This window comes from Streptopelia decaocto (assembly GCF_964273445.1).
Source record: "Streptopelia decaocto genome assembly, chromosome: 1".
Classification (NCBI taxonomy): Eukaryota; Metazoa; Chordata; class Aves; order Columbiformes; family Columbidae; genus Streptopelia; species Streptopelia decaocto.
The window spans coordinates 84,472,643-84,610,686 of NC_138663.1; the positions used below are offsets into that span (position 1 = coordinate 84,472,643).

Here is a 138,044-nt window from a genome sequence, read left to right on the forward strand (position 1 = left end):
TTGAGAAATCAGGTAGCCCAATAGTGGTGAGGCTGCTGCAGCTCTCTGTCTCTAGGTTCACCCACTAGCAAGGCTGAGTGTGTATTCCCAATAGGCATACAAACACGTACACAATATAAATATATGTATACACAAAGCCAACCACACAAACCAAAACAGACAGAAACACTCATGCAAACAGAGATGCTACTAACAAACCTGGATGTATGAACCCCTGAGGCCTGCAGACCCATGACGCTTCCCGGTACAGACCCCCCTCACTCACAGATACAAACCCCCATGCAATCCTTCACACACGCATGTGCACGCCCATACACACACTGGATCTCAGTAATTGGCCTGGGACACTCAATCTGCCCTGCAACTGGCACTGAACTCCCCAGTCCTCCAGTTACCTCAGACACTCACAGACACACTGGAACCCACACAGGCAAATTAGATAGATTGATGCCTTGGGTAATCATCAATCATCAATGAAATTTAATAAGAACAAGTACCAGATTCTGCACCTGGGACAGAGGAATAACAGACACAAGTATAAATTGGGAGAAGAGTGGCTGGAGAGTAGCCTTGCAGAAAGGGATGTGGGGGTGTTGGTTGACAATGTAAGTGAGTCAGCAGTGTGTGCCCTGACAGCCAAGAGGGCAAACCATAGCCTGGTGTGCATTAAAGACAGTATAACCAGCCAGGTGATTGTCCCACTGTATACCTTCAGTACTGTGTGCCATTCTGAGTCCCACAATTTAAGAAGTATGCATCCAGAGGAGGGCAACAAAGCTGGTGAAATGGCTGCAAGGTATGTCCTGTGAGGAGTGGCCAAGGACACCAGGTTTGTCTAGTTTGGAGAAAAGGAGGCTGAGGGGTGACCTCGTTACTCTCTACAGCTTCCTAAATAGGGGATGTGGAAAGGGAGTTGCTGACCTCTTCTGCCTGGAATGCAGTGACAGGATGTGTGGGAATGATTCAAAGCTGCTTCAGGGATGCTCAGTCTTGACATTAGGAAACATTTATTTACTGGGAGGGTGGTCAAACACTGGAACAGGCTTCCTAGAGAGGTGGTCAAGCCTGCAAGCCTGTCAGTGTTTAAGAAGCATTTGGACAATGCCCTTAATAACATGCTTTAACTTTTGGTGAGCCCTGAAGTGATCAGGCAGCTGGACTACATGATCATTGTAAGTCCATTCCAACTCAAATTATTCCATTCCATTCCATTCCATTCCATTCCATTCCATTCCATTCCATTCCATTCCACTCTATTCTATATACACTCTGGATCTCCCAGAAACTGGCCTTAGACATGCAGTCTTCTTGCTAGTGTCACAAAAGTGATTTGGATCATTCATTGACCAAGGAGGAAAGGAACACAAGAGTAAAATGACAAAAGTTTTATTTCATAACAATGAGACAGATACACCTCCACAAGGGAAGGCAAGGTGTCCGTAAGGATGTTACAATATGTCTTGAAATGAAATACTGAGCATAATCATCCAATAACATAAGAAAATCACATTCACTTTCTTTGAAGTATCCTCAAGGATGCTGCTATGTGCTTCCCATGCAGTCTGGTTGTTAAAACATGACCTTCTGTGGTATAGATGTTCGTCTTCACTTGACAAATATGAGTTAATGTTTGTTCTTCTTCTCTAGGGCATCCAGCTCATGTTTCCAGTTGCTTGGCTCTCTGACTTGTGGTATCCACTGCCAGCTGCTGCCACTCAAGACCTTCACTCGCTCCATCTGATGGCATCATAATCACATGGGCCCATAGGACTTGTGGTCTGACTCTAATTGTTGGCAATTACACCTCCAGTCACACAGAAGTGAGAGCCCACTTAACCACAAAACCAGTCAGTAATTGATTTTAATAAGACAGGACAGACTATGGCGATCAGACATTGGGCATGGCCAGACGAGTACATGAACCAGCAATCTGTTTACATGTGACTGGTGTCTTTTGTCCCCTAATTCCTCTATTTTCCCATGCTTCTTCCTCCCCAAGCCACTGTGATCCCTCCTATTACCCACCTTTAGTTCCTCCCTTAAACCAAGGAACCATAATCTGATCAAGTTTTGTACAATACTCAAATGCTTTTCTCCTGCATCCTATGTTGTCTCAGACCCATGTAGGTAGCAACACTTGTGTCTGCAAAGTGATGCAAAGAAGCTGTCTCCTTTACTCACCTGAGTGGCTTTCATGCCTGGACAATGGTCTAATCACCTTCCTATGACAGCTCCGTGAGGAGCTAAATGAGCTTGTGCCGATTTCTCCCAAGGTTAGAGGTAGTTCTCCTGCCTCTCATTTTTCCTCTGGCTATGGGATTGTGGAGATGAGCCTTTAATCATTAATGTAACTGTATCTATACAAACAGATCAAAATGAAATGTACATTTAAAAACTAGGAAATTTATCTGTTCTGCTAGTCTGGGATTGAAATAATGATGTCATACTGAGAATGAATTTTTAAAGCCTTGTTATCCATTCACAGATGAATTGTTTCAGCAATTTCTGTCAAATCTTTCACAGTGGCTGAACACAACCCTTTTGCTTTTCCACTAGTAGCAGTCTCCTACGTTGGAATGCATCATAACGTTATATGGCTGTAGAATGAGTCATAACACTTTACCGACCATAGAAAACTAACATGCATAAAACATATCCACACATCAAAATTATTCATTTTCCATGTGAGGAGTAAGAAGATCTGGGTCACCCAGTAGTCTGCTAATCATTAGGTATGAGGCAACAGAAGGGTGGGAACCTGTGACAGGAGATGGTGGGAAACAGGATTCACTCCCTTCGGTGATACCTTCTCTGAAGTCCGCCAAGTTCTAACATGAAACTGCATTTTCAATTCATTATATAATAATATTAACACAGCTTAAAATATGTCAGATATAATGTACACATTTTCATGTTCTCTAATTATAAAACATTAGGAATTCTTTCTTGTTGTCTGTACGAACTACGTAGTTGTAATTTCCTTGGTCTTTCTTGTGTCAGGTTGGACAACAGTAATGGGCCTCACCAAGTGATACTCCACACATTAGAGAAGTTACAAAAAGCATGCCCTTTATGATGACAGGGAAACAATCTGCCCTGCCTTCCTCTAGCTCATCAACAGCAGCAGATGATTAGAAAATGACACAGATCTAATTGCAAGATTTTTCAGTTCATACTGGAAGGTCTTATGCCTTGAAGAGCGTATCAGCACGTATATGGAATAAGGTCATCTTCCTCTAGAGGTAAGAGCTGTAAAATTCCAGTGTGCACATGAGCTTCCAAGAATATGTGTTTCAGAAACAGGACCACAGTGTTTCATTTCAGTTTTCCATGTTTCTCTGGGGTTAAATTTGGGTTTTTTTAAATAGTTGGGGGAATTAATTACAATCACTCCTTAAAGGGACAAGGAAGTCTTCTATGGAAGAGAGGAGAAAGGAGGGAGGGAAGGGAGGGAGGGAGGGAAGGGAGGGAAGGGAGAGAGGGAAGGGAGGGAAGGGAGGGAGGGAGGAAGGAAGGAAGGAAGGAAGGAAGGAAGGAAGGAAGGAAGGAAGGAAGGAAGGAAGGAAGGAAGGAAGGAAGGAAGGAAGGAAGGAAGGAAGGAAGGAAGGAAGGAAGGAAGGAAGGAAGGAAGGAAGGAAGGAAGGAAGACTGGTCTGCATTGCTGCTCCTGCAAAAAGAGGCTTGCCGCTATTTGTATGCAGAAAAAATCTCAGCTTCTAAGAAGGCTCTGAGGGAAAGAAGTTGGATGTCTGAAGTAACTAAAATGCTACCTACAGCAGAGCCTTTTAATTCATTATATAATAGAATTAAGGAATGGATCCTGATGAACATTGATGAGGGTGAAAGAGAAAGAAACTGGCCTACTGATTGAAGCTAGGTTTGTTCAGCTCCTCAAAGCTGAGTAAAGGAGGAGTTTTGTTTGGTTGTTTTTTTGTTTGTTTGTCTGTCACAGACGTTGCATATGCTTGATCATACTGAAGGCTCCTGGCACAATCATGCACACCTATGTGCACCAAAACCTGTTATCTGAGCTCCCTGGACTCGTTTGAACCACTACATGCAAGATTGCCTCTGCACTCCTCCTGTTAGAGAACTGAATGTGTCCACCTGTAAAAGAAAGAAAGAGAGAAATGAAGAGGGAAGAAGTAAAACAAAACAAAACACACATACACACACAAACCCACACCAAAAAAAAAAAAAAAAAAGGAAAAGGTCTCACAGCTCATAACCATAAATCTCATAACTCTCATTTCTGCTCATACCTATAGTGAATGTCATGACAAAAAGGAGAAGCAATGGCTATCCAGGTATCTTCCTTTCCCTCAACACCACTGACTTCAGATAATTAACCTTCCTTCAGCCAATGAAAACTACAGATCAGTTGAATCAAATATCATTTCAGACCTTCTGTGTCCTCCTGTCATTTGTGGTATCCTTATGCTTACCCCTTATGTGCTCTACAATTTCCATACAACACTTCTTACAAATTACTTCCTTTCTCCCCTCTTCTTTTTACTTTTCCTCTTCCCACTCAAGTAAAACTCATCATTTCTAAATGTGTTTTCTGTAACAACTAAACAACCCTTTTGCATCAAGCCCTGCCAAGCTTCACAGTTATGATCAGACTGTAGTTTTGTTTGTCTCCACATAACAAAGCAACCTTTTAAAATTTTGCATTATTAGATCTTCAGACAACTACTTGTTGTCATCTTATAAATGCTTAGGAACACAAGAAAGTCTTGGACTTCCCCCATCACTTACCTCGTCCTACAAATCCTACCTTCTGTTCTTTCAAACACACATCAGTATGAGATTATACTGAAGGCTGAAGGCCTCCTTCAATTTGGCAAAACAAAACTAGAACAAACCATGTTCTCCTTGCTTAGTAGTTCACACTACGCTACTCAGGAGCCATGAGCATCCTGTCCTGCAGGACTGATGACTCCTTGGGCAGTTGATCCCAACTTCTCTTACGGTTTGCCTCCTCTTTCAACTACCAGCATCAAACATGCAGGCCTACCACTTCTTTGATTCTGCCCAATACCCCAGTTTGTGTGTGCTTTAAAAAGGAGATCCAGTGGGAGAATGGACAGCATTATGAGTGGAATAGTAAAAGAGAAAGTTTGGCATAAAGCTAAGTCTTCTTGTCTATCAACAGAGCAACTACGTTGGTGACAGAGAAGACAAAACTGGAAAGAGCACAGAGAGGAGACAGATAGATCATTTCAGTCAGAAGAGGGCTAGATGGAGGCTTAGATATCCAAATAAAAAGACAAGGAAAGCGTAAGTTTAGTGACTTGCAATACTACAGGCTGAGATGTAGCAAGTATATATGCATGTCTTTCACTTAATCAATATCTAACATTCAAAATATGAACATTGAATATATTTGCTGTCACTGAAGTTAAAAAAATACTTCTTTAACTTCCTTGACACTCTGCAAACAATTAAGCTTAGTAGTTTTGCTTCCTTACAATATACAAATAACATATAGCCAGTCAGTGAATAAAGTGAGGGTCACACACTGGCAGGTCTAAGAAACATAAGCTGCATTTTATGAGGTCAGTGGGACTATATGGGAGGGGAAGGAAGTCTTTCTGGCTGACAATATTTAAGGTACTTTTAATTAACACTTATCGCTACATATTTGATCATGCATCCCAAATGAGCTTGTTACTGGAAAAAAAGTAACTACTACTAGTACTATATAAGTCACAATCATCCATTTTTACACTCTTCAGATTATTAAAAATAAATTATTACATACTGGCTAAAATGAACTGGAAGTTGGTTCTGCAGTTAAACATGGAGAGGAATTGGGCTGAATCTGAGCTACATTAATAACTTTTCCAAATTTGATGACTGTATTCTGTTTATCAGACTGCTGTGCAACAATGCACACAAACTCTATTATATTTCATAATTCTTATCACACCCTGAGAAAAGAACTTATATGGTTAGTTACACTCACTTTAGAACACTTCACTGGCAAAGAAGAAGGGAGTGATAAATAAGAATTAGGCCCACAAATACACATATTTATGGTGATGTTCTGTCAGTAACCAGGCTACTTCTTATAAGAGAAAAATATCTCACAAGCTAAAGTGATAGACGGAACTAACATTTTAAAGGTTAATTAAACATACAATGGGTGCCTACTGACGAACTAACACTTAAAGGCTTAGCCACACAATAAGTGCTTAGTTTAGAGCTTTATGTAAACTTATGTTAAGAAAAACAGAACCCCATCGAATGCCAAGATAAGAAGTTTTACTGCACCTAGCTGTAAACTTGAGGAGACAAGATAAGGAAGATTTACAGCAAAAGGGGCCGCCAGTCTGGTTTCAATCGACTTGGCAGCTTGGGTTCCAGTCAATTCAACATAATGAGCCAAAGGTAAAAAGTTCACTGTGACAAAGCTGAAGGAGCCTTCATCCAAAGACCCCCAAAGACCTCTCCTCAAGACCACCAGATGGCACTGCGCATGCGCAACAGGGCGGGGTCAAGGAGGAGACTATGGAAATGATTACCTGGGACTCATTTTAATAAGAGGTGGGAAAGGTTATGAATATGTATAGGTGTTCCTGGGGTCATTATGAATATGTAACACCTTACTGTATTTAAACACACCTCATATTGTTAGAAGTTGCGCATGAATGGTGGAACGATCCCCCTTGTGCCTGACGTTGAAATAAACATACCTGCTTTATAACTTTGTGAGTTCTAAAGTTTTACGACTTGATAGGTTGTAAAGTTGTTTCCGCGTGTCAAAAGCACACACGCAACTTTACTGCTCCATTTTTAAACTGGAGTGCCTTGACTTTTTTGTAGAGAAAGATAAAGGACTTTAAATTAACATTAATAGACATTCATAACTAAAATATACATAGGCTTCTCCATAGCTTTAACACTATTGACTTTTACAGATATAGGTGAAACCACAGAACAATTCTTATTATCTTTTCTTTACAAGCTTTTGAAGCTGTGTGTGGCAGATGCACACCCCGCCGTCTCTCCCCCTCCCTTCCTTCGATATTGAAGGTGCATACACATCTCCCTCCCCCTCTCCTGCAATGGGGTTAACAGCTTCTTTTGTTTGACCCCAGAGCCTGTTGGCCAGGGTCGTTAAGAGAGAGGAGGAGGGGGCGCAGAGGTGCCAAGGAGCCACTGGGCACCCACAGCCAGAGTGGAGGTGCTTAGAAGCTTCAAGGCACCCCACAGCCGGAGTGGGGGTGCAGAGAAGCTTCTGGAATGCCTACAGTCAGATCTGACAAGGCTTTAAAAACAGGAGCCCCGCCGAGGTCGTGCTGGTTGTTGTGTGGACCTCTTGGAGCGCGGGCCAAAGGCTGTGACCAAGAGCCCTCCCCCTTAGGCAGGATGGCTTCCTAAGGTAATCTCCTGGGTCACGGATTCCCCCACCGAGTCACGTGGGTGAGTGATAAACTTCTTAATAATTCCTTGCAGGATCGCGGGTGCTTATTCGGTGCTTAAATATAAGCATGTGTATTTTCTGTAATAATTCCTTGCCAGATTCAGATAAGTGTATACTTCTTCTGGAGTCAGGGATGGCTCTGGCATTGTTTTTGGTGAGCCACGTGAATGCACACTGTGGATCTCCATTGTCATTATTTGCTGCACCTCAATAATTACCTCGACTGATATTCAAACCTGTATTTATATCACTATTGGAGAGCTAAAATCCCATTTTCTACCGGCTAATCTGCTGCACCTTCTTTACCGAAAAAAAAGTTTGTTTTGGACCCTGTTTCCATCTAAACTAACTTTGGGGTGCCTCTGTGACAAGCTGTTTAAAAGAAGCTAAAGAAGAGTCTGGTGGACAGTGATTATAGGAATGTACTTATAGTGACATACATGTGATATATGATAACACAGTTTTATTTTAATCAAACTCTGAACTTTTAACCTAGAACATTATATAAGCCAATAAGTTCTTGTGTGCATAAAAATATTAATATAAGAGATGGCTTAGGGGCTTAGCTTTCTGTGGATTTTTCACTGACCAGCATTCCTTAGACTGATTATTGTTATCAATATCATTATTATTTTCCCTTTCTGACCTATTAAACTGTCTTTATCCTAACCCAGGAGGTTTACTTTTTTTTTTCTTTTCTCCTGATTCTCTCCCCCATCCCACTAAGGGAAGGAGTGAGCAAATAGCTGTGTGTGGTGTTTAGCTGCCTGCTGGGTTAAACCACAACTGAGGTGGATAAACCCCATTCCATATACCCCCGAACATGCAGATCTTAGAGAACTCCCTCAAGAAGGAGAGGGCAGCTTTACGTATTCCAGTGAAACCCATTTTTGAATGTAAAATAATATAAAAAAATGCACAAAAGTTGTCAGAGATATTGGCAAAAATCAATAAAAAGCCCTGTGATTAACTCGGGATTTCTTTGGAACTTGGCAGTAATTGTCTTTGTGATCTGAAATAAAACTCCTGAGAACACTTTGGAAATGATGGATTCCTTTTCCGGTCAACTTCCAGGATTAACAAAAGCCTGTATTCACCAGGAAGCAGTCTGAGGCCCCTACCTTCAGTGAGGACAGGAAGAGACAGCTGAAATCGGCAGAGCTCTGCTCAGCTGGGTCAAGGGCAGCTTTTGTGCAAGAGCTGTGTGCGCTTGGCTCAGTATGAGGCTATAGGCACCAGTAACACACCCCTTGTGTCATTACCAATGAAGGTCCTTGTGCTCACTGTGAACTTACTCTTCTTACAATTAGCCATGACATCTTTGTGCAGAATACTCACGCTATCTGGTGCAACACAAACCACCAGAGCTGGGAAAGCTTCCTCATGGCTAAGTGCTGGTTCATATAAGCCAGGGGTATTAAACTCATTTTCACCGGGGGACAGCCTTGTGGTTGCCTTCAAAGGGCCAAATGTGATTTTAAGACTGTAGTCCTACATAAGAGTTGTTACATTTATGCAGTCCTAAAATTACATTCAGCCCTTTGAAGGCAACCATGAGCCTGATGCGGTCCCCTGTGAGAATGAGTTTGACACCCCTGATATAAGTATTGCCACTTTCCAAGAAGCTGGACTGATGCTCCCTGAAGCTGAAAAATGAAACGTGAAGGCTAGCAGATCATCTGAGAGTGCTCATCTGGAAGAAGGAAGGAGAAAAAAGAGAGAAGACATACCTCTTGGTCCAGACAGCTCAGTTCTGGTTTTATATTCAGCAACTGCAAAGAGGAACAGCAACATCCATGTCAGCATATTCCTGTCCTGCAACACCACTGATCTCAGCAAGAGATATTAGGCCCTTTGAAGCCACATGTTCTATCTGTTGCCTTGATTTTACTTTTTCTCCACAAACCTTTCCATTTTCCAATCTCTGAACATTCCATTATTGGCACAAATGTTGCTAAAGCAAGGCTCACAGATAGCCATGAACACAACAAACAGCTGTTCTGCCCACTCTTGGGTGAGGTCTGAAAACCACAACCACCCCCTAGCCCAGAACCCTGCTTACTGTCTGCCTAGAGAGGCCTCTGACTGTTCCATAGAGTATTTATCTTGTTCTGGAAGTCCTGCTTATATTCTCAAGACCATTGCTAAGGTGTTCCACTACAGAGTTGAAGAGATCAAAGATGCCATGTCAGCTTGGTGCTTGACCTCACCAGGAGGCCTCTAAGGCTTCCATATTCTTTTCAAATACAGTCTTGTATTTATGTGAAATGGTAGCCTTTTCTTGAAGCTATTTTTTTTCTCTGAAACTGAGAATAACTAGTCAAGGCTGCAAACTTTTTCAGTTACAGACAGAAATCTTTTAACCACATCCATGTTCATCTTGTTGATTGTGAAACCAGAAAGCACCTCACTGCAAAGCAGGGTACATTAGCAACTATAAGGATGCAACAGCTGTACCATAAATTTACATGCACAAATTCTAAATATATCTCTATATTAAAATATATCTATATAAACCACATAAATATATTTATTTGGATACCCTGGCCAACATGCTGCAAAGCACAGCCACGAGTTCACCATTTTTGCTCCCTTTTCTACAGCTGTTTATTGTTCACACCTTGTGAAAACTGTTACTCTTTTTATGCAGGAAATGAGCTTCAGTGCATTGTGGGAACAGCAGGATGTGCAGTTCCAGCTAAAGGACCTTGGACAGGTTATACAGAAGTATGTTTTTTATGAGTGTAAGGAGTGATAGCCCAGGCCAGTGAGAATGATATCTCGGGTCAGAAAACTGCCCCCATATGTAGGATGTGTGAATGTTGGGCCTGGGCATGTGAATGAGTGGGTCGGAACACCGCCCACAAGATATGCATGGGAATGTGACTGAAAACAGTCACAATATGAGTGTGGTGTGTTTGGGATAACATTTTTTGAAAAAACATCCAGGCTTATATCTGTAAATCTATAAATTGAGAACTGTTAATAAAAGTCAGCTCAGCCTGGCTCAGCTCTGCCTGGCTCTGCTCTCGCTGCTAACAAGAACTCTGTGCCTGTGCGTCTCTGTTTGCATCTGTATGAATCATTCTCATGGCTGCTGTGCATAGTTTTGTATTAACAGTATTAGAGTTTCTTTGCTTTGTTGAGGTGTAATATTTTTATTAATAGATCAACTGTATTTTCAGAAGGAAACATGGAAGTTGAAGCCTGCATGAAAAGCAAGATTACAGTCATGACAGCTGTTCTCTCTGCCTGACACTTCGGAGCATACTGAAAGGATGCAAATGAAATCTAACTATGTACAGTTCTCAGAAGCATAACGGTCATTGATAGGCCTTGCAAAAGTATCTCCACAAGATTTCCCATAAGAGCTGCTGTATTTCTAGGATGACATCTCCCTGCTCTTATCTGTACAATGACTGAATTGTTGTCTCAGTAATGCTAAGGGGATCTAAGAAGGGTTTCAATCAGTGTCTGTATTTTGGCAAAGTAACATAGCCTTGTGTCATTGGCAAAGACCTTGAGCTGGCATTTCCTGAATGACACTCTGCCTTTAAAATGCTCCCAAGAATCTTTTTGCACCAATCCAGTGGTCACTAAGTAGGAGAGAAAGCATTTAGATGAGCCAGCAGGAAAGTCAACATGAGAACAGGCAATTTGTAAATATGTTCCATGGAAGATCACTAGTGCTTTTTCTAGCAGCAAATGCAAAGTAGAATCTGCAGGGTAATGGTGCATCTCACCCAGCAACACAACAAAAAGCACCTCCCAGGTAGGCAGCATGCAGCATCTCCTAATAACTGAATGCACCCTGGCACTTCAAGGAGACTCCAATGTTGCTGCTTGAATAAAAATGACTCCCTCACTAATACTCAGACTGAGCTGCCTTGCACTCTGGTTTTGCTTTAGAACTCAACATCACCTTCCTCCTGCACACCTCATGTGACTTTATTTAAAAGGTGTCTCTCCTACGTTACTGGCTCTGGACGTGGACTCCTGCTGCCCTCTAGTGCTATATATATATATATATATATATATGTATGTTTTGTTTTGTTTTGTTTTTCTTTTTCTTTTTCTGTCTGCAAAGAAGATAATATTAACACTAGCTGAAGGGGCTTTGGATCATCTGGCAGTGGTGCACAACTTTGAACAGATTTCTATGCCTAGATCCCTTGTTTTTTAAAGTGTTTAGTCTAGTCTTCATGTATGCGTTTATACACCAATTAGTTAGCAAAAAAGACCAAATCCTTACAGTATCACGTTGTTAAATTTGTTTTCACCTGAAGACAAATTCTCAAAATGAATTTTGAGATTAATTTTTTCTATGGTTCTGACTGGTAGATCAAAACAAACCACACACTAATCAAGAAGAAGCTGATAAAATGTGGAAGTATTCTGACATCAGGCCTGTGAGAAACTGCAAGAGTCAACAGCGTGACAACAAGCGTTGGTGGAAAAATACAAGAAGCAAGCACTGTATGCCACTTGATACATCAAGGACAGAGGTATTGATACAGGATTGACACATCAAGGACAGAGGGGTGGCTCGTGATAGACAAAAAGTGCTTTTATGGCAGTAACTTAGGTGGGAACACAAAATATATCGCTTATGTAATGACCAACTTACCCCAAAGTACGCACACCAGACTTTAAAGCCTGTACCTTCTAGAGATTGTTCAAAATGTGCAAAATGCAGGCACTGGGCAAGTGAATGTCGTTCAAGGGTTAATATAAAGGGGGAGCAATTAACCCTTCTCAGGGAAAGAGAAGGTGGGGGCCAGGACCACATGCCCCAAACAATCAAATAAATGCAAGTGGAAATTCATGGCCCATGATCTCCTCCCCGCAACATCTGGAAGTGCAGCGGTACACTTGGCCACCAGCCAATCAGTGACAATAATTACTACTGTAGTAGTGCTTATTCCCACAGGAGTGTGGCGGCCTTTAGGACCTAGCATGCATGCTTTGTTAATAGGTCGATCATCTGCTACCAAATTGGGTTTGTTTGCCTTACCTGGAGTAATTGACTCTGATTATCAAGGTGAAATCAAAGTTATGGCATGGACACCCATGCCACCTTGCTACATCCCTCAAGGTCAGTGACTTGCTTAGTTAATACCATTCTATAGTGCCACCCCTGCAGGGAAAGGGCACCAAGGAGATGGTAGCTTTGGAAGTGCAGGTCAGCCCCAGATTTTCTGGTCAAAAACTATTCAGGCAGCACAACCTGTGCTTACGTGTTCCATAGATGGTTGGAAGTTTCAGGGTCTCCTAGATACTGGGGCTGATGTCTCTGTCATTTGCAGCTCTGAATGGCCTGTTGAGTGGTCCACTGTCACTCCCGCATCCACTATTATTGGAGTGGGTAGTATTCAACAGCCACATCGGAGTGCATATCTGTTAACTATACTTGGGCCTGAGGGGCAGCATGCACAAATTGCACCATTTACCATGCCTATACCATGTACTTTATGGGGTGGGGATGTATTAGGCCAGTTTGGCACTGTAGTACACATTGATTCTGAACAGCCAAAGTCTTTTTCCTAGGGGTCATTTATCAGCTCTTCCAAACACCCATGTAGGATGTATGCAAATTGAAATGGACAACAGATAGCCCAGTTTGGGTAGATCAATGGCCCCTAAAAAGGGAACGGCTGGAACAGCTACAGAAATTAGTTCAAGAACAGCTAGCTGCAGGACCTATTTTTCCAATGTCAAGTCCTTGGAATACCCCAGTGATTTGTATTCCAAAGAAAAATGGGAAATGGCTGCTTCTTTACCATATTGCTACATCCTGAGGATGCCCCCAGATTTGCATTTTCTGTTACTTCTCTTAATCAAGCAGAGCCTATGAAAAGATACTATTGGGCAATATTACCACAAGGGATGAGAAATAATCTAACCATTTGCCAGACAGTAGTTGCAGCAACCTTACAACCCGTAAGGAAGCTGTATCCCTCAGCTTGTATCTGTCATTATATGGATGATATTTTGGTTGCCATGTCACAAGAACGGGAACTACAAGAAGTAATGCAAGACTTATGTAATGCTATTCAAAAGGCTGGATTACAAATTGCACCAGAAAAAATTTAAAAAACTGCTCCATGGAAATATTTGGGATGGCAAATAACAAAACAAGAAATCATTCCTCAGCCAGTAACTTTTAAATTCCATAATGTCATGACCATAAATGACTTACAAAAATTGCTAGGAGTCATAAATTGGCTCCCACCTATTTTGGGTATCACCACGGAAGAACTGCATCCACTTTTTATACTTTGGAAAGGAGACCCAAATTTATTATCTACTGGGGGTTTGGATGACAAAGCTCAGCACGCTATACAGAGAGTATCTGATGCTACTGAAGAAAAACAGGGATGGCAACGCAATTTGCAACTGCCTATTTGGCTGGCACTCATAGCCAGTAAATTCCAACCATTTGCAGTACTGTTTCAATGGGATAAATCCTTAAGTGATTCTGTAAGAGTGCTGGAATGGGTTTTTGTAGCTCACACACCAATGAAAACAGTTTGGACAATTAACAAAACGTATGCAAAACTGAGGGATTGAAGGCATGGACTCTCAGTGCGGGTGAACCAAGAGACCCTTTATTTTGGCAAGGCACTTACATTTATAATTAGTATCTGTTGTACACGCATTTAACTTTCTGATTTAATTGGCTTATGGCAGCTGTCCACGCACTCAAAGTTATCTTACCATTGGTCTACTTAATCTTTCACGCGCTCTGGCAGTTTGGCTAACACATTGTAAATATCTTTTCTTGTACAAAAACATTTTGGTTTCTCATTCTATTTTGGTCAAGGTCATTCCAGTAACTCAAGATGACTATCTGTAAGATAGTCCACAATTCCCCCTTTTTGTTTTTCAACTAGCCATAAACCTTTCATGTTGGCTAAAGTTATCCAAATATTAGTCTTTGGTTGAGAGGGAAGACAAAAAGCATTGCTTATGGCCAACAATACTAAGATGATGCTTACTACACATTGTAATACTCACAACATTGACATGCTGTACAGATGATCAGAGAGGCTACATTACGTAGTCCCAAAGGCTTGGGACTAGTCCATTGTGGATCACCCCTCGTTGTCATCTAGCTGAATGTCAGGTAGCAAATCTTGTCACCACCAGGTGCCGATTCTGCTTCTTCAACTGTTGACTTAAGCTTCTTCAGGAATGGTCTTACACAATGTGCAGGCACCCACAGCAAACCTTAATCTATAACGACACAAGCATGGCATTGACCACATGTTATCAATTGATGTGGCCCTTCCCATTGACCATTAACTAGTGATTTGACCATAACTAATGTAGGTTCTTTCTGATTTAGCATGTTTTAGGTCATACTTGTAAAGTATTTCATCACAGGGGGAATTAGGACTGCACCACTTTGACGTAAGTGATTCATCACATACAATGCTTTTGACAATCAGCTTTGTGGTGTTTCCCCTACTTCTCTCCCTTTTTGTTTTTACAAAAAAATTTCAGAATCAGATGCGTGCGTTGGACCTTGACTATATACTCAGAATCACAAACCAAATTTAGAGGTTCCTCCTTAAAAAGCTCCAAGTAATGTAAAGCTGTGCCAAGTTCTACTATTGGGTTGAACCTTCAATAATTTTTAAGCATGATGCTAATTGTTATCTACACACCAGACCACTACAGGTTTATGAGACTTCCCAGAACCACCAACAAAAACTGTGCAAGCATGAGGGATCAGACCAAATACAAGTATGGCATGTGACCTGATGTCAAAGATTTGCACGTTCTGCAGCAATTTACATTTAGGCATGCCAAAAGCTGTACTATTAAGAAAATCAGCTAGTGCAATTTACAAGGACATAGATTGCAAATTAAAAAAAAAAAAATCAAAATTAGACTTCACATATATGACAAAAGGATCATGGCTTATTAAGACTTAAATACATTCCCTGCATTTTTTGATCAGAGTAACAATCGGTATATCAGTCTGTTAGCAATCTCATTCTTCCATCCCACAATAGCCACAAGTTGTTTCTATGTTGTAACTATAAATAGACAAATCTGCAAGTCCAATCAAATGCAGTCAGCCTCTAAGGTTGTCATAAAATTATTCATCAAAGTCTTTAACTCCATTTTGTCTGTCATGTTTATTGGATATTGTTTTTCCTTACCAGATCGAAGTCCTTTTTCAGTTCTTTCAATGTAGTGTTGGCTTTACTGAAATTGTGGCTGCCAATACTGATAGAAATACAGCATTCAAAATTTTCTTGGAGATGTCTCGCTTGCAGCAAACTGATCTGCACCATCCAAGTAGCTTCTTGTAGGACATGCAACTAAACAGAATTCTCAGAAAATGTTACTTGAGCTTACAAATTACTTAACAAATCTTGACCTGAAAGATGTATGGGGCTTTCTGGCAACTACAAGAATTCATCTGTTAAAACTTTGTTCCAAATTTGGCAGTTCATTGGTTTCAAAAAATGACCTTTCTTGCTTTCTTTCCCATGACCTCAAAAACTAGCATGGTGAATTTACTTGGAAGTCTCTTACAACTAGTTACCACAGAATAAATCTATTAAAAGTTTTTTGGTTTAATTTCCCAGCTTCATTAGAACCATGGATCTGCTAGGGATGCCTTTAAATTTCACCCTTAGACTCCTTCATTCAGTGTTACAGTTCTCCAGCAGCAATATTGCTGGTGTGTGTGGGGGCATAATAAAGCTCCCCTTTCATAGGCCTATTTAAGAACTAAATTAATTTTCCACAGTGGAACATCACCTTTATGTCACTAGGATAATGCTAGCTTTAAATAGAGAGCACCCATTGCTTCAGAATACTTTCTGTAGCACTGGGAAGACCAGCAGTGTAGTAGTTAATGGTTATCCATAGTCACTTACAATAATTAGTATCTTTGCAATGCTAGCAACACAGTAGATAGTTTCAAAATAATTTCTCTAGCAAGTTCAGTTCATTGAAGGAAATAAACCTATGCTGAACTGTGCAGTGCTCATAAGTACCCTTAAACAGAGTTAATTTTTTCCCATGGAATGTGTAGAATTTTTATACACAATGCTTTTGTACCTCGCCTTCATATGAAGCATAATCTGGAGGACAGTGAAGCCTGACACCCTGTCTTCAGGTTTTCTTGTGCTTTGGGATGCCTGGATGTTAAGCAGCATGCTTTTCTATTCTCTAAGGTGCCATTTCTGTCCACCGAGTAGCACTGTTCAATTACAGAAATGCACAGTAGCATCTTCTGGCCATAATACACATGTTTTCAACTAGAATTCCATGCTGGCTCGAAAGAACCAGAGAAATGCTAGAGCCTCCATTTCTGAGCCCCTGTATGCAGATTTAAGTACAAGGAAGATTGTATTACTCATTCTCAAACACCTCTGCTGGCTCTGTGTTCTCTTGAGATCCAGTTCTAAAGTATGTTCTCTTCTCCAAGTTCTTCCTCAATTCTTTTTGCCTATCTTTTTCACAGATCTTAGTTGTCATGGATTAACCCCAGCTAGCAGTCAAGACCATGATAGCCATTCACTCACTTGCCATCACCCCCTAAGTGGGACAGGGGAGAGAACTGAAAGGGAAGGGAGAAACTTGTGGGTTGAGATAAAAACAATATAATAATAATAATAACAACAACAGCAATAATAACACTACTACTACTACTAAATGATACTCAGTGTAATCCCTCATGAAACTCCAGTCATGACAAACAGCCAGTCCCGGAAAGGCAACCAACCTGGTCCTGAACAGCTGATCCCAGAAAGCAAAAAGGCAAAAGGCAGAAAGGCCAAAGGACCAGCCGTAAACTGTCAGAATGACAAAAGTCCAAATTAACATCAAAATCCAAATGTAACAGAACTCCTAAAAAGAACTAACCAAGCTAACTGGAAAACTTGAACTAATGGAACAGACTAGCCAGAAAAGCCAACTCCAATTATATCCCAAGCATGACACTAATTGTAGGCAATATTTGATTGATCAGCCTGGATGTCAGTTTAGGTGCTGTCATGTTTGTGTCCCTTCCATACCAATTTGCATCTGCAGCTGGATGGCCAAAGAAGTCCCTGGTCTCCCTGACAACAGCCAGGATATTAGTGAGTTCTCACATTCCTTTCATACCAAATCCCAAAGACTGGAAAGATACTAGAAGAAAATATTAACTCTGTCCTAGGGAAGAAGCAGCATTACCTCATTATTCTCATAGTAAATCTAAAACAAAAGACTGTGCTAGCTACTAAGTAGAAAAGATTCTAACTGTGCAGAAAATTAACTCAATTTCAGTCAAACCAGCACATTAGTCTTTTCTGTTCACACCCTGGACTGTAGTACATACAAATAGGGGGATGAGAGGCTGATCTGGGGGTCTGAGTTGAGGGCAAGTTGAACATGAGCCAACTGTGCGCCCTGGCAGCAAGAAGGACTGACCATGTCCTGGGGTGCATCAAGTGCAGCATAGCTAGTTTGTCAAGAGAGGTGATTGTTCCACTCTACACTGCACTGTTGCAGTTTTGGGTGCCTCATTATAAGAAGGACATCAAACTATTAGAGTGTGTCCAGAGGAGGATGACCAAGATTGTGAAACGTTACTTGGTTTGTCTACCTTAGAGAACAGAAGGCTGAGCGGGGACCTCATTGCAGTCTACAAAATTCCTCTAGGGCGGCAGCGGAGGGCAAGGTGCTGATCTGCTCTCTCTGGTGACCAGTGACAGGACATGAGGAAATGGAATTAAGCTACATCAGGGGAAGTTCAAACTGGACATTAGGAAAAGGTTCTTTACCGAGAAGGTGGTCTGCCACTGGAACAGGTTCCCCAGGGAAGAGGTCATTGCTCCAAGCCTGTCAGAGTTCAAGGAGTATCTGGAGGATGCTCTTAGTCATATGGTTTAGTTTTAGGTAGTCCTGCAAGGGGCACAGAGTTGGACTCAATGATCCTTATGGGTCCCTTCCAACTTGAGATATTCCATGATTCTATTATTCTAATAAACCCTCGGGAAAATAAGCAAGAGAGCTGAGAGGATTACAATAGATCATTCCTCACCGTGACAAACAGAAGCAGTTTTCAGTTGTTACTGTTGCCTTCTGCAAGAGAACTGCCGAATACATGGGAGTTTTATACTTTTCATATTACACTGTGGTTAAATCTGAGTAATTTCCCATCTCACACTCCCAGCATGTAGCAGATTAACTGACATTTCAAAACTGGCATTTCAACAATTTTTGGAGGGATTGTCAAGTTTAGCTTTGATTTCCTGTATAGTTTCTGAAGGACTTTCTTCTCTCATGTTTATGCTTGTTGGGAAGAGAACAGCTTCAGTCACAGACTGCAAGAGCAAGAGACAGTGAAACCCCATCCCTATTATGGGATAATCAATATTAAAGGCATTATATTCTGGAGATTGGCATATCACAGAATCACAGAATGTTAGGGATTGGAAAGGACCTCGAAAGATCATCTAGTTCAATCCCCCCACCAGAGCAGGAACACCTAGATGAGGTTACACAGGAATGCATCCAGGTGGGTTTTGAATGTCTCCAGAGAACGAGATTCCACAACCTCCCTGGGCAGTCTGTTCCAGTGTTTTGTCACCCTCACTGTGAAGAAGTTTATTCTCAAATTTAAGTGGAACCTCCTGTCTTCCAATTTGTACCCACTGCCCCTTGCTCTATCGTTGGTTGTCAGTGAGAAGAGCCTGGCTCCATCCTCGTGACACTCACCCTTTACATATTTATAAACATTAATGAGGTCACCCCTCAGTCTCTTCCAAGCTAGAGACCCAGCTCCCTCAGTATTTCCTCATAAGGGAGATGCTCCACTCCCTTAATCATCTTCATTGCCCTGCGCTGGACTCTCTCCAGCAGTTCCCTGTCCTTCTTGAACTGAGGAGCCCAGAACTGGACACAATATTCCAGGTGTGGTCTCACCAGGGCAGAGTAGAGGGGGAGGAGAACCTCTCTTGACCTACTAACCACACCCCTTCTAATACATCCCAGGATGCCATTGGCTTTCTTGGTCATAAGGGCACAGTGCTGGCTCATGGTCATCCTGCTCTCCACCAGGACCCCCAGGTCACTTTCCCCTACACTGCTCTCTAATGGGTCATTCCCCAACTTATACTGGAACCTGGGGTTGTTCCTGCCCAGATGCAAGACTCTACACTTGACCTTGTTATATCTCATTAAATTTTTCCCCGCCCAACTCTCTAGCCTGTTAAGGTCTCACTGTCTCCAGACTGTTCAGGTCCACTTTAAACATATATCATTTGGCTTGCTGCTAAAAGGGACAGTCTTTTCTGTCCCTCCACAACCTGCACATCCTCTGCCTTCCCATTCATACTCCAGTTGTAGCATTCATACAGCTCCATGAAGTCTCCTACTCATACTCCAGAATTTTACATATAACTTTAGCTGAAATTGTTTTCAGCGAGATCAGTTCCTTGATCTAGGTCACTGCACAAATCTTTGCTGCCAGCACAGGTAAGGTGATGAGGATATACAGCTGCAAGCAGAGGAAAGAGAGAGTAAGGTTGTCTGTCTCAGTAGAGGCTTGTATTCTTGTGGAGTTGAAATGTTTGTGGAACCACAGCCTTAGAAGGAGCTCTCATTTTGTGCTACGGTGTTTTAAAGCTGTTTTCTACAAATATGTTGTCACCAGCAGGTTCCTGAGCATGCCAGTCTGTCCATGGGAGATGGAATGAGTGAAGGGAAAAATCATGTTTCCTGTTGAGATGTTTCCATGTCTGACAAGTATTTAAGCATTCCCTGGGGAAGAAACTGGTACCCAGGAACTACCAGGCTTGTTCTGTTCATTAAACACTTCTTCTGCTAGCAGTTTTATGCATCTAGCTATTCATTTCCTTCTCTGAAGAGCTCAGGAAATACATAAGTTAAACGGAGTGTTTCACAGTAAACAGAATTAATTGTTATGACACTTCCCATGTTCTTTTTCTCTCAGAAAGAAAAGAAATAATTTTATTCTAATCCAAACTGGAGTTGTAGTTTGTCTTTTCCACTATTTTTTCCAGCCAAAAGCTAAGCTTATATTGTGGTCATTTTGTCTAACCCCTTACTGTAATCTTGTACAGTCTCAGAGACACTGTACTCTGACATAGAGTGGCGCAAGGTACCCAGATTGAGACCCAAAGAGAAAAAGCCCATTGGTACCTTACATTCTCTTACAGAACCACAGCTCCATTCCCTTTCAGCTTCTTGAGATTGTTTAACCTTCACTGCTTTGCCTTTCAACTCCAGTAACTTACTGTGCTTATTTTTCTGCTGGGCTTCTTAGAAGAGAAGAAGTTGTATGTTATGGGATTGTTTTAGCAATTTTGCCTAAATCCCAGGGTATTTAGGAAATGTAACTTCCCCTCCCATCTGCACAACTGTTGGTCTGTTTGCTCTGTTTGAGCATAAGCATGCAACAGAAAACAGACCTTTTTGAAATATTAAGTAGCTTTCTGGAGTCACTCTACAGATGAGCAACAGTGACCTGAATCTAGCACAGATCTGCTCTAAGTATGGAATAATTCCAAACACTCTTATTGACGCAACAAAACACTGTGATAATTGCAGTCTATTTGTCCCCTTCTTCCTCTCAAGTCAAACAGACAATATAGAAAAAAAGTACAGTGCTATTCCAACAAGCATTTGCAGTTCCTGTTCACAAATCCATCAGAAATTAGAAATCTTATGCTTGGTCAAGAAGCAGGGACATAGCACACCTCTAAAGGAAATGAGTGAAGCTTGGGACATGTATCAACAGAGATTAGCAGACAGAAAAGGCTAATCTCAGATGTTTGAAAGAGTACAAAGATTGTGAGAGATGTATGTACCTTTATAAGAGATATACCTATACATTCATACTTTCTAGGGAGTTCATAGGATTTCAGTAATAACATACACAAGATAAATACACATCTCTCACTTATGGCTGTACATTTCTATTGCTAAGACATGGCCGTGCGGTTCATGAATTTTATTTTTTCCCCCTTTTGCATCTTCAGAAAACCTGTAGTGTCTCATATCCCAGTAGTCTGCGAGTTAATTTACTAGGTCTGGGCATTTGAGTAAAAAAAAGCTAGCAGCAAGTATTGAATTTACCCAGCTGGACTGCACGTTCCTGACTGGGGGATCTCCAAAAACCACCAAAGCACCCAGGCAGAGGTACACAAGTGGGAACACAGGCACTGCAGATCTCAGTCCTTGCTAGAAGATCTACAAGCCTGCTGGTTCCACCTGTATATCAGGGATTCATGCATGCGCAGTTTACAATGCTGCTTTGCCTGCAGTAGAGCAGAAATTTCAGGGATGTTCGATAAGGTGCCTTTTACAGGCCTATATTAACTAAACATAGAAGTTCTACTTGTGAAACACACAAGGCTAAAGAACAATTAGTGTGATATATGTGTTTTTCTGCTCTCTATCTGCAGTTCCTTTAATGTATTTACAATTCTTCTCCACACCAATCTTGGGTTATATTCCCACAAACTGATACACATACTTAGTAGTCATTAAAAATACAAGCGGGTGAATACTCAGCTAATGTACATAAGGGTTTTCCTCTCTCTGGTTTAGATTTATGTCCATTAAAGCTCAGGAAACTATGCTCTAAGCAGAAGTGAGTGATGGCAGAGAAGCAACAAAGCAGAGAACAAGTCTGCTCTCTAGGCAGAAACACACTGCTTATTTCAAGTGAGAACCAAAACACATAGGAAGTCTAGATATAGCATCCAGAAAGATATTATAAGGTTTTAATTTACTGATCTATGTGATTATTTTCCAGCAATCTGGGAAGGAAAATGTGCTATTTTAGACTTCTGAAGTGATAAATCTGCCATTGAAAAAATCTTGAAAATTTTATCCACTGAAAATAGTTCTACTTCAAAACTGTCTGTTAAACATGTCCTCTCATGTATAAATAGTACACTTCTTACTCTTTGCCTGCTATTCTATTTGCTGTTCCCAGCTCCTCCCTTTCTTCTTCATTCCCCTTTCTTTCCTTGTCTGTCTTCTATAGCTGCTGTGTGTGTATCTTGCTTTCTCTACCTCTGTCTCCCCGCTCTCTCTCTCACCCTATTTTTTCTCTCTTTTTCTGTTGAAACTCTATTCCCCTTGGCTTAGCCTCACCCCTCTCTTTTATTCTCCCCAGCTATTCTTTCATGGGTGGTTTTCTTCGCTTTGGCTTGTGTGCACATTCCAACTCTTTTCTCTTCAAGACTTAACATGTTTCACACAGTGAGATTACTTATGAAACAGATTATGCTTTGCTATTCTGACCATTGTTTTAATAAGTACACCTTCTTCTTTTGCTTTAAACATTATGAGTTCTGTTTGTGTGTCTGGATATTTGCAACTCACTATTGTGTAGAATTCTGTGTCTGTAAAATCTTTGTTTAAGTTGGAGCACATAATTGACTACATCAGTGTTGGAGACTTTTTAGTTCATGTACCTCTATTGGCAAAAAAAAAAAAAAAGAGTATACACTCCCAATATGCATATATTTACTTATTTATGAATTATATAAATGTATTAATGAAGTTCTAATATTTTTTTCCTGCACCACAATGGGTCTTACACCTCACTGTAGTGATCACTGATCTATATCATGCATCCACACTGTTGCATAAGGTATACTGATTTTGTTACCTTTAAGATTGACCCAAGAATCTGATCTATCCATTGTAGTTTGGGATAGAGAGCTTTTGTTTCTCTATTTCTGCCATGTCTTGCCTGTGATTATTTACATTTTGTGAGCAGTGAATTTTTCTGGTATGATGTGGTAATCTGCTTAGTAGAGGAAGGTTTCAGAAACTGGAAAAGTTTTTGAATGCATGCATTGCAAAATCCTGCAGCATTGAAGAAAGAACATTTAAACACTGCCTTAAAATTAATCCCTAGTAAAGGACTGAATGTCGTCTTGCCTTTCACCAAGTGCGATTTTAAACAGGGTTTGGATGTTGCATGAGCATGCATGTGTTCCTGTAGCATAGGAACTTTTCCGGAACGCCCCCATTCAGAGTAGCAGCTCACTCATTCTTGACCTTCATTCCACAAGAAGGCGGAGGTTTGGGGGGGAATATTCCATTACCATAGAGGGGAGGAAGTGTTCCTGCAGCTATTAACCAAAGCAGCTAGTTAACCTTTTTCCCAACTGCGGTGCAATGGTACAGTCCCACAGCTCCTTTCTAGGGACATAGGGCCACAGTACTGAAATGAGGAAGAATGGAAAACAAATGTGTAAAAATTTACTACCGAACTAAGTAAGGACCAGATTCCAAGAGGAGTTGAGCACCCTCAGTTTCTCCTGAAGTCAGTTTATTTTATAATAGAATGGGGGGGAGGGGGGGCGGGAAGAGGGGAAAAGGGGGGGAAAGAGTTAGAAGGAAAGAGGTCTGTTGTGATTAGTGTCTACAACCCCTACAACCCCCCCACAGAGAAGATTAGGAAAGAAACTATACTGTCTGGGAAAATGTAGGTATTTCTGTTATTCTGCATATATATAGAACTGCTAGAAAAGGCTGTGCTGTGTAGAAACTAGCCCTAGCTTTTTGAGCTCTGATATGTATCACTATCTGCTGATAGTATTTTAAGCAGAACTTTATACATTTTATGATGGAGAGGGATGTCTAATCTGCATTTGTGCTTCTCTATATGTACCAGTGTTTTACATTTAAGAGAATCATGGTCACTTTATTGTATGTAACATGAAGCTCATGCTTCAAACCAAAGTTACTTTCGCAGCAGAACCCCAAAATTCTCCTCTGTGCTGCCACATAAATATTTTCAAATTGTAAGCCCCTGAGTTTTGATATATTTTCCATTCTGTCCAAATGGGCACACTCTGCTTGCTCTGTAGCTTGCAGAACCTCAATTTTCTGCCACTTGTCTATGTAGCTCACTGAACAGTAGCTATGCAACGTGCCCCATGCTCCAGCATTTCTCCATGTTCAGCCCAGTGACATTTGCAGATTGACTAGGTACATTCTTGTTCTTCTAGTTGCAGGAGCCAGGAGTGACCCAGAAAGATGCTTCTAGTCCTTTGTTCCTACACTGGGAGCTGAGGTTGTCCTTTCAGGAGAACTGAAGAATCCTGGTTGATTCATCCACACCATTGCTAGTTGAGCTGAGGTGTGTTACTACCTAGAATCAAGGAAGCACCTGGGCTATGTGACATTCGATCTTGAACACTTGGAAGTGGAGTGCAAGTAACCACATAACGAGCTAACTTTAAGCCACAACACAACAACAGCCACAAAACAGCAGCAGGTGCCATACAGCAAAATGGATTTCAACAATGTCAAGAGAGACTGATCAAGGATGTTCATGCTGCTAATCCTGCACTGCCAGGATTCCCTTTGACATGAACCTAGCACGGAGCCTGAGCAGAAGACTCGAATCGCGGACGGAAGCCGGTGCCGCCCAGCGGAGCGGCTAAGGGAGGGGGATGGCTCTGCACCCCGCTCCATCCCTGCGAGCCCCCGCTGCGGCCGCCGGAGTCCGCGGCGGCAGGGAACGAGAGAGCGGGGCGGGGGCGGGCTGGGAGAGAGGATGGTGACAGGAGTGGCTGACCGCCGCCTGACAGTGTGGAGCCTCAGAGCACAGACGCCCCCAGCCCCCCAGCTACCCCCCCATTTGCAGTAGTATGCTGCTTCGCTAGGCCGGGCCTCTGCAAAAGAAAGCAGGTCGAGGAGGGAAGGGGGGGCTAGGGAGAGAAGGAGGGGCACGGCGAGAAGGGGAGGGAGGGGAGAGAGAAAGCGACCGAGCGAGAGGAGCCTGGAGAAAGAGACAAGGCGGATGTTAGGAGGCAGCAGGAGGAAAGACTCCTGCAGGAGAGGAATCCTGGTCGGGGAGAGGAGAGGAAAAAACGTTCCCAGAGAAGGGCCTGGAGAGGAGCGCAAGAATCGGGAGTGCTCGCAAGCATCCGACTTACTGAAGGCATCAGTTGAGGGCCAAGGGCTGTGCCCGGGGAACAAAGTTGCTGTATAGGTGCAGAGCGAGAGCGACCGGGCGCAGGCCCATCGAGATGGTCTTTGCCCATCTTTTCTGGTGCCAGGAGGCACGGCTTTAGCGGGAAGGGCTCCTGCGAAAACTGCCTGAGTAATGCTGGAAAGTGAAGGGGGTGTTTCTGGAGTCCTGCAAAAGGTATTGTAGCGGGTGAGCGGGCCGGTGGGGAAGCGCTTTGTGAGCCTGGCCGAAGAGGTCAGAGGAAGGGAGCCATGATTGAGGATATAGTTGGGTCTCTATCATCCAGGGTGGGAAGAGGGGGAGACACAGAACAAATGAGTACTACTTTTGAAAGGGATTAAAATTCCTAAGGAATTTTTTTTTTTCTCCTTTCCTGCTCTTCCTCTTTAACGGCTGTGTTAGTGGGACTTGGACTGCTCAGAAGGACCCTGTCCTAAACCCCTATCTCCTGTCAGATGCCATGTGTAGGCAAAGAGGGAAATGCTGTATGAAATTGGGTCATGGTTCTCAGCTCACAGAAATTACTATAAAACCCAGATATCTTCCACACATACGTGTTTTGTTTGGTCTGCTCCTATGCATATTTTTTTTCTTGCTCTAGCTACTCGAAGAGCCTTAGATAAATGGTGCTTTTGAGGTCTCTGAAGGGTTAGATGTATGCTGATGTACATTCCTGATTCTCGAGGAATGAAACAAGGAAGGCTTTGTGGCCTTCTCTGTGTGTAGGGTTGTTTAATGGGGACAGATGGCTATATGAGTGCTTGTGGCAGAGAAGAGCTGTGTTAACCTATTTTTCAAGGAGATGATGCAAGTTACTCATGCTAAATAAATCTGAATGTGGGAGAGGCTGTTGTGATGCGTAATTTTAAATTTGCATTTCATGGATCCACTGAGATGATTTCACTTACTCTGAAGTTTTTCTTGCCATTGCCATGCTTGTTTGGCTGGGGAGAAGAGAGAATATCAGCTACCTCCCCTGTAAGTTCTAGAAATAAGAGGATAAAGATGTGGAAGCAAATCTCCCAAAGGGCATCCTTTCATTAGCAGTGATATCAAGTCATGCAGATTGATGTAAAATGAGAGTGAGAGGGCAAATGGAAACAACAAAGTCAAGACAGTGGGAATGAATAGATGCCACCGGACACATCTGTTACAGAGACAGGTCTGTAGCCTCACCTGGGATGAAGAAGGGAGGCTCCCTTCTTCGTTATGTGAGTTTTAATCAGAAACATGGAAACTGGACATGGGTGCATCTCTTGTTTAGTCACAGCTGATACACTGCCTCAAGACACTAATGCAGGATTTAGTGACTATTTTTAGGCCTTTCTTCATTCCCAGTTTGAAATAATTCCGATGCTGATGTTCATTGGGAGCAGGAAAGGAAGATATAATCTACAATATAATATTCATTTTTTTTTTTTTTATGTTAGCCAATCCCTGTGCTGAAAAAAAAGTGTTTTTCTCTAGAAGTTCATTCCCTTAATTCAACAGCTTGCACCGTTTCATTTTAGTTTATTTTGCTAGTGTTTTGGCAAGTCTCAGATAACTGCATACAATCACATCCTTTACTGCCTTTTGCATATATGTCCTCTTAGCCAAATTGCACATGTGCAGTTTCTAATTCCTTGACTGGTATGTATGCCCCTCTAGCCACTAAATGTTTTTTTCTTCTGAGTTCTATTTTACTTTCTTGCACTTGCGCTGAGCTGCACATAAGTGTTTGTATGGCCATGTGTTTTGATACTTGGAAATACTTCGGGACATTGGAGCTTGTATGAACCAGGATTGTATCCTTTCTACTTTAATCACTGAGACCCTGCAGAAAGGCATGTTTTCTTGCTTTGTTCTGAGGTCTTCATCTCTTACAAGATGTTACCTGTGGCAAGAACAGCTTGGCTTATAGAAACTGATTTTGGAGAAGGCTGCGCAAGAGATGTCTCCTCTCTTTTGCCCGTGGCTGCTACTGTCTTCAGCTTCTCTGTTTGACTTGCAGGCTGACCAATGACACAGTGAAAGTGCCTTCTGGGGGAAAGGCAGCTGGTAGCTCCAAGGAACCAGCTGTGTATTCTCCACTGTACTCCCATAGGTTGCCAGCAGATGTGTCTGACAAGAGAGCTGATCCCCCAGTTCATTGAGAATTGTCTTCTTTATGCCTATACAAATTCACCGTGTGGTGAAATTCTTTGTGGCCAGGTGCACAAATCTTCCCCTTCTCCCCTTTGCATGTGCCATATGCAGAGAATCATGTAAGAGATCACTATAGTTACGCACGCCTTACCTTGTGAGCCTCCATTAAGATAGAGTTGCTCTGTGGTCAGCTTTTCTTCCCTGGATACCTGTACTATTATGAGATTATGCACGCTTTTCCTCTGACTTCAGGAATGCCTCTCTTTATAGGTCTGGTCCCCTTACTGTTTTAAAAAAGGAAAATTTGTATTTTGTTAGGAAGTTTTATATCATCTTCCAGCAATACAGTTAACGTACTTTTTCCAGCTACTGACTCCACAAATTCAGAAGTTTTTCAACTCTTTTCAACCTTATAATTTAACTTCTGCCTGTTACATATTGGGCTGGCCATCCCTCTTCTCTCCCTATTTTCTCTCTTTGGCAACCGTGCAGTGTCATGGACTACAAGGGTGTGCACAAATGTAGCTTATGTGGGTTTTATACATAATTCCATAGATGATGTACAGCAGGAAACGACACCTCTGTCTCAAGTAGTGCTAACTGTGCTATGTAAACAGACTCCCAAAAGGATAAACTCCTTAAATATTCATGTCAGCCATGGTACTCTGACATGTGAGCAGCAAAACTGCTGAGTAACAAAATGCCATTTCATATTCTTCTTGCATTTGATTGATGCAAGGACTTTTAAACTTAGCAAAGAGAAGAACTATACTAGTACTTTCTTCTCAGAAGCATGTGGTGCTTTCAAGAAATATTACTTTGCCACCAGGGATAGTATTTTGTTTTAAGTTTTAATATATGTGTTGTTTAAAAAAATAAATTTAAAAGTGTGTACTTTATGAAGGTACTGGCACAGTATTTTTATGGAAGATGCTGCCTTTCCTCTTAAAAAATCACCATGGAACAGACTGATGTTCCTGTCACGGGGGCTACTTGAAAATTGTTCTAGTGACTACTTCTGAGAAAAGAAGCAGCTTTGGAAGTCAAGCACTTCTAGTTACTGGTTTCAATTTTCTGTGCCTCCAGAAGCCCCTGTGCATTCTGCTACTCAGGCTTTGCTTGTCAAGGAAATTTTTATTCAAATGTTTCATGTGCATACACCCACACACTCCTCCATATGCATACATACATGCACATGCCCATGTATGCACACAACAACAGTTTAAAAGGAGAAAAAATGTAAAATCCTGGGCATAGAGAAGATGCTGGATATTATGAGAACATAGCCTATCCAGTCTGAAAACTGTAGCCTTACATATTAAGGCTGGATCCTTAAGGTCTTTAGTTAACCTCCACATGGGAATTCTTACCAGTCCAGACCTGTGTATTGACACATACATGACTTCATTTTCAGACAGACTCACCCTCTCTCCCTCCTTTCCTTCCTTCCTTCCTTCCTTCCTTCCTTCCTTCCTTCCTTCCTTCCTTCCTTCCTTCCTTCCTTCCTTCCTTCCTTCCTTCCTTCCTTCCTTCCTTCCTTCCTTCCTTCCTTCCTTCCTTCCTTCCTTCTTCCTCCCTCCCTCCCTCCTTTCTCCCTTCCCTTCCTTCTCCTCTTCCCTTTCTTTCTCTTTCTTTCTTTCTTTCTTTCTTTCTTTCTTTCTTTCTTTCTTTCTTTCTTTCTTTCTTTCTTTCTTTCTTTCTTTCTTTCTTTCTTTCTTTCTTTCTTTCCTTCTTTCTTTCCTTCTTTCTTTCTTTCTTTCTTTCTTTCCTTCTTTCTTTCCTTCTTTCTTTCCTTCTTTCTTTCCTTCTTTCTTTCCTTCTTTCTTTCCTTCTTTCTTTCCTTCTTTCCTTCTTTCCTTCTTTCCTTCCTTCCTTCCTTCCTTCCTTCCTTCCTTCCTTCCTTCCTTCCTTCCTTCCTTCCTTCCTTCCTTCCTTCCTTCCTTCCTTCCTTCCTTCCTTCCTTCCTTCCTTCCTTCCTTCCTTCCTTCTTTCTTTCCTTCCTTCTTTCCTTCCTTCTTTCCTTCTTTCCTTCTTTCCTTCTTTCCTTCCTTCTTTCTTTCCTTCTTTCTTTCCTTCCTTCTTTCCTTCCTTCTTTCCTTCCTTCTTTCCTTCTTTCCTTCTTTCTTTCCTTCTTTCTTTCCTTCTTTCCTTCTTTCCTTCTTTCCTTCTTTCCTTCTTTCCTTCCTTCTTTCCTTCCTTCTTTCCTTCCTTCTTTCTTTCCTTCCTTCTTTCCTTCTTTCCTTCTTTCCTTCTTTCTTTCCTTCCTTCTTTCCTTCTTTCCTTCCTTCTTTCCTTCCTTCTTTCCTTCTTTCTTTCTTTCTTTCTTTCTTTCTTTCTTTCTTTCTTTCTTTCTTTCTTTCTTTCTTTCTTTCTTTCTTCTTCCTTCCTTCCTTCCTTCCTTCCTTCCTTCCTTCCTTCCTTCCTTCCTTCCTTCCTTCCTTCCTTCCTTCCTTCCTTCCTTCTTTCCTTCCTTCTTTCCTTCTTTCCTTCCTTCTTTCCTTCCTTCTTTCCTTCCTTCTTTCTTTCTTTCCTTCTTTCTTTCCTTCTTTCTTTCCTTCTTTCTTTCCTTCTTTCCTTCTTTCTTTCCTTCTTTCTTTCCTTCTTTCTTTCCTTCCTTCTTTCCTTCCTTCTTTCCTTCCTTCTTTCTTTCCTTCTTTCTTTCCTTCTTTCCTTCTTTCTTTCCTTCCTTCTTTCCTTCTTTCCTTCTTTCCTTCTTTCTTTCCTTCTTTCTTTCCTTCCTTCTTTCTTTCCTTCCTTCTTTCTCTTTCTTTCTTTCTTTCTTTCTTTCTTTCTTTCTTTCTTTCTTTCTTTCTTTCTCTCTCTCTTTCTTTCTTTCTTTCTCTCTTTCTTTCTCTCTTTCTTTCTCTCTTTCTTTCTCTCTTTCTTTCTCTCTTTCTTTCTCTCTTTCTTTCTTTCTTTCTCTTTCTCTCTTTCTCTCTTTCTCTCTTTCTCTCTTTCTCTCTTTCTCTCTCTCTCTTTCTCTCTCTCTCTTTCTTCTCTTTCTTCTCTTTCTTCTCTTTCTTCTCTTTCTTTTTCTTCTCCCCAGGCTTGCCAAGTAAATGACTCCTCTGTTGATTCTGCAGTTTCTAAGTGCAGTTTTTTTTTCTCTGTGCCATGTCTCTGGAAAATATCCATTGTGTCTAAATCATATAATTAAACGCTGGAAGCTAGAGACTGAGAACTACTGACTACTAGCTTATTTCTGGTTTAGCATACTAACGTTTCTCCAAGTTACTATGAAGCTTTCAAAGGTCCCTAAATGACCTGATCTCTCTCCCATTTACTGTAAAATACTCACATGACGTGAATCTTGTTTAACCCTGCTGACCACTTCAGAGACAGTGTGTAGGATACAGATGACTGTGTGGAGGCATTTAGTATCAGGCTTACCACAGGTTCTCTCAGATCCTGAGGATGTCTACAAATGGAAGCAGGATTCTGTGGCAGAACTTTCTTGCTAACTATTCTTTAAGAGGGTGGTATATCACAAGAGGGATATTGTTGCTGAGATTTCTGGGCAAGTTTTAAATAATTTCAGTTTGGAAATTCAAATTTGACTTTTTATAAAACTGTTTACATTTCCAAATGTTAAATTTTACTCACAGCTAGGATATTTTTGATTCCAATAAGCAGAATTTGAAATTTTTTTTTGCACCAGGAAAATGTTTGAAAGTATTCCTTCTTGGTTTTGAGCCAAGAAGAAACTGCTGGAAGCACAGCTGGATTGGGATGCTTGCCTGCAGTTGTTTCCCAGATGGTTCCATCCCTTGCTAATGTCAGTAGGCTTTGAGCTGGTGCCAGCAGCAATGGGAATGCAAATATGTACTAACATTTTCACTTTTCAGTGAGTTTGCTAATCCCATTTGGGATTCGCCATGTGTTGTTAATAAAGGGGCCATCATATCAGCAGTTGCCACTGCCATCATTATGGTATCAAGAATGGAATAGTTCTGTTGAGGAATGTTCATTTAATTACTAGTGTCTTTTCCTCCCGTGTCTAAGTATGCTAGAAATTGATAAAGATGCAGTACAACATGATTAGAGAACAAACAGTGCTGATCTTAGTATGAATCAGTGGTCTACTCAAATGTAGAAGATAAATAGAGACTTGATAGAGGGAAATTTTCTGTCATTTGCATGTGTCTTGGTGGTGTGTTCTGCTGGGACACGCATGTGGAGTCAGATGCTGAGAAGTAATTAGTTTTTTTTTGGAGCCTTACTGTAGCACCTTTTTGCTTAGGCCTCAGGCTGAGCACCAGAAATACATTTGGTGAAATAATGTAATGGGAATGATGCATGACTTCTGTACTTTGCTTTAGTCAGAAGTCCTCCTACGCTGCGTGGAAGAATTCTGTTGACAATTGCATGTTTCTCATGGATAATTTTACCCGTCTTGAACTTTAAGTGGCTCTGGATGGTCTCAGAGAGCTGAAGGTTCCTGCAACTAAGAATATCAAATTAGTGACTATATCCCTGTTACATGAAGAGAATGGCCTAAAAATAGTTTCCTAAGTAGATCCTTTTGATTCTGTCTAATTAATTACCCCCAAAAGAATGTGTGTGGTGACAGGACATAAAGAAAATAAATCAGTCTTTGGAAACAGAGTAAAAATAAAAAAATTAAATTCTCTAAAAGAATCAAGCTAAAGCAAGTTTTACTGCCTTTAGTAAAATAATACCAACCGGATGACTCTAATTGAAAGAGTATCAATAGGCTCATGGAATTGTTGTACCTGTCTTGCTTCTCTTGACTGATAGTCTGTACCAGCCCACTGTGTCTAATAGCATTGTAAAGAGTTGTGTGAATAGAAATAAGAGTGGGAAGAGAGAACTTGCCCAAAAACCTCAGAAAACTCTTCTAAAATGAGTTTTTAGATTATTCTTTTGAAAAAAGCTCTGCTTTCCCCCCACCCTCCCAGATCACAGCAGATCAGTCTAGTGTTTTCTGCTGTATTTTATCTTGTGCTTCTGAACCTGCAATGTTGAAATTCGACAATCCCAGATTTAGCACTAATGCAAATGCACATGTGCTGTTTGTATTTGCCTGTGTGAACTCTGCCACAATTGGGAGCTCAGTGAAGAGCAACAGAAGTGATTAGGAGACTATCGGGAATTTTGGACGTGTTATTAAAAAGAACTAGCTTAATGATGACCGAAAAAGGGTTGCTCTCGAGTTTCTATAGTACCTGAGAGACTATTGATAGGGTCCTAGGCAATATAGCTAAAGAAAAAGGGCTGGCTCAAATTGCCCGAAGTAGATTATTTCAGGTTTAGTATTAAGGCATGTTTTCTTCCAGCTAGCATCTAAGTAGATTGTAGGAAGTCCTGGAAGCCCTATTACTTATGTCATTTAAAAATATAACTATGAAATCTTAAAGGCATATACAGACAAAAATCCTGGAGTTGCCTGGGGACTGTAGGCCAGATGTTGTCTAAATAAAGATGCCCATTGCCCTCTTTTAGTTCCTGTTATTACAGTCTCATCAGCAACTGGGGAGGGACTACTTTCCTGACAGAAAATGCATCTTGGATCTGCTGTGTTATAAACAAAACTGGTTAGTATCCAAAGAAAGGAAATTGTTTGTTGTACTTCCTCTGTTTTAGGTGCAATCCTTTGTATTTGAAGTTGGACGCGTCTGTAACAAGAGCAGTGAGCTCCAGCATCCACACTGAAATATAAATAAGCCTTTGAGACATTATAGGAGTCAGGATGAGCTCTGAGATGTATATGTTATTGTTTTAATCTCTGGCATGAGAAGTAATACAAATATGCATTACAAAGAGATGCTATGAGCCTGAAATACTTTTCTACTGTAACCTGCTTGGCCTTCCCTTTTCCTCTTAAGACTTTTTCTGTTCTGCTGAAGGATTAGTGGCACATAATGTGCCTATTTCCTGAGGACGGAAACAATGAACTGGAAACGCAGGATGGAGAAGGAGAAGGGAAGGACCTTAGAATGGAATTGGCTCCTTTGCAGACACTGCCAGTGGCCAGTTCAGATTTTTGACGGGGCTCCCTAACTCACACTACACATGGGCTTCATTATGATGCTTCACTTCACAGCTTGTCATTCCACCCAGTCATTCCCTTTCAAGTAATTTCTCTCTTCTTTGCAGCCTGGATCTCACTTTTCTTCTGCAAGCTGCCATTTTTGTCTCATTGCTGTCTCAACTGTCTGCCAGACAAGACCCAATTTTGGGCAACCTGATTCCCAAAATCAGAAGTGAGAGCCTGGTCTAAGCCTTGAACCAGCACGAATCGTTAATGTTGTCCTCTAAATAAATATCTGTATCTCATTGATAAAAGACAATTAGTGTTAAAGACCAAGTTGAATAGGAACCTTATATTCTCTGTTCCTGTTGCTCAGTTCAGCCATTTTAACAGTGAGACCAAGGTACTATGAGGGAAGAAGACTGAGTCTGCATAAAGATTATGGATTTGGAGACTGGAAGAGAGCAAAACTGCAGAAATAATCTATTTTCTTAATGTTTTCCCAGAATAAGTTTGAGGTGTCATAGTTCCTGCCTCTGTATTCTTACTGTGATTTGAGAGATTGCTACCAAGGTAGCTCCCTAGTTGCTTGTTATTGCACAGTACAGTAACACTATCTGCAAAAATGGTTACAAACAGACAGTAAGTGTTGGTGTGCAGTTTTGTGGATCATGATCAGTGCAGTGCAGGATTATTTTGTAGTATTTTAGTGCCTAATGGGAGCATGAGACTCAAACTAATTGTGAGACAGACTGAACTCCCGTTTAGACAAACAGTGGTCATGTAAGGATGAAAACTGGGTGACAGAACTCTTCTCTGAGCCATTTTCTCTGATAGCTTTCTAGTTCTGTGCATATATTTCCACATCAAATGCTCTAATTTATGAGCTGGAGCTAAAGCTTGTGTATTATATAGCCTGTTGGTGCAGTTAGGAAAATTTAAGGGAATCAGCTTGACTGACGATAATTTAGTATTCTCACTTCTATTCAGGGAATATGTTATGTTGCAGGCCACTGTTAGGGCAAGCTTATGAAATCAAAACCTGAAATTTGCAATAGGTGTGGGGGTATAATTGGATGGAAGCTAGCTGATAATCAAATGCAGAGATTGGGGCCGAAGGAGGAGGTTTGGATGGCAAGATCAGGACAACTAACAAGACTGTGCTTCAGTGCATTTCTGCCTTGTTTTTTTTTTTGAAGAAGCAGCATTATTTCCTTGCTTCTCTTAAAAGGAATAAAAACAATGATGGTAAATGCTGCTAATAATTAAAGAGTTTTAAAAGTTAATGTAGCCACTATATGTAAATGCATGCAGCCAGCAATTTAAGAACCAAGCTCTATGACACCCCAAGGCTATGAAACTGATTAAAATGGAAAAAAGTAGTTATAATTAACCCTTACATCATACAACACATTCTCTGAAAACCCAAGTTGCCTGCTTGAAGCCAGAAAGGAGGTTAATAAAAAGACCAGCACTTAAATGAAGATGTTTTAATATTATTAGTTCTTTCTGTAGACTGTTTTGAAAAGTTAGTTTCTCTCATGGAATGGAAGGCAATTTCAAAATGCAAGGCATTACCATAGAACAGGAATTATTTTCTTTTAACTGACTGTCAGTGTTTCCACTACCTCCTAATGGACAGCATAAGTCTGGACACTGTGAATATGAATAGTATGCATTTTCTGCTTATGCTAAATATTCCTTACTGTAAACCCCTTACAAAGTCAAAAGCAAAATTAGAGATGAAGACAATAAGTATATTTTTTAAAAAATGAACACTCTTTAGTGCAACCAAAGAAAGTCTTACTTGTTACTAAAGGGCTCTGCAAACTTTTGTCCATAAATAACAGCTTGAGAAAATTATTCTCAGTTTGTATTTTGCCCTCCATTTTATGTTTTGAGTGTTTGTGTATAGATCTCAGTACAGAAAAGACATGGACCTGTTGGAGTGGGTCCAGGTGGCCTCCACCAATATGATCAGAGGGCTGGAACACCTCTCCTATGAGGACAGGCTAAGAGAGTTGGGGTTGTTCAACCTGGAGAAGAGAAGGCTTCAGGGAGACCTTATTGTGGCCTTTCAGTACTTAAAAGGAGCGTATAAGAGGAATGGGAACAGACTTTCTAGCAGGGCCTCTTGTGATAGGACAAGGGGTAATGGTTTTAAACTAAGGGAGGGAAGATTCAGAGTAGACACGAGGAAGAATTTTTTTACAATGAGGGTGGTAAAGTACTGGAACAGGTTGCCCAGAGAGGTGGTAGATGCCCCATCCCTGGAGACATTCAAGGCCAGGCTGGACAAGGCTCTGAGCAACCTGATCTTGTTGAAGATGCCTCTGCCCCTGCTCATTGGAGGTTGGACTACATGACCATTGAAGGCCTCTTTCAGCCCAAACAATTTGATTATTAGTATAAACTTCAATTTTCTTAGGTTTATTCATATCTTACTTATGTAAACCACTCTCACTTTTCACCCCACCCAAGCTTTCAGGCCCTTTATTTCCTTTCCAATGTCCTGACAATGTCTTTAATGCCCTTTTTCAGCTCTGTGCTTGGTTTAACTATGCAGATTTGCAGATGCTCTCACGGACTTGGTCAGCAAACGTCAAGGTTATTTGTCTGATTTGTGTCATTGCTTTTTTGGCCATTGCAAACACTGCGCTTGGCCTCTATCATTTTCCATCTGTCAGCAATCAGGTCTTGGTATATAATAAAACTTTAATTTCAGATAAAAAAGAAGCAAGATCAACATTTCTGAGTAGATGAGAACGTGATTTTACGTAATACATCCTTTGTTTACTGATTGTGAAAAAGTTTTGGATAATCTGTAAGAAACAGACGATTATTCCAGCTAGAGGAAATCTCTTATGAAGTACAACACTGAGGAAGAATTCCTTTAAGTTTAGTTATATATTAGCACCTAGAGCCTTTGTCTCAAAATTAAATTAATAAACGGAACGGACCATCAAAAATCCACAGGCTTTGTTACAAATTCCACTCTTCTCTCAGATATTTTTGAATATTTTGGAGTCATTCAAAATAATCTCAAATCGCAACTGACCTTAGGTCTCCTGCAGGAATTGGGGGCTATGTGACTAATAGTTCTTCCTGCTGCCTCTGGTTTGCTCTAATTTCACAGAACTCAAAAGAAACAGCTGCATTCCATCCATGGAGAGGAAGAACCTCTCAGGCCCTCATCTTTGTTCATGAGGCTTGTGCAGTGCCTGAACAATCCTAGCTTTTTTCTTAATCCTAAAGTCATGCCTGAATTCCTCTGGCAGAACCCAGACAGGTGCATGGTTCAGATAAATGCCTAACTGCTATTTGATGTCAGATTTTGCAGCTTCCCAAAGAACTCTTTTCCCTCACTTGTTTAGCTAAGAAACCAGGATGGTGACGATTATATTCATCTGTCATATTGGAATCTTGAACATAATTAACTTTTGGTAATCCAGATACCATAGCGATGGTGCCGAAGTAAAAATTGTGATAGCGTTGTTGACTAACATAAGCAGATAACCTGGAGACTTCCATCTCTTCCATCTCTTGGAGCTAGGTACTAAAGCAAAGGTAATATATAACTGGTCTATTCTGACTGCTTTGGATCTTCACTGTTTGATATGGTTGAATCATTAAAAGACATTTGGATTCTCAGGAACTGTAATTCTTTTCAGATGCTCTGTGATTTTCAGGATTTCCAAGGAATTGGAGATCATTCTACTCACCAAGGAAGTATATGCCGAAAAGTGGTTTCGAATCCTTTACGGAAGGTTTAGCATAAGAAGGATTGACAGCTGGTACATGGGTGGCAAGTCCTGTGCAGCTGGAAGAGGGAGAGGATGAGAAGGGGTATTTAAGGAAATCTGCTGAAGGATCCTGTGCAGTGAAGGTGTATTACTTTGCCATTGGATTTGGAGGAGAATGGAGGACAGTGAATTCTGTAGCAAGGAGTGGTAGTCTGAAAGCAGTTTTGGAAGAAGTAACAAGCTGAGAAGAGCATGGAAAGGTGTTTGTGTGGACAAGAGAAGAGTGTGGTTTAAAAGCTGGAATGGTTTGAGTTTTCTGTTTAAGTAGTTTGGTGTGGGGAAGAAATAGTAGGAAAACTGAAGAATGAAATATTAGTGTCTTTGGGTGTAGTCAAATTCTGCACACATCAAGTGCTGGGGGAAGGGGCAAGGCAGGGGTTAGCAATTTAGGGGCTTGGTACTCTTTAATTCAGAGAGGCTAGCACTTCCCTCCTAGTCTCCCTTAAATGCTTCCATAATGTTCTCTACAGTTCATTGTGGAGTAAGCATTTTTCATTGAGTTGTGGAAGAGACAGAGAAAAAAAAAAAAACAAACAACAAAAAAACCCCACAACAACAACAACAGATTTGCCTTTTTTAACTGCTAAATCAAAACGAGCTTTTTGGTTTAGCCACAATTTATCTCCTGGAAAAATAATTTTCCGGTGTAATCCAGACGAAGGCTGTATGATGCCTCATGAAGAGCAGTGCATACATGGTTAGCGTATAAGGTCTACCAGGGTAAGATGAACAGATGTTGTAAGAGAGACGTGCAGATAGGGAAGGAAGGAGAACAAATGGATACCATGGAGCTAGAAATTATTTTATGGCTGCTTCTTGGTAGCAGAGATTTTTTTAGTTATATCTGTTTTTTCTCCTTACGCATTTCAAGACTTTGACCTGAGATCCAGCAGCCAGAGCATGTTTGGGTTATATGTCCTGTTCTGCCACTTGTAAGTTATGTGATGTCAAGAAAGTCTGAAATGTGGGCTGTTTTAAAACCTTCTGTAAATGAATGCAGTCCAATTAACTAAAATGAAAGTTTTCTTCAATTTATTTGACTCCTGTTGCTACATGTATTTGCCTTCTAAATTAATGTTTAAAATGTTTAAAAGTCCCTATCAGGAGTTGGCTGACCTAAAAAAAAGGGGTTTTAGGTGTTGTAATGTTATGGATTGACTGGCTGTCAAAATGTCTCCATGTAGAAGAGTCATGCAGGCTTGATTTCAGTGTCTTGTTTTTGGTAGCTCAGACAGTATTCTTCAGCTTTGTTCCTAAAGAACTCTGCTATGTGCTTGGATAGTTCTTTCTGTAAAGAAGGGGTTTCTGATCATTCAGCCTGGAATTTTCTCCTTTTTACAGTTATATTTTTCTTCTGTGGTGTATACTTCCTTAATAAACCAATATACAGTACCTGTGTTACATCCATCCTCCCATTTAATCTTCATTTTTCGTCAGTTATACCAAACTGATTTTATTTTTCTTTTTCCTCATAAATCAAAGTTTTTGCTTCTTCTTGAGGTCCCTTTAGTTTCTATTTATTTTAGTGATGCCCAGGGTGCCTTTGGTTCATCTGTGTTTGGTGTTCTAGGTTCTTATTAGGGGCAGTGTAAGAGAGAACTATTCCATCCTGTCCAGTAGTTTATCCCCCTCTTTAGTAAAGCAAATCAGATTGCACTCCATTGCATTTCTCATAGTCCCCAGGCTGTTTTTGTCTCTGCTACGCTGAACTTGCTGAAATCCCCCATTGCTAGGTTTTCAGATAATTGCAGCAAGGCTGCCCATTTTAATTACAGCTCTTCTCTCCCTATGTCAGACAAGTTATTGAGCCATTTCTCTATGGTGCCTGAGACATTTTTCTTTCTCCTTAGCTATGTTTCACTGTCTCACTGAAGACATTGAAGTGTTTTCAATGCTCTGTGCAAAGAACACCTAAAGAAAAAAAAAACAACAACTTAGTGGCTTTATGCATGTAACCTACATATTACTATCATATTTCTGTGGTGTGCTGAGAATTGGGCAGATGGAGCCAGGAATACCTAGCTTAGCAAAACTATTGTGCTGGATTGATCCAGTGCAGTGCTATTTTAGGCTACATACTGCTCCCTGAGTTTGAGATAAGACTTTCTGTCAGGTTCTGAATGGTGATGGTAGAGTTTTGTTTGGTTTTGTTGGGATTTTTCCCCACTTAAGGTAACAGATTTGGATTTGTGTGCTTTTCCTGGCTGTAAAGCTGTCCCCCTATTTGACCTTAAATATTACAACGTTCGCTACCTCACCTATGTCATATTAACGGGAAAAATACTGTTCAGCTTCAGCAGTGTTGTACAGCTGTATGCTGAAAGGGAAAAATGCCTGTATCTGAAATGCAGTTCCATGTGTGTCAGCAGTGCAAATTTGTCATAAATGGTGAAAACTCTCCTGTCACGACTACTGCCCTGCAGAATCCTGAGAACACAAAGTGTAATTATAAGAGACAGAATTTGGAAAGCATACAGGGAAAATGGAATGGAGACCTTCCAAAGGACATTGCCAAAGATGCAAAGGGTCAGGACTTAAGTAAGAATACAGCCTATACTGTGGGACAGATTCACATCGATCTGGGAACTCTACCATCACTGATGCCACGAATGTCTCAAAATCTGTGTGTACTGTCAGTGTACAAAACAACCGGGACTGAAGTCTTGAGGGGTGTGAGGTATGGGTATGCGGTAAATACTGGGTCACACCTGTATCTTGGAAGCAGTAAACGCTGGAGTGGGTGTATAAAAACTTCCAGTTCTGTATTATTGTGTCATTGTGACCTGATTTCTGTTTCTACCTTCTTCACTTTTTTTTTTTTTTTTTTTTTAAAGCAGTATTTCTATGTGAAGACCTCTGTACTCTAATTTGGAAAGATATTAAAACACTCCCAGAAATCTCTGACCATTTCAAGGGAGTGGTGTGTGTTTTTTGGAGATGGTGGTATCTACAGAGAATCTTCATGGATTCTAATGCTGGCATCAGTGCAAGGAGCGTGGCGGGAATGGGTTGGCTCTGGATGGTCTGCTTCTTTCACCTAGTCACGTCACTAGAAGGTAAGAAAAGATTTATATAATGTCATAACTTAACCAAGTTTTTTCTAGTAAGAAAAAAGACAGTGTGCTCTCCAGTATGTTAAACCTAGTCCAGATGAGCATTTAAGCATGTCTTCCTGTTCGATGATTGATCCCTATCTCATGAGATGTAAATACATGTTAGTAGTGTTTCTAGTGGGACAGGCAAACCCTCTTATGAAGGACCATTAATGAACATTTTCTATCTCAGAAGTGACAGTCTCAAAGAATAAACCTTTTACCCTGGTAATAAGCTCCTTGTTTATTGATTGTGTGTGTTTGATTATTGTGGTCCTGTTCTTGCATCATGTGGTTTGGTTTTTTTTTTTTGAAACAATCTGTCGATATTTATGCTGTTCTACAAGGCAGCATCCAGTGGGCTGAAGTCAGGCATTTTTGTCTCTGCCATGTGTCACAGGGGAGTAATTAGGGTTCTATTTACTGCAGAACAGTGTTTAGATTTCTCAAAGTGAAGTGTGACTTAAAAGAGTTCAGTGGCAGTATTACTCTATTATTTACTGCATGGGGGAAATATGCCAAGCCAAATGCTGCTTACTTTCTCTCCAGGTGCCTGTACTTGTTCATGAAGCAAACTTTCAGGCATCTTCCCTCCCTGATAACCGTTCACTCCAGAGTCTGTGTCCTGGAGCTCTGGAGGTATCCGTCACGGTGCAAACTTTCAGGATTCTTTACTCCCTGATAACTGCTCGCTCTGGAGTCTGTATTTTAGAACTCCAGAAGCAAACTTTTAGGCAAGGCCTGATAGCCGTATGCAGAGCACACTTTCAAACAAACGACAAATTTCTCAGGAAAAAAAAGTTAATGGATCAGAATAGCAGGAGGGCTGGCTCCAGCTGGGTACCTGAGCAGAGGTCCACCCAAGCATAGAAAACCGTAGACTTTTGTATTTTTACAAACCATATTTCACTTTGGGGTCTTCTTGCTTTTCATTGGATCTTTTTCTCTGATTCCACATGGCCCTTTGTGTTGTCAATTGTAGACATTGTTTATTGTCCATAGCCTTGCAGGTACTGTTTTGTGTAAATAAATCCTTTCCTCTCAGTGAAGTGCAAAATATGCCCTGTTTTGCTGATGTCTGTAATGTCTTCGTGTTAGCCTTGGATCACTGTTTTTCCCAGTCAGTTCTGTTTTTCCCAGCAAAGTGCAAACTAGACCTTATCTTGCAAGTGTTCAGTGTAGTTTATAGTTGCTTTTGGTAAATATGAGCAGAACTTTACAGCTTGTAATTTTAGCAAATCCATCTTACTAAGTAACATGAAGGGAGGCATACATTAAACATCATACAAGCTTATATCTCTAAATAATTCATTATGTTTAGTGTGCATCTACTTAAGCTAAATTATTAATATTAAACTTGAATTGGGCTCATCCACTGACCTATTATTAGTAAAATCATTGCCATTCAGCCCACTTATTTAGCAGGGAGAGCTCAAAGTGGGCTCATCTAGGCTGTTGTATTTATAGAATAATGTGGTTGACTCGTAGTCAAATTGCATACAGTAGGAAAGGTGCGCACGAGACTCCTTGTGCCCACAAGTTACTGGTGTTCAGTGTGCTGTTCTGCTTCCTTGTGGGTCTCCTGGAAGGAGTTCTTAGTCTGGCTATGGCTCAGGCCCTGAACTGCCTTGGAGCCTGAACCAAACTGTTCTTGGTTTGGCTGGGGGAGGTCAAGTGCATCCACCACACCATCTGAACAACTTGCATCGTATAATAGACATGGAGAGAATGCTTTGCACTAACAAGAAGAGGCAGTTTGTGTTGAGCTAGCAGAGGAGAGGGAGAAGAGAGCAGTGAAGACAGGATAGAGAAAAGGTGAGCAGGGGAAAAGACAGGCCAAGAAAACTGGAGAAAAAAGAACAGATGATAGGAGAGAGGGTCATGAAAAGTGGGACGTAAGATGAGGGCTATGAACGAGAGTTAGAGAAGGGCAGAGGTATTGTAAACAATTATCTTGTTTGTTCCAAGAAATCTCCTTGCAGCTACGTGTGCTTGATGAACTGCACTGCTTTGTGATGAATGTTCATCTCCTACATATGTGAAAGCCTCTGAAAAAGGAGAGGAGGGAGAGAGGGAATCAAAGGGAGACATGGAAGCAAAGACCTAGAGGGAAGGAAAGGAGAATAGCTTGACATCTAAGAAGAAGAGGGCAAAGATTGTGAAGAAAAAACATTGCTTTTTCTTCTTAATAATGAAGAGGAAAGCTTGTTAAATCACCGCTTCTCTTGATAGAAGAGGAATGGAGTGGGAGAGAGTTCAGACAGGAAAAAAATGATGCAAGATACAAATTCTTAAATCACTGCAAGTCTGTTAGTTGCTGACTGAAAAATGATTTTACAAAGTACTATGTTATTCCTTAGTATAATTGGTAGAGGAACTGAGACAGAAAAGCGAGAGAAAATGCCCATTCTCGGCAAATATGAAGTAACTCAGCGATGCCTGTAGGAACTAACATTTTTGGAATTCAGTGATCACTCCTGTAAGTTTGTAGAGATAAAATAATTTTGAGGACACTGTGATACAACTTCACACATCACATGGGTGAATTGCCTGGATTAAAATAGGACAGTAAAATTCTGCCTATGCAGATGAAGCAGTAAAGGTGCCCATGAGCTGAATTTCAACACTCAATTCAGAGTCAGGGGAGTCAACACCTTGCATTGTGATGGTACTACATGGTTGTAGGATTGCACTCCAAAGCTAATTTAAATCTCAGAGGTATGTATTATTGTTGTGGTCAAAAGGCAAAGAAGAATTATGCATTAGGGGAATGAAAGATAACTATATAGAAAGCTTTGCTTTACTGTAGAGTTATCTATAAGAAAAATAAATGCCTGTGTCCATTTTTTTGACTCATTATTATATATAGTAGAAACTCGAAATTCAGGTTTCAGATTTAAGTTGAAAAATATAGGGAATATCCATTTTGGTTTCTAGTTTTTGTATGGTTTCTTAGAAGTTTTAGGTGGTGTCTAAAATATGTCTCGCCTCTACCTGAAGAGGATTGACTGAGTGGAAAAATCGATCAAGGTAATTTTTCTTCCAAGTGTTTCTCAGGCTTTTGGGTTAGATTTAAACAGTATGGATGTGAATCACTATTTGTCTCAAACTAAGCCTGGTTTGAAATTTTCTAATGGTGGAAAAACAATGTTCATAAAATCTTAATGTGGATGGTTAAGGAAAGAAGGAGAAGCTGTAGAGATTAGAAGAAAAGTAGCCAAAGTATTGAAACCATCTTTCTGTGCATTATGAAGAGAGTAAATACTTTTAATGCAGAATTATGATAGAAGAAAGGCAGTACTCTTTTACAGGACCTAGAGGGACTTTAAACTCCTTCATGACTCAGAAGTAAAGAAGTTCTTGTACGCAATAGAAAATGTTTTTGTTGTTGTTGTTTTTAATGCATAAAAAGGAATCGTTAGGCTGAACTTATGTCATACAGATCTAGTATTTTGATACACTGATTTCACTAAGAATGATCGTGTCTGTCCAGAATTTTCCATAAACTACTTTTAGACTAGAAAAAAAACATTCATGGGAAGCAGGAGGGAAAACTGTTTTAGAAACAGAAGACATTTGTAAACTTATTATTTCAGCTTTATGAAATGAAACAAGATTGCACAAAAGTTTTCATTTGGATTGCATTTCCTGATGCTTACGGCTCTGAAGAGTTTTTGAGGTTTTAATTTGGGGAACATTATTTTTGAGCTACATACTAGGTGAAAAATATATTTTTTCCCTTTTTCTCAAAAATATGTGAAGAAATACAAAGAAATCTTATTTCTGTGAGTATCTATATATATGTAAATACTGTATGCAGTTTATCATTTCAGTTTTTTTAAGTTAACCTCTCTGATTATGAAAGTCAGTGAAGCACAGAATTTAAGAATGCCTGATGGGCTACAGTTGAAGTATCTGAGAGCAAGTGATAACTTGCTAATGAAATAGCTCTTACTAAGGTACAGAGTTGAATTTTCCATGGAATATTGTTTCTGATTTGACTGAGTAAAACTGTAAAACTTCAACTGTAAACGCAAGCAGTTTTAAAGGAACAATGTGCTCTTTATGTTAGTGGCTGCATTTATTTTATAACAAACTCTCCAGCCTGCAGAATGGCTGGACAGATAGCCTTTCTAAATATCTTCTGGAAGTTCAAGATATAGAGAGGATAATTCTTCTGCTTTGGTTGAAACTTTTTGTGTTAAGTGTCTCCTTGGCAAAAAGTGAATGTGCAGGAAAAAGGTTGTGAGGTCAGGCATTCTTATTTTTCCCCTATCTTTTCTATTAACTGTCATCTTAGGTTGTTGTAAATAATGTATTGAGTGCTCAAATTGGCTGGATTTTGAAGTGCAGGAAAGCTATACTTTCCTCAAAAGTAATGTTCAGAGTAAAAAATACAATTGGTTTTTGTTCTATTTTATATAAAGAATGTTATTTTACTGCAGGAAAAAAAAAACAAACCCAAAACCAAACCCAAACCAACAAACTTTACTTCAGTTGCTTGTGATTTGTGAGTTATTAAAATCCTAGCAAAGATTTTCTGTTATGTTCTTCCCAGTTCTTTCCTGATACTTCCCTGCATTCCAGAATCTTTACCACAGGCCTGGAAAGCCCAGAGCAGAGGAATCTCTCGTTGACATCCGGAAGGTGAAAGGGACTGGGCTGGATATGCATCTTGTTTGTAAGTGGAGGGGTGTCTGAGTTATCCCATTGGTCGATCTCAGCAGCTCCACTTTATTTGCTCTCTCCCATAATATTAGGTTGATGCAAAAGTAATTGTGGTTTTTGCATTGTTGAAATTGGCCATTTGATGTTGGAATACATTCTTAAATAACTGTGGTTGTGCTATATGTCCTTTTAATGCACTTTTCTCACCCTGTGTTTTTTCACTACTGACTTACTACTTACAGTTTATTTTATGTTTACTTTAGACTATGGAAATGATGTTAGACAAAAAGCAAATCTGAGCGACTTTCTTATTTGAGTTTAAAATGGGTTGTAAAGCAGCAAAAACAACTCGCAACATCAACAATGCATTTGGCCCAGGAACTGCTAATGAATGTACAGCACAATGGTGGTTCAAGAAGTTTCACAAAGGAGACAAGAGTCTTGAAGATAAGGAGCGCGGTGGCTGGCCATCCAAAGTTGACAATGACCAACTGAGAACAATCATCAAAACTGATCCTCTTAAAACTGCGTGAGAAGTTGCTGAAGAGCTCATTGTCGACTCTTCTATGGTCCTTCGGCATTTGAAGCAAATTGGAAAGGTGAAAAAGCTCAATAAGTGGGTGCCTCATGAGCTGACTGAAAATTTAAAAAAAATCATCATTTGACGTGTTGTCTTCTCTTATTCTATGCAACAACAATGAACCAAATCTCGATTGGATTGTGACATGTGACGAAAAGTGGATTTTATACAACAACCAGCGATGACCAGCTCAGGGGCTGGATCGAGAAGAACCTCCAAAGCACTTCCCAAAGCCAAACTTGCAATAAAAAAAGTTCATGATCACTGTTTGGTGGTCTGCCAGTCTGATCCACTCCAGCTTTCTGAATCCCAGCAAAACCATAACATCTGAGAAGTAGACTCAGCAAATCAATGAAATGCACTGAAAACTGGAGCTCCTGCTGCTGGCATTAGTCAACATAAAGGGCCCAATTATTCTCCATTACAATGTCCAACCACACGTTGCACAGGCAGTGCTTCAAAAGCTCAACAAATTGGGCTACGCAATTTTGCTTCATCCACAATATTCACCTGACCTCTCATCAGCTGACTGCCACTTCTTCAAGCATCTCAACAAGCTTTCGCAGGGAAAATGCTTCCACATTCAGCAGGATGCAGAAAATGCTTTCCAAGAGTTTGTCGAATCCCGAAGCACAGATTTTTATGCTACAGGAATAAACTTATTTCTCGTTGGCAAAAAATGTGTTGATTGTAATCGTTATTATTTTGATAAATAAAGATGTGTTTGAGCCTATTTACAATTATTTAAAGTTTACATTCCAAGCCCGTGTTTACTTTTGCACCAACTTAGATTATTCTGTAGTCCCTGTACTAGGACATCCCCATTCCCAGGTACGAACCATGGCCCTGTGTTGAAACTGTTCACAAGCTTCAGGCTGACTCTTGCTGCTTGGAGGACAGTAGAAACTATTCATGCTGCAATCAATACTGTTTATATTCAAAGCTAATTAAAACTTCAAAGTAACAGCGCCCTTGTAATATATGATATCTGAGACATTCAGTATGTGCTTCATTGAAACTTTGGAAGACCCAAGCTCACTTAAAAATAGTCATTCATAAAGCTTAAAAGCTGTGCTACCTTGCAAATATCTCTGCATTTCCATATCCCAGACCATTTGGCTTTCATTTCTCTCTTTCACAGATGGTACATAACTTCTGATTTAGGTGTGAGAATTCCTCTATGCGGATGACAACTTCAGTGTTCTGATAGTGTCAGCATTTTGCACTGACATAGCGAGTAGTCAAAAAATATTATACTTCATGGAATTTGCTAAATACATATCCCATTGGCTCCAAATAGCTTCTTTATTAATTGCTTATCAGTACAGAAGTAATACAGGAGCATTTATTGCAGGAATGACTTCACAATATAGATTTATCCAAGACAAAAATAAAACTAATTAATCACATAGAGGTTGGGTTAGTATATATTCTCTTGTATTAGGAGGCATATTTTATAACTGTAGCTTGTTTTTTCATGTTAAGTCATTGATGAACTGTAAAAAAGACTTTTTTTTTGTTACAAAATAACAGGAATCTCTGCCCTGAATAGTTATGAACAAGTGGGATTTTTTTGGCTACTTTTATTTTGTTTTTTACTTGTTTCATCAACTCATTCTTGAAAAGTAAAATAGTTGTTACAGTTGCATGTGTCACTAGCTACTGATATATTATTCACTTTGAAACAAGGAAATAAATTCAACAGCAAAGTCAATTACACTGTTAAGCGGGCAGTCTTTATTTTATCAGCACTGGGCAACACTGGGGATGTTCCACCATAAGTGCTCCAATGACTGGATGCTCTTGCATTGCTTATATTCACACAATTATTGCATATTCATTATGATTTTGGAAATTTGTAACATATAATACATCTAATACTAAGAAATAATTGCATAATCATAAGGTTAGTATGGAGTTAGTTATAATTAATTAGTTTCTTACTTGAAATACATCTGTTAATTACTAGTCAAATATAAGCTAAGCACTCTGCTTCTAAACAATTTATTACTTAATCTTCTGTCTCCTTCTTGTCATGCAAAAGGATCTAAAACTTGAAAAATACCTTCTCATTTTGCAGGTGGTTAGAAAGCATTTATCATGTCAATTGATAAATGATGGGTACATCTTTTATAACTTAATCGCAGTATACAATAATTTAGCAGTTTCTCTTCATTTCCCCCCTTTCAATATACTTGAAAATTCTTCTGCAATATAGATCTACAAAATATTATGATCTTGTGTTGCAGTACAGCATAGTTATCTGTTACCTGATAGCAGTACCAAAAACAATATTGTAGCATATTGAGCATTTAATTAGAATCACAAATATAAACAACTACTTTAACTAAGTCAAATTGGGTAGCTGTGAAGTAAGCTTATACCACATTTCTTCAAAACTCCAAGGTGTATCATCTTTAGCAACTTCATGTAATACTTTATTCAAAAAAAGATTTGCAATTGCTCATATTTCAATAAGGGTCTTTAGTTTGTAACAAAATTCAACTTTGTCAAGACTATAATTACCACCAATAATGCTAACAAGTGATGTTTTGCAGTTTCAGATTCGACCTGTCCAGACATTTCTTTTAGTTCCGTTCAGGCTATAATAGTTTTCACTAGAGACTCGTGTAAAGGCCAAGTTGGAGTAAAAGCATTTGTTACTTCAGTTATACTTTTTAGAGTCACTAAGACCAACATTGAGAGAACTGTAAGGTGTTAGGTCCTACTGGTTTTGACATCTGTTTCTTATCTGGTGCTTTCTTCACTCTTGAATAGTGAACCTAGGCAGGTTGCTCTTTGATCTTGATTGCAGTAAAGGCCATCAGCAACCTCTGGAACAGTCCATTCCACTAAAGGTTGACCTGAAAAAGCTTTGACATAAACTTAATGTCTTGGCTTGAAAGAAAAGATTTAAGTTTTCCTTGGCTCGAGCCTTTACTCTAATTCTGAGCAGCACTAAAGGTAGTGATTGATTCTACTTCAAATTAGTTTCTTGACAAATTTTATTTAACTGCTGTTTGATTATATGATTCATTTTTTTTCTACCTGCCCACTTGCTTAAGGCTTGTAGGGAGTATGCAACCAGTAATCGATCTCTAATGCTTTACTGAGTTGCAGCACTACCTGTGCAACAAAATGTGGACCTCTATCAGAGGACATCACAGTGGGTACTCCAAATCAGGGTATGATTTTATTTAACAAAGCTTTAGTTACTTTTCTGGCTTTACTAGTTCAACAGGGCAATGCTTCTGCCAACCTGAGAAGGTATCTGTTAATACTAGCAAATACTGATACCCACCTTTTCTAGGTAGACTTTGGAGAAATATATTTCCTAATGTTGCCCTGGTACATTTCTTTTTATAATTGTTCCTATTTGTACCCTATTTATACTATTAAGATTGTTTTCCAGACATACTGCAAGGTATAGTTTACTGATGTTGTTTCAAGCAGACAGCCATCCAGAATCAGAGACATCACTCTCATATCTGTCTCTGTCTTTTCAGCAGCTTGTCTTGCAGTATAGTCTGCCAATTTATTTCCAATTTCCTGATCAGTGTTTCCCTTTTGATGCTCCTTGAAATGCATGGTGGCAACTTTTCTAGTAACAGCACAGCTTCCAGCAATTGGAGGATCACGTTTAATCTGTTTTCCTTGTGCTGTTAATAAACTTTGTTCTTTTCAAATGGCTTCATGGGCATGCACCACTCCAAAAGCATACTTTGAATCAGTCCAAATATTAATCTTCTCTTTGTATAACTCTAAAGCTTGTGTGAGTGCACCTTTCTGGCCAGAAGTCCTGGGAGGCAAAGGTTTAAGTTCGATTACCTTGTGGGTAGTTGTTACGGCATACCCAGCTTTGTGTACTCCTTGCTTTACAAAGCTACTTCCACCGGTGAACCGGGAGTCTTCATTGTCTTCCAGTGGCTGTTCCTTTAAATCCGGTCTTCCAAAGTAAACAGCTTCCATTGTTTCAAAGCAATCGTGGGCCACAGGCTCTGAAACAGATCCACTAAGGAAAGAGGCTGGATTGACAATGTTAATAGTGACAATATTCACATCATCTTGTTCCACCAATACCACCTGGTATTCAGGAATCTTGAGGGAGATAACAATTATTACCTTTTTGTTCCGGTACTGGTGTGACTGTATGGGAACTAATACAATCATTTTCTTTCCCGTAGTGAATTTACGAGCCTCAAGTACAACAGCTGCCACAGCTCAAAGACATCCAGGCCAGCCTTTGCTCACTTCATTTAATTGCTTAGGGAAGCAGGCTACCACTCATTTATGAGGTCTTAATTGCTATCCTAGAACACTCAAAGCAATGCATTGCTCTGAGTGTGAGTACAACCAAAATGGCTTGGTGACATCTGGGAGATCAGGGCTGGTCACAGGATCTGTGTATATGTGACGCCCGCAACTGGAGCGAGCGACCTTATATGAGTCTGTCATCTCTAGCCAATATCAAGCCAGTAAGTGGGTTGGGAAGCCAGTGGGAGATCAGAGAATCTAGGGGATGAATGAGATACCTGTTTGTATTTGTGTGCCTCTGTGAGCAAGTCAGCTGGAGGAGCTATCTACTGAGGGGATCATGAAGTTCAGACCAGCTACTGGGGAGACCATAAATTCTGAGAGTTCTTTTAAAGACTAGTCAATATATTGTGTATCCCTGTGCAACTGCAGACAAGATGATCCAAGAGCCAGCTCCTGGTTTGGCTGAGTGTCTAAGGCCAGTTACTGGAGGGATCCATAGTGTGTGTGCCTGTGCACGTATGTGTAAGTGGGGTTCTGTGGAGTGCGGCAACTCTCCAGCAACTGGCTGCAGACCTTGGGGGCTCACACGTCCAAGTGCCAGTGACCTGAGAGAACAAGAATCCAGGGCCAGCTACTGGGTAGACTCATGCCTCAGACTGGTTAGTAGAGGATCCATGGTGTGCCTGTATGTATGTGTGAAGGGATGTACTACAAGCTTCTGGTGCTTATATATACAGGTGCCAGCAAATGAGGAGACCACAGATCCAGAGGTCAGCTACTGGAGACTGAATGTTTAAGAACAGTTCTTGCAGGGATCCATATTTTATATAAATACATACAAATTTCCCACTAACTGACCTTCATCCTGAGCAGCCTGAAAGGGGAGCAGGATGAGGCCGTTGATGGTGCTGTTTCTGTTTGCATGACTGGTGAGTGTTTCTGTCTGTGTTGATCTTTGTAGCTGGCGATTTGTATATATGCAGTGCCTACATGTGTTTGTGTGTGTGCTTATTGGGAATACACACTCAACCTTGCTATTGGCTGGACCTGGGTACATGGAGCTGCAGCAGCCTTGCTTATGTGAGGTTACTGGATTTGGCAACCCCTAACGATATTTTTGCTCAAGACTAGAGAATGCTTTCTCTTTCCAGCACTCTTAGAGAGCATTCACTGTCTTCTTCATGTTCAAGGCATGATCATACAAGGCAGAATCAGCCCGGTAATATTTCAGTTGTTTTCCAAAAGTCTCTTAGGTCAGAGAGCTTTGCTGCTTGTGGCATTTAGCTGCAGACCGAAGTAAACTGAATATTACCTTATACCCTATTTGCCCTATCTTACCAATATATGTGTACATTTGGATATATTCAGAATTCAACTGGACAAGACCTTGAGCAACCTACTGTAATTTAGCCTGGCCTTGAGAGGACTGTTGATAAAGATGACTTCTATACCTCCCTTCCATCTTGTTTCATTCTGTGTTTCTATGGTCTGGTGATTCCTAGCACCAGGTTCTAATCCCACAGGTGAAGGGATTCTTTCACTGTCTTGTCAGGATCAACTTTCTCTTCAGTGGCTATAAATTACCTAGACTTGTGTTCTATAATTCCCTCTTGCACCACTCCATTATGAATACACTGAGGACAAGTGTTCTTCAGTCCAGAAAGCTGTTAGGTGATCTTTGCCTTCATGAAGGTTGTCCAAAGGTCAATCATCCTTGGGTGAATAGTCATCCTTTTGCATCAAGGGGACGTTTTGCCTGTAACAGTTGGTCTTCATGTTGACATTATAGTATAGTGCAGGCCAAGAGATTGATTTGTGGTGTAAATATAAACTGGTAGTAGCATAAGTCTTTGCAAATTTTTTGACCCTTTCAAGGACAGAGGACACTGAAATGAGTGTGCAGTTTAGTTTGGGTTTGTTGTTTGTTTTTTATGTTCTATTTTGGTGGTTTGTGTGTGTGATTTTTTGTTTGTTTATTTGTTTGTTTAGTTTAGGGGAGAGAAATCTATTACAATCTCTGATCAGCTACTTTTCCTTGAACTAAAATCTTAATAAGAATCTTAATGAGAAGTTGGAATATCATTCTTCAAATATGTAATATTGAAACAGAAGTCAAAGAAGAAATGTCATCATTTTATGTGTTTAAAAGACTCCACATTGCTCCGATACCTTGATTATTCCTAATTTTTAACCCAGAGTGGAATATTGTTCTGTTGATACTCTGAGGTTACCTCAGTAAGTGTTGTCTCTAGCAGTATCATTGACTGTCCTGGGTCTGGGTGCAATCTGATCTTAGAAGACCCTTGATTTTGAGCCAGATAGAAAGACTGTAAGCCATTTTTCTTCCAGGTTGGAAAAAAAATAGTGAGGGACTTCTGACCATAGTTCATCAAATGAGATTTATGCACAAAAAATTCTTGTGTACTTTTCTTATTTTTCTAATGCTTCCTGATATAAAATATTCACTGTGAGAAGGACAGTTCTGTTTGCTTCAGGCTGCCTATGAAATATTAATGTGCTTGAATGGCTACATACCAGTGTACAGGTATAAGCCACTTTGTTGGTACTGAGGTAGCATTCCATGTCCTCAGTGTGCTGGGCCAGACTAGTATTCTGCTTTTCTTCAGTGCAGATAGCAATGATCTGTTCAGCTGAATTTACCAACCTGTGAAATGTTCATGTGCTTGATAAAGATTACCTTGCTCACTGGTGAAAAGCTGTATAGAGAATATGCTTCCTGATAGTCATGGAAGAGCCCAGGCTGCTGAGCAAGTCTTTTCTATTTTGTCTCTTCTCCTTTCCTTTCTCACTTTCCATCTGCCTTCCCATGCCCTAATTACCTTTATTCTATTTTCACATAGATTTTCCATGCGGTAGTTGCATTATATTAATACATTAGTAAACTGGAGACTCAGACCTGATTAGAAAATAAGTTCTTTGTTGGAAAATGACCTTGTTAATTATTCCAGCATATCAAAACCAGGTTTGGGAACCCAATGGCAGAGTACTGACATAACAGAGTGCAACCCTGCACTCTCTAAAAAAGAAAAAGAAAACTCACTACAAGAAAGACATTGAGATAATGGAGAGAATTCAGAGAAGGACAACAAAGCTGTTGAAGAGTCTAGAGAACAAGTCTTATGAGGAGCAGCTGAGGGAACTGGGGCTGTGTAGCCTGGAGAAAGGAGGCTCTCTACAACTATCACTCTCTACAGCTACCTGAAAGGAGTGATAGGACAAGAGGAAATGGCGTCAAGTGGTGCCAGGGGAGGTTCAGATTGGATATTAGGAAAATTTTTTCATGGAAAGGGTTGTCAGGCATTGGAACAGGCTGCCCAGGGAAATGATGGAGTCACCTGGAGGCGGTTAGAAGACGCATAGATGAGTTTCTTAGGGACATGGTTTAGTGCCAGAGATAGGTTAACTGTTTGACTTGATGATTCTGAGGGTCTCTTCCAACCAAAATGATGCTGTGATTATAACCCCTGTGCAAGACTGTGCAATTGAGACAATAATGTGCATGGGAGAATGCCAAGTCCCTCTGCTGCCTAGGACAGCCTAGGGGAAGACTATGCCTCAAGGAGGCATAGGCCTTTCTTAGATGTCTTGCTGCTCAGTGGAGCCCTTTAAGCTGAGCTATCCTCAAGTACTGAGCTGCTCAGCATTTCTAAGGTCTGTTAGGTAATTTTAGTGGGGTTGTGCTTTGGCTGTAACCAGTACTGGCAAGTCAGCCCAGGTATTTTGCACAGCTTTTAAAGCAAGAAACTGCATTGGCTCCTCAGGAAGATCTAAGAAATATTAATATACGATCTCCTGTAGGAGTATAGGAGACATAATTTCAGGGACACTGAAGAAACCTGAGGTCTTGATAAACTTGAACACTTGATCCTGGTTGCTTTCGGATGAGTCTAGTCTTTCTGCTGATAAATGTGGAGTGAATCCTCAGGAGCACTAATAGGGGCAGCAAAATCAGCACTGCATTGGGTTTTGGGTTTTTCTGTTTGGGTTTTTGGGGGTTTTCCTTAAATGGTTGTGGTTTAACCCCAGTCCCCTATCACCAGCCAGCAACTAGAACCATGTGCTGCTTGCTCACCCCTTTCCCACATCTGGTGGGATGGGGAGGAGAATCAGGAAACAAAAGTCAAAATTCATGAGTTGGGATAAGAACAGTTTAATGGAACAGTGAAAAGGGAAACTAAACTAAACAAAAAAACCTCAAAACCACAAACGAACAAAAAAACCCAATAGCAATAACAATAATGAAAGAACATAGAAAGCTAGGGATTCACAACACAATCTCTCACTATGTGGCAACACGGATGTGTGGCTTGTTTTCCAAGTAACTGTTCCTTTGACAACAGTTCAGCTCATGCCGAAACCTGCCCCCTGTCTGGGACAGCAGCTCCTGGTTGAAACAGCAGCACCGAATTGTGATCTCCCAAATAACATCCTGGCCTACCACACTCCTCAACAGTGAGACTTAGTGCCTCGCCCCCTTACAGCCAGCCCCCAGTTTTAGATGGACCATTACCTTATATAGTATTGAATACCCCTTTAGCTAGTTTTGGATCGGCTGTCCTGGCTGTGTTGTACCCTCAGCTTTCTGTGGAAAGATAACTCTATCTTGGTCGACGAAGCACATAAACAAAGCAACAAGATAGAAAAATGAAAATGACAATAAACAAACAAGAGATTGACCTTCCAGAATTTAAGAAAAAGAAGTTAATTTGTATAGTATGTATCAACACATGTAAATACCTATTTGATGGAGTTGTTGTCTTCCCCTATGTCCTTACTATAAATTAAATGTGAACAGAAAAGTGCACATGCTTGCATGCTAGTAACTTCCAGGGTAGTCTCAGATCTTGACGTTCACTTCTGGAGAATACTATGCGTATAGCTTGTGCTTTGTACCCGAGCAGAGAATAACATCTCTAAGAGCAGTCAAGCCTGGTACCTGCCTCCAGTGGTAGATTTAATAACAAAGGAAATGCAGATAGTTGTTGGGATAAGTTAGGTCTGTGAAGTTCTGCATGTACACTACTCATGAGCAGTATGTTGCAAGAGACTACTTAATACCAATCTGATAAAACTGAGACTTGTACACAGGCTTGCAGCCTAATGCCCAACTCCAGAACAAAGTGAATCCATTGCAGGATCCAACTGGGTCATCATCCTCAGCTCCCACAGAAAATTGGTTCCAGAGCTGGAAACAAAAATATCTTGGCCTTGTGTCCACATTTACACCTATAAACAAAATGGTCAACCATGATCCTCAGGAGACTGGCATGCATTTATATAACTTATCTGTCTGTCCCACCCTTTCCTTTCTAAAAGAGAATGGCCTTATCTGTACTGCTCATTATGACAACTCTGCTCCACATTGTCAGTGTGTTTACAGTTTGACTGGGAAAGTTTTTTGTCTGTCCAGAATATTGCCAAGCAACTTGCTAATCATGACTTAGCTTGATTATGTGCCCAGTGCCTCTGCTCCTGTCTTGGCCCTGCTTAATTTGTTAGCATGAACGTAGCCTGTCATATTTAATCTCAAAACATGAATTTATATTCTGTTTGTAAGCCCTTTACAGGATATATTTTGTGGTTTGGTTTCCTGTGTTTGTTTTTGTGTTGTTTTGTGGGTTTCTTTTGTTTGTTTGTTTGGTTGTTTTTGTTTTTGCAGGTTTTTTTGTTTGTTCATTCGTGTGGGGATTTTTGTTTGTTTGGTTTTGTTTGTTTTTGGTTTTGTTTTTGTTTTGTTTTGTTTTTTTCGGGAGGCAGTCTTGTGAAGGACAGATAAGATTTTAGCCTGACTTTTTTTTTTTTTTTTTTTTTTAATATATATATATATATGTATATATATATAAAACCAGAAATACTTCTGGATACAACTGGAGAAACATCAGAGATTGGCTGGACCACCCACCCTTCTAATGGGGTAAGCATTTCTCTTGTCCTCTTGATTGCGCCTCTGCTGGGAAGACATGCATGCAACTGATGAAGAAAGGGAAACTGTAACCAATGAGACTTTTAAAATGCATTTTGTACATGTAACAATTTGAACATGGTATGTCATGCAAAGCCAGAATGTTAAAGAGAAGGATACTGTGTGGGATACTATTGCCACCTCCTTATGCTTTTCTACCTTCCACTCATTAGGTCTCCAGCCATCCCTTCACACAGACTAGACTAGACTAGACTAGACTAGACTAGACTAGACTAGAACAGAATAGAAGTAGAATAATTTCAGTTGGAAGGCACCTACAACGATCATCTAGTCCAACTGCCTGACCACTTCAGGGCTCACCCAAAGTTAAAGTGTATTATTAAGGGCATTGTCCAAATGTCTCTTACACACTGACATGCATGGAGTATCGACTGATCCAGGAAGCCTGTTTGAGTGTTTGACCTCCCTCTCAGTAAAGTAATGTTTCCTGATGTCAATTCTGATGTCTATTCTGAACAGGTCTCTTCTCACTCCCTAACAGCCTGTAGCCCTCCATCCCGGCACTCCAATTGTGTGACTCATTTCACCAAGTCTCACTAATACCAGCAATATCACGGCTCTGGGAACTGACCAATGCTTCCAGTTCATCCTTTCTGTTTTTCATGCTGTATACCTTGGTGTACAAGCATTTCAGATATGCTTCTGAGCCCTCCATGCTCTCAGGAGCAGCATAAGTGTTCCCACTAGCATTGCCACCCTCAGGTGATGTCATGCCAACCTTTGGCTTACCTTCAGCTCTCCTGTTGGTATCCCCTTCCCCCATCAATTCTAGATTTAAACTCTCTCAATTAGTCCTGCCAGCTTATGAGCAAAGATGCAATTCCCTCACTGGGACAGGTGGATCCTATCAGGCCCCAGCATACCTTGTGCGTTGAAGACTCTTCCATGGTTATAAAACCAACGTTTTGGTGGAGGCATCAGTCCTGAAGCCAGGTATTGATGTCTTGGGATCACCTGTTTCTTCCAAAGTCTTTCCCCATTACTGGGAAGATTGAGGAAAACACTACCTGTGCTCCTGAATTTTTTAGCATTCTTCCCAGGGCCCTGACATCTCTTTTGATCAACCTTAGACTTTTTGTTGCAACATCATCAGTACCCACCTGAAAGGGCTAAAGTGGATAATAGTCTGAAAGCTGTCTGGTGACATCACTCATCAGAGCCACAGGGAGGCATCAAACTACCCTGAAAAGAGGGTCAAGTCTGCAAACGGGTGCTTCCGTTTTGCACAGAATGGAATCACCGATGACCATAACTTGCTGCTTTTTCTTCTTGGCACTGGTCTTAATGCAGGTCTTGTTGAGAGGAGTTAGTTGATCTGACCTTGGCAAGAGTGCTTGCACTGGTTCCTCCTCTTCTATTTCATTATGCCTTTCATCTCTCATACCCAGGGCCTTGTACCTATTCTGTAAAGCTAGTTGAGAGGGTAAGGAGGGGTTTCTCTTACAGCTTCATGCAGTAGCCTGCTTCAACCTCTCCCTGTCCCTCCCTTGTGTGTTCCTGCTGGCACAAATCAGATCCTGGACTTGCCCTCATAGTGGCCATCCTGATTTGGCTTGTGTGCATTGGCGATGACAGAGCACAAGTCCAACTGTGGTGAAGTTAGATAGGAGGGACTTCTGCTTTAATGTTTTATCCAAAGAACAGGGTCTTGTTTCTCTGCCTCATTTGTTTGTGTTGTGCATCTTGTCTCTGGAGATAAGAGAGGGGGAAACAGGAGGGAAGAAAGTGTGACTCTCTGATTTTAAGATTCTCAATACCATGTGACAGATTTGCATGAATTACATTTTCTGTCACAACAGTTCTTAGTTGCAGGCTTCAACAGCTCTTCTTTACAGGGTCATATTTGTCATGTCTAGAGCCCTATGCTGCATGTGCCATCAGCAGGTTCAATTCTTGACAAGGAGAAGGGAGGAGAAGAAGAAGGCCTGTCCTATATTTTTGGTGCAGTTGAAGACTGAATCCATTTTTTTTTTTTAACTATTTCTTCTTCCTTTTTTCTCCCGTATATCCATTGTAGTGGGATGAGGTAAGTGTACTGGATGACAAGAAACGTCTGATCCGAACCTTTGATGTCTGTAACGTGGCTGAACCAGGTCAGAATAACTGGTTGCGCACTCACTTCATAGAGCGACGTGGAGCCCACCGAGTCCATGTCCGCCTCCGTTTCTCAGTGAGAGACTGTGCCAGCATGCGCATTGTAGCTTCTTCTTGCAAGGAGACTTTCACACTCTACTACCACCAGTCGGAGGCTGACTTAGCCTCTCAGGAATTGCCAGAGTGGCGTGAGGGCCCCTGGACCAAAGTGGACACTATTGCGGCTGATGAAAGCTTTTCCCAGGTGGACAGCACTGGGAAGGTGGTGAAGATGAATGTTAAAGTACGTAGCTTTGGGCCACTAACCAAGCATGGCTTCTACCTGGCCTTCCAGGACTCAGGAGCCTGCATGTCCCTGGTGGCAGTTCAAGTCTTTTTCTACAAGTGCCCAGCTGTTGTGAAAGGATTTGCCTCCTTCCCTGAAACTTTTGCTGGAGGGGAGAGAACCTCGTTGGTGGAGTCACCAGGGATATGTGTACCAAACGCTGAAGAGGCAAGCACGACTGGATCTTCAGGTGTTCGGCTGCACTGTAATGGAGAAGGGGAGTGGATGGTGGCCATTGGACGATGCGTCTGCAAGGCTGGTTACCAGCCTATTGATGATGAACGAGTCTGCCAAGGTGAGAGACCTTTTTTCCCCACCTCTTAGGCAGACACTTCTTTGTTGGTGTTAGTAGTATTTGACATTTGCCAAAAGTTCACAGAGCTAGGATATTAAATAATTTTTCACAGAGAACGCTGATTGCAGCCTTTTCTGATACTTTTAGTGCCCCAGACTGCAGCTGGAGTGACTACTTCTTGGTGCTGAGAACATCGTTGGAAACCACACTCAGGCCTTAGTTCAAGCTGCCACCACAGACAGCCTGTTGTGCTACATATACAAAATTATCAGGACTTGTAACTAGCCAGCTCTAACATAGTTCCACTACTTTCCCAAGGGGCAAGAGCATTAAAGGAGAGACGCCACATGGAGCAAAGCTGAGCTCGGAGCTAATACACTCTACCATCCTAACTTGTTTTGGCCCTTTTGCTGGTGCTGTTGGAACTAGTCATAAAAAAAAGAAAGGGGAAAAGGCAGCAACCAGGGAACATATAGCAGGGTTCTATGAGGCTGACTTGGGAAGAAAAAACAGTTATAATGGCATTATCATTACCTCTAATGTGCTCTCTGCCCTGGGGTTCATGGTATTTTCTGTGAAATACTTGTATTTAAGTATATAAGTATTATTACGTGTCACTCAGTAATGACATTGGGCCAAAATCTGGCCAAGCGTGAACACCCAGTCTAATGTCATGACTGTCTTCCTTTGTCAAGCTGGAGACAGTCCATTAGACCAAACTGCTTATGTTGGTTATATAATTTTCTTTACAATATTCTTCTGGTACTTTGTTGGTTTTAATCCACATCTACTCAAAATCTATCATCAGTGTAAAATGTTGCTGCACCACATGTAGTACTCTAAAAAATTAAATGTAATGTGGAACACAGTTTTGTCTGCAGACACAGTTTTAAGATTGGATTGTAATTTATTCAAATAAGAGTTTGACGGGGACATTGAGAGTACAAATATTCTGATTAACACCAAGTGCAATGTGGATAGTTAATGGTTGTCAATGTTACTTTAAATTCCTGTTTCATGAAGTGATTGGGGTAATGCAAAATAACTTTATTAAAACAGAGTTCATTGTGCTGAAGGTGTATAAAACAATCAATAAAGGTAAGTGATTTTTATTTGTTTGAGCTTTGAGAATGATTAAAATGTGTGTGCCTTTTTATCCTGCTCTTTTCTGAGAGAAGTGTAACTACATCCATATAGTGCTGCTACTGAGACAGAAAGCTCAGACAGTCATAAAGCAGCTCTATAAGGCATTAGCTTTGCTGTGTGCATCAGTAGCACGATTACTTCAGTATCCAGGTAAAGTGCCAGTCAAGAATTCAGTATCAAATAATAGTCTTAAGCACTCAAAAATGTGGAAATTAGGCTTGACAAATAAAAATAGGGATTAAAAAAAAAAATGTTTTTTTTGAAGTGTTCAATGAAAGCTTATACTCCCTTGCAGCCCCATTATCACGGAAACTGTACATATATGAAAATGGTAAATATTTTAAAGAATAAATGAAATTATGGAAGTCTATCAAACTACAAAACACTGCTCCCATCATTTACTTGCTGATATTCCATAAGCAGCTTACAGTAGCCAAACACAACCATATGAAGTGAAGCTGGTGAAGGGTCTAGAAACAAGTCGTATGAGGAGCAGCTGAGGGAACTGGCACTGCTTAGCCTGGAGAAGGGAGGCTGAAGAGATACCTTATTGCTCTCTACAACTATCTGAAAGGAGGTTATAGCATGGAGGGTTTTAGTCTCTTCTCCCAAGTAGCAAGTGATAGGATGATAGAAGATGGCTTCAAGTGGTGCCAGGGGGGGTTCATATGGGATATTAGGAAATTTTTTTCATGGAAAGGGTTGTCAGGCATTGAAACAGGCTGCCCAGGGAAGTGATGGAGTCACCATCCATGGAGGTGTTTAAAAGATGTGTAGGTGAGGTTTGTAGGGACATGGTTTATTGCCAGTGTTTGACTCAGTGATCTTGAGGGTCTATTCCAACAAAATGATTCTGTGATTCTGCCCACAAGCTTTCTCATCCTATTTTCTCAGTATGTCTTGCTGAGGAGGGGGAGTAAGAGAGTGGCTGGGTGAGCTTTCGGCTGTTTGCCAAGGTTAATCCACCACATGGCTTCTCCTTTCTTCTTTCGCTGGATGTTTCTGAGAGTATTGAGGAAGCAAAAGATCTGCCTTCTCTTCTGTAGGAGCTGTAATTGGCTCTTCCTCTGTAGGATGCAAGTATGTACAAAGAAGTCAGATGGAGAAGAGGATTCTATAAAATTGCCTATGACCTGTGGCTCTATGTAGTCCCTTCTGATTGCATGATGAATCACATCTGTTTTATTGATAACTGCAGAAGCCAGTAACTGTGCACACAGCTGTTTGAGGGCTCATTTGGGAAGAATATTGCATGATTATTTTTGTGTTATTAAAAGATGTCCTACTTTACCAGCCCGCATAAACTTTTTTCAGTATGTGAGGCTAAGGAAATGTTAAGATTTATGTTAAAGCATAAGCCTCAGTAGTCTGCTAAAAGTATGCATATACTATTAGTGAAAATAGAAGAAAATACACAATAAGCTCATCTCAAATTTTAATGGCTTAAAAGTTGCTTCCTTTAAAACCATATGATAAGTTACATTGCAGGGACCTGTGCAAGTCATCTGCTCCGACCCCGTGCTCAAAGCAGGACCAAAAATTGGGTTAGGTCACTCAAGGCCTATTCTAGTCTAGTTTTCATTATTCATAAAGTTGAAGATTTCACAATGTCCCTGGGTAACTGTTCCAATGTTTGATGACTCCCATGATTAAATTTATTTTTCCTATATAGAAGATTGTAGTTACATGTAATAAGATATTATTACAGCTTGTGTCCTCCCATGTTCTTCCACTTTGTGCCTACACCTCTTTATTATCCCCCCATTTCGTGGCTGCCGTAAGTTCCACCCCCCCACAGCCTTATCTTCGGTGTATTTTTCTGCTCCTGAGTAAGAGCTTTAACTTAAAGGTAAACTCACTGTTGATAATAATGTTTGGTGTCTTGTGCTAGGTTACATATTTTTTTTCCTTACATTTTGCTCCTTTCACCAGCTTCTCCAGCCTTATGCTGCTACATGCACAAACATTTTTGTGCTTTTCAAGTAGTTTGCTTTTTTTTCTATATCTAGCTAATCATAGGTTTATTTCTTGGTGGAGTGGGGGGGGAAGGAGTGTTTTATCTAAGAGTTACCTAGATTTTATTTTCTACTGTGTCTTCTGCATGCTGATTGTGCCATCTTTCTTGCATTATAACAGCAATGTCTCAATTGTATTTCTACAATATGATCAATTATTAAATCCTTTCCATCATCCTACCCTCTGTAACTGCCGAACTCTGTCCCTCTTTGCAGTTGATTCAGCTCGGGGCTTACTCTAGCAGTGCATCCCATTATCTAGTTAAAGCAAGTGGCATAGTCCATACTGCATGCTGATCTTGCTTTGCCTAGAGTAATTCTCATTTGAGCTTTGCATAGCTCTGCACATCCAGTTTTCCCTAGGCCTCAAATTCGGCTATGTCCATTTATCCCTCCAAGTTTGAGTCCAATGACTGCTTTGACACTCTCTTCATTTTCAATACTTTTATGTCTAGTAATCATTCTTGCTGCCCCACAGTACACCTGGGAGCAGAACTCCCATATGAGAAACACATTGCTTGTCTCAGTCAAGAAGAGAGCAATTATGCTGCTCTAAATGTCTTCCTATGTCTCAGCTCAGTTCCAGATCATACCTGGGTACAAAATGTCAGAGTGTCACTTCTATCACATTCCCTGAGAACACTGCTGGGAGTACCTAAAGCTCTGTTGAAGTTTCCAGCTGCCCTTCGTGGTCCTTCTCCCCTTGCTGTATTTTGTTTTGCTTGGAATGTTTTTTCTCTGCCCTTGCTGTCCAAGTGAGCTTTTTGGTGACTTTTTCTCTCTCAACTTCTTTGGTTCTTGGTCTGTCCCCTCCTCATTTTCATTTTCTTCACACACAGCCCCCACTCTACATTCCATTATTCCAGCACTTTTCTATGCCAGTTTTGATATTTGTTATTGTTACATGTCTGTCAGAAATTGTTCCTCTGCCCTCCCAAGTGGAACTTGTCTCCAGTGAGCAGTCGGGTCAATGCAGGCAACACAAGGGCGAGTATTTTAGGGGGGAGCTGAGGAAAACTGGGTCAGTGTCTTTGAGATGAGATGTACCCAGCTGTTGTGGCATTCTTACACTGTGTCAAGATATGAAAAGTGACTGAGAAAACCTGAGAGAAAAGCGTTTGCACAATCTGAACTCTGCTTTCTCCTTTCTTAGTAACCTTGACTTGATGGAAAGTGGCAACTTGCTTTGCCCCGTGAGGTGCTAGCTTTGCAATCCTCTGTTCTTGCATTGGATATTGTGAATAAATGAGAACTAAATCTGTGTTTTCTTGGAAAGTACTGGTGCCTGAGGGATGATCAAGTCATACTATCCCCAGTGACAAGGCCTGTGGTTTAACTGGTGTTTACAGAATCATAGAATGTCCTGAGTTGGAAGGGACCCACGAGGATCATCAATTCCAACTCATGTCCCTGCAAATGACAATTCCACAGTTCACACCGTGTGTCTGAGGACATTGTCCAGTGTCTTCTTGAATACTTTCAGGCTTGGGGCTGTGACTACCTCCCTGGGGATCCTGTTTCAGTGCTTCACCACCCTCTGGGTGAAGAACCTTTTACTAATGTCTAACCTAAACCTCTGCTGGCACATCTTCCTGCCATTCTCTTGGCTTCTGTCATTGGTTGCCGAAGAGAAGAGATCAGCACCTGCCCCTCCTCCTCTCCTTGTAAGGAAGCTGTAGACTGTTAGGAGATCTCCCCTTAGTCTCCTCATCTCAAGGCTGAACAAACCAAGTGACTTTAGTCACTCCTCATACGGCTTCTTCTCCAAACCCTTCACCAACTTTGTAGACCTCTTCTGGACACTCTCCAGTAGCTTAATATAATTTTTATACTGTGGTGCCCAGAACGGCACACAGTACTCCAGGGAGGCCACACCAGTGCAGAGTAGACCGGGACAATCAGCTCCCTTGTCTGGCTGACAATGCTGTGCTTGATGCACCCCAGGATATGGTTGGCCCTCTTGGCTGCCAGGGCACACTGCTGGCTCATGTTCAACTTGCCATCGACCAGAACCCCCAGATCTCTTTCTGCAGAACTGCTCCCAAGTCTGTATGTACAGCAAGGGTTGCCATGTCCCAGGTGCAATTTTAGGCACTTGCTGTTGTTAAACTTCCTGCAGTTGGTGGTTGCCCATTTCTCCAGTTGATTCAGATCCCTCTACAGGTCCTCTCTGCCCTTGAGAGTGTCAACAGCTCCTCCCAATTTTGTGTCATCAGCAGACTTACTAAGTATTCCCTCTAGTCTTATGTCCAAGTCATTTATAAAGACATTGAAGAGTGCTGGCCCTAAGATGGATCCCTGCAAAACCCAGTTATGGACTGGTTGCCAGCCTGACATATCCCCATTCACTAGAACCCTCTGAGCCTGGCCCATCAGCCAACTGCTCACCCACTGCATTATGTGTTTATCCAGCTGTATGCTGGACATCTTGTTCAGGAGGATACTGTGAGAGACAGTATCAAAGGCTTTACTGAAATCCAAAAAGATCACATCGGCAGGCCTCCTTTGGTCCACTAGGTGGATAACCTTCTCGTAGAACAAAATTAAAGCAGTAAGCAGTTAAGCAGTTAGAAGGGAATGTAAGGTACATGAAAACTGAAAAATCTCATAGTGAGAGATGGAATCTGTCTGTGTGTGGAAAGACAATCCTAGGCTAACTTTAACTGCTGGAATAAAAGGAAGTGTCTTTTGCCTATTCTTCTTGCCCTCTGTGGGCTGAAGTCCTGAGTGCAGTGAGGTAGCATATCTTAGGGAATTTTGGAAAGAATAAAAGTACTCATGGATGTAAGAAGTTCCTTGACTAGATGCAGAGGCAGGGTCAGGGCTTAGGTGGAAGCAGAATGCATGTGATAGCTGTATGGCCTGTGAAGGCCATTCTTTAGCTACATGGAGGTCAGTGAGTGTCTAATGTAGGCAGTCCAGCCTTATTTGCCAAAATTGCAAATGTTAAATATAAGTTACTATTAATTTTAGGTCATAGTCTTTTTTTTTTTTTTTTTTTTTTTTAAGGTGAGCTTTTAATTAGGAAGGTGGAGGAGATGTGAGTCATGTTTAATCACTGCAAACTGGCTTTGCTTGTGGTATGCTGTATGATTTCATTTTGCTATTCTTCTTCTGGAAGTAGAAAAACCCAAGGGCAGGAAGACTGTTTCAAAGCATGATCCTTTGACCGTATCTGCCATGCCTCCTAGAAATACCAGTATGAGTTTATAGGTTTATGCAGTCATTTTTTTTTCTCTAGACAATACAAAAACAATCACTGCAGAGAGATCTTTCCTCCTAAGTTGCTCTGGATTCCACTCCGTAGTTCTTTAGCTGTAATTTCTGTTGTCTGAGTTGAACTGGGCAGGTGAGTCTCTTCCTTATTGCTTTTCTTTACACTTTTTTCAGTCTCCTTTAAACTCTTTTCTTTGGTTTCTCCCTCAGGGGAACTTCTGAACATCTGAAATGACATGTAGCCTAATGTAAAGAACTTCCCATTCATTGTTCCCTGTCCACCCACAATCCTGTTGCTATCCTCTTTGCATCCTTCCTTGAAGTATTTGAGTACATTCTTGAGGTGCCTGGAAGCCTTCTCTTCTGCAGGCTGAACGGTCCCTGGTGTCTCAGGCTCTCCTCCTAAGAGAAATGCTCTAGTGTCTTAATCATCTTTGTGGCCCTTTGCTGGATTCTTTCCAGTATGTCCATGACTCTCTTGAACCGGAGAGCCCAGAACTGGACACATTACTCCAAGCGTGGCCCATACTATGTTCTCCAGGAGGATATTATGAGAGACAATGTTGAAAGCCTTACTTGAAGTCAAAGTAGTTACTATCTACTGCTCTTGCCTCATCTACCAAGCCAGTAATTTCATCATAGAAGATTGGTCAAGCCTGAGTTCCCCTTTGAGAATCCATGCTGGCTACTCACAGTTGTCTTCTTGTCCTTCATGTGTGTGGAGGAGGTTTCCAGGACTCGTTTCTCTGCCATCTTCCCAGGGATCAAGGTGAGGCTGAGCTGTCTCCATTTCCCTGTGTCCTCTTTTTTGCCCTTCTTGGAGGAAGGAGTGACATCAGTTTTCCTACAGTCCTCAGGCACCTCTTACAGTCTCCACAGTCGTTTAAAGATTATCAAAGGTGGCCTCAGAATGGCATCAGGCAGCTCCCTCATGGGCATATCCTATCAGGGCCCATAGAATTATGTAGGTCCAGTTTGCTTAAATATTCTTTCACCTGATCTTGCACCAGGAGGAAGATCTTCCTTGTTCCAGACTTCCTCTTGGTCTTGCTAGTCAAGACTGATGTGAAGAAAATGTCCCTTACCAATTGCACCACCCAGCAGTGGGCCCACATTTTCTTTAGTCTTCCTTTAGTCACTTATGTACTTAGAGAAGCCCTTCTTGTTTTTGACATCCCTTACCAGTTTGTTTCCAGGTAGGCTCTGGCTTTCCTAACCATGTCTCTGCAGGCTTGGACAGTGCCTTCATGTTTCTCCTGGGTTACCTGTCTCTGCTTCCACTTTCTGTGTACTTCCTTTTTATGTCTGAGTTTAGCTGGAAGCATCCTGTTCAAACCTTCTTCCCTGCAGGGCCTTAGCGCATGGGACTGCTCCAAGCAGATCCCCAAACAGGTCTGATCTGTTCTCCTGAAGTCCAGGGCTGAGAGTTTTCTTTTTACCCTGCTCACTCCTCTCAGGATCTTGAACTCCATTATGTCATGGTCACTGCAGGCAAGGTTGCTGTCAGCCTTCACATTGCCAGTGAGCCCTCCCTAATTTGTGAGGATGAGGTCCATCAGGGCACCTCCCTCATTGCCTCCTGTATTGCTTGGGTCAGGAGGTAGTCACTAATGCTTTCCAGGAGCTTCCTGGATTGCTTATGCCCCACTGTCCTGCCCCTCCAGCAGACATTAGGGTGGTTGAAGTCCCCCTTGAGGATCAGTGCCTCCAAACATGAGGCTGTTTCCAGCTGTCAGCTCTCAACTCTATTCAGTTTTTCACATGTAAGCATCCAAGGCCATCTGAGACACCCTGGTATAGCCAAGACATCTACTCAGGACTTGCAGAAATGACACAGGAACAGCAGAAGACTCAGCACCTAATGGAGTGCTGGGTGGCTGAAAACTGATGGCGCGTATTAATAATGCCATCTGGATAACGGAGAGAATGGAAACCAGGAGCAACTGAATTTTTCCTTGGGTCTTTGCTTTAGTGTGAGCTGAATTGCTCATTAGGTTGGCGATTGACATGTACTGTTATACTAGTCTGCTCTCTTGATTTTTTCTTACACAGAACCTTAAGATTCTTTCTCTCTGTCATGTGGTAACTTAACTTTTGTTTGTTTGTTTGTTTTTTAATAGAAAACAAATTACCCATCACAGCCTGTGTTTTGTACTTGAGTCATCTTGTAAAAATGACACATCTTTATAGAGACTTTAACTCACTGTTTGTATCCCACTTTCATCTATTTCTTTGGGTCACTGAGGAATATGTTAGCCAAAATGGCATAAATTCCACCTCTTCTCCCAAAAGGGAGGAAGCATGTGAGGACAGAGAAGTATTACTGAAATTTGTTTTCTTGCTGCAGTAGAATTTTATTTGTCCAGTTTACTCAGATGTAGTGTAGTGCTTATAAATGAGCCTATGTGCCCGCTTTACATTCTGCTTATGTTAAAGATGGGATAAGGCATTCAGTCTGCTACTTTGCTCTCAATGGCAAAATCTCTTCAGAAACAGGCCATTAGGCGCTTTTTTTTTTTTTTTAAATAATGCTGCTGCTTGTGTTGGAAGTCTTTCTCAGAAGCCTGTTGCTTCAGTTGGTGGAAACATTCTTCTTATTTAAACCCATAATTTGCTGTAAAGTCACCTGTTTTCATGCTGACAGTGCTCTTCAGCATAAACAAACAGTTTTTCATTCACTGACTTTTACTGTTCTGGGATTACATTCAAGAATAGATGCTGCCTCAACGAGTTAGAAGGAGAACAGAAACCACCTAAGTGTGACAGCACAAAAAGCATAGCACATTGGGCAGTGCTATGGGAGTCAGCAGTAACCTGCCTTTGCAAGTGGTGCAAGCATATAAAGGAAAGCAGGGTGCATTGATGAAGAAATTAGATTTTGTGAGGCAAATATGGGAAAATAGCTGTATGCAATTGATCTCTAGCATTTGTTAAGATTACCTTTTCCAAATCACTGTCTCTATAGTATTGTACTACATTTGTGGTATAAGTAAATAACATTGTTATCCATTAGCAGATGCCATGTCCCTATACAAAGGTTTGCATTTTTGTTGTGTTGCGTGGTTATTTGGTTTCTACAAGCAGCTGTTGACTGCATCTGGTCACTTGGAGTGACTGTCCACAGCACTAATTAAATCTTGCATAGCCTTTTATGCAATACACTTGCTCTGCCTTGCATAAACTGCCTTTCTTTACTGACGTAGTAGTGCTGCTGGGATGTTCATTCCATTACGTAAAACCTACAACCTTGCACTTTTGCTTAATACCTTTGTCGAGCTCATCAGCAGTGTGCGAACCCTGCACACTTCATCCCTGTATCCCCAGGCTCAACAGCAAGTTGCCGTTAGACTTCAAAGCACCATGTAAAATTAAAGGTTTATTTTTAACACAATCATGTTTATTTTAAAATAAATGTTATTTACTAAATTTCAGACTTCCTTCTTCATTCACGGTTTTGTTTAGCTTTCCGTATGATCTGCAGTTTAGCTAGAAGTGAATATACCTGAATTCTCTTAGCACTGCCCTTGCAGGGTAAATATGGTTTTGTACTGCAAAGCTAAAGTGTGTATCCTCTACAGATTTCCTTTTAGCATCACACAGACTTCAGGCATTATCATTATCTGTTCATTTTCACTATTATGACTAGAAGCGGTCATTGTTCCATTTCATGTCAGACTCTAGTACTGGATTAAAAAAAAAGAACTGTTCTCCAGAGTCTACCTTGAGAAGTGGAATGAATGTGGCATTAATTCTAAGCCTTGCCAAAAGCTTGAGAAGTGTTTTGATGTGAGAAAAAAATGGATGAGATAAAAAGACTTGTAAGAAAATAAAAATGTTCACATTCAGTTCAACATTCTCAAATTTGAAATAAATAAAGGAAGATCCCTGAAATTGATAAGTTTTGGTTGAATGACTATGCAGTGAGGCGGATGAAAACTTCACATTCATAATGCTCATAGTTTCAGTACAGATACATTTGTCAAGAAATGTGAAAATTATATTCTACATCAGCAACTGTTAGCAGAGCCTTAAACTGAAAGGGACATAATTCATAAAGTGAACAAAAGCTTACTTTTTTGGCCATAGCAACACAGGGACAGATCTTTCCATATGAGAATAGTTTGATTTTCTGATGTATAAAGGCCTGAAGGCAAAAGCAGTTGCTCTTTTCTTACCATCATGCATCATATGCAAATTTACAAACTCTTCTTCATTCCTTTCCATATGGCAATGTATCACATGCTGGATGTTGTCATTTTCTCAGTGCTGGGAAGAGTCAGTATTCTCCTATCTAATAGCTATCATTCAGAGTTACTGAAGTCCCTTTTGTGGTGTGGCCTGTTGGAGGACTTGCCATTCTTAGCACAGCACATGTGGAGGTTACTCTGCAGCCAAGACATCTTCCGACAGAGAAGATGAAGTAATATAACAAGTGTAAAGCTTGATGAGACTCTTCAGAAGTTATTGGTTATTATGTCTGGACTACAGCTGTAATCTTTTCGGCTTTGTTAAGATTTGCTTCCCTGCAGTCCCATAGTCCTATCAAAAATTCTACAATGGGCTTTGAAAACCCAAAGCAAAGAGAATTGAACACATCTGAGAAGAGGGTTAGATAAGCAAGTGACTCTGTTTTTCTGAAGTTGTTGATTTGCTAAGAAAGATGCATCAGTGTCCACTCAGCACCTATATGGCTTAGAAACATTTCCAAATACTTGTTATTGGAGGTGAAAGTCTGTAAGTACAGTAAGTAGCAGCCAGATGGGCTAATTCTGCAGGTTCTGGAGTGGTATTCCATTTTGAATATTCATTAGATACCCTAATTTCATATTAGCACGAATATACAATATTCTTCTCTTACACATTTTCTTTTTTTAGGTAACTTTTTGCTATTCAATCCTTTGAATTTTTCTGCTTATGGTAATCACTAAGATAGTTCAAGTGTGTCCCATGTGTCTTTTGTAATCAAATGCTCATCTAGGGTCTATCTGAAACTTTCCCATTGCCTGTAAATGCATTTTATTGTGAAGATAACTAAATGAATGTCACCCCACAAATGAACTTTCACCTCAGCTTGTTAGTCCATAAAATCTAAGAGAGCTATTTATTTGGAAAATCAGGTTTAGAAAACTTACATAAAAATTGTAAAAGATTTATCATAGAACTTCAGTGGAAGATCCAAGCACCTTCTGTTAAGTAATGCAGCATAGCTGCATAGCTTGCCAAACCTAGATTGTGCTGTTCTCCCATATTGTTAATATGTTATTATGTTTTCATTTTCTTTCATTTTGGGATGGATTTCTGTCCTTCTTTCAGTTTTTTCATAGACAGGTTCCTATGCATTTACAGATTAAATTTGACCAAATTAGGAGGCTTTTGTCCATTATTGGTAAGCTTTCCAACTTATGGGAGAACAGTAGGACTGTCAATCTGTGTGCCTGCTCCTAATTTTGATGCAAAATCAGCTATGGTAGCTTGTATTACTTGAAGCAATGAAACTGTTGAAGGCAGCATAAAAACATCCATTTTTGTGGCTGTGTTGGGTGGGGAGAAGGAGGTGTGGGGAATACCTGTAACTGTTATGGCTCTTTCCAGACAGATCATGTGACTATGCCCTTTGGCTTCTCCAATACCAAGGCTCTTTGAGTGAGTAATGAGAAGACAATTATTTCAGGTGGCCAAAGCTGTCTCTGGACTGGTCCTCTTTCATCTGCCAGTGAATCAATTAAAAACCCCTTGTATGGAATAAAATAAGCTTTTTGAAATTATACCTTTAACAGTACATGCTCCATAAAGCAACAAAACCAGTAGTAGCTACTCTATGTAACAATTTCTCCCTACAGAGGCATGAGTTAAACGTAAATAAGTTTGCATTGTTTCTGGAATGTGAATTAATGAGTTTCCTACTTTTGCCTCTCATTTTTCTCCTTTCAGCCTGTCCCCTTGGTTTCTTTAAAGTGTCTGTGGGACATGACCCCTGCCTTCCATGCCCTGCCCACAGCCATGCTCCACTGCCAGGTTCCCGTGAATGTGTGTGTCAGAACCGCTACTATCGATCTCCTATGGATAATTCTGATGCTCCGTGCACTGGTAAGTATTTGGATGGAGTGTTTGAAAACAAGAAGGGCAATTAATGAGAGAGAGTGTGCCTGAATAATTCAGGGGAGTTGCAATTCACCTCTTTTCATGATCTTTGAAATAACCCAAAACTTCCTTTTGCTCCTCCAGTTGACTACAGGGTATATCCATTCACTGAATGTAGATGAGAATGTTCCCACATGCTTTTTACAATGTTGATACATTGGTGAAACTGTGTTTTGAGAATACTGGAGTGTTGCAATGCTAGATGCTCAGAAATGAAAAAAGGTTTAATTTTAGATGACTCATGCAACCTTAAATAAGTCCATTGCATGTATGCATAAGGTACACTTTTAATGAGAGAATAATAGACTAATTTCTCGTGAAATGCTAAGCTCATTTCATACAAGGGATAAATATTGTTCTTTGAAGGAGTTAACCAATATTTTCTTTGTCACTGAAAGTGTGAAGAACATATTTACAGCACAGAATTCAAACTCTGCAAATTCTGTTTATGGGAAAATAATGGTTTCATTGGCTTCCCTGTGGTTCTCATCCTTTATGACTTTTCACAGTCATTGATTATGGATATTAATAGGTCAAGAAAGAATAATTAGATGCAGAAAATGAAATAAGGTTAATGTTAGGACTCAAAAATATAGTTTAAATGATATATCACATGTCGCCCTTGAACTTTGTGGAAGTGACAGGGAAAAAAAATGTCCTAAAGTATCTTGCAAACACTTTATGGCTCTGAAATTAAACACTCAAAAATCAGGAAATATCATTGTGGCTTTTTCTGTAATCCTTTGCTTCCTATACTGCACAGAATCCATCTTCAACAGCATCAAGCAATCTTTACTCCACAGGGATTATTTTTCCCAAGCAGTTGTCTTTACATTGACTGTAATAAGACTCCTCAGGGAGAACTAACTATACTATACCACAGTGCAAATACTGGTTGGCTCAGTTAAGATCACAAAACAAAATTTAGTTCTGACATTTCCTGATGTACAAATGCTTCATCTTGTCAGTAATACATTTTTTTAAACAGTCTTCTGTGTGTAATTTTCCAACATAATTTATTTTTAACAGCATTGGAAATGTGACGCCCCAAGGAAATATAGCTATTGAGAATACTCAAATGCTCCACCAGGGACCTAAATTTGCAGCTGGAGAGATTTCCTACAAAGACCTCATCCACTTGTACTAGTAGAGTTGTCATAATTTGCATTTATCAGCATTAGAGAAAAGGTTTTGCCCATAGTTTTCTTCAACATTTCTTGACTATAGATTATGAGGATTCTTGGATTTCATTACAGCCTTTGGAGGGAAATGTTCTGTAAATCATGTTTTCCTTGTCACTTCCTGTCCCTGAGCTCAGCCTCTCTATCCCTGCCATTCCAGTCTTGCTTTGTGTCTATGCCCCGGTTTAGCAGTGCAGCACTGCTGCTTATTTTTACCTGTGTGAGCTTTTTACTTTCTAGCTCCAATGTCTTGTCCCATTCTCATAACCATGCCATCTTCTCACCATGTGCATTTTCCTTCTTGTCTTCACTGTCTCTGTGCCAGCGGGGGAAGTTTTTCAGCTGTCAGAGTTTACTCCTGATGCCATTCAGAAATCTGATAGCAGGAATAAGCATGGGGAAATGGGGTGTTCTGTTTACATAACAGATAGCACAGGCTAACTGAAGGCTGAGAAAGTTCAGAGATACTAAGTGCCAAAGCAAAGGATTAGAGGTCTCAGTAGAGACAAATCCTTACTAAGCTTGTGCAAAATTTAAAATTTCAAAGGCTTAGAGTTGCCCTAAACACTGGCTGTTCTTTTAGGGAAATTAAAAGTCACCCTTGAAACAAAGACCCTTCTTGTTAATTTTGTTTCTCTAAAATATTATAGTACAGTTAACTCCTTCGTGTCTCTAAGTATGATGTAGGAAAGAATGTTTTTATTAACCTCATTCAGGGAAACAACTAGAGAAGAGTGAGAAGACAAGCAACTTATTATTCTGTTCTGTTCCCCATGCTTTATCTCTTTATCTTCTCCTCCACATCTCTGCTATTCTTTCACGGGATTCTGATCTTTCATTCTGTCTTCTAGGTATCCCCTCTGCTCCTCGTGACCTTAGCTATGAAATTGTTGGCTCCAATGTGCTCCTGACTTGGCGGCTCCCCAAGGATCTGGGTGGCCGCAAGGATATTTTTTTCAATGTCATCTGCAAAGTGTGCCCAGCAGGATCCTCAGGGCCATGTGTGCGCTGTGGGGACAGAGTACAATTTGAACCACGCCAAGTGGGCCTGACGGAAAGTCGTGTGCAGGTCTCCAACCTCTTGGCCCGTGTGCACTACACCTTTGAGATCCAGGCTGTCAACTTGGTGACTGAACTGAGTCCAGAAGCACCCCACTATGCCACCATCAATGTTAGCACCAGCCAGACAGGTGAGGAGACCCCTGTATGTGTGTCCCAAAATTTCGACTTCTGTCTCTCATTTGATTTGTTTCTATCTTTTGAATCCTGAAGCTTTGTTTTCTTGTGTGCTGTGCCTTTTTTATCTTGCCCTGCTTCATGGTGCAAGACAGGACATGCAATCTGGGTTTGATGGGGATTTTGTGAGCTTGCCACAGCAGCTCTTAGAGAGCATGTCTTCATTTCCTCTTCACCTTCTCTTTCTCCTAGTCTCCTCAATTTCATCTTTCCTAGCACTTTTTACCTTCTCAATTTTCTTTTTGTCTTTCTGTGTTTTGAGATACTCTGTTTTTCCATCCATTCTTGTTTCTATATACCACCTTCCATTTTCCTTGTCTCAGTTCATACTCAAGTACACTATAACAAGTAGTATTGAGTGTCTCATCAAATCTCTCCACTCTTTCATTGCTGCACATCAAAGTAAGGAACTTGAAAATTGAGAGACATATAGGCATTGTGGGAAAGTGGGGGGGAAGATGAGGTTGACAAAGCATCTGCCACAGTGTATTGTCACCCTGCAATCAAACCTTGACAGTGTGTTGGGTGTCTCTCTTTAAGGTGCCTCTCTTGTTCGCTGAAACTGTTTCAGGGGAGGACAATTTTCTTAAAAAGCAGTGTGTACTGAATGGCTTCTTTTTGTGTTGTTTTTTTTTCTTGCTCTTCCTCAAGATCATTAGGAGTAAGCTTGAGATGAGCTGCCCTCGATTCGTAGTGACAGCTTATACTAACAAGGCCCTGCTTCCTCCATCACGTGGCCTGTCTCGTCCACAACTGCTGACTTCAATGCCTTCAGCAACTTTTCACTTTAACATGGCTTATTGTTGTTGGTGGTGTTATTATAACTATTATTATTTTTTTACTATTATTATTATTCTATAAGCAGGGATGGACATTTCAGAATCTTATGTTCTGAAGGAGACAAGGAGAGGACAGTAAGGCATAAAGGGTATAAAAAAAGCAAACTGGAGAAAGATAAGCTTTCAGAATAAATGGCCATAGTAAAAAAATTTCTCTCCATTGAATTAAAGGTGACCAAAGAAAGACCTTCCAGCCCTTGCAGTTTCTGAATATTCTGCTTATTCATACATCAGTCAGAGTTCTCTCACTTCTTCCAGATGCCGATCCAAAAAATCCTCTTCCCCACCCTCTGTCCCTCTGTTGGAGATATCTTAGGCAATATTCTGTGCTGGAACAGTTACACTTTTCTTCTTCTTTTTCCTCTGCTACTTCTTTGCTCTTCATCTTTGCTTCCAAAACACTGTTCATCTAAGAGCTGGCTTACTCCTAACAGTCTGCTAGCCCTGCTTCAAAGTATGATAGGATCCTTTGGTTACACAATCACATTTTTCTGTGGTAGCGTGATAATGATGTTCCTACTCTTCAGTGACTACGTGTTTGAAGACAGAATAAGAAGGGCTGGCACTGAAAAGCTTCCTTTAATATAGTAAGACTTAACCTTCTGTAGCAAAATCATCTGAAACCTGTTTGGATAGTAATAATAAAACCTGTTTGGATGGTAATAGTATGACACGCAAATAAGATATGCAAATTACCAGAAGGAAAAACTGTCTGGACAAGAGAGGAGGGAGTTGCTCTCAACTCAGGTTTGAAGTGCTGAGGGTGAGTGCTTAGAGAAGTGTCAAAATATATAGAAAGATGTTGGGAGGCTGTTCCAAATGTCATGAACTGCATGAGAAAATGCTATTATGTAATTGTAGTGGCATTCTGCTTCTTCACAGATGGGAAACTGACACAAAGAAAGCAAGGAACTTAAAATCCAATCATATTATTAAAAAAAAGTCTGACTAAAATTTTAATGATTATTTTAACATCTTCAAGTGTACTCATCAGGTAAACAAATAATCTCAGGTGTTAGGACAGAAGTCAGGTTTTCATTTAAAGGATTGTGAAAAGTCTTTCTCTGTGCATAGCTGTAACGCTTTTTCAATTTTTTTCCCCTGCACCTTCCATTGAACCATGTAGTAATGTCTGTTGCCAGAGACATGCTACTGAACTTATTCATTCAGGCAGTTGTTACATTCATGGAAAGAAGAGGAAGGGATAAAGACAGTAGAGACTCAAATGTTGGAGGAAATCTATGCAGACTTTTAAAAGCAAGTAGATTTTTTTTTTTTTTTTTTTTACTAATGGAGATATGTGAGGATAAAGGTTATGTGACCTAGGTTGCCTTGTACCTGCGAAAAGATATGTAGCAGCCTTCTGCATCAGCTGGATTCAGAACAGTGGGACCTGGCAAAACCAAAAATCTGTAGAACTGCAGAAATGAAAGCTAGACAATCTGAGGCATGTGTAAGAGGCTGCAGACGTGACAGAAAATTGTCACGTGAAATGGTGTAAGAAGAGGAAAATAATTAAATGCCAAGTTTGATTATGAGATTATTAAAGGAAATGGATGAGTTGCTTGAAGATGTTGCCTTTTCCAAAGAGAGACAAAAGAGTCCAGTAGACTTATTTGCCAAGACCAGGGACACATGCAAGCCATTTTCTTGGTCAAAACCACAAAAGGAATACAGAGAGCTGTCAAAAGTTACATGCTACTGTGTTTAGCCAGGTTAAAACAAACAGGTGAAGCAAGTGGAGTGTGAGCTCTGTGTTCATTGTCCTCTGAACGAACTAGTTAAACTAATTAAACTAATGAACATTAATTTTCAAAGTAACAACTGTTTGTTTATTTATGATCTAATTGCCAACACAGAGCACTTGGCAAAGGCCCCTAAGAATTTAGCTATATTGTTTAATTCTTACCTACAAAACACAAAAATACTCTTAAGGTTTAATTTTTCCCTTAGTGACATTTGTCAACTCTGCCATCATTAGCAGATTTACCCAGTTATGACTGGGATTTAATGAATATTTCTATGGTCACTTCACAAAAAAAACCACAAAACAATCCAGTTTCTCTCTTTACTATGCCCTGTGTCTGCAGCATGAACAGAGAATTAAATGCGCTTATTTTCACATGCCAGGTTTCAGCAACTGGTTAAATGAATACTGAAACTTTTTGAACAAGTAGAAATAGGAGGTGCATAGTAAAACATGGCATCTTGTGGCATAAAAGATTTTTTCCTGTTTATTAGGCATGAGTGGAAACCATACACAAAAAGTAGTAATAACAGAGGTAAGGGAAGTGAAAGTAACTAATGAGTTTGCTTTTCTAAAGCACTCTTCATCCACCGGAAGTACAAGGTTATAACAGAAGACAACACAGGATACGTTTTAAGGTTTTTCAGGTATTTAGAGAAAGGGTTAAAACTGAACTGAAGTCTGTGGAAAAGACACATGACATTTTCAAAATAAAGATATTAAATGCTAAAGAAGGGAATTTCCATACTGCATTCAGACTAATCTTCCTTGAAGATGATATGTGGGAAGATGTGTGCAACAAAGCTAGGGTCTAGAGGCATAGATGAATTTGATCAAACCATGTGAAACATGATGGGAGAGACACTGGATGCCTTCAGAAGCATATGGAGTAAGACAGAATGGGAAAAAAGTCAAAAAATAACTAGAAAGAAAACACAGGCACTGGCAGGGTTTCATTTGAATCCAAATTAAGTGATAACCTCTGAGCCAGCTGTCTGAATTCCTGTTGTAGTCCACGGATGTCTAGTCAGTACTGCTCAGTGAATTGATTGAACCATCTGGTCAGAATCAGAAAATGGCTTAACTCATAAGAGACCTCTGGAGGACATCTCTAATACCCCTGCTGAAGCAGGATCACCTCAAGGAGGCTGCCCAGGACTATGTCCAGACCACTTTTTAATATCCCCAAGGAGGGAGACTCAACAATCCCTTTCGATAACCTGCTCCAGTACTAAGTCACCATCATGGTAAAAAGTGTTTCCTTGTGTTCAGAGGGAACCTCCTGTGTTTCAGTTTGTGCCCATTGCCTCTGGGCCTGTCATTGGGCACCACTGAAAAGAGCCCGGCTCTGGCTTCTTTAAATCCTTCCTTGAAGTATTTGTGCATATTCATGAGATCCTTGGAAGCATTCTCTTCTTCAGGCTGAATAGTCCCAGGTTTCTCAGGCTCTCTTCCTCTCACCTGAGAGACCCTGGCGTAGCCAAAACATCTACTCAGGAGTGCAGAAATGGCATAGGAACAGTAGAAGACCCCGCACCTACTGAAATGCTGGGTAGGTGAAAACCGATAGTACATATTAACATCAGAATGGATATGTTTTAAGTAAAACACAAGTCAAACTTTGCTAATTGACTTTGAGTCTTTCTTCTAGGTAGGGGAGATATTGTAGATTGGGAAGAAATGAGAAGGCTGGGAAGAATAACTGTTGGAGGTGGGAAGGAAAGGAATGAGAAGAGGTGAGGGGGCAGGAATTGAGGGGAGATTGAACTCTGATCATTATGCAAAATTTTCATTCGATACTAGAAGGAAGTAGGCTCTTCCCTGGCAGTGTAACTGTGTACTTAGGTTTGCATCTCTCCCTGTGTGTGCTTTAAAGTTAAATTTTTCACAACACTAAAATGTCATGGAATCTGCCTTGATCAAATGTTAACTGGCCAGTTATCCCATTGTCCTCACATTATCATTTGAATTCAGTGTTCTTCATTTTTGTCTTAATTGCTACATATGGTCTTAATTGCTGCTGCCTTCCATCCTTGTCACAATATTGTCATTCGCACGTGTAGTAGTTGTACAATCTTGTTTGAAAGAGAAGCAGTTGTAAGAAATGAAAGAGTAAGGATGAGTGAAAGCATTTTATTGTTTATACTCTTATATTTTTGTTTTATTTATATTTTTAACTGGTTCCCACTTGCCTGAGCTATTTGACACCCATTTCATTTGTGTCTTTCAGCATAACTGTATGTTGTTATTAAAAACAGTCTTTCTCTTTTTGACAATTATGAGGGAAGAAAATGCTATTCCACAGTTTTTGATGATTTGTCCGTGCTTTATTCCTCATATTGAGGAATTTTATGTCTGTGGTGTATAACCAGTGGAGTTAGATGGCAGCTTTTCATTGGCGTGCTTTTTCTGGAAAATTTTAATGTTGCTGAAAATGTTACTTCCATTAGGAAAATGAGGGTTCCCTAGCTGCCTACCTGGAGGTTTCTTGACAACATGACTTTTTGCTTGCAGAGGGAAAGCAAAACTTGAGAAGAGCTTTGTGGACAGATACCTGTCAGACTGAAAGATCCTCTTTCAATTATCCTGAAATTTTTACTTGGAAGTCTCTTCCTAAGGAGAAACTCATATTCTTTTTGCTTTTGCATGAACCTGGAGAGTGTACGTGTATGTATAAATTCATGGATGTTTTTTGAATAAGTGGATTTTAATTCTCCAGAAAGCTTCATGTGCACGTGGCTTTAACAACCATTCATCTCCCTTTCTGATCTGAGGACATTTTTTAGAAGAATTAACTACTTCAGGAAAGGGTCTGATATTAAATAGGTGTTTTGTACTTCTTCTGTCTTCAGAACATGTGAATGGTGCCTCTAGGAGGACAAAAAGAAGAAAAAACTACCCCACATAGTAGCTTGGATTTTTTCTCATTGTAATCTAATTTTAATTCAGTGATCAGTGTTTGAAATCATTAATTATATTATCTTCAAGATAAAATTTTGTTTCCTTCCTATTGATTTAGTGAGTTTCAGCTTAGAGAGAAGTAATTGCAATTACACAAGTCTCAAAGTCTTTAACTGACCTTCAAACTTTTAGAATAGCCAATAGAAAGATTTCTAGGATTGGTACACACAAGTTTGTATTTGCTTTCTTGTTTAGATTCATGATTCCAAAGCCCTTTTTTATGTTTGATATCCAGATCCTGCTTTGTGTATGAAGGAAAGTGTATATTTTCCCACAGTAATTAATATCTGACCTAGACTATAAGCACTTAATATCATAATGGAATCAAGAAAGCTAACAGATTCATCTGGGTTGTACACCAGGCTGGCCTGTTCAGAAAAAACCCCAGAAACTTAGCAAGCTGTTTAAGAACAGACAGAAAAACTGTGTGTGAAGCTTCCACACTTACACAATTAACAGGGACCTTTAAGTGATGGTTCCAAGCAGCAGTGCTGGTTAGAAGCCCATTCAGGCTGGGCTTTTGTGGTTCAAAGGCCCAAACAGGGACTGGAAGTCTCACATATAGTGGTAGTTTTGACATTTGAGCAACAGTCCTGACAGGGTTTGGCCTGAGATCCAGGAGCTAATCTGAACGCAAGGCTGCATATCAGGCTATGAAAATGAGTTGCTTTCGTTCTCTATGATCGACATCTGAACTGGGACCATTGAACTGAAGAATGCTTCACAGTCTGTTCCTTAATGCATCAGTGTCCTTATCTGCCTCCATCTTCTGGTTTGCAACAGTGATCCAGTAGTGAAAGGCCTCCATTGCTCTGATAGCCCATACTTGATTTTTTTCCCAAAGTAAAGAATTACTAACTGGGGGAGAAGCAGAAGAGAGGTAGTGTGCTCTTCTTTTGCTCTGACCACTATTACATTGTTTGTCCAAGCATGATGCTAAGAAGAAGGCAGTGGCACTGAACACCTTGTCATCTTATATGCAAAAATTTCAGCTTTGAAGGTCAGAATGATGTTTCACTACAATATATATATAATTTCGTAATTCCTGTGCATGATCAGTTGGATGTGGATTTCTTCATTTTCCTGCTGTCCAAGTTGTCAGTGACTGTATCTCACAGTAGAGTTGAATTGTGCCTGGATTTCTTCTGATTATTTTATAAAGTATTTAAAAAATGCAAATTAATGGCAATTAAAGGAAGAGCTGACATAAGTTATTAACTCATCATATGAATATTAAATTATCTTTGTTGTTAAGCCTATCCCTTCGCAATCTCTCCTTCCTCTCTTTTATTCTAGTCCCCTCTGCTGTCCCTATGATGCATCAGGTGAGTCGTACTACCAGTAGCATCACACTGTCATGGCCTCAGCCAGACCAGCCCAATGGGATCATCCTGGATTACCAACTACGCTACTTTGACAAGGTGAGCAGAAAGTGATGTAGTGCTGGTCGTTGTATAGCTGTTATGCAAAAAAGAACAGGGAAATATTCTGTCTGGAGGTGCACCCCTGGATCGGGATTGATAACGTGGAGAAGAGTGCTTCAATTATGAGGGAAGAATAAGCTGTAGCGAAACCAGAAGTTCATAGTATATGCTTCATCTAATATCAGTCCATCTGCATTTTCTACCTTGGAACCATGTAGGGACAATGTAAATAAAAAAAGTGAAGACACTTGTAGCTAAGCTAAAAAGTTGTGGCTAACAATCTTGCTAGGTTGTTTAGTACCAGCTGACACAGTGGAAGGAGCTGAAGTTTCAAATGTATATATTGGAATTTGACTCACTGCAACATTCTGTAACATTTTTATGGAGGGAACTCCTGTGTCCATATTTATGCCTGAACAGACATCTCTAAGAAATTTTGGGAGGACGAATGGACTCTTTCCTTCACTAAGTGGCAGGTATCAGTTACCTGTTTATGCGCTGGAATTACAGGATGGTAAATATTAAGTTGATCTCTTCACATCTTTCATGACTCCTAATGCAACTGATTTGACAAGAAGAGGTATTTAGGGCTATTGAGATAAGCTCCCATTCCATGTTCTTGATCTTTCGCATAACTGTTTTTGCAGGATTGTGCAGGACTACTTTTTTTCTATAAGCAAAGAGGCCTGCTACGTGTAATAACATGTCTAGCAGCTTCCTGGATACAGCATTACCTGTGTTCTTGCTCTGGATTGTCCTAGAAGAATATATGAGATTGTAGGAGAGAGCTTGTAGAAGGGAAAATTTCATGACAGGCTAGGGCTTTTTTATGGATATGCTTAGCAAGGAACCACAGGACAAGGTACTTTCATCTCTCACTTCTGTTTAAGTCAAGACTGAGGGCCTTTGACAGAGCTTTGTGGGAGGCCCAGGCCTAAGGTTATGAAAAGAAGCAGTGAAGAACAGTGAGTAGTATGCAAGGAAGTCAGGTCTGGAATAGCAGTTGGGAGGCTCTGTAGTGAATTCAAAGAATATTGGGCTGACATGGAAATTAGCATTCTGTGTTGAGGAGAGACAGCATTGTGGGCAGAAGTCTCACATTCCTTTTTGGTCACTGACATTCACAGGCAGAAGATGAGGATAATTCATTCATCTTGACTAGTGAAACCAACATGGCCACTATATCAAATCTGAGCCCAGGCAAGATCTATGCCTTCCAAGTACGAGCTAGAACAGCTGTGGGCTATGGTGCATACAGTGGAAAGATGTATTTCCAGACTTTAATGGGAGGTAAGTGGTACCATTTTGTATTCAGATCTGCACATAACCATCTTTCACTTGTGTATGCTCCTGAGTGTATTAGCTTATCCTCTGGAGGGCTACTACCAGACACTCCTACTCAAATTGGATTTCTGTATAATTTGCATATGCGGATTTGTTCACTCAAAGATGCTGTCAGAGTGTATTGTTTATAGTACCACTGTATTCCCCAGTCCTACTTGTTGTTGCCTCTGCACCTCTGACCAGCCAGAGCAGAGTGTGTCAGCAGAATTATCTTTAGGAGGGTGTTATAGTACATGCTGCTGTGGTTTGGTCTCCAGCTGTCACAGCATATCTTATGGCTGAATGCTCTGTAAAAGTCTAAAGACAGGTGGTACATGGAACAAATACCCAGAAGCTTGTCTTCCAGCAGTATTACCATCCATTCATGCAAAGACCAGCATATTACCTTGTGATACTCTTTGGTCTGCATCAAAGCTACTCATGTCATCTATAAGTTAAATTAATAGGGAACAATGGGATCAAAGCCCTGGTGTAGAGCTAGCCTATACTTAAGTGGCTAGTCAGGTGTCAGTAGACCAGGGAAGGAAAAGTGGATTCTGAGGGAACACTGGCTTTTCAGAAGTACGAAGGCACTGGAAAAGCACAGTGACTGAGGGGGTGAAGGGATAACCAAGTCAAGCATTTGTTGAACTGTCAGGACAAGGCTGGGAAGCAAAGGGCTGGTAGGGATGGAATTGTGGGTAAGAACTAGTGGAGTAGAAGGGAAGCTCTAACAGTTCCTGTCCTCTGCATTTGTGTTTGTGTATGCATGTGTCTTCCTTGCTAGGGGAGCGCTCGGACGTGGTGCAGGACCGACTGCCGCTTATCGTGGGCTCAGCACTCGGTGGTCTAGCCTTCTTGGTAATTGCTGCCATTTCCACCCTTGCCATCATCTTCAAGAGGTGAATTCCTTGACCTGCTCATGTGCACTGCAGACACTGGAACTTTCTTACCCCTGCTACATAACTACATGCCAAGGGAAACAGCCTGATCTACATTTATCCAGATGTGCTTGAGATGCCATTTCCTAATTAAGGAAAAATTCTGCCCCATTACTGCTATCTGAGGAGCATCTCCTTTGGTAAACTACTCATGAATGTAGAACTGACTTTCAGATACAACAACAGAGTTAGAGCTCTTAGATACAGGCCCCCGGTAAAGCTGATTTCTTTCCACAACAGAGCAGATTTTGAAGGTAGAACTCTGTTTTTGCCATCTCAGCAGTATTTAAAGAGATAAGCCTGAATAAAAGAATAATACACAATGTATTATTCTGTTGTCATTCTGTTAGAATGTCGTTCTGTTAGAATGACAGAATTAGTTATGTCAGTAAAGAAAAGTAACTTTTCATGATAGTGTCTTCAGAAGCTAATTGAATCAGTAGCTAGAAGGTCTTGTGCTGAAACAGCAAAGCATTTAAGTTGACTCATCCATATATATAGCAGGGATGACACAGGATACCACAGAGTTTGATTTACAATCTGGTCTAATTAACATGATCTAGAAAAGACTGAAACTAGCATGAATTTCACATTTTGGGGAAAAATATTAACACTGTTGGGAACAAAGTGACTTGAAAATAGAAGGTATGTTTAGAGCAAACCAGTAATAGGATGAAACTTATAAAACAACAAGATCATGTGGGGAAAAAAAATGCCTGAATCACACACAGTTAAGACTATGAAATCTGAGAAACACCTATGCTAAGATGTATACTTACTGAAAGTTAAATGCATTTGTGCAATAAATATTACAATAAGAAGTACCATACCTTTTTTGTTCTGCACATGCAAAGATGACATCATGGGACAGATTTCTGTTCATCTGGCTCTGTGTGGTTGGCTTTGAGTACCATACTTATGAAAATAGTAAAAGTAAATGCTGTTAAGAGACCAGGAAGAAAAATAGAGAAGAATTAATCCTTGGGGAAAATGTATACAAATTAGGCATTAGAGTAAATGGCTCTGAGAATGTTTTTGAAAAACTTAAAAAGGCATCACGGAAGATGCTTTAGATTACTATGGAAAAATAATAACTTGTTATAATTAAATGACATTAAAATGCAAATTTAGCCTGAATAGCAAGATAACTTCCAACACAGTAACGTAAACTGCAATATTTTTTCTCAGGCTAGTACTGGAGGCCCTATAATTTGTCATATCTAAAGTGGGGATGCAAACAATGCTGTAAAAAGTAGCACATTGAAAACAAGCATGCACTAGTTTTCAAGAGATGGGCAGGATCTTAATACCCATCTTCTGCCCCTAAATTGAAGGGTATTCTGAGTCTTGCATTGAGAAGGCTATCTCAACATCCTATGAGGGACTCTTGTGTGTATTTTGACTTTCCTTTCCTTTATGCCCTGCAGTAAAAGGCAAGAGACTCCATACACAGATCGCCTGCAGCAGTATATTAGTGCACGAGGTAAGTGTTCTTGAGCAACCAATGGCAAGGTCCTCATGAACACCCATGTCTCTCAGGGTTTGATTCTGGTAATGTTTTGGGCTGTCTCCTCCACTGCAGGACTTGGAGTGAAGTATTACATTGATCCTTCAACCTATGAAGATCCCAATGAAGCTATTCGAGAATTTGCCAAAGAGATTGATGTGTCCTTCATCAAGATTGAGGAGGTCATTGGATCAGGTAGTGTGAGAATCTGCAGATTTTGAAGTGTCTTCTTGTTTACCTTGAGACCTGGCACACTGCTGGCCTGAGGTGGACCCAATCATGGTATATTAAGTGTCCCAGGAAACTTACCTTCATTTTTACCAAAATTCATCTTAACCTACTTGCATTTTGATGCTGACTCCAAACTGGGTTTAAAACAGCCTTTGAAAACTCAGAGCTCCTAATTTGAACCCTGAAGATGTAGTCTCCAACCTGACTGAATTCAGAGCCTTCATCAAGAACTCTACCTTAATCCAAACAGTCCTAGTAACCATATTTCCAAACAGTGGCTGGAGTTTTCTACAGTAGAATGTTTTAGTACACCTGACTAAAATTCTTCGCTGTGTTTCCTTACTTGAGGTGTATTTCTTCCCTCCCTGACAGGTGAGTTTGGACAGGTGTGCTTTGGGCGCCTGAAACACCCAGGGAAGCGTGAATACACAGTAGCTATTAAGACCCTGAAGTCAGGTTACACAGATGAGCAGTGGCGGGAGTTCCTGAGCGAGGCCAGCATCATGGGGCAATTTGAGCATCCTAATGTCATCCATCTGGAGGGTGTGGTCACCAAGAACCGACCAGTCATGATTGTCACAGAGTTCATGGAGAATGGATCACTGGATTCCTTCCTCAGGGTACCACAATCAGAGCCTCCTACAACTGTTACCTCTTCATCTTACTGTGTGCCAGTCTCAGATCTGATAATTTTGCCTGTTCTTCCTCTTCACTCCTGTCTCTATAAGTCCTCAGTTTCCCTGTTCAGGTGCAATAGAAATTACCGCAGTAAGTGGTTTGGGGCCAACATGGTGAAAATATTCCAAAAGCACACTCATAATACAAAATTTCTTCATTATTTTAGACTTCTCCAGCTCAAATAATTAGTGGTAAACAGCAATAAGCTATTTGTGTTTGTACGTAGCCTTCCAGTTCCTTACGTGCGTGCTCCAAAGTCTGTTTTTCTACTAATGTTATTCAGACTTTATTCCACTGAAAGTTTTAAGGTTTCAACATTGTAATGAAGTAATGAAACTGGTTATTTTTTGACTCAGTTTCCAGTTTCTAGTAATAAAACATAAATACAGACATTTTTATACTATAGATGCTTCACTTGTTTTTTTTTTTTTTAATGATTCATATGCTAATTCAACCACAAATGCTTTAGCAGGTACATTTTGAAAAGCACATGTACCCATAGAAGCCATTGTGAAGGTCCTAAGACACTAAGAGCACATTTGTCTGGTCCCATGGTCCCATTCATTTAGCCATCTTAGTAGTTAATGAGACTAGGTGTAGGATGTTATAGGAGGATATGGCCACATGATGAGATTTGTCTTCGTTTGAGATTCATTACCTTAAACCAACCCTCCTTTCTTATTTACTGTCCTTGCACCTTCAGATTTTGGCCAAAGTTAAGATCTATGTTCTCAAACGTCATAAATCCACCTTGTTACCTTGCTCTTTGTTAGTCTTCCCTTTTTGCTTTATGGTCTGTGGTCACAAAAGCCTATTTTTGCCTCCTTACTTACAGCAGAAGGAAGGACAGTTCAGTGTGTTACAGCTGGTGGGAATGCTACGGGGGATTGCAGCTGGCATGCGCTACCTTTCAGACATGAACTATGTTCATCGTGACCTGGCAGCACGGAACATCTTAGTCAACAGTAACCTTGTGTGCAAGGTGTCAGACTTTGGTTTGTCCCGTTTTCTGGAGGATGATGCTTCAAATCCCACTTATACTGGAGGCCTGGTGAGTTACCACTATGGAGTGCATTACTGCAGTGCTGCCAGGTGTTATTCTGTTCTCCTCCTTGATTTAGTGTACCCTTTTTAGTCCGTCTTGAGACCAGAGAGATTAGTGGGGTAGAGCCTTCTGTCTTGTGGGCTACCTGTTCCAAAGCAGTAAAAACCAAAAATAACTGAATATCTGATCCACTCTGCCATGTGAAACAAAAACTCAGTGCCTTTTTTGTGGAATGATGGTGAATAGGACAAACCTCATAACCTGATATAGGTGTAATCTTTCCCCTTTCGTTAGCTTCTTACAGAAAGTATAAAGGACTGAAGGAGAGATTGATCCTGTACTACCACCCTTTGAGGAAAGAGGTATTTTTTTCCTACAGAAAAGATAACTGGCATAAGTATATTTATGGGCTTAAAACCAACCATCAAATGAACTTATTGCCTATGAAGTTCTGACATTTGTTATACGTACCACAAAAAGGGTGGGTGTATAACAAGTGGGTTGAAACTACCATTTGGTATGCAGGGGATGAGAATAATTCAGCCACTGAAAACTGAAACAAGTTTTCGATGTATGTTTTTTGAAGAACCAGCACCTGAATGATATTTTGTCTGGCAGGTCATACCCACAGTCAGAGAGGTCAAGATGGAAAAAGGAAAGAGTTAATGCTAGCCACTCAGTGTATCTGTCCCTGGTGTTGCACATTGGGATTGTTTAAATGGCCTTAGATTTCCAAATAGTTGTGACTTTAGGAGGGTTTTGCTATCTATCACCTCTCAAATGCTGCAAAGAAGAGGTATAAAAGTTTAAATCTATAACATCAGGGGACTTGTAGGAGCAAGGAGGCATGATTCTGTTTTCTCATACTATTGTCAATAGAACAAGGTGGAAACCTTGAACATAGTTTGAATTTAAACCAACAATGTCTACAAGACAGCATCAACTGGACTGGTACCCCATGCTCAGAGTTGAGTTGTGCTACAAGCATCTGATCCGTTCAGTGATGTAATTTTCCCAAATAGTCCTTATCTCACTAACGTTCTGGTTGCTCTATGACCATTTTCTAGGGCTGCAAAATCCCCATTCGTTGGACTGCCCCTGAAGCTATCCAGTATCGCAAGTTCACCTCCTCCAGTGATGTCTGGAGCTATGGCATTGTCATGTGGGAGGTGATGTCCTATGGTGAGAGGCCTTACTGGGACATGTCCAATCAGGATGTAAGTATCATAAGTAGTGAAAATGTACATCTGCCTCTCTGCCCTATATCACTTAAAGTAGAAGAAAGTCATACACCACCAAGCGATTCAAGCCTGCCTTTTGTTTTCCTAGCTGTGACAGAACTCGGTTCTTCATTCTCTCCAGGTAATTAATGCCATTGATCAGGACTATCGCCTGCCACCACCCCCAGACTGTCCAACTGTTTTGCACCTGCTGATGCTTGACTGCTGGCAGAAGGAGCGGGTCCAGAGACCCAGATTTGAGCAAATAGTCAGTGCCCTAGATAAAATGATCCGCAAGCCATCTGTCCTGAAAGCCACTGGCACTGGGAGCAACAGGTGAGATAAGCATTTAGTGCAAAATAATAGGGCTTGTCTCTTGGTAGGCATAATGAGGAAAAGAAGCAGTAAATCAGGCTATATAGTATTTTTTCCAACTCTCTCATCTGAGACTGGGAATAAATAGAAAGGAAAAAAATGAGAAGGAGGGTTGGAAGAACCTGATTCACTTAATGGGTGATGAGGAGTTGTGACTGCTGAATGTGAGGGGAGATAAATCTCTTGATGTGGTGCACTGGGGATAAACATGAGTGAGGGACATTAGGGGAAGAAGAGAGGAGCACATCCGAGTGCAGCTATCCAAGATATTCTGTGATCACACAGTACTGTGTGATCACAAGCAGTGATGAAGGAGGAGAAGAAGAGGGAAGAAAATGTGTAGCTAAGACTATTTAGAATTGCAGCTTGCATCCCATATTTTCCCAGCTGCACTTTTCAGCTGGAAGTCAGCAAAGGAGAAGTCTCTGGGGGAGTAAATGGCACCAAGATTAGGTGGCTGTTGAGCTGATGATGGAATTACCTCCTGCTGTCATTGAGGGTTTGTCCTCATTGTTATAAGCCTTGTCTCAGTGGAATGTACTCCACAGCTGAGGGAGGAGAGAAGTGCCTAGTCATGCCCAGTTTACTAAAAAAGGCACATAAAGAGAGCTATAGCTTTGAGATTCATATGATGGGGAAAAGAGCTAATGCCATATATAAACAGTAATTTATTTGGCCTTTTACTACTGTACTTTAAGTGAAGGGTGTTGGAGCTGAAACAATGCACTCATTGTCTCACAGGTTACTTTCTGATCCAAGGAGTGCATCTAGGAAAAGGAGAGGTAATCACAAAGGTAAAAAGGTATAAGATCTCATCTCTGCCTCAGAAAATTCCCCACTGCAGCTCTTTGCCCTAATAGGGGCAAATTTTAATAGCCAGTAGGTCTAGACCCAGAAAGTGTGGAAAGATCTGGGGCAACAAGAGAATGTGCCTGAGAGAGTATAAAACAAGAAGGAAGGATCAGTTTCTTGGGTTGGGTTAATTGTTTTCAGGCAGAAGAAGGAACATAGGTAGTCTAGAAACTGGGCAACAAGGTGAGACTCTAGGAATCAGGTAATGAAGAACAAATACCATTGTTCTCCCGTTCTGTGCTCTTCAGAAGTTGCATTCTCTCCTTCTCATAACTCTTAGCTTACTAGTGTGTTCAGCTGATGTTGATAACTTGTGTTTTTAGAACCTATCTCTTTTGCAGACCATCTCAGCCTCTCCTGAGCAACTGTCCTCCAGATTTCCCTTCACTCAGCAATGCCCATGAGTGGTTGGATGCTATCAAGATGGGCCGTTACAAGGAGAATTTTGACCAGGCTGGTCTGATTACATTTGATGTCATATCACGCATGACTCTGGAGTAAGTAGAGGAGCATAGAGAGGAAGAAAGCAGACACTCATTTTTCCATGCAGAAAGTGAAAGCAGTCTGAGAAATATTTAATGAGGGCTATATGGAGAATACATAGACATGGAAAAGGAGAAGGAAGCAAGGGCAAAGCAGCTACTGTTTCTTGCATCATATGATGGCCTCTGTACACTGTCCATACCAGTGTACATTTGTAATCTATTTCTATAAGCACTAATATTCACCTCGTGTACACTACAAAACATACTGCCAGAGACTGTTACATCAGAATGTTCATGATACCTACCATAGGTAATATTCACTTTTAAGGGGTTGTGTAGAACCAGCCATGCCATATACTGGGTTCAAGTGTTATGCAGAAGACTGGAGCCAGCAAAAGGAATATTCTTGTAATCATAGAATCATAGAATGGTTCAGGTTGGAAGGGACCTTTAAAGATCATCTAGTCCAACCTTGCTGCCATGGGCAGGGTGATTTTTCACTAGATCAGGTTGCTCAGAGGCCAATCCAACTTGGCTTTGAACACTTCTAATGATGGAACATCAACAACTTCTCTGGGCAACCTGTTCCAGTGCCCCACCACCCTCATCATAACAGTTTTTTTCCTTATATCCAATCTAAAGCTACCCTCTTTCAAATTAAAACCATTGGCCCTTCTCCTGTCACTAGAGGCCCTGTTAAAAAGTCTCTCTCCATCTTTCTTGGAAGCCCTTTTATAAATTGAAAGGCTACAAAAAGGTCTTGCCAGAGCCTTCTTTTCTTCAGGTTGAACAACCCTAATTCTCTCAGCCTTTCTTCATAAGACAGGTGTTCTAGCCCTCTGATCGTTTTCATGGCCCATTTCCACTACTTCTTTTAGTATCATACCTACCAAGCTCTGCTGATACTGTCTACACCCACAAATATTTGCCAGGCAAAAGCAGAAGCCTTGTCAACTGATTCTCAGACAATGATGATATTTGTACACATTGATTTAGTTCTAAAGGCAAATGGTTCAGAACAAGAAGCTCATTTTAACACTTTCCACGTCCTCTGTTCTCTTGCAGAGATATCCAGCGCATTGGCATCACCCTCGTTGGTCACCAGAAAAAGATTCTAAACAGCATCCAGCTCATGCGAGTCCATTTGAATCAGCTTGAACCAGTTGAAGTGTGATGTTTACATCATCCTTATTCCACTAGTTTCAACCTCTGGAAAGGTTCTGGGGAAATTCAGGGGAATTTTCACTGTAAGAAAAAGAGATGTCAGTATGCTACTTGAAGACTTAATGCACCCAGAGAGTGCACGCAACATGTCCTGTTCCATGAACAAAACCAAAGCCTTGCCATGATTTGAAAGCAGAACTAAATAACTGGTGGCAGTTAAATGTGGCTGATGCATGTACTGGGAACAGGACGGGGGAGGGAAAGTTATAATATGGGAAGGAGATGGATAGTAGCTTTGACAGATCAGAATTACCTGTTGCCTCTTCTCTGCCAACAAAAGGTATCAGACAAATTTACAAAGCCATCCGCAGACTTAATCTGTGGCTGGGAGCCCAGCAAAGCTACAAAGACAGAATAAAGTCAACAGAAAGTTTTTTACAAACGAATCCTATCATGGTATGAGAGATTATTACTCAGGTGCAGAGGAGCACCAGTCTGTCACTTGGTATGACAGCTTGGTGGGGAATTCAAATTCCAGTTAGTGCACAATAAGACATAAGTAAGCAATAAGTAAGCAATAAGACATATTACCTGGTAAAGAGGTTGAGGGTAAAGGGCTCCAAATTGTATGCTATTTTGTGTGCAGTTGAGTCGGCTCCGTGATCTAGGAGGGAAATTTAGCAATCCATTGTGCTGACACAAGGAACAGCAAGTGCCTCATGCTATACAGCTTTGTTTATGGGACTGCAACAGAACAGAACAATAAGGACTCCTAGAATACATCCTGCTGGATGTGCATGCGGAGACAGAAAACATAGATTCTGGTCCTTGCAAACCCATCTTGAGAGGAAAGGCATAGGCTCTGATATTCTGAAATCCTGAGCACCCAGAATGTCTGTTTTGTGCTCTTCTGACCCGCTTACAGACATTGAAGAGTGTGACAGAAAAAAATATTAAGCCCTTTGATGCTGAAAAATACTTGCTCTTTTTCTCATCCCAGCCAGCAACATGAATGGACACAGTTGGTTGAATATTGTTTCTCAAGGAAATGCAGACCTTCAGTAGTCAGCTCCAAATAGACAACTGGAACAAAGGAGTTGAAACTCTTTCACAAGTTCTTGTCAGCATTGATCAGGGAAGGGTACAGAATCGCACAGAATGTGTCCAGGTGGGTTTTGAATGTCTCCAGAGAAGGAGACTCCACAACCTATCTGTGCAGCCTGTTCCAGTGCTCTGTCACCCTCAAGGTAAAGAAGTTTTTCCTTATATTCAGATGGAACCTCCTATGCTTCAGTCTGTGCCCATTGCCCCTCATCCTATCATTGGGCACCACTGAAAGGGGTCTGGTCCTCTCCTCTTGACATCCATCCTTGAGTTATTTATAAACATTTATGAGATCCCTTCTCAGTCTTCTCCAGGCTGAACAGACTCAGCTGTCTCAGTCTCTACTCATAAGAAAGGTGCTCTAGGCCCCTAATCGTCTTTGTAGCCCACTGCTGGACTCTCTTCAGTAATTCTCTGTCCTTAAACTGGGTAGCCCAGAACTGGATGCAGTACTCCAGCTGCAGCCTCACCAGGGCAGAGTAGAGGGGGAGGATAACCTCCCTCGACCTGCTGGTCACACTTTTCTTAATGCACCCCAGGATACCATTGGCCTTCCTGGCCTCAAGGGCACATTGTTGACTCATGGTCAACCTGTTGTCTGCCAGAACTCCCAAGTCCTTCTCTGCAGTGCTGCTTTCCAGCAGGTCTGCCCCTAACCTGTACTGGTGCCTGGGGTTGTTCCTTCCCTAGTGCAGGACCCTATAATTGCCCTTGTTGAACTTCATTAGGTTCTTCTTTGCTCAGTCCTCCAACCTGTCCAGGTCTCACTGAATGACAGCACAGCCTTCTGGTGTGTTGACCCTTCCTCACAGTTTGGTATCACCAGCAAATTTGCTGAGGCTACACTCAGTGTCTTCATCCAGGTCATTGATGAACAGGTTGAACAGGACTGGACCTAACACTGACCCCTGGGGAATCCCACTAACTACAGGCCTTCAACCAGACTTCGCACCATTGATCACAACCCTCTGAGCTCTGCCATCCAGCCAGTTTATGATCCATCTCACCATGCTTTCATCCAGCCCACACTTCCTGAGCTTACCTATGAAGAGGTTGTGAGAGACAGTGTCAAGAGCCTTGCTGAATATACAATGTACACTGCTCCTCCCTTGTCTACCCAGCCAATTGTACCATCATAGAAGACTATCAGGTTGGTCAAACATGATTACCCTTTGGTGAACCCATGCTGGCTAGTCCTGATAACCTTCTTTTCATCCACATGCTTGGAGATGATGTCCAGAAGGAGCTGTTCCATCACCTTTCCTGGGATGGAGGTGAGGCTGACTGGCTTCTGGTTTATAGTTTCCTGGGTCACCCTTCTTGCCCTTTTTGAACACTGAAGTGATGTTGGCTTTCTTCCAGTCCTCAGACACCTCTCCTGTTCTCTAAGACCTTTCAACGATGATGGAGATTGGCTTTGCAATAACATCTGCCAACTCTCTCTGCACTCATGGGTGCGTCCCATTGGGACCCATGGATTTGTGGATGTCCAGTTTGTCTAAACAATCTCTAACCTGATCTTCTTCAACCAAGGGAAAGTCTTCCTTTTGCCAGACTTTCTATCCTGTCTCTGGGGTCTGGGATACCTGAGGGCCAGTTTTAGCAGTGAAGACTGAAGCAAAGAAGGCATTCAGCAACTCTGCCTTCTCTGTATCATGTGTCACCAGGGCACCCTCCTCATTCAGCAGCAGACCCACATTTTCCCTAACCTTCCTTTTGCCTCTGATATACTAGAAGAAGCCCTTCTTGTTGTCTTTGACATCCCTGGCCAGATTTGCTTCCAAGTGAAGCTTGGCCTTCCTCATCACATCCCTGCATACTCTAACAGCCTTCTTGTATTCTTCCAGGGTGATCTGTCCCTTTTTCCACATTACATAAGCATCCTTCTTCCACCTGAGTTTCGGTACCCACAGGTCTCTTCAGTCCTTAAAAAACAAATAACAATATCCTTGTAATCAACTATGTTGTCTGGTAGAGGTGCATGAGAATGACCAGAATGACAGAGCTTATGTCTCCCTTCAGACAGACCAGTGTCTGCTTAAGGAAAGGTCTGCTTTGAGAATGAGCAGAGCTTCAGGACTGTATCTCTGTATCTATCTCTGTGCAGGTGTGTGAAAACATGAAACTGAGCTTGAGAGAAAAAGACATAAACTATACACTTGTCCATCTCACCAACACATAGGAAGGGAAATTGAGATGGCCTTGTTAAGCAAGGCCCTATCACAGTATCACAGTATCACAGTATCACAGTATCACAGTATGTTTGGGATTGGAAGGGACCTCAAAAGATCACCTAGTCCAATCCCCCTGCTGGAGCAGGAACACCTAGGTGAGGTCGCACAGGAACATGTCCAGGTGCGTTTTGAATGTCTCCAGAGAAGGAGACTCCACAACTTCCCTGGGCAGCCTGTTCCAGTGCTCTGTCACCCTCACTGAGAAGAAGTTTCTTCTCAAATTTAAGTGGAACCTCTTGTGTTCCAGCTTGATCCCATTACCCCTTGTCCTATCATTGTTTGCCACCGAGAAGAGCCTGGCTCCATCCCCATGGCACTCACCCTTTATATATTTATAAACATTAATAAGGTCCCCCCTTAGTCTCCTCTTCTCCAAACTAAAGAGACCCAGCTCCCTAGTGAAGATATTGCATGAAAAGACACCTTCGTTTTGTTTAGAGAGGAAATGACCCTAGCTGTTCTGATCTGTGCCCATCTGTTGGCTAACTGTGAGCTAGCCATCAACATACTATATTTATCCTGTTGTCAAAGTTAGAATATCACAATGTCTGCAGATACCACTCCTGTATGGATTTAAGGATTTCCCCAAGCCAACCTAGCAATTGAAGACTGAGTAACCACATTTGATAGTTATTGAAGACTCCCATAATATGATAGGAGGTCCTCCAAAGTACTTGCACTGGAATAGCCAACGAAGTTCAGAATCTTTATTAGAGAGAACAGTTGCATTTGAGAAGAAAACATTATTCAACAGCACGGATACATTTGCACAGTCTGCACTTTTATTCTTCAGATCATTTTTATACTGACTTGGCTTTGGTATAACTTTCCACACACATCAGAATTTCATATTGCATAATTCCATTCACAGTTGAGGTTGCTGATTTTTTTCATAGTTGAATATAGAAAAGCTGAGGCTCTTGGGCACAAGAGAAAACGTTATCAAGTTTCACATTAGTTGTATTACTGCTGTAATGGGTGATGGCAAAGTCATTAACAGCTTTTGTTGGTATCATTATATTATATAGAGAGAGTTAACACCCAGGATTAAAGTTTGGTGGTTTTTTTAATGGTTACCCATGGGTAACAGTTCCACTTTGGAACATGGACTAAAGACTACTTCCTTTTTTAATGAAGACCAAATTTCTGGAGCAAAGTTGTCTGAAAAATTTACCTTCCTTGTAATTCTGAAGTTCGGGTTCATGCTACTGATTAGACAGATTGATAGAGGAAGAAAAGAAGGACAAATGCAGAGACACCTAGCTAGCATGTCAGAAATAAAGGTATCATAGCAGTTTAGTCTATCAAAGTGTAATAGATGAGATTGTAACTGTTGTGTCTTGAGGATTCTTGACATTAGCTCTCTTTTCCATTATTGCCTTCACTAAATAGATGGTTTCTTTTACCGCAGCAATATGAAGAGCAGTTTCCCTTGCAGCACACAATTTCCTCGTTGTCTATCACACTATACCAAATGTGCCAGAAGCACTTCAACAGTTGGAAGCCCACAGCACAGCCACAGATATTTTATTAGTGAAAAACTGAGACATACTTGGGAAAATACAGGATATTCAAAGATTTCCATGGTAAGGAGTAGTGTATATCCATGGAACTAGGGAGATGAAGTGTATGATTTCTTTAGTCTCTTGAAATTCTCAATTCAGACTCTCATCTCATTTAGATGTTAGGAGTCACTTTGTAGAAGATGTTCTGCATCTTGTCCTGTGAGAAGGGCCACAGGATCTGGCCTGGTTTCTCATCCATGCAGTCTTTAATTTGTTTTGACCCAAAGGCAGATACTACAATTATGAAATGTATTGCCACTTGGAATGAACAATACTCACTCTCAGCATTTCTCATTAAAATGTTTTACCACTTTGTTTATTCGACTTATGTTCATATTCATATTTTTACACATCAGTAATAGCTTTTATGTAAATACCTCAAGCACTTGGAAATGATATTTCACCAAATTTTACATCAGCTGTTGTTTATGGCTCTGAAATAATTAATGATATTTTATAGATGGAGAAACTGAGGCATGGAGAAATGAAGAACTTTGTTCAGGGACAGGCAAATGACCATAGCTATGTTCCCCACATAAATCACTATATTTCCTACATTTTTCAGTCTTTTTCTGAAATAGTAGGATGAAATTCTCACACAATACACAGAACTTCTATGAAATCATTCTAAAAAAGTGATATCTTCCTTGAAAAAATCAGAGTTAGATGTAATGTTTACCCTGCAATTTAGGCAAAACAACATAATCAGTTCTTCTGCTTCTGAGGGCTACATGAATATACAAGAGTTTCAGATGCATTCTCCTCTCACTGAGTGTTTTTGGTCAGGGAGTAGGCTCCTCCTGCTGTCATGTCTCTTTGTAGCAACATCTGTGAGAATGAGATGTAAAAAGCATCATCTTCTGAATCCATACTGCTTTTTGCAGCACTGAAACATATATGTAGAGGTTATCACAAAGTGGTCCTGCTCAATTATCAGTCCAGAAAAATCAAATGGGAATGAGAAACGGAGAAAGACATTTGAGAACAGGATATATTTCAATCACAAAATTACGGGGTTTTTTTAGGTCAGTGTATGTACACAGTTTAGGTACACGGGTGTTTTAGTTCACCTTAGGTACACAGTTTACTTCTCAGGGTGAAAGCAGAGGATCTGGAGGTGTCAAGTAACTGAGTCAGGGAACAATAAAATATAACATCTTGGAGCAGGTCATTGTCACTGCCTGTTTGGTATCCTAAGTGAATCTCTAACATGGATGTGGACGGTTATTGCACTCAGCTTTTTTACCTGCTTGCAGGTCAGATGTTATTATTTCATTGACAAGCTGAGCAGCATCCACATTGTCACAGAAGGCAGCCACATGAAGGGCTGTCTCCCTCACTGCACCTAGAGAGACAATAATAAATTAACTATCTCAGTTGCTGGATACCGACCATTGAGCTGTTTCCATGCCACCCTGGCAAGTTTATTCTCTGCTACAGCTACAGCCCTGTACCCATTATCCACACTTGCAGACCCCAGAAGTTTTCTTCTCAAAAGTATTTCAACCAAGGCTAGTACAAGAAGAGGCACTACCCCTCTCATGAATGCCACAGGCTTTACAAGCAACGAGTTTCTGAATAACTTGCAAATCATTATCCTTTGAGGCCTGGAGTAGTGGAGATTCACAGAGACTGGAACAATAAAAATTGCCCATTCATCATCTTTAAATAACTAAAGTGGTTATAAGAAACATGTCACAAAGGAAATATAACTCTGAATTCGGTGGTAATTTAGCATTCCAGGGTTATTGCATATTTACTGTACCTGACTAGACTTTGTACAAGGTGTCAAATTACTTTCAAATCTTAGACTGCCAGGCCTCAACATTTTCTGGTAGGTAACGTCTGAGATCCATGCAGAAATTGCACATATTCCCTGCATTATTTCTGGCTTTCTGTTCCCATTTCAGGTTCATCAGCCAGGCTCAAGTAGGCTGAATCATTGATTCTTGTCATAATACAAAATTCAGTAACCAAGTCCTTTCTTTCTGACAGATGGAAATACACTGGCAGAACACAAATCTGTCTCTTTGAGTCCCAGACCTCTGTTCTAACCAGGAAACACAGGTAGAAAAAGAATACTAATTAAATATTCAAACCTTTCTTATCCAGAATAGGAGCTTCACTTGAATATGATACATAATGATCCCTCTGGAAAGTCTGAAAATAAAGACATCATTGTTAACAGAAATTAATAATCTTAAAGAAAGATAAAGTTTGGTTGCATGCCCATTTTAATTATCTCTGATGCTGAGAGCCACTGGGGTCCTGTCTGTATGTACCCAGACAGCTTATTCTGCCAAAAAGGAAAATTTAGAGAAAAAAAAACGAAAAAGAATCCTCTTCTTCATCAGCTTATTAACTTAAGTAAAACAAGGTGATACCCCAAGGAAATGTACTAACAACATCCCGCATCGTGCTTTTCATAAGGAGAGAATGAAAGCCCTCTACCTGCTTTTAATGAAATGGGCTGTGCCTAAGAAAAAGAGAAGTCAAGCCTGAAGTTACTGACAAAGCATCTGAAAGGGGAATATTGGGGTAACAGAGAATCTTGCCAACATGTATTACACCACAGCTATACAGCATTGAAGAACTAAATTATGAAAAGGGCTGTGTCTCCATGCTGACCTGCAACTGCAAAATGGTACGCAGAAACCAATGAAGAAAGAGCAGAAAGGATACAGAAGGGGAGTAGAATATGCTTAAATATATCATCAACACTTGTTCAGCATTCAGTGGCACTGCATAACACTAGGTAGTGCTGTCAACTACTCATCTTTACCAACAGTCCAATACCTGTTATATTAAAAATATAAGATAAAATGCTTGTAATAGTTCCATAATAGTTCAATGGGTAATACAAACATCTGCAGTTACAACCCAGGACCTCTGTTTTGCTGCCTCTCAATGCACAGTGAAACAAATGTATTATGGATGTGTATTTGGATGCTAGTCTCAATGAAACATTGAAAGAAGACATAGGGCTCATCATTTACACTAAATCGATTGTGAAAAGTGGGCTCAGATCCTCCATAAGTATCCCAGAAAAAGATGGGAGAAATCTTTCTATCAAGCCTTGTATGCTCCTTTCATATGTTTCTCCTTGGTTTCCATGTGCTTCATAGAAAAGACGACTGCTCTGAAGTCTTTACAACTCCTCTCTATCTATAGAGACTGTGATATCTGTGGTGATTAGGAATAGGTAGCAATGTAGATGGCATTAACTAGCTCTCTGCTTCAGGAGCAGCATGGAATAGTTCAACAAAAAATAGCTTTTGTTCTTCAGTGAGTCACAATGAAAATTCTGGGCTGAGATTGCAGCTGCAGAAAGCATGCATGATATGCAGAGACTGGAAAAGGAACAGTTCTCCCACAAACCACCATGTTAGGATTTCCCTCCAACCTGAAGTTAGTTGCCTGAACCAACTGTAGAAAGAACAGTTTGTTCACACAAGACATCTTTGAGTATTCCTCAGTTTAGCAGGTTACTCGTGAACATTGATGAAGTCTTTGCAATCGCCATCACTTCCTGTCAGTTGTTACTCCTGGAGAAAGTCAAGAGTGAACGTTTACAAAAGAGTTGTTAGCCTGGAAATCTGCATTGTCCCTCTGTGCAAATTTTATTTAAGGGAGAGATTCCAGTCTCCCAGGTTCTCAGTTGGAGTTCAGCAGTTCAAAATAAAATATATCTAAGGAGAGTATCATCATTCTACAAAATAAGAATGCAAGTCCTAAGAGTGAGTCCCCATATTGCAGCTCTTCACCACACAGAATCTGCTCTGGACAGTTTCTGGTCAGGCAAATATCCAAAACATTCTTAAATCTCAGGTGCAGATATGCAGTAGATGCACTGGGCAGAACAAGATGCATGAAACACTTGGGACTGCTGGCTGAAATCCAGGGGAAGGAAGTGGCCCAAGGAACACTGTATTTTAGTATACATCCCAAGGGCAAGAGTGAGAAATTAGAGCTGAGAAGAGCTGGCTGGCTCTGCTGCTTGGGTTGCTTTTATTCCTTCTCCAGAACTGACTCTAAGCCATCCCTGAGAACATAGTAAAATCTCTGCCAAACTAACAGAATCCAAAACTAATTCACCTGTTGAAAACAAAGTCCCAACCTTCGCAATGGATCACATTACCTGCAATTAAATATTATATATTATATATTATATATTATATATTATATATTATATATTATATATTATATATTATATATTATATATTATATATTATATATTATATAATATATAATATATATTATATATTATATAGAATAATTTTTAAAGCAGTGCTGATCATCTGATTGGATATGTGCACATAAGGCTGTATAGTTATACAGATCTGATGAACTTGTCCAACAAGAATCTGGAAGAGTGTATGTGTATTGACATACTGACTGTAAAGTGTCCAGGAGTTAAGAAAATACTTTCTTTTATTATGGAAGCTTATTTTTAGCACGCTAAAGCTTGTGCCAAATGGATTAATCTATCTGAGAAAATAGAAGCCCATGACTGGAAAAGGTAAAAATACATGGTTAATGAGCTAGGGTTCTTCAGTGTTTCTATTCCCACAGTCATTTTACAAGCAACAGAAAGGCCGGTGAGTATTTTCACCCTTCAGTGAGCAAGGAAAATCACTTGATCAATCTGTAGACATGCAGCTGTTCAGGAAAGTTGTTCTGATGATGAAAAATGCAAAAAGACAGATAGGATAATAGATTGGGAATTATCCTAATACTAATGCATCTACCTAAATTTGCTAGCCATCAGTTTCCATGTGAAAGCTCAAGATTTAGGTTTTGGGCTTTTTTTTTTTTTTTTTTTTTAAAGTAAATATAATTAATTTGGTATGAGACAAACAGCAATCTAGTCTATTTTGAATTTCACACTAAAATCTGCAAAGAATTTGCTGAGCTGAGAAATGTCTAGCATGACTTAACACAAAAATGATGATTACCTCAAATGCTTCTCTAAACTTGAAACTCTCAATCTTAGTTGTTATTCTAAGATCCCAGATAGTTTTGTGGTGAGGAGGATAGCCACTCTACTGCAGTGAAACTGAATTGACCACAAGGTAGCAGCAGAGATCCGAGTGAAAAGCAAGAAGGGCATGAGGAAATTAAACTGCCTGAACTCAAGACTTGTTCTATATATGTCTGTTTAGAGAAGATATTTATATATGTGGCAACCTCAATTAAATACAAACTACTTTAATTAGATATTAGTTCAAACTGCTACAAACATTAACCTAACGCCATCTAAAGTCTCATCCTTAGCTGAGCCATTGACACCTGGGTGGAAATCAGACCCTAAGTATAAAATGTGGACTGGCTTTATAAGGCTAGTTTTACAACCTTGGAATGCAGCTGCTACCTCTAAATGTCAGGGAGTTTGTCCATAAAACTACATATCTTTTTCTCATTCCCAAGCCTGACTCAGAAAATAAGTCTCACTTGTTTGATGTGAAGATGCTACTTTATCAGATCTTAGAGATCGTGTAATAGAAGAAAAAAGGCAGCCTTTTTCCACTGCCTGATTTTATTCCATTTTCCTTAACTGTGCCATACCTTCAGCTCCTGGACCCCATGGTATAAATTCCTTCCCTGAGGATTACAAACATCATATCCAGGTAGTTACGTACAGTCAATGTTTGGTTAACTGTGTCAGTCAACTAGTCAACTGTGTTTAGTCAAACAAGTGCCATTCAAGTTTTCATTTTTGGTCTTACTTTGTGTTCATAACTAACATTTCAACAAAACGCAGCTGCTGAACTGTCTCTTACAGAAAGGTGGCTGCCTGACTTGCAGGAACTACAGGGTGTTTCAAAAAGATCAACCCAATTTGAAATCACTCTATCTCTATGACCATGAACCGCATGTGAATGAAACTCTTACCACTTGAAAGGACAGGGAATAGAGTTTCAAAAGATTACCACTAGATGCCTATCCCAATGCAAAGACAGCCCCTAGCCTCAGTCATTTGCAAGATGGTGATGCTGCAACACAGGGTGTTAAGGGTTCATCTTCATGATGCATCCTGTACTACAAAGACTATGCAGATGTCCACAAGCTGTTTGCATGTTTTGTTAAGATGAATATTCTCTATTTTTACTTACACATCTTGGGTGGAAGAAGTGCATACTGCTTAGATTTAAGCCATTTTCATGAAAAGAGGACTAAGAGCTAAAAAGCAAGCTTTCCCCAAGAAGATCTGGAACATAATGATACACCTTGGAAGAGAAGAATGTCTTGCTCTACATAATGATTTGCACTCTAAGGCACTCAAGAATCCTTCAAAAAGAGTTTTCAGTGAGGTTCCTTTCTCACTGCAAAAATCCTCTCATCTTTGAATAAAATATGTCACTTAACTTCCATAACTGGGGTTGTTCTCAAGATTCTGAAGCCACAATAGAACTTCCCAGACAGCAGCAGAAGGGAATGAGACAGGTGATGCTAACTAATCATACAATGCATCAGCTGCTGCCTAACTTTCGACTGACTCACAATATGGTGAGTTATGGTTAGCAGACATGAACTCGTTCTAAATAGCAAAGGTTTCTGTGCAGACAATACCTATTGCTCTATGGCTAAGCTCTCCATTGGAATTATAGAATCATAGAATCACAGAATGGTTAGGGTTGGAAGGGACCTCTGGAGATCATCTAGTCCAACCTAGTTAATAGGAGTTTAGCTTTTCTGAAAGATCAGTTAGATATAAAGATAATCATTGTTGAAAATGCTCAGTCAAAAGAGAAAATTATTTAATCTGTATTTGTAACATAGAAAGGTTTTGGTATCCATGTCCTACATACTTACTGGACTGATGCTTTCCCTTGAAACAGAAATCTGCTTCAGAAGCAATAACAGGAAAATGTGAACTGGTTTTGATTATTTTCTCAACCTGAGATGGTTACATGTTAGCAAATATTAAGCTTTGCTGATTTATTAGATACTTTCTCTAACAATTGTGTGACATTTTATTCTGAATATATTTACAACAATTAGAAAAATTCCAGCAATTCTGAAATTAAAACTCCTGTGGTCAAATCAGATGTCTGAGACTCCCAGGAGAGAGTTTATATTTGCTACATCAGAGTCATGTTTCTGGTACAGAGTTAAGAAGTTGGATTCTATCCAAAAGAAAACTAATCTAGGCAAATCCCTCAGAGGTTCTGGGGTGTGTTTACACTAATTTCTATTATAATCCTACATCTCTGATTGTCCATGCTGAATATATATTAGTTTGCAATCAGCTGTGATCCAGGTGAGGCCCTGAGGCTTTTGTATTCCCTTAGTGAGAGAGTGAACCTGTCCAAGATGCCAAAACCAAGGAATTAATGTGTTTAGCCATTTTCTGAGGGGAATTAATGCATGAACCCTCTTTCTTTCACATCACAGAAGTACTCAAATCAATGCTAGGAACTTGAAACCCACTGAATCCTGCCTTTCAGTGGAGATACAAAACAATCTTCAAAATGAATCATGGCTCCGAATACAGGCTGCATAGTCCTAAGACTTCCACATCTCTGCTTTGTGTGTGCTGTACTTCCAAACAGCTGACCTATTAAGCTGACAGCAAATACAGCTGTTTTTCTCTCTGAGTAACTGAACGTGTTATTCTACTAAAGGACTTTAAACTGATGTCTCTGGTGTCTCTTCCTGTTTGTTTAGCTGAGCTAGCTGTAAATTCACCAAGGCATCACAGACTTCTTCACTCTTTCTTGTCCTGTTGTTTTCCTTTTTTTTGATCTACTGCACACCAAGGCTGATGCAGCATTTAGTCCTTTATTTACATTAAAAAAAAAAAAAAGGAAAAAGAAAAAAGAGAAACAGGTGAGTACTCCAAAAGCCAGCGCAATTTGACTAACTTACACCTGGAAATACAGGAAGGAAAAGATGGGATTTTACCTTTACGGATGATAAAATATTTTGAAGGATTTTGAAATAATGAGAAAAATAAGCTGATTGAGAAATTACAGCAACACGATCCAATCAAAATTTGGGCTGTCTTGAGTCCATCTTTTTCCCTTATACCAGTGCTGGTATTCATATCTTTGAGCAGAGAATTGATCTCAGGAGACAGTGACTGTGGTTCTGTGGGCTCCTGCCCAAAAAAGGGCACAGGGCCCTGGCACTGCAGCAGCCTTCTTTTCGTTTATGCTACACAGGTATGGAACCCCATCCTTAGTCACAGCAGCAGATTGCATCAAAGTAACACTGCTAGAAAAGGCAAAATCAGCAACTGTTATGAAGCAGAGGTTGCAAGCCTTATCTAAAATTAGCTTCTACTTTATCTTGAATGAGAGTTATTTCAAAGAGTGGGTCCCACAGTGGTGAATCCACTCGCAGATAAAACATAGGATGTTCTCTCATTGTCATACACAGAGTTGTGCCAAGAAACCTGAATTCTGTAACTTTCAAGGCTTTCAACCTTTATCACATCAGTAAAAGAGCATGTAAGAGTTATGGAACAGCAGACACCAATTGTCTTAGCCCCAGACACTGAAACTCAAAATAGTATAATAATCCAACAATCAATATCCATTAATAGCCAGGACAGAGGCCTGTAATGATGCATGTTTCAACTAGATGTGTACTGTGCAAGCAGTTCTTAGAAATGTAGAATCATAGAATGGTTTGGGTTGGACGAGATCTTAAAGGTCATCTAGTTCCACCCAGTCTGCCCTAGGCAGGGACACTTTTTACTAGATCAGGTTGTTCAAAGCCCCATCCAACCTGGCCTTGAACACTTCCAGTGATGGGGCATCCACGACTTCTCTGGGCAGCCTGTTCCAGTGCTTCACCACCCTCATGGAGAAGAATTTCTTCCTTATATCTAATTGAGATCTAGCTTCTTTGAGTTTAAAGCCATTGCCCTTTGTCTTATCACTACAGGTCCATGTAAAAAGTCCCTCTCCATCTTTCTTATAGGCCCCCTTTTAGGTACTAGAAGGCTGCAATAAGGTCTCCTCCGAGCCTTCTCTTTTCCAGGCTGAACAACCCCAACTGTCTCAGCCTGTCTTCATAGGAGAGGTGGTCCAGCTCTCTGGTGATCTTTGTGGACCTTCTCTGGACTCACTGCAACAGGTTAATGTCCTTCTTATGCTGGGGGCCCCAGAGCTGGATTCATTATTCTAGGTAGGGTGTCACAAGAGCGAAGGGCAAGAATCGCCTCCCTCAACTTGCTGGTCATGCTGCTTTTAATGCAGCCCAGGATACAGCTGGCTTTCTGGGCTGCAAGTGCACATTCCTGGGTCATGTTGACCTTCTTGCACAATATACTATCTGAACAGAGACAGAAATTCTTCGCTCGACTTATTCTCTTTTTGATATGTAGGTTATCACTATTTTGTGCCATCTTATAGGAAGTAGCTTCATATGTGATTATCAAGCCAGCAAGGTACACGCAACTAATTCAAAGAATTCAAAGTATAAGCAAAACACCTCATATGACTGACAATCTATGGTCATACCAGAGTTAACACACTGGTTAAGAAACTAAACCTCAGTTTCATCTGGATTAATGTTAGATGTCTTCTATAGAATTGTAGATTAGGTGCAGGTAAACTAGATTTCTAGATTATCATTAACTTCTGTCACATCAACAAATGAAGGTCAAGGTGTGATTCTTCTGTTCTCACCTAGACCAAGTTTGTGTTTGCTGCTTGTTTAATATTGTCTAATATTATAATAATTTAAGGCCAGAAGCAACCTGAAAGTCTATCTAATCTAACTTTCCATGTATCTTAGACACAATTCTCCACATATGAGGGATTTGGGTAGATATTTCTAGATAGAGTTTGTCTTCCAGAAAGTATTGGAGATGAAGAATTCACTATTTCCTGGGGAAATTTGTTCTCTGGTTAATCAATGTCACTGTTACAGAAAATATCACTTATTACATTTAGAATTAACATTGGCTTAAGATCCCAGCCATTGCTTCTTGTATATTTCATTCTCAGCTGCTTTACAGAGAGCTGTTGCAAACCTGGCATTTTCTCCTTAGGAAGAACTTACAGTTATAAGGTGACACTTCTCCTTTTTTTTTTTTTTTTTAATTTACTTGTACAGTCTGTCCTTTTTAAGCTTCTCAGTATCAGGCATGTCCTCTATGACCTTAAAATGTTTTTCAGTGGCAATGGTTCTGCCCCACACAGTCTGTTGCTACAGATAGTTTCTTCCTTAATAGCTATAAAACTTGGGTTTCTTTGGCTGTATTATTAAAAAACAAGCAAACAAAACCCCAAGACCCAAGTCTGACATCTATACTTATAGATCCAGGTTGCCAAAAAAAACACAGTTTATTGTAAAACTGCCTTGCTTTAGTCTTTAATTTGTTTATTATCGAATCACTGATGTCATATTGAACAGCACTCGTCTCTTTTTGCTGATCTCCATGTTATCCAGTTTCGCACTAGGCTTGCAGTTAAACCTGAAAGAGAACCCTGGAGCAAAAGAATGTGGTCTCATTTCACATTCTCCCATATTCACAACAGACTGACTAAACAATAATGGGAGCAATGCCTTGGTCCTAAAGGATTCATGCACAGATACTATCTGCTGCCTTCTTACCTTACCTCTGGCTACAAGCAAGTGCTGTTCTAGAATTTTCATATTTTCCTATACCATCCATTCACCACTCCCCACAGTATGAACCCAAACTAGAAATGGTTCTCTGTCCCTCTGGAATAAAATAACTAATTCTAAAGAACAGCAGTTAGTGTTTACTTTCAATTAAGAGCCCTGTAATCTGTATGCATATCTGGTCAATTATGGTATCAATACGCAGCGTTAATTCCTTCCTCTTTAGCTAGGTCACTGCAGATTCTAAGCTGAATTTTAAGCCTTTTTCTTCCCCCTTTAGAAAGGCTTTTCAATAGAGTCTAGAAAAGTTTAAACACACACAAAATAGAAGCATTTTTTGAGCTTGAATAATTTCAGTTATTACAACAAGGGCAAACAGGGCAACCAATGGAACTGATGTGCCTGAAGTTCTGCTTGTTGATGCCCTTTTGTTTAGCCAATGGAATAAATATTTCCATAAGCCTGTGGCAAAATTTCTTAAGAAAAAATAAAAGGGACAAAGAAGGATGGAAGACAGGGAGGAAGACAAGAAGGAAAAAAGGCCTTGAAAACAGATCATTAGAAGAGACACTGCTTTGACAGTATATCTGTTAAATAATTGTGACAGAATATATATCTGTTCTACACACCATTGTAATATCTTCAGATATCATGGGGATACATATAAATACACATATATAAACATATATATGTGTGCATATATACACATATATATGCATATATATAATATACATGTATACATATGATGTGCCTAAAGCTATAGACATCTTCATTGCATGTATTAGAACGTGTCCATTTCTAAATAATAGCACAGTGCTGCTCCCAGTTAGCTATAGTGCTCATGTTATGCCTCTCTAGCCCCAAGGGCATACAAGTATTCAGAATCAGAACTTGCATGATAAAAATATGACTGATTCTTTTTTACATTAGCTCAAAATCAGTTTGGGAGTGTTTTCTCTCTGATTCCTGGGAATCAAATCAGTTAAGCAGTTTGTAGAGCTGTGGGTAGAAGAGAAGCTCGGCACAGGACATTTTTTCTTATGGAGCAGTTCCCTACTTTCATTTCTGTATCTGTGATTCAGAACACAAGTAGAGCAATTCTAAAATGATATAACAGCAGATTGAGACTCACGGATGTTTTCTTAATTTATTCCCATTCCCTATCACTACCCCTCACTACAGATAATCTCTCAGCACAGCACTGAAGCACAGCACTATTCTATTTTATGTCTACGGTATGCTATTGCTGCAATACTGTTCAGCAAACACTGAGTTCACATGGGTCATGAAGAAAGGCGTTTTGTGACTTGGCAAAGATGTAGATCTGGTTCAGATACTTTGAATATAAGGGGTGCCTGAACCCAGTGAATTGCCTGATGACAATCCAGATTTTTTGCCATACATTCTCTTCTCTGGCATAGCACAGTCCTGATATTGTTCCACCTAAAAGGCAAAACAATTGTGAAGGACAGCAAAGTCTAGAAATGGCCAGGTAGCCTCTAATGGGAGTGAGTCGCATCATGTACCAACTCTCAATCACCTTCATCCTCTCACACTATACTCAGCACAGTCCTCAAAAAAAGGACTTGGTGCTTTCCACAACACACTGAATTTGGACAACACCTGAGCTATAAGCTGTGGTCAGAACATTTCCTTTTATGTTTCAGATGCCCAGATAACCCTCGAAAAGCATCCTTGGAATCTGACATGAAAAACGCTGTGAAAATCATTTGTTGTCATTTCCAATAAGCTTCTCTTTCTGCCAGTAAGCTTGTTCCCACATAAATAGAATGATGCAACAAAAAACCCCAGGAACACAGGCCTTCTTGTTTCATTTGTACTTTGCTTCAGGTACACTTGCTGTGCTGCTCATGGTCACCAAGCCAGTCACAGGGTTCAAGAGCAATTTAACTAGATCATGCGGCTCCTGCTTCAGAGTACTTATTAGATATCTTAAACATACCAGTTGTATGACACTGCCAGCCATTTATGCTGCTAGGGAATGTTCTGTGCTCCACTGAAGTAATTGGTGATTCCATATGACTTCCTTCTTGGTACCCTGATTCCCCAGAACATTAGAGGTTTTAGCAGAGAATCCTTGGATCCATCCTAGCTGAGATTCAGATGTGATTTCTGTGAATACTTAAAGGTATTTAAGTATAAAAACTTACAGGTTACTCACAGATGTCACCCTAGTTGCAATTGTCCTGAAATTTACAGACTTCATGATCCTTTTGACTGAACATCAAAACAAAACAAAAACAAGACAGAAGTCTGTAATACAGACAATTTTATGTTTACGCTTCCTTTCAGAGAACCCAAGTTTATAAAACTCCCAGAGTTCCTGATATAAACTACAATAATATGCAGATAAAATATATTTTTTTCAGATAGTTTAAATATATTTCTAAAGCATCTTTTGAATAAAATGAAGACCTCATCAAAATTGTTCTGTTGGTCTATAGGAATAAAAAACTTGCTTATAGTTTTTGTAATCATTCATCATTTTGATAACAAAAAAGACTACAAGTGATTCTCTAATACTGGCATTATTTGCCACAGCAAGAGTTCTCTGGAAAGTGGTCTTCCAAAATCCGTACAATTTCTACCCAGGAACAGTTTAAACATATATATGCTGACAGCTGAAGATGCTACAGAAAGGGTCAACACTAACAAGTAATTTCAGCACATAATCTCTTGATGTATTAATACTTCCTGCTAGTCTTTCTGTTCCTCACTCTGAATATGCTTTGGTGACTCCATTGGTATGAGATTAAGCAAACCAAACTAGTTTCTTTCCCCTCTTGCTCCTTTCATTGTCTTGCTCCTCCAAACACACATACAAATATGTAATTTAGGAATTATCCATATAAAGGACTTAATTAGACTTACTGTCTTAGTAAAACCTTATGTAACAGCTGTTCTGCAAGAATCCATATAAACATTTGATTCCAGAACAACACAGATCTTTTTTCAGAGTAAATAAATATTGTTCTTTGGAAGTGTACACTGTTTTGCAAGAAAGGTAACATTAAATCACCAGGAGCCTTTTAGGAATAACTGCCACACAGATCATTCATTAGTAGCTATTTTAGCTAAATTCACTGAAAGGACAAGCTGTTACTTCATCCTTCCACCCCTTAAGGAATAATGTAACAAGACAGATACTATCTACTTGCTTTTTGCCCTCCTCCTCTCCACCTCAGCAGAAAACAGAATTGCCAGGACACTAAGGAGTTGAGGGTACTGGTGGATGAAAAATTGGACATGAGCTGGCAATATGCATTTACAGCCCAGAAAGCCAGTCATATCCTGGGCTACATCAAAAGGACCATGGCCAGCAGGTCAAGGAAGGTGATTCTGCCTCTCTACTCTGCTCTCATGACACTCTACCTGGGGTACTGTGTCTAGCTCTGGAGTTCTCAACACAGGAAAAACATGAACCTGTTGAAGAGGGTCCAGAGGAGGGTCACAAAATCAGAGGGATGGAACACCTCTCTTATGAAGAAAAGCTGGGATAGTTGGGTTGTTCCACCCGGAGAACAGAAGGCTCCAGAGAAACGTTATTGTAGCCTTTCAGTATGTAAAAGGGAGTTTATAAGAAAGATAGGGACAAACTTCTTAGCATGGTCTGTTGTGATATGACAAACAGTAATGGTTTTAACTAAAAGGGTAGATTAAGACTAGAAGAACTAGTCTCTAGAAGGCTAGGAAGAAATTTTTTACAACGAGGGTGGTGAAACACTGGAACATGTTGCCCAGAGAGGTGGTAGTTACCTCATTCCCTGGAAACATTCAGGGTCATGTTGGACAGGGCTCTGAGCAACCTGATTTAGTTGAACATGTCCCTGCTTATTGCAGAGTCGGGGTGGAACAGATGACCTTTAAAGGTCCCTTCTAACCCAAACTATTCTGTGATTCTATATTCAGTTTATTATTGGAAATAATATACCTGGGGCAATTCTTTAGGGACTTCCCGGTAAACCTTGAAAATGTAGCCTTTGTTTCAAAATAAAAGCCAAAAGTGAACAGATTATTTTCCAAGGTACTGACTGTGAGTACGCTTTTACCTTCTTCAGAATCATATACAGGTATCAATAGAAATGGTACACTGGATTAGAAATTTGCTGCTCAGAACATGTATTCCCCTTTCTTCAGTTTTCTCAAAATCCAAATGTATTGAGTATTGTTTGGCCAGGATACACAATGACATATAGTGAGGAGGAAACTTAGTGTTCCAGCACTGCATACTTCTGACATATTTGCTATGGAGAACTTCTGCCTCTTTCTTTTTCAAGGGATACATGTGACATTAGAAAAGAATGAAAAAATATAAAAGCAGATTAAGTATATATATATATATATATATATATATGTAAGTGTTCTACCTTTCCATAATTACATGGGTAAAATGTTTGTACGGTGTCTGGAGGAAAAAAATACATTGACAACAACAATGAAATATTTTCTGATAGAGGAGAAAAGTGAAAGTTATGAGCCTTGATTTTCAAACAGTTATAGAAACAAAAATTATATACGCACTGTGCTATATTATCACACCGACTGAAGTGTGTACCATCAGTGCGGGTATACTTATACCAGTCCAGTTTCTGTATTTTCACCTTGCTTGTTTCCATTCTTCAATATTCCAGGTAGAGTTGTCTTCTTCTAGGAACTGGAAAAAACACTGAATAGATGCTGAAAGCAAGTTAGATTCATGGCATCTCAGTGTAGATCATGTTACCTGTTATACTGCAGTGCAAATTATCATCATGGAATTTCTAGCCCAAACTGAGGTATGAAGTTATATATTTCATGTTCATGTTACTGTTTACAACTGAGCGTCTCAATTTTTTTTTCTATTTATTATGCAGGGGAGGTGTAGAGGTTTTGATTGCAGGGTGACAATAAAACCGTGGCAGATGTATTGTTAACCCCCTCTTCCCGCCCTTCTCCCCTTTTAGCCCCTCTCTCTCCCCGCTTCCCACTAAGGACAGGTGATTGGGAGGGAAAGAAGGACAGAGAGAAGACAGTTGGAAATATTAAAAATGTTTTACTAATGCTACCAATAAAAATAGAGAAAATAATACAAAATATACAAAACCAGTCTTGAAAGTCCCAGCAACTGCTCAGGCAGGTGTAGTGCCAGTACCTGAAGTCCTGGACTGGAGCCTGCAGCCAACTGGAACTGGATTCACTAGGCCTCAGTTCACAGGAATGAGTCACAAGGTCCTCTCCTAATGTCTGCCATAAGGAAAAGGGACGAGATCCTTGTGATCTCCCATTTTTATATTCAGTATCACGTGAATGGGGTGGTATACTCGGTTGGTCAGTTTCAGTCACTACTTCTTGTTGCCCCTCTTGCGGTATGTACATCCATGCCTATCAGTCCAGCGACCTTGCATACCATTGCTATGTCTACCAAAACATGTATCTGGCTTTCAGGAGAATGCAGCTAATAAGAAGGCTTTAGCTGACAGGCAAATTCACTAAAAGAGAAAATTGTTTTTAACAAAAGTAGGACAGGAGGAAATTGTAAATCAAAATGATAAGAAAATACCATTGCATACAGTCCCATAGCATTACTACTGGACTCTACTGTAATTCCAGAGAGAAAATTTGCCTCTTTGATCTCAGACACCACAGACACAGTCCAATTTTAAAACCAGTAAAAGAATAGTTTATTATTTCAGATCAATTTGAGGAAAACAATTCTAAGGAACAGTACTAAGTACTCCTCTATTCTGGTCATAAAAATCAAAAACTTAGAAAGTTCCAAATAAAACTTGTGATCTTTCCTTACTGGACTGGAGTTATTTTCCAAAATACAACTAGTGATGGTTGGCTGGAAAAATAATATCTACTTCTCTATCTGTTCCAGGTATCTGTAACACTGAAGATAAGGATTTTCTCTCACCTCTGATATATCTTGGTTTTAAAAGTCTTAGGGGTTGAGTTCTTTGAGAAATGTGTTGAAGGGGAAGGATCTTCATTAGAAGGAATCCAGATCATATGGTGTTATAAGGTACTTGTGTCTATAACACGTTAAATACTATTTTGTCCCAGAAGATTGAGCTTTAAGAAGCACTTGCATACTAAACTTCTGATGCATAAATGCAGCATATAAGTGAATATGTGTGAGGTTCTAATCAGGTTATTTTTAGTTAAGAAAACATATTTGAACATACAAATGTCTATGGAGTATATGACTGTCAAAACAAACAGTATCACACTTGAGCTATTTGATTTGGTACACTGGAGAGTGTACCTTATCATATCTTTCAATTTAGTCACCTACACTGTGGCAGTGGAGTTTAAAAACATGTAACATATGATTCAGAGCAGGATTTGAATCAAAGTCTCAGGAAATGGCTATGACAACTCCTCCCAAGTATTCCATATTAAACTGCTTTCAGTGTCCCCAAGTGGAAATGTTAAAAAGATGGATAATGGCTAATTGTGGAAAAATCCTGTAGTTCAGTAATATGAGCAGTCTCCTGCAAGCAAAGACTCATCCCTACTTTGAATCAGGGATAGTGAATATTAGAACCTGAGTTTCTCACATCACTGTGACAGGCTATCTACATGATTCTCATAAAGCTGTCCTTCAGCTTTTGTTAAAGTAGACCTGCTAAAGACATCTTTTTTGTAGAGCAGACCACAAAACTGTGTTTAAGTAGATTTTTTCCCCATTTATTTCTATTCACATGTCTGTTTACTTGATGAAGTCATCTACCAAAGGCCTTGGGAATTCAGGTAGGTCATCACTGACTGGAAGCTGGAAGCTAGCCAACATTATTGTACTTTACAAGAAGGTCATATAAAGGAAGATCCAGGAAACTACAGATCTGTTAACCTAACCTCAGTACCCAGAACATTACGGAGAAAATAATCTAGGTGCTACTGAAAGGCATTTAAAGGACAATGCAATAATCGGGCACAGTCAACAAGGGTTCACAAAGCAAAAGTTCTGTCTAGCTAATTTGATATCCTTCTATGATAAGGTCGCCCACCTAGTGGAGGAAGGAAAGCCAGTAGATGCAATTTTTCTGGATTTTAGTAAGTCTTTTGATACTGTCCGTCACAACATCTTTCTGGACAAGTTATCTAACAGTGAGATGAGCAAGTACACTGTGAAGTGTGTGAAGAACTACCTGAATGGCATGACTTGTACTAAACGGGGCTATATCTGGCTGGTGACAAGTCATCACCAGTGTTCCTCAAGGATCAATTCTGGGGCCACTTCTGTTTGATATAATTACCAGTTATCTGGATGCAGGAGTTGAATGCACCATTAGCAAGTTTTCTGGTGATACCAGACTGGGAGATGCTGTTGACTCTTTTGAGGGACAAGAGGCCTTACAGAGGGTTCTGGGTAGATTGGAATATTGGGCAATCATCAACAGCTGAAATTTAAAATGAACAAATGCTAGATTCTGCACCTGAGATGGAATGACACCAGACACAAGTACAAACTGGAAGAGGAGTGGCTGGAGAGCAGCCCTGCAGAAAGGGTTGTGGGGGTTCTGGTCGACAGCAGCTCAATATGAGTCAGCAGTGTGTGCCCTGGCAGCCAGAAGGGCAAATCACGCCCCAGAGTACAGCAAACATAGTATAACCAGCTGGTCAAAGGAGGTGATTATCCTGCTGTATTCAGCATTGGTGTGGCCTTGCTTTGAATACTGTGCGCCCTTCTGGGCCCCACAATTTCAGAAGTATGTTACGGTCCTGGAATGCATCCAGCAGAGGGCAACAAACCTGGTGAAAGGGCTGGAAGGTATGTCCTGTGAGCAGTGGCCAAGGACATCAGGTTTTATCTAGTTTGGATAAAAGAAGACTGAGGGGTGACCTCATTGCTCTCTACAGCTTCCTGAGGAGGGAAAGTGGAGAGGGAGGTGCTGATATCTTCTCCCTGGGATCTAGTGGTAGGATGTCTGGGAATGGTTCAAAGCTGCAACAGGAGGGGTTCGGCATTGACATTAGGAAACATTTCTTTGCTGAGAGGGTGGTCAAACAATGGAACAGTCTTCATAGAGAGGTAGCCATTGCCCCAAACCTGTCAGTGTTTAAAAGGCATTTGGACAATGCTCTTAATAGCATGTTTAACTTTTGGTGAGCCCTGAAGTGATCAGGCAGTTAGGCTAGATGATGTATGTCCCTTCCAACTAGAATGACACTATTCTAATTTAAAAATAGAATCAAACTGGATTTCAAACATGAAAATACTCTTCAACTATTTGTGAAACCTCATGAGAAAACAGAGTAGGAGGTGAATACTCGTAGGAAGTGAATACTCGTCCAAAGGTCATCTGTTCTTGAACCCACTAGGACACGCTAACTGAGGTTGAAGGCATTGGACAGTATCACAGCTGTGGGCTGTTTGTGTTACATTCCAAACCTATAGATAAACCTCTTAGAAAAAGTCACCTTTAAAAATGCAGTCACTTATGGTAATGTCTACTTTCCTAATACTCTATTAGCAGTGCTGCATTCCTCAACATGTTATCTATGTAATCATCTAAAAGAATGTCCCAGACAGTTCTACATGAAATTCCAGTTCCTGCTAGGCAGTGGGGTGCTTTTTAGATATCTGAATAAACAACATTGGTGTAATATGGAACATGAATGGACCACTGATAGCACTTGGCCTTAACTACATCAGGAATGCATGCATTGTTGAAAAATGTTATGCATTATCTAACAATATATGCATAATCTAATCATATATATAGAATTTTTAAATGCATAGTCCAAATATAGAGGGTGTTTTGAAAATCTGAACCCAATTTCAAAGCAGTAGTGATTTCAAATTTGGTCCATCTTTTTGAAACACCCCATATGTAATAATTTAAAGAAATAAAAACCTTTGAAAGATCAACTCAGCTCTATTTTTAATGCAACCAAGAATTATGATAAGTTACCCCACAGGTGCATATCATGTGCTAGGAAAAGAAAAAAATTGAGACAGAATAATTTTTTAAAGTTTAAATAAAATGTATTGGTGTTACTAATTAAATGTACAAACTGATGCCAAACATTGTTTAAATTTGGTTAAACTATAAGTTATTATATTTCTATGGTGTAGATATTTTACCTTCGATTTGAGACTTCCCCTAAATTAAGGGAAATTTCAGTAGCTCTTTAAAGGCTGGGAAATTTTTTACAGTGATTGTGTGAAACACTGGCCAAGGTTGCCCAGAGATGTTGTAAATGCTCCATCCCTGGAGACATTCAAGGCCAGGTTGGATGGGGCTCTGAGCAACCTGATCTAGTTGAAGATGTCCCTAGATGACTACTGAAGGTCCCTTCCAACCCAAACCATTGTATGACTCTATGAGACAGTCAAAGTTTTTAATCAGCATTGACCTACTAGGAGACATGAGTCAACCAAAAGGGAAGCTCTACCCTGCAGATGTTTAGTTTGAAAAATGGGGAAAGTTAATAAAAGTTATTCAAGGCCATGCACAACAGTTAAAATTCAGGGTTACATGATGCTTGTAACAATTTCCTTTTTTATTGTGTGAAACTAGGGTAACGTAGCCTTGGCCATACTGTGACACGATGGCAGCTCACTAAGTGTTCTGTCAGGGAACACAGCCAGTGACACTTATGCAGAAAGATGCCAGGGTTTTTTTTAAATGCAAATATCAGGTTCACATCCACTCATGAAGTACATAAGGCAATTTTTTTCAGGGAGGTATGATGTAAACTAGCATAACAACATTGATAATAGGAGAATCTACAGTACCTCGAGAATCTGCTTTTCCTTGAGAATGCCATGAAACAAGTTCCTTGCATCTCCGACTGCATTCAGTAGATTTATGCTACTAGCCATGGTATAAATGTAATCTACCTTAAGTACTATAAAACCCCATACTCTGGATTATTTCTTTTTACCTCACTATATCCTGTTCCAGAACTAAATTACACTTCCTGTAAAAAGCACTTTTCAAAATTTGGTTGACGATATGTCTTATTTCTTCCATTATACGAAGAACAGGATCATCCTTCTCTTTGCATTCATTGTCTTAGGAAGTCCTCCCTCTATGCACACACCTTCCCACTTAGCAGTTTCTAAACCAAACAATTCAACTTCATATCAAATAATTTCTTCATGCTTTAAATAAGTTTTTGTATTCATTCTTACATTCTTCTCATTTTTATGAGATGCAATAACCAAGGCTGAACACATGATTCCAGCAGAAAGTTGTTTCACTCATTTACAGAATGGGATAAAGTTTTCTGAAGGATGTTGGCTCTGTGACTGTTCACTTCTCCCATCAGCTTGTGGCTACTTCTAGCCCTAAGTATTGCAATATTCTCATTGTTATTGTCTTCCTACTTTTAAATAGGCTAAAATTTTAAAAAGGAAGTCATTAACAGTGAAAATATTCTAACATCTCACCTCTTTACTGTTTTCAGACATGTTATATTAATTTCTTTTTTTTTTTTTTGAACAGTTCATTAATTCGGTGGTAGTGAACCTTTATAGTTTCTCATTGCTAACCTTTTAGTTACTGTACAATTATTGGCCCTCTGGACTTTGGTTCTCAAGCCAAATTTTATTGTCTTCATGTTTGGGAATTCCTCAGGTGCAAGCCATCATGATTAAGCCAAATAGAATAAATAACTGGTCAAGCCAGTCCTGTGATTCACCTGTTTGGCCACCCACAGGAAATAATCATCAACATTGCAGTACTCAGTTTCCCCAAATACCTTGCAAGGGCAGAGTGCACAGCAGCTACTATGTTAGCAACATGATTTTTTTTTTACCTCAACAGAAGTTTTTTTCTCTTGCTGTATTTTGAACTGCCCAGCAGCAGTTCAGCTTGATCATCCCCTCCTTCTCCTAGATGTCTTTTAAGGAGCATTGATGCTATGCTCCTGTGCTATGGATCCTGAAAATTTGTAGCAATTATCCTGCAAATAAGGATGAAATACTTTTCAGATAGCTAAAACTCAGAAGAACTAGTTTGCTATGCATTCACCAAGCACACGTCAGTGTTGAAGTGGTATTCCCCTTGCTAGCATACTTTCAGACTGTGTGGCTAACCCCCACCTCATTGCATGTCATTGTCAAAAGAGGATGACATCAAAAGCATGGCAGCAGGCCAAGGTGGATCAACAGGTAGTATGTTGTGTCTTGGGTTGCAGCTGCACAACCATTTTGAGTGAGGTGCTCAGCCCCACCCTTGTCTCTGCCCCAGATAGGCATTCTTCTATACCTCCTTGTGTCTGGGTTAGTTCTTGTTCAGTTCACAACATGTCAAGAACCCATCCAGCTGAAAACAAACTTTTTTCTCAGGTTTATAGCCTGCAACAAGCTCACTTCTTTGCCCCATCTCACAGCACAGCCACATTAGCACTAGTCCCGGCACAAGGAAGGTGATGAAGCAGAAAGTTTTGGACAGAGGGAGAAGATTTCTGCTTTCAGTGGCAGCCAAAGCACATAACATCAGTTTACTGTGACCACATAAACTAAGCTTTGTTGAAGAGGCTATACAATTTCTCATTGGCTGCCTTTCTACCTCCTAAGTATTTGCATGTGAATGGTGGAAGATTCCTATAATCTCTGTTTTACTCTCCTCCACAGTCGCACAATTTTAAAATGCTTTAAAATTTTATCCCTCTTCAAAAACATTTCAGCATAGAAGAGACATCTCATACAGTATATGTAATAAACATGGGTGTGACACATCACATTTCTGGTAGCAATTGGGCCAAAGTTCAAAGTATGGCTCCCTCACGACCACAAACTATTAATGATGGCAAAAGATTCCTATGATCTCTGTTGTGCTCTCCCTGACACTTTGGAGCTGCTGAATTCTCAGTTGTCAAATCACCTATGCCATTGTGCTGCAGTGTCCTTTACTTTGTTCTTTAGGCATGGTTCTGTGCCTTCCTCAGCAGAACTCAGCCAGCCACCTCCACCTCTTTCTCCCTCTAATGTGTGTCTGTAAATGTCACTTTCTCGCCCTGTTCCAGCTGGGATAAGCCAATCCAAGCAGGAAACAGCTGCTTCTGCAGAAAAGGTCAGAGTAGAAGAGTGACAGTGAGTTGCAACACTTGGCTGAGTCAAGCAACTTGGATGAGTTCCAGAGTCAGACAACCTGCTGAAGAGCTGCTGAGTGAAAGAGAGCAAATACACACTGGTCTTCAAAACTACTTCCTGATTTAAAGAGAGGTGGCTTTCTTCAGAAGTTGTAAGAAGTCTATTGTGTTTCCCAAAGAGTCTTGCTTATATTCCATGCAGGACCTCCCGGCATGTATTTTCATTACTTTTTGTTTGTTTGTTTGTTTGTTTGTTGTTGTTGTTTTTTTTTTTTTTTTTTTAAGAGAAACAGCAGAATTAGAAGTGCCAAAGATTATCAGGTGCTACTTTTGTCTACTTTTCACTTTCTTTCTCTTTCAGGTGTATTTTGACACTATCTGCAGAAAAGGCAACAATGATAGTGACAGGAGACCAAGTGGGAAGGTTTGCTTGAAGCTGTTCTGGCAAACTTCTCTCTTCTGTCTCCTTCCACCACAAGCAAGGCCCACATATATGTGCTTAAAACCCAGCCCCAAGGAACAGCTACCCATGTCCTTCAGCTGTCCTAAGATATTATTTTCCTTCTGTGTGAGTCATTAAACCTAAAGTTTATCAGCAAAAGGACTGAAAAGGAATCTCTGTGTGTTGTCTTTAATGCAGACTTCTGTTCCATCTACAAAAATATCCTTGCAGATGCTTGCTATCCCTGAACAAAAAATTCATCATGCTAGATTGATAATTTGTCATGGAGGCACCCCAAGGTTAGTTTAGGCAGACAACAAGGTCCAAAACAAACTTTTATTCTGATCAAAAGGTGCAGCAAATTAACTGTTAAAGAATGTTTTAGCACTCCAGTAATGTATATACAGGTTCGAATATCAGTTTAGGAAATTATTGGGTGCAGCAAATAATAACAATGGAGATCCACAGTGTGCATACATGTGGCTCACAAAAACAACATCAGAGCCATCCCTGACTTCAGGAAACAAACACACGTGCTCATATTTAGGCATGGAATACCCTCACTTTGTCTAGTGAGGAAAAACACCCGCAAATCCTGCGAGGAAATATTAAGTAGGTTATCACTTACCCACACTGTGCAGTGAGGAGGTCCCAGTCCTGGGAGATTACCTTAGGCAGCAATCCTGGCTAAGGGGAGGGCTCTCAATGACAGTATTCTTGGCCCACGACTCCAAGAGAACATGCCAAAACGCATGCCTCGACTGGCGTCCCATTTAAATAGCCTTGTCTGATCTGACTGTGGGCATTCCAGAAGCTTCTCTACACCCCCACTCTGGCTATAGGGTGCCCTGAAACTTCTTGCTCCTTGGCGCCTCTGCACCCTCTCCTCCTCTCTCTTAATGACCCTGGCAAACGGGCTCTGGGGTCAAACAAAAGAAGCTGTTAATCCCATCGCAGGAGAGGCTAGGGGGATGTGTTGAGGGAGAGGTGGTTGTGCCTGCACCTTCCATATGGAAGGAAGCGTGAGGGGGAGAGAGGGGGGTGTGCAACTGCCACGCAATTTAAAAGAATGTGAGGCCCAGGAGCTGGGCTTTCATTTCTTCTCTCTCATGCTACTCAACTGAATGAGCATGAAAAGCACACCAACTCGGAAACTGACAGGTGAGGCTGAGTTAGGTCACAGGTCTCTTGTTAAACAGACACAACAAAGCCACAGTATCGTCTAGCTGTCACCCTAAACCAAGGACAGCAGCCTCATTCTCTAATCATGACCAGAAATCAAATAAAATTTGTTTTGACCTGTAAAGTATGAGTTGGAATTATTGTAATCTGCTGCAGATTTGACAGGCTGGCTTCAACCACGTCTCTGGGTACAGTCTGTCTGCTAAAATTTATGAGGATAAGTCTCCTGGGACTCTCGCTACCCTGATGGATGTAAGACAGATTCTTTCCTTTCAAAAGGTTTGTGGGGTGGTAGAGAGAGAGTTTACATGAATAAGTGTGAGAACCTTAGTTATGGGGAACATGAACCTCTGTTTCCTCCAAGTGATAGGGACAGTCAAGATGAGAGATCTGTCCTCATGCAAATGGATGCATGGTTTTAAAGGCCGGTTGTGGGGGGACCAACCCAACCAAGTCTATATAGCTGCCTATCATCTGTCTCACATGGGAGTCTTTGTAAGTGGGTTCAGGTTAGATAGGAACACCAGCAAACTTACTTTATGTCATTTAAGGACAGCAGTGATCCTTGTGTTCTCAGGAACACTTATAAAAAATAACAGACAAACAGCATTTGTTCTAGTTGTTTTAATTAGAGAATAGTCTCTTGAAAAGTGGTTAAATATAAAGGGCCTGACTTTTGACAAGGAAAAGGCCTAGAAGAAATAAAATTCTGTATTGCCTTCTCAAAACAAACTATCACTCACTACTGATCAACGATTTAGGTGCTTTGAAATAGACGACCCATTATCTTTTCTCAGAAAAGTCAAATGAGACACAGCAGGTAAATAGAATTTGTTTTCTTCACAGTTCAGCAGGCACCAAAACAAAGTACAAGCACAGACAAGTTTGGATGCCACTGCGTTCACATTGGTTCCTGTACCAAGGGGGAATTCCTACAGAGCAGTGATGGGGCTAAAGTACATCTTACAAACATAGCAGTCAAACTGAGAATTATTATTTAAATAAGGTTACTCCAATACACACATAGAAAATGGAAATTTGCTCAGACAAAAAAAAAAAAAAAAGATTATGTAAATAAATGCTCAAGACACTGCTTGATTGACTGATTTTCCTAAGGTTTTGGGGGAAAATATTCTGGAATATCAAAATATTTTTCTACTGTTTTCAAAAAACATTTCCATTATTTGAGTGTAGATAGGCTTTGCCATTATAATTTGAAACTGATCTTTTTCCTCCAAATTTCGCAGCATTTTTATTTGCTTGATGGGGTACTATCAGCTATTTCTCATACTAGAAAATTCAGCTTAGCAGCAGATTGATTTGACTGACATTCTTTTTATCAAGAATTTCAGTGTTTGGAGTGACAGGAAAGACCTAACAGGAATGAAATCAAGCTGCAAAATGCTAGTGAAATGAAACTATCTCTACGCAATACTATTGCTTGCCATCTAAAATATGTTCCCCCTCACACTTATGGGTCTCAACAGTATAGATAACTGATCTAGACTTCTGAATCATATCAAAGTTTGGATTTCAGTGTTCAAATGTTTTGTGTGTCTTTAGCACCAACTTAATCAGTGCTACTGAAAAGTATGAAAAGATCTGAGAATCACCAAATGTTTGAGGTTGGAAGAGACCTCTGGAGGTAATCTGGTTCCATCCCTCCTGCTCAAACACAATCAGGCTGTCCAGAACTATGTCCAGACTGCTTTTTACATATCTCCAAGGATGGAGACTCTGCAGCCTGGGCAACCTGTGCCAGTGCTTTGTAACCCTGAAGAAAAAAAGTGTTTCCTAAAGTTGAAATAGAGCCTTCCATGTTTCAGTTTATACTCATTGCCTCTTGTCCTCTCACTAGGCACCACTGAAAAGAGCCTGGCTTGGTCCTCTTCACATCCTTCCTTCAGGTATTTGTGCACATTGTTGTATTCCTCCTGAGCCTTCTCTTCTCCAGGCTGAACAGTCAGCCTCTCCCCATAGGAGGGATGCTCCAGTCCCTTAATCATATTTGTGGCCTTTTGCTGGACTCTTTCCAATATGTTAATGCCTCTCTTGTACTGGTGAATCCGGAACTGGACACAGGACTCCAGGTATACCCTCACCAGAGCTGAGTAGAGGAGAAAGATCACCTGCCTTGACCTTCTGGTAATACTTTGCCTATTGCAGCCCAAGATACCATTAGCTTTCTTCGTGGCAGGGGCACATTACTGGGTCCTGCTCAACTTCATGTTCAACAGGATGTCAAGGTCCTTTTCTGCCAAGCTGCTTTCCAGCAAGGTGGCCCACAGCATATATTGGTATGTGGGATTGCTTCTTCCCAGGTGCAGGACTCTGCACTTCCCCTTGTTGAACTTTAGGAGTTTCCTGTCAGACCATTTCTCCAGCCTGCCAAGGTCCCTCTGGATGTCTGCTTGACCCTAAAGCTGATCTGAGCCCATCCAGTACATATCGTGTATATCCAGCTGGATCGATTGAGGAAAAGGTCTCTTGTATTTTATCTCAGATGTTAAACTAAAGTGCATTAATGTGACAGTAGCTGTGCTGCCAAATACTTTTATTTCCTTGGGTAACTCAACTCTGTATCTCAATTCCGTCACATGTCAAATGGGAACAATAACATTAAATTGTATTTGTCTTAGTGTGACCAATTAGCTCCCAATCTTCAATGATAATCTCAAATACTCCTGCGGTAAATGGCATTTATGTCCTTAGTATTTGTAACTTTCTGTAGACAAAAGATGCTAGGAAATTATTAAAAATCATGGTACAAGGCACAGAGAGATCATAAATCAATTCCATTTTGCTGTGCTGATGGCAAGAACTACTGTAGGGGGTAGGGAGAAGGGAGTGGAGGTTACAGTTTGCACTGGAGTTAGCAAGGCAATCAAGCCTAAGCAGGCTATGGTACTCCCTCTTAACTCTAACACTAACAAGAACCTTCACTTAATTAAGACTTCATAATAAGTTAGCTAACTTCAGGGCAGAATTTACTCCTGCATTCCCATTTCATCCCTTCTCTCCATAAAACAAAGCCAAGAACAAAAATCTGTTATTTGAGGATACTGATTTTATTTTATTATTAAGACATTTTCAAGTGTAGTTGAAGTTCACTTCTTTGTGAGGTGAACCCTACATATGGAGCCTACACAGAACTCTATGCTTATTATACACTCTTTAGTAGTACTCTCTCTGATTCAGCTTTTCTATTGGTACATTAAAAATGTCTAGCTCCACATTAACTGTTAATTTTACAAATTTAACCTGGAGACTAAGAGTCAAGAAGTTTTGCTTCTCGTTCTCCAAATTTAGTCATCTTATAAAATAAAACATTGCAAAGCATGCTAGATATCAAAACAGTAACAGATCAGCAGTTCATTATGACAACTTTCACAGATTGATACGATGATTTTACATGGTAGTAAATAAAACAAATATATTCAACTGTGACGGGTTTCAAAATCATATAGTAATGTGTCTACTCCCTGATTGGAGTATTGAAATTTTTAAAGTATGGAAAGAACAAATATCTCAAATTAGCAAACTTTTTTGATGCAGTTTTTCAGATCCTAATAATCAGACAAACTGAAGGACTGATAGACATATATAAATATAAAAATCTTCTCAATTGAAAAAAAGTATTCCAGGAATAGCAATGGAGTGAGTGATATGATGTTTATAAATTCTTCTCTGGAGTATTCAAAACCTGTCTGTAGATACCATTTCAATACCATCCCTGAATGTTATAAAGTCATATTCCCAAAAGATATTAAATACTAGTAGTATTGATAAATCTGGTTACCTTTGCAACTCCTGCTACTTTCTGAAGTAGAGGTTAAGGAGAACAAGACAAAGTAACATCTCATGGTGAGTTGAAGATGAAGAGAACAAACTGAGTTAAAGAAAAATACATGGGTAATGAAAGGATTTTGATGGGTGGAAAGGAAGCAAAAGCCCTTCAGAATGTGGAGAATAGTGAGTAAGCAGAACTGAAGACACATCCCAGAAAAAATCAGAAGTAAACAAGCAAATATTCAGAAGAAATAGGGAAAAAAAAAAGCAAGAATATTAAGAGGAAATAATGCTGGAAGGAGATGTAAGTACAGTCTCTCATTTACTCTTTAGGGAGTTGGTATTTACAGTATTTTAAATTATAATCTCATTCTAAAGGGAGCTACTTCCAGTAAATAGGGAATTCATGCCTGTGGAATCATGTCCTTCATTAGAACTGAGCTACTATGTGACCAGTAGTTTCCAGTAAGCCTTCCTGGCATGCTAAAAATCCCTTCTGGATTTCTGATTGAAAAGTAGCCCTAACTTTGAGATTTAGAAGCATTCAGTTCATACCACAAATGAAGCTATTGAAGTCAAAGCAGAAAGCAGGTGTTCAAAGTGATATTGAGCCAGGTGATAAAGTTCAGTTCCTTTTGTTTTCCATAGTTCTAAATTGTGCAAAGTGCAAACATTAAATAAATGGGCACTTTCAGTATAATCTGAAAGGCATCGAAGTGATACCTGTTTAGTTCTGTTGCACTTCTGCTTAGAAAGGGGAAATACTATAAACTTCCCCTAAAGGGAAATAGAAAGGAAAACCATGAAAGTTTAAGTTTTGCCTAGTTTCTCAATGCCATTGTGTTTCTGGTTGAAATGCAACTGTCCCTCTTTTAACAGGTCTCTAGATTTCTATCATAATATAGAAAAGGCTCCCAAGTGGGTGAAGTTATTGTTAAAAAGTAGACCACTTGCAGATGAATCAAAGTTGAAATCTACACTGCTAACTGTTGGTGTTTTCAGAGGTCATAAATAATAATTAGTCTGCAGTTACTGTTAATTTAGACTAGTCATACGAGCATACTTTTAAAAGTAACAAGTATCACAGCAAAATTATGCTAAGCAAGTGAGTGCTAAGGAAAGAAACTTCCTTGAAGCTCATTGTATTAGGCCTCGATTGCTACAGAGGCAGATATCTAATCTAAATGGTGGATATCTCTATGTAATTAGTCTGATCACCAGCACGTCCCCTCTACAACAGAGAGGTTCCCAAGGATGAGATCCTATCTGAAGCAGTCTCCCATTGTTGACCATTGAGAAAACTTGCCTAATATTGACATGATCAGAGTTAAGGAAAGTCCACCACCTGATGTCAGAAATGAAATTCTAAGTAGTTTGAGTTGGAAACAAGTAGATGACCTTTTGTACAGAAAGGTGTCTATGTTTACCATTAAAATTGTTTGGTATGTTTTGCACAATCTTGTATTGTTTCTGAGATTTCTATATTTTTTATTGTTTGTGTGATTTACTTGAAGTTTGCTAAGTTTGTGAAAGGATTATATGGTAACATGTTCTTGTGATAGTGATGAATCGAACTCCTTGACCATTTCTGACATACAGTATATGTAGTTTTCACCATGGAATTTTTCACCTCTCCGCACTAGCAAAAAATCTAACATACCTTCCGGCTTTTAAAACAGTGTCTAAATATAGCTATCTGAACAAACCCTGACATCATCTCTATATAAGAAATGAAGGAAAAGCCTTTGAATGTGTTCTTCAATTACATCAGTTGAGTGCATTGTTAGGTCATCGCTGCTCTGAATAGAAAAACACATTCACTTAGCTATGCATCATTAGCATCACTAGTATCACAACCTAGAACCTGACAGCCATCAGTTAAATGGTTGGTGCTATGCTAACTTTTGTTACTATTAAAACATAAGGTCTGTATATAGAAGACTATAGAAGACTAATGCCTTTAAGATTACATGTAGATAGAGTTGTCTGTATGAGAAACAGGTTTAGAGTGTTCTTATATGAGCAGCAGCACTACCAATTTCTTAAATGTCCCATGGGAAAAACAAACTTGAGTAACAGGCAGTTGTAAATTACTTGGTGATTTGTGGACTGAAGAGAGCAGTGCATTGCCAACATAGAAAATTGCCGCTGATCAACCCCTGACTGCTGATCCTGGAAACTAAGTGCCAAATTACTCTGTTAAGTCAGATGCCATGGTACATGAAATACACATTCCTAATGACTGTGATAGACTTACTCTAGTTCAGCTTAGCTCTCCACAAAGAGCCAAATTAAAAATCTCAGTAAAGCTGTGCCACAAGACATTACCATAGAACATCATCACAGGAAGACAGTTCTATGGTTGGAACATGTAAGAACAAACAGAAGAGCAATTTTCTGTGTTGAGGTTTAATAGTAGTTTCTCATGCAGTCTTGGACAGAATTTAGGTTGAACACTCAAGTTTCTTCAGATTTTGAGTGCATGATTTGACAGATGCTGTAACTAAACTCCCTCTAAACTGTGGGAATTTTAAATGAGTCTTCTTTTCAGTTCCTTAAATTTGATTATTGCTAAAATGAATAATTATGTTAACTCCTGATTTAATGGATCTATCACATGCATTTATTTGTTTGTTTGTTTGTTTGTTTATTTTCAGTTCCATTTATCCATTATCATTTTGCAACATTCATATTTTCCTTGGAGTAAAAGTTTGACTCATACATTGTTTTTTCTCTTGGAAGCACGACGGTCTGAATACTAACATGACCCAACATTAAGAGTTACTGAAACTGTCAACTGTAATTTAACTGTTTGTTAAGTAAATTAGGCAGCTGTTACAAGAGACAGCTTTTCATATGACACTACTCAGCTAAAAACATAACCATGCTATAAATGTATCCCTAATAAACTGCCACCAGACTGACGTCCACCTTCCACAGGTACTGAAATGAAAAAATTATGAGAAGCTGAAAGCCAGTTCATACACAACTGTGCACATATGAATATTCACATGGTGACAGGCACACATATGAGTGAGTCCAAAGCTTAGAGTCCTCTATATGCTTACCCAAAGGATGACATTTTTTATTTAATCTTCTGTAATGAAATTCCCACCCCTGGTAAGTGTTGTGGGAACATCCAGACAGTCAGGAGTCATTTAAACTCTGAATAGTCAATAGTTCATCTAGTTTGCTTTTCTCTATTTCATTTCATGTCCTCATAGACACTCCTCTGTCTGTAATGAGAAATTAGAACTATATCCTACTTCTACCTCTTCCAGTTTATGCAAGATTTTTTCACCTCTGCATTCTTTGGAATCACTGAGTTCATAGGGAGAAACACAAATAGTCTGTCTGCCTTTAACCCCTCTGATCCTCTATTATCTTCTTCTTTTATCTTTAAGATTATAAAGGTTAAGCCAGATCATTACTCCCTACTATACTCAGCAGACCCATTACTGAGGATTGCTGTCTTCTATTTATGCCTTAAGCAGAAAACATAATGAAAAAGACCTGACAGAATCTGATGTGTGCATTGCATTGGGTCCATCCTCATGTCACGATGTTTTAGGGTTTCCTGGTGCATTTGCTCCATGTCTCCAGGAAACATCTCTCTTTCACATATGTATTGTCAGTCTCTGAGCTGGAGAAACAGCTTTCAAGAGATTCAGCTTCCATTGCTCATTTTAGCCATGGGTTGGTCAAGGCTGCTGTTCAGGAGACTCTCAGCCACAAATGCAAATTTCAGAATATCTTTTAATCCCGATTTTCAGTTGGATCACTGCTGTGCCAGGATTTCAATATATGTTAAGGAAAATAATTCGCACTTTTATTCTAGCAGATGTTGGACCTAGCAAACTATTGATTCTCTCCTATATTTTCCATCTAGTCTTTTTGAGATGTAGCTTGAAAGAGTAATTACTGCCTTTACCTTCTTTCACATTCTTTCACAATGTCTATTGTCTTAACAAACAGAAGAAGAAACAAGTTATTGGAAAGTTGACTTGTCAAAGAGGATACCACACAGAAGTAGAGGAACAGGAATAATTGACTCCACATCCCTAGGTGGAATGATTGATGTATTTTCTCAAATAAAAAATAAATCACACACACAGCTCTGGAGGAAGCTTAACAGGCACTGAAACAGATACCTGCAAGCTGTCCTTTCATAAAGAAAATACCTTAGATGTTCTTTATTGATTTGATGAGAAAGGATGAATAATAGGAGTTAGCAATGCTCTGCTGTCTGTGGAAGGAGCACATCCTCTCTCTGTTGGCACATCTACAGATGTTGTTTTTGTGATCCTCAAGTCAAGGCTGTATGAACTGAATCCTGCACCACCACTCCAATGACAGTTCAGTCAGTTATGTAGAGCAGAACTTCACTTGCTTATGCATAAACATTCTGTGAAAGTCATGTCTCCTCCAAAACTAATATAACTTTATATCCATGATACTCTCCACTTGCTTCAAGGCTATACTCCCCTTTGTCCCAAGATTGCAGCAAAATGGACCACAAAGGACTTTCTTCTGTCACTGACAGTGATGCTTTACTAGTTGTAGTTAGATTTTACTATGATAAATTCATGTGTCCCATGCTTAGAAAACAAAAAAATGAAATCTGAGGCACTATTTTCATTGTTTCTTTTTTATCTCTGAAGTTGTAACTGCAGAGCACAATATCATTGGCCAGAAATCCCACCCCTTCATCTTCAGTGGAAGTACTCATCACCACTCCCTGCAGATCTGTCATCCCATGGGATCCCATACCCCTGTAAACAGGGTTCAAGCTTTGTTTTAGAGGGAGCATTCACTTCCTGTGATGATGTTAGAGAAGCTTTTTTAAATTCTCATTTTGGTATAAAATCTTGTAAACTTGATCTAAACCTCTTGGAAATCACTTAATACTTGCCTTTCCCCCGTTTTGTCCTTTATCTTATTTCTGGTCCTATTGTTTTTCCCTTTACCTTCTCCTCATCTTCTTCCAGAGGAAGAAACATGTTTATTAGAAATGTGGAATGTAAGAAAGGCAGAATGGAGAAAATCTGATTGTTCTAGTCAGACAGTACTCTGAAGCTACAATTGTCCTCTTATAGCTGAAAATTGTATTTCTGCTGTCTTACACCTAACTGTCCAATTTTGAGCCCAGTTTCTAGACTGGATGATTGGAAGCCAATTGCCTAGTCTTCCAGACTTCCTGTATGATATCCCTGAGGTGTTTGGCCTGCTGGTTCTCATCTTGGGAGGCATCTAAGGGATATTTGTCACTGCTCTGGTTGGCTTGGATTATTCCTCAGTTGGATGTAATGAAGTGAGCACTGCCACTTCAGACCCCCCGAGTCCTTCAGTTCAAAGCCCACATCACCAAGTTGGCCCACCGCTGCGAAAGATTTCCTTGCCTCTTCTAGATAGGTGGATTACATAACTTCCTAACAGATTATAGTAATCAAAGAATGTTCCATTGTCATAAAAGTCAAAACTGTTATGATGGCATCAGCCATGAAGCCAAGAGTTAATGTGCCTTACGTCTCTATTTCTGCCTGCCCCATTTCCTCCAACTGGTAAAATGGAGGAAAGGATGACTTGGGCACCACTATTTTCCACTTGCACTGCCAGGACTTTATAGTCTTCCTTGATTCTGCCAAGGTCCTGGCTTACAGTGTCATGTGTGCCCACATGAAAGAGTAGCATTGGATAGAAGTGGGTGCTCCTGACAAGTTGTGGCACTCTCTCAGCAACATCTCGAACCTTAGCTCACAGAAGGCAGCATACTTCACATGACTGCCTGTCAGGATGGCATATGGGCCGCTCAGTGCCATGTAACAGAGAATCACCCACTAGACGTAGCCATTGTTTCTTGTTATAGTATCCACTGTGGGCTACAGGCACAGTTTCTCCTTGCAGACCTTGCTCGTGGGTGTCTATACTTATTAAATCTTCCTATTTGTTTTTGGCTGTGATGATGGAGGGTATAGAGTAAAGTGGAGCCCTGCTTTTGTGGGTCATCAGAGTCCAAGGTGCCTTGTTCTCAGTGATGTTCACTGTAGAAGCATGGTTCTGAAACCACCTGTCTCTGCCTCAGTTCCTCTAATACTCCACAGCCTTTTAATTGTTTCATATCAACACTGTTTCAAACACAAATCTAAACACAGCACCATGTGAAAACCACAGCACTATGCAACGTACTATGAAGAAAATTAACTCTATCTCAAGTAAAACCAGTACATTCAATTAATTTTCCCTGTATATTATTGTGCAGGAAACCTAGATGGCTAAATGACAGTAGAAGATACCAGCATAGGAGAAATCCCCAAATTAGTACAATACTGATATAAGAACCCAACCCACAAACCTCCAAACTCAGCTCATATGTCTAATGAAGTAATGTGCAGCCTCAGGAGAATGATTCAAAGTAGTCTGCATTAAGTACCCAGTTATCTTATGTGCTTCTATACCCCATTTGCATATTCTTCAGGTATGCCTACAGAAAATAAAATACTATGGAAATTGCCCAAAATTTTCTGTAAGTCCTATGTTACTCTGTAGTTCTCAAAATGCTGTTGAAGCTGCTATACAATTACCATTAGGATAAAGATTCTAATAATGTAGCGTTTGTGTTAGACCATAAAGACAATTTCAGGAGTAAAACTCCGTAGTTCGTGAGAAGAAAATAAATGTTTTGTATAAACAGAGGAGAACTTAGGTATAAGTGTCTTGCAAAAGCAAAGGTATGTACTTTTAAAAGGATTTCAGCAATTAGGAGTTTACAAAGATGATAATGAAAACCTGGTTTGTAAATTGGTAAGCTGTCTCATTACTGACCTTCAGCAATGTCACTCTGAATGACAAGCCCATTAGGAGGAGGGATATGGTAGGTTTTTCACTTCATTGTGTAAAATAAAGTTATGCCTTTGTTCTCATGGGCCACCTCTTTTTCGTACATTATTATCCACAGCACTACAACAGGTGCAGTTATGTTTCTCATTATTCCATTTTTTTTAATTAGATTTCTTTGCTTTTTATTATGAGCCTATACTGATCGTACTAGTTTGCATACCTTTGGCACAGGGCTTGGTGCATAAGTGGAGGTGCCCCACAGACAAAGACAGTTCTAGGCTTTCTTGAATTATATGTTACTCCAGAAAATCCTTGTGTCTGAACATGAAATTGATTTGATTAAGAGATAGACAGAAGATTAGGAGAAGACTTAGGGTAAAGTATGTATGTGAGGAATACCTCAGGAGGTTGAAATTTTTTCTGTATTTTAGCCCCAGGGTAAGATCTTCCTATAAAATCTTATTTTCTAAGAGGCTATGCACATTACTTTAAGTATCAGGTTGCATGTGATATTAAAAAAAAGGTAGCTTTTATTTGTCACAGAGATGCAAAACCCCCTAAAGCAGATTGTAAGTCTATAATGTAATAAAGCTAGGGAAAGTCTCGATCATATCTTTTCCTGTCAAGGAGTGACTCGAGTGCTACTGATCAGCAAAAGGCATTTGTGACAAAAAATAGAGAGTTTTAAAAGACAAGTTTGCAGATTATTCAATTCTCAAAGAACTATATGGAAGTATATAGGGAAGGAACTGCTGGAGTAGTAAATGAAGAGAAGGAGAGAAGGACAGAAACAGAAAAATGCTCCTTCCTTCCTACTAAAGAAAATCCAGACATACAGGACGCTAAAATATGACATAAAATATGCTGACAAATGCACATCTAGAGGAAGCATTTCTTAGCATAAATTGTCAAAAGGGGTATCAGAACCACTTATCACCAGTAATACAGAAACAGCTGTTGTAAATTAAAGGATTTTTAAAATTAGCTACTAGCAATATCCTCTAATCAGACAATAGCCTCACATAGGCAGACACATTTAAATATAAAGATTTTATTACTTTAGTATTCAGCCATATGCCTGAATCCTTGGAGTTAGGCCTTTGGAAAGAATTGGTAATAGAAGGTATTAGAAAATGTCTTCCCAAGAAAATAGAGAGTCCCTGACTATACTGCTTCCCACTTTTTCTTTTAATAGTGCGGAGTTGTGCTATCATTAGAAAATGCCCTCACTTTTCATCATTCATATATATCCAAGTTTAAATAAGTCACCTATTTTATTGTGAGGAGGTAGTTCTGACAGTAGATCATTTGGTCTGTATTGATTGTTCTGCTAATAAGAGAAGCACCATTCTGGCTGCATTTGTACTTTCCTGAGGGAGGTCTTCCTCAGACTCTCCTAGCACCCAGTTCACCAACTACTGATATTGGAAAGCCTTCTTAAAAACACTCAAAAACCACTTCCAATTATGCTTGCTTTATCTGGGCAGTGTTCAAGGCTATAGATCAAAAATTCATTAAGGAAAAATGTTGAACAAAGCCATAAATGGCAACTCCTGTCGAGTGATGAAGAGGGGGAATTACATTGCTACCAAAAAGCATTTCAAAATAGCCCACATTTGCCCTTCATACAGAATAGGAGGAGAACATCCAGGCTTCTTGTGAAAAGGTGGTAGCTAGAGATCTTAGCACAACCAAATAACCTGGACTGATTACATGCCTTCTTCCAGTATGGATTCCACCAGACCATGACTCTGATGAAACTACTACACCCTAAGTCCAGCTAGGATCACCATCTGTAAAATGGTGATACACTCCTTCCATCAGCCCCTCCCTGGTGAGATTAGTATTTATTAAAGGTCACTTGCTTCAGAATTATGATTGTTATCCAGATATGTGTGTGCAGCCTGTCCAGAGCCAGTGCCAGCTGTTGACACAGTGCCATGAAGGTGACCTTTTGCACATTGACATTTAGAATCCATCGTAAATTGTATTTCTGTGAAATCCAATCTTGTAAATCCATTGTAAATTGTATTTCTGTGATTCTTTTGTCCTTTTTTGACTATAGCAGTACTATGAAACTCTCAGTACTATGAAACTCTGAGAGAGAAAAAAAAAAACCTTTAAGGAGATGTGGATATTTTTTTTGTAGAGGCAAAGTGGTCCTACTGTAATTTATTAAGAAAGGATTTTGACTTGATCAGGTAATAGCATGTCGATTCAACTTCAGCACTTCAGATAAAAAAATAAGTCATATAAGCTTTCCTGACAGGAACATTACTCTGAAAACTGTGTGACAGTATGACACAGTGACTGGTTTCTTCTCTGGCATGTGCAGGCCTTTTCATTAGTCTGAGCCCAGCCATGGCCAGCAAGCTTGAGTGGGGTGCTGTTGTAGATGTTACATGTATGTGCTGTAAGCTGGTGAAACCAGGGCAAGGCTGAATCATGAAAAATTGCACATGAACTACAATTCAAGAAAAAAAGTGTCAAGCTAAAGTGGGGTGCAGATTCAATGAGGAAACACTCATGCTTTCTTTAACGACAGGCAAAACTATTTAAGCCTTATCTTTTGTAGTACATAAACTGTGAACTTTGCAAAATATGGTGGGTTTAGCACTTCAGAAAGTTTTCTTTGAGGCTACAGAGCAAAAAAGACAGTGTTCCATTGTTTTGTTAATGTGTCTTAAGCAAGACTCTCAGGGATTACAGTTTTCAAAATTCTTGTTCTTGTCCTAATTATCAATATACGACGTTCTGCATGAAGCTTACTAGGAACCTTATGAAGACTCATACCCTTCAAACTACTTCCAGAGACCTTTCAATATGCCAGACCTTTCAATATGCCTCAGCTGATGTCCTTCAGAAGGTAAGGGCTTCACAACTTACTAGTTTGTAAGGTGGCCCATAAGGCTATCTGAATTGCACTATCAAGTAGATCCTAAACCCCAAGGGATACAAGGTTATTGTTCATACTGGAGATCAGAAAAACACCAAGACAAATGTCCAGCGTTATACTATTTGCTAAGTGGCATTTTTTTGAGCTCAAATTTTTCACCTGTAAATATAAAACTTATCTCTTGAGTACTGCAGTAACTAGCATGGTTTCTCTACGTTTATATCTAAGCCTATATAAATTCATACTGAGCTCTAAAGTGCTGTTGGAGGACAAAATATAGGCACAAGACCAGATGGGAGAGGAGAAATTACAGGAGACAGTAAAGATGGACTTGTGATTTCATTTTATTTTAATTCTTCATTTTCTGGAAGGATGAGGATTCAAATAAAAGAGGACATGAATGTCTGAAAAATGAAGTACAATGATCAATTGTGACTTGACATGTTCAGGTTGGATATGAGGAAAAATATTCTCACTACAAGGGAGGTACAGCACAGAAAGAGGTACACAGAAGAGTTTTTGATATTCATCTGTAAGATTTAATATTAAATTAAATTAAAATTTAATATTAAAATTCCTAGATCAACTTAGAACTTCTCAGACGTTTTTAAAAATCATTCATTCTGATACTATAGACTGGTTGAGCTTATGGGACACTGTAGTATTTTATTTCCCAATTCTGCTTCTTTCTGAGATATAGTCTCAATTAATTAACTATGACAATAAGAGAAGTTCCGCCAACCAATGCATTAGATTAATGAACAGGAAGATGTTCTAAGGACAAGGTTTTCACGTGTGCAGAAGGATGATGGTAAAGTGTGCTTCTGTTGGAGCAGCAGAGAAGATAAAATAGCAGGTCTTACATATTTTGCAGTTATCAACCCAGCATGAAACAGTAGCAAGACCAGAGGCTTATCATATAGCCTATCTCAGAGATGCTTGCTTATATCTTCACTAATTTCTTGTATTGGATTGCAGATTTGTCAAGGCAGCACCAGAAATTTTGCCAAAGAGTTCTCTCTGCACAGTTGAGAGCTTGATTAAAACACTATCATTTCAGAAATAAAAATAACCTTATTCTTAAAATCAATAGTGAACCAAGTAACTGTCAGATTGGTTTATTCCCATTTAGAAAGCTTTCAAAAAATCGACTTAAAGCATTGTTTTAACTTGTTTACCTCTATACAAGACATAGATAAGGATGGCTTTGTATTTATTACAAAAATCTGAAAAAAAAATAGCATGTATTACCAGGACTAAAGCTAGATACTGCAAACCAGAATAAAACCAAGCGCAAATACAAAACCCAATTAAACTATTGTTTCAGTGTATTAGCAATTTTATTGAAATACAATAAATGAGACCCTTTGTTTACAGCTGAGTTTCTCAAGAGTACAGAAGGCACTTCAATAGGATTTTATGGAAATTCATTAATCAGGATTCATCTAATTAGTCCAAATTGCAGTTTCTTTGCCTTGTTTGCTTCCATGCCTAATATAAGATGAAGCCCTTAACCAGGCTAGAAAGGCAATCATAATAATCATTTAAAGAAATGGTGTAAACATTAAATTCAGTGAATCATAATTATATATGCAAATCTGGGCTGTTGGCTGTTTGTGTCTGTTTCGCATGTGTATTACTGAGAAAACCCTTAGTAGCTATGCATATTTTATTGCAAGCAGCTATAGCAAGGACTGTCACCTCACTGTCCAAAATATGCCACTTCACCAACATGAAAATATGGCTTTTTCTCCAAAGAGCTTGTACAGCAGTTTTCACTAAACGCTCAACAACTCTAAAAAACAGAAAACTTGGTAGTTCTTATTTAGAACTGGGAATGGAATATTTGAAAAATAGTATATAAAGATATTTCTGAAGTTGATTGCCATGGAAAACAGCTTTAACAACAACAACCATAGATCCAAACATGACAATCCAAATAATTTGTCAACTAATGTCCATGATTGCTACCAGAGAAACAAACACAGAAATTGGCCCATGACACTTATTTTAGATGGAAGGAACCAGACAGGATACTCAACATGTTTAATATTTTTATTTTCAGCAAAATTCTTATCCTTTTACTACAAGAAACCAGATCAAAACATTCATTCTTATCACATTATTATTAATGCAGAAGGTGTGCTTCAGTAATGTAGAAGAAAGTTTGAAGTTAGCAGATTCAAGGAAGGGAGGAATGTCTGCTTTGAAATTATTGCAAAATTGTTAGGAGGGAGAGGAAAGACACCTTGCAACAGCAAGGAGGAGTTTGGAATTTTAGGGCATAACTCAAAATGCAAAAAATTGAGGCAAATCCTGAAGAAGAACATTCATGAAGAATATTACGGGAGAAGTGCTTTGCCTTTGTCTGACTGTAGTCATTACTGTTTCCGTATGAACTAGCTCAAGTGTTAGTCTAGTGCCTCCTATTATTTCATCATCTGAGGTTCGCTTGGGTACAGCTCATGTGTATAGGTCCTAATGGAAGAGGATAGGTATTCCACATTTACATATTAAACGTAATCTTTCCAGTTTCTGGTGTGCCCAATATATCTGCTGACTTTTCCCACCTGAAATTTTCTTCTATATCATACAAGGTCTTTTACCTGTTGTGGTTTGTTTGTTTGTTTTTTGTTTTGGTTTGTGTTTTTTGTTGGGTTTTTTTTTGTTGTTTTGTTTTGTTTTGTTTTTAAGTGCAAGTCATCTCAGGAAACCCATAGCCAAATTCCAATAGCAGTCAGGAAGAAGTTTTTTTACAATCAGGGTGGTGTAACACTGGAGCAGGTTGCCCAGAGAGGCTGTAGATGCCCCACCCCAGGAAACATTCAAGGTCAGGTTGGATGAGGCACTGAGCAACCTGATCTAGTTGAAGATCTCCCTACTCATTGCGGGGAGGTTGCACTAGATGAAGTTTAAAGGTGCCTTCCAACCCAAAAAATTATATGATTCCATAATATTCTGTTTACATTAGGCAACTCCAAAGACAGGAAATAAATCACACAGTTCTGATGCTACTCAGTGCATGGGTTCTGTGCAAGGAGTTTGAAAGCTAACTATTACAAAATGTAATTTTATAAGAGAAGGCACTTCCTTAAAAATATCTGCTACTGGATTTTTTCTTTTTATGGAAAACAGATACAGAAATCTACAAAGGCCTAACACTGTTAATTAAGTTCTGTTCTGCCTCCTGTAATGTCAATATTCTGTTTTGAGTTAAAAGATCAAAATCATCATTATTGTTTATAGCAATGAAGAAGAACATAAAATCAGAACAAGGACTTACACAACTTATGCTTCAAACTAGCTTTTAAAATATTATTATTATTATTATTTTTATTATTATTATGTCACAAAGAGGAGTCCTTTTGTAGAAATGGCTGTATGTGACTTCATCTTAATTGTATTTCTGCAGGTTTTCAAACTAGTGAAAATGCTACTGTGTTTGAAGGCAGGTAGAGGACGGTAAAGCCATCAGTTCTCCCCTACCTGCTATTTCCTATTCAATATGAAAGAAAATTAATCTAAAATTAGAGCAGCAATTCACAGTTCTTGTCAATGTGCCACATTGTTCCCATGTTCATAGACTACCAGTACAAATCCCAAAAGTTTCAGGAAGGACTGACGATACTTGAGTTGGGACCAGGCAACACTTTCAATACAACAAAATGAGTCAACTCAAAAGTATGCAACTGAATTCCAGGGACACAGTCTTCTGTCAGACTTCCATTGAAGCATAAATACACATCCAAGTAAGAGAAAGAGGACATTTAAATAAACACATATAACTTCAAAGATCAGGATGCTTATTACAGCATCTGCAAAAGAGAAGATGTAGGAGATGTATGCTGCAATATTTCAATATAATCAGAAATCCACTGGATTCAGCTTTTTCATTATCTGCTTTGATTATCATATGATTTGGCTAAGTCTAGTGCCAGATAATAATCCTTTGTTTCTTAAAAACAAAGTTTCTTTTACTAGTCCTGTTGGAAGGAAATGTATAGACCATGGATTGCATTCCACTTTTGCTATTGGAATGGAACTCGGCACTCCTGAGAACACAAAACCCCTGAAATGACAGTCAATTTCTCTAAACATTTCTCAATTTTTCTTGAAGTAGCCCTAAGCAGATGACAAACTGAAAGACTGGCACAGTACCATGCCTGGAAGGTAACTCTGTGGATGACTCACCTGTTTATTAGAGAGTTGAAGACTTTCAAAGAGACAAAGAGCACATGCACCAGTTTCTGAACTGCCTCTGCAACAGCTCTTCTTCATCTATCCAACCTTTCCTCTTCATTTCTTTCAGTGCTATATTGTAGCTCATCACTCAACCTTGATGGCTCAGTAATAAGTCAGAGAACTATGGTTCAGAATCCCACTCTTCCAAAGAAAACAAAAAGCCAGCTTCAGCTCACTTGGGAAATTAATAGCTCTGCTGAAATTTCACACTGCTGAAAGTCACCTAACCAAGTCATACATGCTCTCATTAGGAAAAGAAATTCTCACTTCAGATCCTTCAGAATCCTCCCAGGAATAGCAATCACTTCTTTTCAAAAGCTTAAAGTCCATTGATGTGACAACAAAATATATCAAACAAGTAAACAAACCAAAATCCACAACATCAATAACCCCCTAAACACTCAAACCAAACCAAAAGTAACAAAAAAAAAAACAAAAAACCAAACAACAAAACCAAACCACCAAAACAGTCTTGCCAATATAGCCATGTTGAAAATGCAGCTAATAGAGACTGCCTTTCTTCAGAGGGCAAATCTGTCAGGCCCTAAATGCCAGTTAAGAAATTACGATCCTTTTAATCATCACAGTGTCAGCAACTACCTTCATTCCTGAGCTTAGTTACAGGGTTTTTTCCAATTATATACCAAATCATAAAACAGAACTTAAGTCAGCTCTCTTTGCTATGAGAGCATTAGAATTTTGCGAAACTGGAGGGAGAGATTATACTGTATGTCAGAGTCTGGGAGAGGAC

At 40.0% G+C, this 138,044-nt stretch overlaps 1 protein-coding gene and 2 long non-coding RNA genes across 4 annotated transcripts; 2 read left to right on the forward strand and 1 right to left on the reverse strand.

Moving 5' to 3' along the window:
* Positions 1–1,434: 1,434 nt before the first annotated feature.
* LOC309452542 lies at positions 1,435–9,195 on the reverse strand. The gene is made up of 3 exons (XR_014186575.1): positions 9,163–9,195; positions 4,004–4,107; positions 1,435–2,357 (listed from the first exon to the last, which is right to left on the reverse strand). It is a non-coding gene; the product is annotated as an uncharacterized lncRNA (long non-coding RNA).
* On the forward strand, positions 7,272–11,431 carry LOC309452549. Its single transcript, XR_014186577.1, has 3 exons — positions 7,272–7,431; positions 10,083–10,159; positions 10,618–11,431. It is a non-coding gene; the product is annotated as an uncharacterized lncRNA (long non-coding RNA).
* Positions 11,432–25,237: 13,806 nt separating this feature from the next.
* On the forward strand, positions 25,238–92,299 carry LOC309442760 (ephrin type-B receptor 5). 2 transcript variants are annotated; one of them, XM_082058934.1, is made up of 17 exons: positions 25,238–25,583; positions 40,166–40,384; positions 55,796–55,860; positions 57,947–58,643; positions 70,952–71,107; positions 73,194–73,532; positions 80,422–80,546; positions 81,677–81,839; positions 82,660–82,774; positions 84,241–84,296; positions 84,396–84,515; positions 84,924–85,171; positions 86,065–86,280; positions 87,342–87,491; positions 87,637–87,830; positions 89,063–89,218; positions 90,272–92,299. In XM_082058934.1, the coding sequence occupies exons 2-17, from the start codon at positions 40,291–40,293 to the stop codon at positions 90,378–90,380; spliced, it is 3,003 nt and encodes a 1,000-aa protein (XP_081915060.1). In that variant the 5' UTR covers positions 25,238–25,583; positions 40,166–40,290; the 3' UTR covers positions 90,381–92,299. The 2 variants fall into 2 exon arrangements, with proteins under 2 accessions (XP_081915060.1, XP_081915061.1); XM_082058935.1 differs by lacking the exons at positions 87,637–87,830; positions 89,063–89,218; positions 90,272–92,299 and adding an exon at positions 86,569–86,636 and having other exon boundaries at positions 87,342–87,373.
* Positions 92,300–138,044: the final 45,745 nt, after the last annotated feature.

Excerpts from the sequence above, each read along its gene's own strand:
- LOC309442760 (XM_082058934.1), top strand. The coding sequence starts at position 40,291 with ATGGATTCTAATGCTGGCATCAGTGCAAGGAGCGTGGCGGGAATGGGT. Across the intron at positions 82,775-84,240 it reads CTTGCCATCATCTTCAAGAG|TAAAAGGCAAGAGACTCCAT; the intron begins GTGAATTCCTTG and ends TATGCCCTGCAG. Across the intron at positions 87,831-89,062 it reads ACTGGCACTGGGAGCAACAG|ACCATCTCAGCCTCTCCTGA; the intron begins GTGAGATAAGCA and ends TCTCTTTTGCAG.